The sequence below is a fragment of the Lissotriton helveticus genome, chromosome 7, assembly GCF_964261635.1.
Source record: "Lissotriton helveticus chromosome 7, aLisHel1.1, whole genome shotgun sequence".
Classification (NCBI taxonomy): domain Eukaryota; kingdom Metazoa; phylum Chordata; class Amphibia; order Caudata; family Salamandridae; genus Lissotriton; species Lissotriton helveticus.
Genome location: NC_136068.1, coordinates 15,064,507 through 15,208,685, shown reverse-complemented (window position 1 = coordinate 15,208,685; position 144,179 = coordinate 15,064,507). Strand labels below are relative to the sequence as shown.

General features: G+C 47.9%; 1 pseudogene; it reads left to right on the top strand.

Moving 5' to 3' along the window:
- Positions 1-33,884: 33,884 nt before the first annotated feature.
- Positions 33,885-114,546, top strand: LOC144767907 (uncharacterized; annotated as a pseudogene).
- Positions 114,547-144,179: the final 29,633 nt, after the last annotated feature.

Here is a 144,179-nt window from a genome sequence, read left to right as displayed (position 1 = left end):
ATAGATCACACCGTTTTCTACACCAGTTCTCAGCATGCAAGATGTTCTTCGAATGTGTGTGCATGCTCTGTGCTGCGCATTATTAAACGTGAGGAAAACCGAAGCGGGCACAGCTGCATGTATGTTATGGCTAGAACGTGAGCTGATCTACTAAATACCAGCTCCTGCGCTTAAGATAACCTTGAAGGCTTCGGCACTCACTGTGCAGACATAGCTGACTAAGCAAAGCTGATATTCTTGCAAGAACATGTTATTCTCGTGTGAAGCAGAAACATTCTAGTAAACCACGAATAATTGTAATAACATGGGCCGTGTGCAGAAGCAGCATAAGGGAAAAATGGCGTTTAAACTCGTAATAAGCTCATGCTAACTTAACACAGTGTGCGGACCACCAGTACCCATATATCAATACCAATTTGCGATTCTGAAATAGCGATTTCTTAAAAATCTCTATTTCGAATCGCAAATTGGTACCTTGATACATATGGCCCTAAGGGTATAGCCATGAAAGGATTACATTAACAGCTAAGACTACAAAACGAGGTGAGAGAGCTTTCTAAATAAACAAGATCATCCCACTTACAGAGTCATCAAGGTCCAAGGTAAGTCATCGGGCCATCAGGTAAGCCCTCCCCCACGACATGCTCCTCACCAAAGTTAGAGCCAAGGCGGGTGACCCTGCCTTCCTCTCTCTTCCTGATGCTGACGGGTGCAGGCTTTGCCCAGGCACAGCTGTGCATGTCCCAATTAGTGGGGGGAGAGTTTGCGTTAAATGCATGAAGGTCCTGCCTCCCCCTGAGAGCAGCTGCAAAAGATTTTGGGCACGTTGCACCCTGGGACTGGGAGTTGCACCAGGGTGATTTAGGACCAAACAGAAATTTGACAGCCAGCCCCCAACCAACACAGCATACCAAGCAGCAAGGGAAGAGGCAGCGCTTATGCATGATGGTGACGCCTCCCACTGAGAGCAGCTTTGAAAGATTATGAACATATTGCACCCTAGGACAGGGAGTCCCAGCAGGGTGATTTAGGGCCAAACAGGAGTCTGCCAGGCAGTCCTCGAAAAACACAGCTCACTGAGTCAATCCTCTGACTGTATGACTTCAACCCCTTCCTGGAGTCCCACAACGCACAGGTTATTTCACATCACCGTGCACCCTTCCCTAATTCTTCCAGGTTCTTTGTTGAGTTCATCAGCTGTCGTACCTTCACCTATAGGTCTTTAAGCCTTTTAGGCTTGAGATACATACATCTGACTCAATCGCTCTATCTACTGCATTCATGAGGGCTTGGCACAGGAAACTAATATCTGGGCCACCTTTCATAATCTTGGTCCTAAGAGTGGTATGTGAGGACTAAGCAGCTTGTAAAATATCTTTTGTGGATGTTGAGGGTTTGTAATCATCCACACTACCACTTGTCTGGCTTGTGGTTCTCCTGGAAAGTCCAGGGTCGGACATCATCGCCTTTAGTGAATATGTCTGTTTTGATCTGACGGAATGTGTGCCCCATTTATCCTTTTGCATAATGTCTTTCACGCTTTCCATAATGTTTTCCAGATCAGATTTTTCCAGCTGTCCCATCAAAGAACTTGGGGGCATATCAGCAACAGCCAGTGATAATTATCGTTATGCGCTCTTAGCGTGAGCATAATTATCGCCGGCTATAGTGGGTTCATATCTCAGAGATAGCGCATTATCAACAATGCTTATCTCCAATGCGATATAAATTCAAGCGATGGTGACGAAATGTGCGATTATCGCTGGAAATCCAGCGATAATCGCACAGCGATAGGCAATACCTTGTTGATAGGGCGGGTGTTCTCAGCCCTACAATCCACCTCTCATTGGATATAATGGGTTAGTCAGTTTCAAAGCAGGTGTAAACAAAGCAGCGATAAGTGCCGTTAGCGATATATTTATTGCCTCTATGTGGGTTTGCAGCCAGCTAGCTGAAAGGAGAAATGTCTGTTAGTGACATTTCTCACGTTATTTTGGTGAGGAATGGCCACTATGCATCTCATTAGCGTTGAGATGCTGGGTGTTCAGGAAACAGGTGCTGAGGCATGGATTCACGTGATAGCATGACCTTGCTGATTGAGCGATAGAATTATAACCACTTTTTACCCGAAAATGGACGCTAAAGCGGCAATAATTTTATCGCGGTGCCTTGATGATATGCCCCCAAGTGTAGCCATATCTCAGGTCGTCTCCTGGCCAATGAATATCCACGAAGCCTTGCCATTCTTCCCAAGTGTCATGTGTGTGCTTCGTGAGGTACTCTCTGCTACTTCTTCAGTCTCTCAAGCCACAGTGGATCCTGTCACTGTCCTTGTTGCCCCTGAAGGCTCTCCTGAATTCAGTGAAGGGGTATTTAGCCCTTTCGTGAACACTCAAACTTGAAATCTCCTTGCACAGTGCCAGTCCTCGGCCATAGACCCCAGTAGAAAGCCTGCAAGCCTCTGACCGATACCCACTGAGCCTTCGGCTGAGTCAATATCTGTGGGCCCAACACCCTCTAGTTCAGTGACCAATGTCCACTGACCTGCTCTTCTCACCACATGTACACTTCACCATGGTCCAGAAAGGTGTATGCCACACCACTTCCCAAGGGCATTGTTTCACATTTTATGCCCAGTGCCCATCCTGTATTTATCCTCTAAGCTTGTCTTTGCCAATAGTTCCTTCTGAAACCTGCCCTGCTATTATAGAAAGAATGTGGGATTATACTCTGCCAGTCCACAGCTCTCCTGTTTCCTTTTAGGCATTGCAGTCAATGCTTCAGACAGGGTGTGCTTCCTGGTTACCTGCACCTTCTCCATCCTGCTGACTCGCTCTGTTTGACACCGTCGCTGATTGTCTATCGGTGTCCATTCCACACTCACTCCTTGTCGCTTTGCTGTACTCCTTAGTTCGCCGTCGCCTGGTAGTCTCAGTGTCTTTTTCCTCAAAGACTGCAATTCTGTCCACTTCAGCTCAGGTACTCTCCTCGGTCTCTGTTGCCATTTCTGGCTCGCTCCCCTTCAGGGTTGGACTGGTCGTATCAGGCACCGGGCGCTTCCCCGGTGGGCTGCCAGGGTAGGACCGGTCTTGGGCCCCTGGGGGCCATTTTTGATAAAAAGGACGGCAATTCGGCCCCCTGTAAAAAAATTGTCCGAAACCGGCCCTAACAAACAGCTCGGGGGGCCGGCCCAGAAGTTTGCCAGGGCTGGACTTGGTTCCCAGCCCGGCCCTACTGCCCTCCTCACAGACCCGGGGTGAAAATTGCAAAAAACACAGTTGATGGACAGAATGTAGAACAATGTCATACATTCACCCCAGTACAAGGATCTGGGCCTAAATTCATCGTTTTTTTGCACTCCACACCACCCTGGGTTAGACACTGGCTATATGCAAATCAGCTCTGACCCTGTGCCTCATGGGAACAGTCCAGTCCGAACTACCAAGCCATGTCTTTCCCAGACCGGAATCAAGCATCCAAGGACCGGTTTCTGGCTATCAGCCTTCATCAGCCTGGATAGCTTGACTCCATATTGCATATAGCCAGTGTCTAACCCAGGGTGGTGTGGAGTGCAAAAAAACGATGGATTTAGGCCCAGATCCTTGTACTGGGGTGAATGTATGACATTGTTCTACATTCTGTCCATCTGTCCATTCTGTCCATCAAATGTGTTTTTTGCAATTTTCACCCCGAGTGGGCTGGGTATGCTCAGACGTGAGTCCCAGGCTCTCCACACCACTGGAGTCAAGCTATCCAGGCTGATGAAGGCTGATAGCCAGAAACCGGTCCTTGGATGCTTGATTCCGGTCTGGGAAAGACATGGCTTGGTAGTTCGGACTGGACTGTTCCCATGAGGCACAGGGTCAGAGCTGATTTGCATATAGCCAGTGTCTAACCCAGGGTGGTGTGGAGTGCAAAAAAACGATGGATTTAGGCCCAGATCCTTGTACTGGGGTGAATGTATGACATTGTTCTACATTCTGTCCATCAACTGTGTTTTTTGCAATTCTCAGAACAAATGCAGCACTGACATCGCCCCTGGTAGCTGTCCTGAAATACAGAACTTCAAGCTTGTCTCACACCTGAACAGACCTCTCATACACTGCAGTCAATGCACATGTGCCTCACACACATGCAGGTTAGATCTCAGTGGTTGTAATGACCGGATTCTCAGACCAATTCTATAGCTCACCATCCATAGCATATCCAGCCATCACGTAACCACACCCTTCCCAGGCCCTATAGGACATACCACCCAAAATTCCTACCTGAGAATGGGGAGATTACTATTTACAAGGTTATATAATCAAAGATACTACTAATATCTAGGGATTTCCACACCATATCCTATGATAGATCACGTTTATAGTCATATGACTGTCTCGTTTCCGTCTCCTGGCGGCCCACTTTTATAGCCTTATTGTAAAAAGTTCAATCGGGTCGGGGACAATCGATATTTGCCCGGCGGTATTGCCTCTGTGACCCTCTAGTTATTTAAATCAATGAAGAGGCAGGCGCTGGAGACTGGAAAGCAGGAAACAAGGTTTTTTTTATTCTCTCCGGAGGAGAACACAACGAAACGGACAGAAGGTATCGTTCTGAGGTGCTCTAACTGTATTTCTGAGGCCTGGCCTCTTATATCCACATTTATGACTTTATTGCAGATTACACATACATGTTTAAAGCTTTGATGTGCGGAAAAGACATTCTCGGAACTCCCCTTTGGGCCCGTTCCCACACATATTTACAGTTAAAGTCCCCACCCTAGTCACAACAGGTGATGAGCATCGCGCAGCTGGATAATCCGCCGATTCACGGAATGAGGGGAGTCTGATCGGATCTCATGGGGTGGGGGGGGGCTTTGATCAACCCGGGGATTCTTTGATGGGGGAAGCTTTCTATTGTACGGGGAGGGGCAAGGATGGTATTGGCAGAGCTGGGTGTCGGCTTGGGAACGGGGAGGACAAAACGGGCACACGGGGAAAAAGGGGGTTTGCATCTAAGGGCCGGAGATCATGAAAGGAAAGCAGGGAGGTGTCGCGCTGGGAACAGGATGAGGGCCGGGGGCAGAGCAGCGCCGAAGAGGGGTTTATGACTCAAGGCAGGTGCAAGCAGGGGGTGGTCAGCGTGCAGGCTTAGTGAAGGCAAAGGGCTATGTCAGGGGCCAGCGGCATGCAAAAGGGTTTGTTCTGATCGGGGCATCTTAAAATGGCGGGCGCGCACGACAAAAGTGTGGCATCAGGGGAAGAGGCAAGATGGCGCAGATAATGTTCACCAAAACGCACTAATTTTCCACAGTCCTCCCTTTAACATATTCAAGACATCTTGCTGGTTCATTTTCTACTCGGGTCTATTGTGGTGGGCATGAGAAAGAAACCGGTAGGAACCCTAGAAAAAGAGTTGTAAACAATACATTTTGAGGTTTCTAGTTTTTAGGAGGTGCACCTATTTGATAAACTTTGATAAATTTGTTCAGCAGGAAAGTCATAGGAATGAAATAAAAAAACGGCGAGCAGCAAGTACATATCATAACGTGAACTGGCAGGTTAATACATATTTCAGATTCGGTTTGGAGCAGGATCAATACAATGGCGGCTGGGAGAGAAATGAGGCAAAAAAACGGTGATTGAGGATGTCAAATGTTCGAAGTTTACGAGTTCTCATTGTTCTTTGTGGTCTTTCGTTGGCGCTGTTGAGCACCGGCGGTGGAGCTACAAGTCCAGCTCTGTTCTAAGTTCTGCGTTGCAGGGCACGACCCTTTCCTCGCGTTTCTGGTCGGAAAGGTCCTTTTCGCCCTGTGTCCTTGGAGGTGATTGTCAGAAAGTTCCGATGGAAGAAGAGCGTTCGAAACAGTCCATAGGGTAGGTCAGAGGAAAAAGGGGGATGGAGCAAGGCCAAATTAGGAACAAACTAGGGGAACGAGAGACTTCAAATAGGCGGGCGTGTGACGGAATTCAGAGAGCGGGGACTTGTCGACAGGCACTGGACGTCGAGCAGGGGCATCAGGTCGACCCTTTCTTTTCATGCTGCCGAAAACAGTGCCTCGTCCTGCAGCTCTTTTCAGTCGTGGTTTCGCCTTGGCTAATGTCGCAGGAGTCCCTTAGTCTGCAGTCAGGCCTCGTGCTCCCACATCCGGTCCTTCTCTCCTCCAACAGCAGTACCCTTAAACAAGTTTGAAAAGACAGTCTTTTAGAAAATTTGCGGATGAAGATAATCAAAAAGTCTATTTCTCTCCCAGCTCCAGGCAAAGAATGAAAATGTCCGTTATATTTAACGTCCACAACTGGCATATGAACGACCGGTGGCGGACCTGCTGGATTTACTATGACTTTCCTTCATAATCATTTATTACAGGCATGACGGTTCATCTGATGGTAACCCACCTTCGGGAGACAAATCTGGCAAAGATATGCCGTTCTCTAGAGTTTCACATTTACAAAAGGGTACAGTGAGTCGTCAACATGGTACTACACAGGTATTTTGCTGAGAGACGAACATGGCTAAACATTTCCTTTCTATCGGTGCATCCTGTTTTTCAACTACTGCGGGGTTCATTTTGATGATTTCTCTACCTTGGTCTAGTCTGTTAACCTTGTAAAACATCATTCTGGGTCCTACGTAACCTTTTACAGCCCGGTTACTTTAACTAGGAAGGACAGGGGGTTTTATGGGAAACAACCAGGGACATAGACAGGGGGGGTAACGGGGGTGATCGTTCTTCTGGTTTGGGTATTGCGACGATTCGGGGAGGGGAGGGTCGCGTATTCTGAGGTCCTTGTTTTATACTATAGGAGCCGTTGACATGTAGTTCCCTTATTTCGGGCCAGATTAGGGAACCTCTGTCGTCTTACCTGTCCTTTCCCTTACGGCCCAACCTGGGTTCATTGACTTCTTAGCGGAAAAGGAGAGGTAATGACGCGGCCTCAGGGTGATTGTATTTAAAGACAAATGTTTGTGCAAATACTGACGGTATTTGAAGCCAATTAGGTGGTGTGCTAGGGGTGGCAATCTGCCAATTTCGGGGCTAACCACTCGGAAGAGTGGTAGTGCAAAAAATAGAGAGAGAGAGTGAGAGAGAGAGAGAGAGAGAGAGAGAGAGAGAGAGAGAGAGAGAGAGAGAGAGAGAGAGAGAGAGAGAGAGAGAGAGAGAGAGAGAGAGAGAGAGAGTGCAACGGCAGGCTAAATAGTACACGTGCAACAGAGAGGGCGGCAGTGCATTCAAGAAAGGCTATTTAGTGCATTACACAGTAAAGGGTATTCACGAGTCCGCGTTAGAATCTTGTAATCATGCAGTTTGAGCATTAGACAGGGTAGAGGGGACGTGCTTTGAGAAAAGGAAAGAAGAAAAAGGAGGTACCATTTTGTCGCACTTTCTCGCATTCTCTGTCCTTTGACCAGTTGGGTCAACGCCTCAGTCACACACACACACATTCCCTCATAGTTTCGCATCATACGTAACGTGGGTTCATTCGTCCGGTCTGGTTTAAGGGTGATCACTTTTTATCAGGTTGTGCTAATTTTTCGGGCTTGTTCGATACGTGAGTAGTTTGCAGGCGTGCTTAGACACCACCCTGCGGCGCTAGTCCGTTTCGCGTATTTAGACATGGCAAGGTCTCAGATCTTCGCCACACCTTGGCTGTAATCTCTGATGTAACCTGCAGAGGGAGAAAAAAAGGGGGGGGGTGGGGGAGACAGCATTCGCGCGCATTCAAATACATGGATTCATAAGTCCTTTACTTACCTTTTACTCGTCTTTCCTCCTTGGGGCAGGGTCCCCGGGGATATGGTTTTCGGAGTCGGGGGGGTAGTGTGTTCATGTAGGGCGTGTGCGGGGAAACATAAAAAGGAAACCAGAGGGGCCTAGTGCGAGGTATCTAGTCAAAGGATATATCTCACTATCGGGATCCTTAAACCTCTTTCAACGCCGTGGCGTTCTAAAGTTCTTCGGTTCTTGGGTCCCTGCTACTTTGGAACGTTGTGCTTTACAATATTTACATTATTTCATTTCACCCTCCTTTTACATTCCCTCATTTACACCATTCGTTTTACCCATCCTTGGAAGTCACGGTCTTCCTCTACGCGAGAGTTCATGAGTCAGTCGCGTACTTTTAAGACGGAGTGTCGTGTTGTCGATCCGATCCGTCCTCCAGGGCTGGGCAACCATCTTCCTTTAACCTTAAAGAGAGAGAAGAGTAGGGTGCACAGAAAAAGAACTTTCCTACCCATCCCATATTGTTTTAAAATAAAGCATGCAATACCCGTCCATAGTTTCAAAGACTTTATTTTGCAAATTCATTTCAGCATATGGATTAGGAGGGTGTGGTCGTATTTGGTCGGTCGTGGCAATGGCTAAAGTGCGTGCAGTGGGGGGGGTGTCGTTTGCAATAATAAAAACATCGGAAAGTTTTACTCATTCATTTGTAAGAGACTAAAACGTCTATTAATTGGCTGGGGGTTCGGGGGCATATATTTTCATAATTTAGAAACATAATCATAACAGTTGTAATCAGATTTCCTATATGCATACCGTACGTGTGCATCGTAAATGAGGGTTACATCAGTTATAAAAATATAATACATTGTACATTTGTAATCAACATTTGTAATGGGGATTCTTTCATACTGTTCGTCGAGTGAGCTCTCCTTGTCTTTTCTAGCCAAGTGTACAAAGGATCACAAAAATCTCAGAACATCAAGTTTATATTAGTGCGAAGGAACACCACGAGGTGTTCGTAAGTTCCGATTGATACCAGCGCCATTTTGGGCGGGGCCGGCACAGTCCGGAAGCAGCATCAGGGGGAAATGTTTCCATTACTGGCAGTTTGGACCAGAGTCCTTTTCGGCAGTTCTAGAATTCACGCTAACAGAAGGTGTGGCAATGTCATGTTTGTTTCGTTGGCGATCGAAGCAGCCGTCCCTTACCGGAAACCTGCAAAGGCCGAAGGCTCCGCCGGGGACCTTTGTATGATCTTCAAGGCTGCGGAGATGCTGTCGGAGATGGGGGCTCGTGCTCCATGGGACAAATGTTCGAGTTGTATGGCTGGCCAAAGTTACTCTAGTGGCCGGGGCCCGCCTTCCAGCGGATCCAGACGCCATCTTGAGGCCCTACAGGGGCCACTCTCGTCGAGTTTGCAAGAATGGAAGAGACCCTTCGGAGTGAAAGGAAGAGGTCCCTGTTTTGTGAGAGCGGGACGTTCAGCTGGGGTGCGGCTGTGATGCCCCCACCTGGGGGGGCGAGGGAGACTCGTTCACATCGTCTCCTTCTCCCGGTGCACTCCATGCCGCTCCTTTTCATCGCCCCGCATGAAGGCCTCTCCACATCCGGTGTTCCCCAAGTGCCACCATTGTACGTTCGGTGCTGCGCAAATACTGGGGTGCCACCATTGTGTGTTCGGTGCTGCGCAAGTACTGGGGTGCCACCATGGTGTGTCCGGTGCTGTGGAAGTATGGGCACCATCGCCTGACTGGGGGTGTTCGGCACCGGGCTGGGGGCTGGGAAACCTCCTACCGGTGGAGGTGGGAGAGGCTCGTCCGCGTCGCCTCTCCCTCCCAGCCCAACTTGGACAAATTGTTGTGGAGGTACGTGCAGGACATCCCGCCGTCCAGGACTGCTGCGGCTGTGACGGAAGAGAAAAGGAAGAGGTGCCTCGCTCTCCTCTTGACATGTGGCGGGACTACCTTAGTCTTTCCAGGCCCGTTGCGGCCGGCCAAGGAGACACGTGGCGGGACTACCTGCAAATGCCCAGGCTGCGGGCTCCTGTCTCTCCTCCGGCTCCCCCATACGTTAAGATTTCCTGACCAAGAGTTGGCGGCGGGGCTCGCCTTATATGGGTTGCCGTTGGTTGGGCGTAGCCGTAACCCTGCCCTACTTTGGAAGGTTCCAGAATGGGGGGGGGGCGAATGTTCTGTTTGACTTTCATTTTCTACAGTTTATCGTTATTATTCCTTGTTTGTTGTGTTAAATTAAAAGTTCAAGTTTATTAATGGTCTACGGATTTTGTTTTATCATTTCTTTCTTTCCAGGTTGCTTTTATGCTAAGTTTCTGCTAACAGGGGTCGAGTAACACGGAAATACGTGTAGAGGGATGACGCAGATTTGTACATTACATACACACGAACTCAGACGGGGGACAGTACAAGTACGACATACAAAGACCCAAGACAAATATAAAAACAGTTATTGGTCATAATTATCTCTTTCCGTCTGTGAATTTTAAACGAGGCTGGGTTCCCGTCTTGACATTGCCCGACCTAGGAGAACTTGATCATGCCGCTGAGATTTTCCTGGCGAAATCTGTGCCATCGGGCATAATCAAACGTGGTGGTTCTGTCTGGTCTGTCTATGTAAGTCGGGTTCTTCTCTGTCTCGCGCCTTTTCTCGTACTGTCGGTCTGTCGTTCTTGTCGGCCCTTTGCCTTTACTTACGCTCAGTAGAGTCGGGCATTGGGCTTTCCAGTGTCCGACATACCTACAAAAAGCGCATTGGTCTGACCCTAAGTCTGGTCGTCCTTTGTATAGTGTCGGGGGATAAGTTGTGGGTAGCGGTGTCCTGGGGTTGTCCTGTCGGTATATTTCCCTACTTGGTTTATCCTCGTCTTTTCTCTGTCGTTTCGTAGCCTCTCTGCGCCACATACCGAGACTGTCGAGCATAATTGGCGTCGTCTTATTATTTCGAAGGGCTATTTCTAACGTTTCTATTTTATCAAGGTCAAAGGATCCTGCCAGTGGCCACTGTTTGTCTTGGCTATCTTCGGTATACCTGTGCCATAATTTATTATAAGCTATGGTGACTAACCCATAGTTTATGAACATGTCCTTATTAGGGGTGCCTTCTAGTGGAGCCATATGGTCCACCTCTAACACCCGGTCCGGGCTAAACAGGCTATTTATCAATGGGGAGAAGACAGACATGACGGCTCGTAACGAGGGACTAAAAAGTCAGCACTGCCTATCTTATCACTAGGTGCAAAGACTAGACAGAATATTTCTATTCTACGTTGTTTGCAGGTAGTGAATACCTCATGGATCCAAAAAAACCAAAAGACCAACAAAATAACAATGGGGAGAATGAGTAGGACCGCAAAGATCTGCGTTACCTACCCTTTTCACTATCTGCAAAAAGGATGGTCTCTTCCCTGCTTGCAGACAGAGAATCTCCAGGAAACAATAGTTTGTGAACAACAGTTCAGTTTCAAGCAATTATTGAGTGGGGGAGAAAAAGAACAAGCACGGCTGCTACCCTACTTATCCTCCACTGCTTGCAAAGGGAGAGAGAGCCTGTTGCTTCTCCGTTTGCAGACAGTGAATCTCTAAATAAAAATAAACAAGGCAATACTAGTATTTTTGAACACTCAAGCAATCAAAACAAATTCTTTCGCAACTTGTCGTGGCAACACGACCTTACCCGGACCATGTGGACAGTTTCTTGTCTTCCGAATCCAGCGCCCGATCGTCCTCTTTTTCTCGTATTTCTCACGGCACTCCTGATGGTTCCCAGTCAGGACCGTAGATCACTCGAGAGAGGTCTGTTCGGAACTAGTGAAGTTCGGATGATCGGCTGCCAGACGAGGGTCTATTGGGCAAGAGCTCTCCCGATCGTTGCAGTCGTTCACTCTGTCGTCGGGACCTCTCCCACTGGATCCACGAGTCGCTGATGGGCCCCACGTTGGGCGCCAATTGTAAAAAGTTCAATCGGGTCGGGGACAATCGATATTTGCCCGGCGGTATTGCCTCTGTGACCCTCTAGTTATTTAAATCAATGAAGAGGCAGGCGCTGGAGACTGGAAAGCAGGAAACAAGGTTTTTTTTATTCTCTCCGGAGGAGAACACAACGAAACGGACAGAAGGTATCGTTCTGAGGTGCTCTAACTGTATTTCTGAGGCCTGGCCTCTTATATCCACATTTATGACTTTATTGCAGATTACACATACATGTTTAAAGCTTTGATGTGCGGAAAAGACATTCTCGGAACTCCCCTTTGGGCCCGTTCCCACACATATTTACAGTTAAAGTCCCCACCCTAGTCACAACAGGTGATGAGCATCGCGCAGCTGGATAATCCGCCGATTCACGGAATGAGGGGAGTCTGATCGGATCTCATGGGGTGGGGGGGGGCTTTGATCAACCCGGGGATTCTTTGATGGGGGAAGCTTTCTATTGTACGGGGAGGGGCAAGGATGGTATTGGCAGAGCTGGGTGTCGGCTTGGGAACGGGGAGGACAAAACGGGCACACGGGGAAAAAGGGGGTTTGCATCTAAGGGCCGGAGATCATGAAAGGAAAGCAGGGAGGTGTCGCGCTGGGAACAGGATGAGGGCCGGGGGCAGAGCAGCGCCGAAGAGGGGTTTATGACTCAAGGCAGGTGCAAGCAGGGGGTGGTCAGCGTGCAGGCTTAGTGAAGGCAAAGGGCTATGTCAGGGGCCAGCGGCATGCAAAAGGGTTTGTTCTGATCGGGGCATCTTAAAATGGCGGGCGCGCACGACAAAAGTGTGGCATCAGGGGAAGAGGCAAGATGGCGCAGATAATGTTCACCAAAACGCACTAATTTTCCACAGTACGACGATCTAGTCTGAGCTTTACCAGCTCTCTCAGCGGCTTACCTTATAGTCTTATGACAATCTTGTCTGGACTGTACATACATCCCACTTTATAGCCTTACGACGATCTAGTCTGGGCTATACCCGCTCTCTCACCTGCTTACCTTATAGTCTTATGACGATCTTGTCTGGACTATACATATGTCCCACTTTTATAGCCTTACGACGATCTTGTCATACCCGCTCTCAGCGGCTGGATATGTCTTCCTATATTGTACAATGAAGTGGAAACCCAATCACACTACACAGAAATAATACTTGTCCACATTATAAAGTTGTTCCCTAATACGATCCACACTCTCCTCTGTCATCAGTTGTCTTCTCAGAGAGGGATTACGCGCCCCTCTGTACATCAGCACCTGGCTAAAAGGAAAGGTTAACCCTATCACAGAAACAACCTTCAAATGTATACATTCAATAGTTCTTTATTAATAAACAAGAGGAAGAAGAATATGGTCAGACATTTATAAACGCCTAAAGAATAAAGGAGGGAAAATGAGTAAACAGTTACACTACACTACACTAGCTTAGAACGCCTCACCTTAGGAGTGCGCATCTTCATTTGGGGCAGTCGGGCCGGTCCCTCTCTCTCTTTCTCTCTTGTCTAGGCTTCGGTTCTCTCGGGACTGTGCTCTGCTCTGCAATCACGGATACACGTCTGCACTGCCTCTGTTCCAAGATACTTGAACCCTTCTCTGGTCTTCGCCTACACCACCCCTGTACGCTGTCATTACAGGGTTCTTAATCACTCTCCTTTTCCATCTTCGAAACTCCAGCTATCTGACCTCTCCAGTAAACGGATCCTTCAGCTGAGCAACTCCTCCTAACTCTTCCACGGACAGAACCTTCTGACTCGAACTGTAGCTGACTCCTTCTCTTCTCTCTTCTTTCTTGCTCTTCGATAATATAGAACACTCTCTCCTCATGGAAATTTCCAGTAGCAGGCTGACTCCCACCGAATTCCTGTGCCAGTCCCCAGGCTCCCCGCGCACCCACAGTGAACAGCTGCATATTGCGTCTAGGGCCCAGGAGACAAACACATTCCTTCGATAAGAACCAGTCTTCACCGGCTCCTCACTAGCGAATAACAGGCTAAAATCTAAACATTACCTCTAACCTACAAGCGCCTCAGGCAGCCGAGGCAAGAATAAAGATGGCTGCCCTCTAGCTTTAGGCCTCTAGGCCCGTAAATAGGTAAAAAAGGCACAAAACCCTGTCAAAACACATAAATGAACCCTGAAAATAAGCGCAAATAAGACTAACATAAGGGATTCATAGCACTACACTGAGATGGTAGTGGGTCATAGTCACCACCAGTCAAAATAGAACACATTATCCTGTCACTACAGTGGTGCAAGCTTCTCCCATACATAACTGATATCACATAGATAACACACCACACTTACATCTCACCAGAACAAGTTTAGGACGTCTGCATTATCTCACAGCTGTGAGGGAAAAAGGAGATACCCTAGAGAAAATACTCTGGTGCAAGGGTGCCTGCTTTTGAGGAATATTGTTTTTGTGCAGAAAGGGGCTTCTTTCTGAACACAAAACAATGAATGGACTAACTTTTCTCCTTCTATATGTGCTGCATAATGCAGCACATATGGAAAGAAGAAACAAGGAGATGTAAGGTTATTTCTCCTCATTATGTCTCCCCTGTGAAGGTGTAAGGTTATTTCTCCTTGTTATGCCTCCCCTGGGGTGATGTAAGGTTATTTCTCCTCGTTTTGTCTCCCCTGGGGAGGTGTAAAGTTATTTCTCCTCATTATGCCTCCTCTGGGGAGGTGTAAGCATTTCACACACTCCCCGGTTTACAAGTCAGTGTAAATCTGGGAATGCATCAAAATCCTTGGGTTTTGCTTGAGAACACCCACCACAACTCCCATGAAACACATCTTTGATGCACAGTAAGGCGACGCAGCAACTTGTGCTGCTTTGCCTCACTCCATAGCTACAAGTAATCTACCCTCTGTGCCCCCGACCGTGTGTATGGCCTTGTAGATATGGGTCTGCACTCAGCACCACTGATGCGTAAAATAAAAGTTATGCACCGGCGGTGCAATGGGCCTGTAAATAAGCCCATCTGACTTCATACTTCTCCAAAGTACAGTCGTGGATGGAGATCACCACATTGAATCTCAACGCACAAAAAAACCTGGATTTGTCATTCCCTCACCCCAAGCTATGAGCGTCCCATGACATAGAACGATCACCTGAGCAGCACTGGTATCTCTGAATAACAGTCCCTGACTGTGTGTTTGTCCGCCACAGTCTAGTCACGCATCATGAGGGCTGTAAGTAGGCCCCTGGCGGCATTTGCAGGCCCACCAGCGGTAGGACTGGAGAGTAGGAGCACAGCTCTGCCAGCCCCAGCGAACTGAGCCCAACATTGTTGTGTGATTTGCAGTAGTGTGGGTGTCAGTCCTGTAGGGGGGCATGCCCCCAGCACGAGCCGCAGCAGCCATCCACAATCAGGTTCTTCACCAGAGGGCGCCAGTTCCACTCTGTGGCTGTCCTCCAGCCAGCTGTCCAGCCATGGTGTGTGTGCTGCTATGTGGCATAGCTCATGGTGATTGACCCGCAGTCCACCTTCCAGTATCGGTGCTGAATAGTGCGCAGCTATGCCCTGAAATAATGCCACCCCATATCGATTACCACAGCAAGGTGTAACCAAGACCGGGGTTTCCAGGGCGGGATTTGCAAAATAATAAAGCAGTCTGGACAGGATCATCATGTTCGTAAGTGATACTCGTGCCATCAAAAGTGAGCCTCAGTGTGCGTCAGAATACCACCCTCGCTCGTCGGGATCTGAGCACACCCCCAGGGTTACCCTCCCGCTGCGCGTGTCCTAAAAGAAAACTCAGATCCCGACATCAGGGAACGTTCAGGGCTCCCACGATATCTTATTAGGTGGATCCCCTAGGTGGAACTGTGGGGATCTCATGCATCCGGGTGGGACTGCGGTGACCTATTTTATCCCCCTGGGTGTAACTCTGGTGATCTCATGGAACCCCTCGGGTGTGACTGTAGTGATTTCATGGATTCCCTCGTATGGGGCTGTAGTGATCTCATGGATCCCCCTGTGTGGGACTGCAGTGATTTCATGGATCCCCATGGATGGGACTGTGGAGCCCCATGGTGGGACTGGGGTGATCTCATGGATCCTTCGTGTGGGGCTGCTGTGATCTTGTGGATCCCTCGGGTGGGACTGGGGAGATCTTGTGGATGCCTGTGGGTGGGACTGTGGTGATCTTGTGGATCCCCTGGGGTGGGACTGTGGTGAACTATTGGTTCCCCTCGTGTGGGGCTGCAGTGATCTCATGGATCCCCGGGTGGGACTGTGGTGATCTTGTGGTTCTCTGCAGGTGGGACTGCGGTGATCTTGTGGATCCCTGCAGGTGGGACTGCGGTGAGCTCGTGGATCCCTGCAGGTGGGACTTCGGTGATCTCGTGGATCCCCGCGGGTAAGACTGTGGTGATCTCATGGATCCCCGCGGGTAAGACTGTGGTGATCTCATGGATCCCCACGGGTGGGACTGTGGATCCTCATGGTGGGACTGTGGTGATCTTGTGGATCCCCTGGGGTGGGACTGTGGTGATCTATTGGTTCCCCTCGTGTGGGGCTGCAGTGATCTCATGGATCCCTGGGTGGGACTGTGGTGATCTTGTGGATCCCTGCAGGTGGTAATGCGGTGAGCTCGTGGATCCCTGCAGGTGGGACTGCGGTGCTCGAGTGGATCCCCGTGGGTAAGACTGTGGTGATCTCATGGATCCCCATGGGTGGGACTGTGGTGATCTCCCTAACTGGGAAGAAGCAGGACTTCTCCCAGCTGGTACATAAGCGCGTCGCTTCTCCCAGACTTTTGAGCATCGCGACCCGTCAGGGCACCCCCTTGTGCAGACATGTAGAAGAATAGAAGCATGTCACCCATGCATAGCGAGATGTCATGTTTCACGTCATGAAGCCATGTACATAGGCCCCTCCCCTGCTGCCAAACTGCGCCAGCAAACAGCTCTACGGCCAATGCAAACAGCAGGATCTGGGCGACAGTGTGTCCATGCCCTGTCTGAGGTAGCAGGCTTGCAAAGCTAAGACATATCAAAGACACGGCAGCCATTTCCTGCTAGAGAAGAGGAACTGATTTTGATGGTGAAATAAACCTACGCTGAAGTTTGCTGCAGAAGAGTGACAAACTCTGACCACAGACCCAGGATCTCTGACTTTGTGAATCTGGTTTGGGGACAAGATGTTTGCCCTGTTTTTACCAGTCCCGGGCTCCCTTATATAGCAGTGTTACCCATTTGGCTCACTCTGGGCCCATGGTCATAAAGATCAGGTTTTGTATGTTTTTCCACTGTAAGATATCAAAGGCCTTACGCAAACCCACTGATAGACCCACTGACTTTGGGGCTGTATCTCCTGCAACACTCTGGATGCTGGATGTTCAGAGAGGTGTTGCGAAGCAGAATAACGCCATTCTTATCCTCGTGGATCAAGATGTATATATGGGGTTGTAGACGGGTAGCCAGGACTTTACTAAGGATTTTGTAATCTAATGTGAGCATTGACAGGGGGCAATATGAAGAGGTGTCCACTGGGTCTTACATGGGCTTCAACAAAGCAATCAACAGTGCTTCTCAACAGGTTGGTGTTAGGGCACCCGCCTCCCGCACCGCATTATATAGAGTCGCCTGTTAGGGTACCTATAGTGAGCAGAACAAAAAGTAAAATTCCCCAGGCAGCCCATCCACCCCAGGGGACATCCCTAATGCTAATTACTTAATGACTCCCCTGATCTCAGGCTCCGAAGTCAATTGGCCAAGGTCCCACTGGGCTCACTAAGAGGTGAGGCAGGGTCACCCCAGCCAGGAACCCCTTAATCATATTGTCCATGCCAAGGCCCGGGCCCCACACAAAGTTGTGAAGTAGCGCACAACCTCCCGGTTAATGTTGGATTGAGTATTTAGCAACATATCGTATGCTGTCCGGAGTGTGTTTGTGACTGCTAACTAGAGGTATGTGGAGACGAGTCACGACAACATCCTCCCAAACTTGCCCTCCCCACATGTGATATAGCTACATGTTCTTTGTAGAAGAAAATGTCCAGATGACATATTGTTGTCCTAGTGAGATGCAACGAGTGAGACTCGCCCCCTTCCTCGTATATCCCAACCCACCACCTACGGAATGCCCCAGGAATCCTCCCTCAGCTCCAGGCTGTTCAACGTCTACATGGCCACGCTAGTCACCATCGTTAGAAGCTACAGAACAAACATCATCTCTTATGCCAATGACTTCGCACTCATTCTCTCCCTCTCCAATGAATACGACAAGGCCAGACACGACTTCCACGAAGGCATGAAAGCAGTCGCCGACTGGATGAGAGACAGCTGCCTCCAACTCAACACAGACAAGACAGAAGTACCCACCCTCGGAAACCCACCTACCCCCGCCAACCAAGCCCGCAATCATCGAATCATCCTGGACCCTGACATCAGCATGAACCATCAGATCAACTTAGTCACCTCCACCTGCTTCCGCACCCTCTGCCTCCTACGCAAGACCTTCAAATGGCTATCCCTCGAACATAGAAAGACCGACACACACTCTACACCGGAATCAACAAAAAACTCACCAGCAAATTGCAAAACATCCAGAACGCCACCGCCAGACTAATCCTCAACCTCCTATGACACTGCCATGTTTTGCAACACTTACATACACTGCACTGGCTCCCCATAGAGAAAAGAATCACTTTCAAGACCCTCACCCATGCACACAAAGTCCTCCACAGCACCGGACCAGCCTTTCTGAACCAGCGACTAAACCATCATGTACCCCACAGGGCCCTACAGTCAGCCCAGCTCTCTCTCTCACTGCCACACGCTACACTACCCCCAGAGCACCCTGAGACCCTAACGGGAGAGTAGCTGCGCTTCATAAACGTTGTTTGATTGATTTATGCTCACACTGAGGAGTTCTGGAAGACAGGTGGAGTCTAGCAGAGATGCAACCTCTAGGGCTTGCATCCTCGTCTCTAGGTCATTAAACTCAGACTCTAGATTTTTGCACACCCCAAGTTGTATGGCCATACACCGGCCCCTAATCACCACCTTAAATGCCTCCCCGAACACTGCTATCAGCACTGAGGCCTGATTATGAGGGAAATAATTACTAATCATTCCCATAGGGAACCATGAAATACTGCGTCAGACCGAAATTCCGGTCAGAGTTGCCATGTAGGTATCGGGTCTGCCACCTCCCCAGTGCAAGCACAACATGAGTGGATTATATATAAGTATGGCCCAGATATTCTGACTGCGTAGCCTGCTCTGTGACTGCTGGAGATGCTGAGATTTCATCCAGTTGCACATAGAAGGCATGCACTGGTGAGTAAAACAAATGCACCAGCTTCAGACCATGGTGGAGCCACCAAACGTTCATGGAAGGTGGCGGCTAGTTTCCAGATGGAGAAAAGGAAGAATTGGAAAAAGGAGGAAAAGATAACAAAATATTAAGCAAGTAGGGGACTACAGATTCTCCTATCTCCGTGGCCTTAGTCCACTAATCTAATACTGTCAATTTTAGTAACCATCACTACTCAAAGGGGGCGTGTTTACATATTTTATTTACTGTAATCACAAACGGTTATTTTCCGTAGATTTTTTTTTCTTTTTTTATCAAATTTATACACTATACACCATTATTTATACATATGTACACAAATATATACAACAATATGAACACAAAACAAAACATCAATTTGTACAAAAAACAAATCACAAATAATTTCTTCTTCACCCAACAAAAATACTGCTTGGTGTCCTCCTCTACAATCTAGAAGGTACACATAGAGGTAGTCAGACATAAGTGGTTCCAAGAGTAATTACACAGAACCTGAAAAAAATGTGTCAAATGGTCATAAATTCCAAAATATTTTAACATAAAGACTCCTCTGTAGGGAAAGTGTCGACACGGTCGCGTTTCGGCCTTCCAACAAATCTGGCTTCCTCAGGACAGGGTGATAAAGGACCTAAAAAATATATATATAACACCATATATAATACATGTAAAATCAACTGTCAAGTTCTCTGTGTCCCATAACACCTGAATCTAAATCCGTCACCATCCAAACCACACGTGCGCTTACCAGTACCAAAGCATATGTCAAGACCAATATCCAACAACTAGAAGAAGAAAAACACCCAAAGGATTAATCCCCAGAATATATAAAGGCAATAACGAGAAACAAGTAGTCATAGTCCCATCACCTCCACAATTACAGCATGCTTGGCAAGCCCAAGTGAAAAAGAAAGAAAAAATCACATTTATTAGATCCACAGGAGACCCAAGCACTCCGTGAAAATATCATCACCCGGCAGTCAAACCGGCCAAAGTGAGGAAAATAAACAAATCAAGATCAAACACTTACTCCTGCGGCCACATGCATCATTGTAGGATTTTGCACTTCCTAAATTGCGAAAATTAAGGAATCGCAATTTAGGAATTGCAAAATCCTATGCATCAAGAAATCCTAAAAGTTTTTAGGATTTCTTAATTTTCGGAAATTGCGATTCCTTAATTGCGAATCGCAACTAAGGAATGGCATTACATTGATTCCTATGGGCCTAGAGGCCCATAGTAATCAATGCCGTTTTGCATTTCTTTTTTTTTTAACTCGCAATTTGTTGATGCCATGCAAGGGTGCAGAGGGGGGTCCAAAGGACCCCCCCCTGCACCCCTGAAATGTATTTTCAAGTGCATGTTTCACACACACATGTCCTAAGGACATGTGTGTCTGTAACATGAAAGTTTAAAGAATGCATTTTTTTGCTTTTTTAAAGATTTTCGCAAATTAACACGAGGGTCAACCTCGTGTTAATTTGCACTTCCTATTTCAAAATTCGCATTTTTTAAAAAATTGATGCATTGCATTTAAGGAATCGCACAAATGCGATTCCTTAAATGCATTCGCATTTTTAGGAAATGCAAAAAAAGCGAATTTTGAAACATTGTTTCATGCATCCCAAAAACGTATTTAGGAAGCGCAAATGGCCGAATTTACCGATTCGCACCGTTTGCACTTCCTAAATAGGTTGATGCATGTGCCCGCTGGGGCCAATCCAATGACACCCTACGCGGGGACTCACAGTAGTCAGAAAAACTGTCATAGACAAGGACACTCAGTACGGACGGCAAGCTATTAATACGACAAGGCACATATACCACAAGTCACCCCAGACTGCAGACCCTTATCCCCAAGTGTCATACCTTAACGAGAAACTAGCTCAGTTTAGTTCCAAGTACGAAAAGGCCGGCGGGCGGAAAGGGAGGAGGGGAGCCCTTGCGGGAATCCTGCTCCGCAGTCACAATATCCCTCAATCACTGGTTCTAAACAGAGGAACACACAAACACTGCTCAGTTCGAAGAATATATATACACACACGAGATGCAAATAGAACTAGATACAGTGCGTGCATGGCACACATCCTAATTTAAACACCACGTATTACCAAAACGCTGCCTCACCTTCACTCAAAGTAGGTCCAGTTCCTTAACCAAAACGGATGGGCGCCATCATAGTAAATCAATTACCGGCAAATACTTGGCTGCCCACTAGCTCTCCGATAAGATAGGCGGAGGCATCCCACGTGACCACACCGCACAACGTAGGGTCACGGACAACAAAATAGGACTCTACACCACCAATACACTAGACCCGGAAATGCGGTATACAAGAACAAAAACATTTGTCAATGGAAGACAGACTATATATCACTACGGCCAACTCAAGCAACATTGCCAGAATAACTAAATGCGCCCCAAATTTTTTTTTTTTTAAATCAGATACCCGTGTAGAGGACACAAAAAGTGCAAAACAACCATAAATCAACATACCTACTACACAGTGCTCATAGTCTATCAAACCTATAGGTGATGACCAGAAGAGGATTCGGGGATACAAAGGGGGCACAGAGATAGACGTACAATCTCAAGACAAAGTACACAGTGTACATAGATAAACCCTACATTACAATACTCACAACATTATATTGAAAAAAGAAATATCTGTACAACAAGTATATGCACATCCAAGTATATTCAACTATATTCACATAATCGCATAACATACTGTGTGGGGGAGACAAGGAGGGTTCAGCAATTGCAATACATCAAGTCTTAGATGACACTAAGTTTATTACCTTATAAGCGCCCAGATTTCGTCCCGATCCTTCAAGCCAGACCTCGCAGTTTCATATTTTTCAATCATACGTGCCTCAAGTTTATTCAGTGCCATTTGTACATTTACCTTACTTTGAGCTTTTACGACCAGCAGGACTGACCACTTGATGTCATTTTCATTGTGGTCACATTCTAAACCAATGGAGCACCCTAGTTTTGCATCTAATTCTTGACTGGTGTTGGATGATTTGCATTTTAACATTCTGAGAAGTTTGTCCTATGTACGATTTATCGCACGGACATGTGAGGCAATACACCACGTTTTTGGTGGTACAGTTTGAAAATCCAGAAAGTCCAATTGGTCGCACACTGCTTGTCCTACCAGCGTGTTGCCCCAAAGCATTGTGGTCCATGAAGTAAGCATCAGCGGGTGCGCCTCTGCCACAGTCTTGAGCAAAAAATCACTGTCGTGTTGGCCATCCCTGGACCTACGCGCCTGAGTGGTACTATACCTGGCAGATATTGGCAGCCATCGGCAACCCCAGTACACGGCCTATCTCTGCTGATGAGGGGTGATACCCCGAAACACGTGTCCAGGGATGGCGAAGACAGCGAAGATAGCAGAAGATCGAAGATGATGCATCGCGAACACTTTACTACATTGACCAGAGTCCTTAGGGGCGACACCGCCGGTGTGTGAGTAGTGTGCGACCCCACCCCCATTTGTAACTTTAAAGCTCCCGTGAGCAGTGGGCTGACGAGCCTGGGATCCCGCACCTACGCGTCTGAGTGGTACTATACCTGGCAGATATTGGCAGCCATCGGCAACCCCAGTACACGGCCTATCCCTGCTGACGAGGGGTGATACCCCGAAACACGTGTCCAGGGATGGCGAAGACAGCGAAGATAGCAGAAGATCGAAAGATGATGCATCGCGAACACTTTACTACATTGACCAGAGTCCTTAGGGGCGACACCGCCGGTGTGTGAGTAGTGTGCGACCCCACCCCCATTTGTAAATTTAAAGCTCCCGTGAGCAGTGGGCTGACGAGCCTGGGATCCTGCACCTACGCGCCTGAGTGGTACTATACCTGGCAGATATTGGCAGCCATCGGCAACCCCAGTACACGGCCTATCCCTGCTGACGAGGGGTGATACCCCGAAACACGTGTCCAGGGTTGGCGAAGACAGCGAAGATAGCAGAAGATCGAAAGATGATGCATCGCAAACACTTTACTACATTGACCAGAGTCCTTAGGGGCGACACCGCCGGTGTGTGAGTAGTGTGCGACCCCACCCCCATTTGTAACTTTAAAGCTCCCGTGAGCAGTGGGCTGACGAGCCTGGAATCCCGCACCTACGCGCCTGAGTGGTACTATACCTGGCAGATATTGGCAGCCATCGGCAACCCCAGTACACGGCCTATCCCTGCTGACGAGGGGTGATACCCCGAAACACGTGTCCAGGGATGGCGAAGACAGCGAAGATAGCAGAAGATCGAAAGATGATGCATCGCGAACACTTTACTATATTGACCAGAGTCCTTAGAGGCGACACAGCCGGTGTGTGAGTAGTGTGCGACCCCACCCCCATTTGTAGTTTGAAAATCCAATTGGGTGTGTATGTGGCCATTTATTGTCACAGATTTCGAGTTGGTAGTCAGGGTACATACCACACATCCATTGCATTTAAAATGTCCTACTACTGGAGGCAGGCTCAACATACTTCTTAGATCCCCCTTCTCCGGGGGCATCCTAGTTGCTTTGACCAGATGTTGTCTGATATTTTTGCCTTTACGAAATGCGAACAAAGGTTGGGGGATATCAAACTGTTGGATCAATCTCCAGTTTTTTAGGATGATCTGCTTGATCTTATTGGCCTTAGGGTTGTATGTAAGGACACACGTCATCCTATCCGTGTCTAGTTTTTCTTTAGGGCTCAACAGGGTCTTGCGTGGGGTAAACCACGCTCTTTTAAGCGCTGCTCTCACCAGCTTTTTAGGGTACCCCCTATTACACAACTTGGTTTGCAATTTCTCTGCATTATCAACGTAGTCGGTTTTGTTGGTGCAGTTATGCCTATTCCTCAAGACCTCCTTGAGGGTCCTGTGGTGTCCACTATCAAAATGAAGTAATGTATTGCGATCTGTGGGCTTAGAATAAAGCCACACCTCTAATTTCACTTCTTTGTGAGCCACACAGAGATCAAGAAAGTTGATTGAAAAATTGCTATGGGTAATGGAGAATTTCAAATCGGCAGAACGTACAATAAGCCAATTGTGAAACAATAAAAGTTGTTCCTCAGTTCCCGACCATATCATAAAAATATCGTCGATGAATTGACTCCAACGAGCTATGTGAGATTTAGTGGGGGTGGTCCCCCGAACGATGTAATTTTTCTCAAACATGTCCATGACGAAATTCGCGATTTCTGGGGCAAAACAACAGCCCATGGCTACTCCTTTTATTTGCATAAATAACTCATTCTTAAATGCAAAAAAATTGTTCTTCAAACAAATTTTAGCCAGGGTTGTGATAAACTGTGTGGGTACTGCATGCGGTCTCGGTCTCCCATCCAACACTGTATCTAGAACAAAGAGGGCTTCCTACTGCGGAATATTCGTATATAAGCTTTCAATATCGAAAGTGACCAACAACTGGTGGTCACAATCAAATATTGAATCTTCAATTTATTTTTGCAATGAAATCCATAGAGCCCCTGATATAAGCTTCTGTGAGTGGAAGAAAAGGTTTTAGGAACACGTCAATATATTTAGCAAGGGGTTCCAATAAGGAACCACAGTCTGCAATGATCGGGCGTCCAGGAGGGTGACTGGTGCCCTTATGGACTTTGGGTAAAACATAAATGATTGGTATCTTTTGTGTCGTTGAATTTAAGTATTCGTATTCCTTCTTGCAGATACATCCCTCATTCAAGGCTTGAGTGGTTACGTGCAAGATTTGGGCCTTCTGTCTAGGTGTAGGGTCTTCACTAATGGGACGATAATGTTCTCTATTTTGGGTGTGTTTCAAAATCACATTGTCATACTCATCTGTGTCCCATAGAACAATGCCCCCCCCCCCTATCTGCAGGTTTTATTACAGTAAGGGGGTTATTGGACAAGTCTCGTAGCGCTACCATTTCTTTTTTTTTTTTTTTTTTTTTTTTTTTTTGGATTATAAACTTTTATTAACATCCAGGCATTCATACACAGCAGTGCGCCTACAACCATACAAGGCCGGCAGCGATACACCTGTAGTAGGGCAATTTGAGGCAGCGAATTTCCATATCCAGGGAGTGTAGGGAAGTTCAATCAATAGTTAATACACAGAAGATAAAAGACATTAATCTCAAACCAGTACCCTAGGGGGGCAAATGAGGATAATATACAATCAAGCATGCGTAATAGGATAGAACAGAATCGGGTGAGTACAGCTGTAGCCTGGAATGCAGGGGGATACAGGCATTACATATTAGTGAAAGAACAATGCAGTTCCATCAGAGGCTGGTATGCAGGTAGGTAGAATATTAGAGTAGTCAGGGAGGCCAAGTCCATGCAGTGGCGTTAGACAATACCTGTGGAGGGAGAACATTGACGCAAGACATGCAACCAACATTTCAAAGGCAATGCAGCAAACAAGAAATATATAGCTTTTGTCGGAGAGGGGGTTCTATATCGGGTACGTCCCAAACGCTGTAACAGGCCTCCAATAGCTCTTTCCCTGCCCAGGCCAAATGGCGTGAAACGAGAACAGGTAATTCAAATAGACTGTGCATGTGTTGTGTCAATATTTGTTTGTAAGTGTCTCCGAGCCAACAGTAGCGCTACATTAGTGAACTTCCTAACCGTCCGTGCTATCCGCGCTGTATGGCCCAGAAGGAATAACATCGGGTCTGGGGTCAAAGCAGTACCTATCATGTGTGACAGGCCCTCACAGACCCGTGCCCAGTAGTCCTGTATTTGCGGGCAGGTCCATGATAAATGGAAGAAGTCCGCTCCTTCCCGACCACATCTCTCACATCTGTCTGAATCGGCAAGCCCGAACCGGAATTTCCGAGCCGGTGTATAGTACATCCTATGGAGGAATTTGTAATGGATGATCTTAAATCGGCAGCTAGACATCACCTCTCCTGACAATTCGCAGCAGTACTGCCATTGGGCATCAGTGATATCCCTCCCGAAATCATCTGCCCAGTGCCCTCTAGCCGCACTAGGCACTACTGGTGATTCCTCTCGAATGCATTTGTACAATTTAGAGACCAGGTGTGCGCCATCAGGGCTGCTCAACACCACAGTGAGCGGGGCTAAGCTGGGGGGTTCATGAGGATAATCAGGTAATAAGGCTTTCAGGCCTTCTCTGAGTCGCAGGTAGTAAAAGAGTTCCAGTGGGGTATGTTCGCCATTTCCAAAGAAGTCATCTCGAGATCGGAACTGCCCATCCCGGAATAGGTCCCCCCACACCCCAACCCCCAACCTCTTGCACATTCGGCGGAATCCTACCTCCCGTAAGAGAGTCACCTGTGGGTGGTAGGATAGTGGCATATGAGGCGAATACAGCAACGGGGTTTGCAACCTCGCCCCTATCTTGCGCCACGCCTCTATTGTACAGGACACAGTGTTGGAATGCATTTCCAGCGTGGCTGCGGGGGCATGCACCACTCCCTCCAGTGGCAGCGGGTGCGCAATCCAGTCTTCCGCTGCCACCTGTGGCATGAAAGCAGTTGGGCGTAGCCAATGATAGAGGTAGTGAGCCTGTGCACTTAAGTAGTATGTTTCGAAGTCTGGGACATCGAAGCCACCCGCTCCATAGGGTTGTGTCAAGATTGCCCAGCGGATCCTAGCCTGCCTCCCCCCCCACACCAGTCGGATAAGCTCCGAGCGTAAGGTTTTAAAAAAAAATGCGCCAGGGTGATAGGGAATATTGAGGAACATATACAAGAATCGCGGTAGTACCACCATCTTGACTAGGGAGATTCTCGCCGCCATAGACAAGGGTAGCTTAATCCACCGTGTCACCGAGTCCGTCAATTTGGAGATGGCCACTCCGTAATTCATTCGCAGTGTCTCCTCTTTGTCTCTGGAGATCTGGATCCCCAGGTAGCGGAGTTCCGAAGTGCACCACTCGAGCGGGTAATCTAGTGGAAATTCGGTAACCGCCGGCGTCAGCGGGAAGAGCTGGGATTTGCTCCAGTTGATAGAGACACCTGAAAGGCACCCGAAGGTAACAAACTCCCGCAACAGCGAGTTAAGATTAGCCTGGGGGTCCTTAACGTAAAGTGTGACATCATCGGCATACAATGATATTGAGAGTTGGCGCTGAAAACAATTGAAGGCGCTGGGTTTGTGGAGCTGTCGGATGCGACAGGCCAGGGGTTCAATAGCCATCGCGAAAAGTAACGGGGAGAGAGGGCACCCCTGTCGAGTCCCTCTCGTGATCGCGAAAGCGGCAGTAAGTTGTCCATTCGCAAATACTCTCGCCATTGGAGAGGTATAGAGCAGCTGTACCCAGGCCACAAAAACAGGGGGGAATCCCATTTTCCGCAGGATTGCGAATAGGAATCCCCATTCCACAGAGTCGAATGCCTTTGAGGCATCCAAAAAAACCCCAGCAAGGGGAATCTCCGGATGGACAGTTTGAATGAGGGAGAATACCGTGCGGAGGTTATGTGACGTGGATCTCGTGGGGACAAAGCCGGACTGATCTGGCAAAATGAGCGTGGTCATAAGTAAGGAAAGCCTGGTCGCAAGGACCTTCGCAAGAATTTTGGCGTCGCAGTTCAATAAAGATAGAGGGCGATATGAGTCACATTGGGTGGCAATCTTCCCAGGTTTAAGCAAAGATGTAATAATGACCTCTCGCATCGATCTCGGGAGTATCCCTACTTCCATGGCATCATTAAATACTTCACGTAGCACCGGAGCCATAATCTCCACGTAGCATTTATAAAACTCCGCGGGGAGACCATCATGACCCGGCGCCTTCCCGTTGCTCAGGGACATGATGGCATCTCGTATCTCTTCCAATTCGAGTGGCGCCCCTAGAAACCGTCTGTGGACATCGCTAATCCAGCAAAGTGCTATATCCCCCAGATATCCGTCCAGGTCAAATTCCCCAGCTGCCCGCGAGGTGTACAACTGTTCGTAGTGTGCCTGGAGTGTGTTGAGTATGCCATCGTTGTCTCTGTGTACCTTCCCATCCGCCGCAGTTAGCTCCAAGATGGTGTTCGAACCTCGCGCCAGTCTCACTGCCATGGCCAATGCCTTACCCGGTCTCCCTCCCTCATTATAAGCACGGGCTCGCCAGTGTTTTCCCTTAAAGTGTACTTCCCTCTGTGCCTCCGCTTCGTACTCTGATAGTTTCGCTCTGAACGCACTGTGCGTCTCCCCATCTAACCCCTGCTCCATACGAGTTTCTAAAGTTCGAAGCTCTTCTTCCAATCTGCGCAGCGTTCTTTGTATATCTTTGAGCACCCCTGAGCTCTTAGCTATACACCACCCTCGCACCGTGACTTTAAAAGCTTCCCACACCGTTTCCACACTGTCCACCGTGTCTTTGTTCCGGGGGAAGAAATCTGCTATGTCAGTCCTAAGTTCTTCGCAGAAGACAGTGTCAATCAGGATGCTGGGATGGAGTCGCCAGGGTGGACGGGGTTTGTGAAAGCCAGGCAGGTCCAAAGACATGAAAACAGGGCAGTGATCAGAGTGTGTTCTAGGTAAATGTCGAGTGGCGAGAATGTTCGGGGCCAGACCCTGGGACACAAAGATGTAATCTAGCCTTGCCCACGTGCCCGTGTAGGAAGTAAAGTGTGTGCCCTCCAGCAAATCAGGGTGTAAGTGCCTCCAACTATCGATCAGCCCCCCCTCATCAACTATCCCCTCAAGGGCCTCCCTCGCTTTAGTATGGTATGTGGAACAGCCATCCGCTCTGTCCACTCTCGGGTGTAAGGCCACGTTGAAGTCCCCGCCCCACACCATGTATCTGGAGCCTATATCCAGTATACCCCCCCAGAGGCGGTGGAAAAAATGAGGGTCGTCAACATTGGGTGCATAGCAGTTGGCAATAGTGACCGTCTCCCCACCCAACCTCCCCCAGACAATGACAAATCGACCGTCTTTATCAATTTGTTGCCCCTGCAACGTGAATGGGAGATTTCGGTGAATAAGAATGGCAGTACCTCTAGCATATGAGGAGAAATTTGAGAAAGCCCTCACCCCCGCCCATTTCGCACCAAATGTGGGGGTCGTAGTTGGGGGAATATGAGTCTCCTGCAACATAATCACCTGTACATCGTGCCTGTCCCAATAGGCCAACAATTGTCGACATTTACGCGCATCCTTCAGCCCCCGCACATTCCAGGATAGGAAATTACAACGAGTATCTGGTCTCGCGCCCATACTGGTGTAGCAAGCTATGCTGCAATAATGTGTAGTGTGAGCCCCCCAATCGCAAATCTGCAAGAGGCATAATCCAATTCGTTGCCCTCTGAAAGTGGACTGTGGCATTTTGCTCGTGTATCAGAACTTCATACAAAACATGTATCAACCAAACATTCCCCCAAGCCCTCCCCCCCTCCTCCCACAGAGGCAACCCCAACCCGCCAGTGCTAGTTCCCTCCCCTTCCCTCCCCATTCCCCTCAGCAACCAGGGATAAGAACAATCCCTGTTACAACAACAGCAACAGCATGGGTAATACCCGCTAGGGGCCATTCTAGGTGGCAACACAACAACCCCGTCTCTCTAGCCGCTGCCCATGGCAGACTAATCCCAGCTGCCAGAAGAGAGGGGGGTTCCTGACGACACAGTACATATTCAGCAAGACCTAGGCCTCAGCCCTCGCCCAAGTCGTCATGTAGGGGAGACGGACATGTCCCAGTCACAGACCCCATCCCACTGAGTATTCTATGACAGTACTCACAAATAGGATACCCCACAACATCCAATGATGTAGATGCAGCGGGGTCAGTGTTCATCATCTTCAAGCTGGTCATCTCCGCGGGCAGAATCCTCCGCCTCCCCTTGGCGTTGGCGAGCCGAACGTTTTACCTGTTTAATAAAGTCTTCAACCTGCTGCGGATTAGTGAAGAACTTTTGGCGCGCCTGGTAGGTGACCCGCAGTCTAGCCGGGTAGAGTAACGCGTAATCAATTTGTAGGGCCCGAAGCTTCGCCTTAACGTCCAGAAACTTGCGTCGCTCCTCCTGGACCACGGGTGTGAAGTCAGGATAAAGCGTGAATTCGTTACCATCACACACCAGTTTTTTGGAAGAGCGAGCCGCTCGGAGAGCTGCATCTCTGTCCCTGTAGTTGAGTAGCCGAGCTATAATGGGTCTAGGTTTCATGCCCGGCTTGGGCACCGGCCCCAGGGATCGATGTGCCCTCTCCACTATGAACTGGGGAGAGAATGCTTCCGGTCCCACCGCTGACCTTAACAGGTGTTCCACGTATACCTCCATTCTACCCACATTGGTGGATTCCGGAATTCCAACGACGCGTATATTATTACGCCGGCTTCTCGCTTCTAAGTCCTCATTCTTAGCCGCTATGGTGCGCAATAAGTTATCCATTCTAGCTAGACGTGTCGTATGTTGCCCAGAGGTGTCCTCGACGTCTGACACTCGCTGTTCCACCTCCGTCAGCCTCCCCTCATGGACCTCCAATTTGTGGACTACTGCATCCATACGAGACGACATCCTGTCCACCTTGTCCGCGATGGTCGCGAAGCCCTGGCGCATTTCACGAAGAAGTTCTTGGGTATCTGTAGAGGTGGACGCCTGACTAGCAGAGGGATTGCTGGTCTCCATTCGTTTCTGAGAGTCCGGGCTGTTGCGATTCAGTTTTTTGGCTGCATCGAAAGTAAGCTTCGGTTGCCTCGTATCAGGTCGTCCCATCCTAGCTGTGCAGGAACGGCGATGGAAGCCGCGAGTCGGACGGCAGCAGAGGTCTCACCGTCTCGACAGTCCCGTGGGCCGGCAGATCAGGTCGTGAAGCCCCCACTCTCCAGCCGCCTCCCGATACGTATCAACACCTCCGCACGTGGTAAGGAGGGGGGAATCCCAGGCAGCAAATATGTATTGGCAATGGTCGTTGTCTTAGGACACAACACGCTCCCCAGTCGCAAAAGGCAGCAGTCTGCCGGAAGCACAACGGTGCAGCCGGCCCTCCAGGCGACCCTCAGGGGCCAGACACAACAGCAAAAGAAGTGCGCCGTCACTGGACAGGTGGAAGTCGTGCAGGAGTATGTGCCCGGCAGGAGGAAGAAGCAGATGTATGGAGGTGCAGGCCCAGAGTATCAGGGAGCGTGGGAGTGGCACCGCCACCGTGTGCCGCGATCAAGGATGTGCCCAAGCAAACACGTTGTAGAGGGTAATAGAGCAGCACTCCCAAAGTAGTCCGTGAGGCGTGCATAAGGTCTTTACAATGCCAGGGCAGGGGGGTATGGTGCAGTAGGACGTTCTAGCCACAGACCCCAGCCAGCAGTCCTCACATCCCACTGTCCCGTCGCAGGATAAAGAAGTGGCGTAGTGGCCGGAGCGGCGGTGATGGCAGTCGGCGGTGATGGGTCCGGGAGTCACCAGGCACAGGCAGTGCAGATGTCCAGTGGGGGTGGCCGCGCAGCAAGAATCAAGAAGCCGGGGCTCCAGAGGGCCCGGCGGTTCCAGGAAGGTCACCCAGACGCAGCCGGCAGCCCCGGGGGGGAGATGGCAGAGGCGAGACTCGCGCCCCGCAGAGACGCGCCGCACCGGGGCCCGCAGGGACAGGCAGAGGGTCTTCAGCCGCCACCCGGGAGCAATAGGGACACAGGACAGTACCTGCTCTGCCGGTAGCGCGCCTCCGCAAACGAGAAAGCCCGGTCCGCCGCACTTCTCCACAGCTCTCCGGCGTTTTCGCGCTCTTCAGGGCCTAGTTGGCGCCCACAGAGCCCCGGTCTTGCGTCGCCAGGCAGGCCGTCCCAGTGCGCTGGTGTCTCCGGCGGTAATCCCCGCTGCTCAGCAAAACGGCTCCACTGGCGGCGTGCAACGTCCGATCCGCCTCAAACTTGCACCGGAGCCGCCGCAGATGTCCCTGAACAGGCGAGGGCAGTTTCAGCCCAATTGGATGCCGATTTAAGGATCAATGGCAGGATATCGGTCGTCAGGATGTGGGAGCCTTACAAGGAGGCTTCCATTCACCAGTGCGCCACCTAGCGCCCCCCTAGCGCTACCATTTCTTGTCTAGAGAAATTAGATTTGAAGAATGTTTTCTTACGACTGAAGTCATCAATTTCTTTCAATATTTGTTCTTCAAAATAAAGAATTTCATCCGGCATAGTCGCACTATCCGGGCAAAAGGTGGATTTTGTATGTAATCCACTGTTATTCAATTCAGTCATATCCTCTGCACCAGAAAAAAATATTTTCAGTCTGATTTTCGGCAAAAAATTGTAAGACTTCCGGATCCTGTGCAACCAAAGGGACTAAGGATAGACCCTTAAGCAGCACGCGTTCTTCCATACTAGTCAAGGGATGTTTAGAAAGATTGTAAATTGGGATCAATTCGTGACCACCATTCTGTATATTATTGTGGTCACCATTTATCTGTTGTATGTTCTGTGTCTGGTTCTGAAAACTCCTTGGTCTGGCACTGGTGGCTGTGGCGTCCTCCATTCTCCTCTGTAACCCCTCCCCTGTGTCCTCTGCCTAAAAAAGGAAGGGATCTTGGGTATTGGAAGTAGGTCTGGTATGGGTGGTATTTCCAGATGTTTTCAGATGGGGCAGTCTATTAGTGGAGGGATGGTCTGTTTATTGATATACATGCCACACAATTGAAATCACATCCCAGTATCCCAGAAGCTTGCAAGGATCTACTTAAGTGTGGTGCCAAGGATTCCAGGAATGCGTTCTGATTGATATTGGGGGTATAGATGCTGCCCAGCTCCAAAGGTCTCTGCAAGGGTGCCAGCAATCAGTAGGCATTGCCCTTCATCGTCAGTGAGCTGGGACTCGCAGAGGAAGTGGACCCCCGCAGAGCTCCATATGAGTATCTCCCTGCAAAAGAGTTTCCTGGAGGAATGCGATGTCCACCACCCTCGGCACCAAGTAATAATGCATCAGGTGTCATGTACAGCCAAGTGCATCCCCATGACATTCCAGGTGAGGATCATGTGACTGAGGGTTTGCGTGGACATATGGTGTGTCTCCTTGGCATTTTAGTATGACCCAGCAGAAAGCCATGGGCCACAAACACATCGAAGCGAGGCCCAAAATTAAGCCAACTACATCTCTACAAGTCTTTGTAGATATGAGCCTGCGGCTGTGACACAATCCATGGGTGAATGCACAGGAATGCGCAGGAATGGCCATGGACCATTCGGTCTAAGCTTCCCTAAAGCAGAGTAATGCAAGGCAGAATATTGGCCGGAAATACTTTTGGTTACAAACCAAAACAAATCACCATTTGACTTGGTTTGTGAAGACCAACCTGGATTTTGCTTCAGGTCTGTGTTAGATGAGTGATGCAAACTCGATGCAAAATCTTTCTGGATCTGGGCTACAATGTCTCCAAGTCCCGTATGAGATAGCAGGTTGGCAAAGCTAAAAATTTAACCAAAGGTGAGGGAACCGTTTCCTGCTAGAGAAGAGGAACTTACTAGGATGGTGACATAACCCCACGCAGATGTTTTTCTTAGAAGAGTGACCAACTCTAACCACAGACCCAGGGTGTCCACAGCTGGTGAGAGGGGAGGAGACATCCCTGCAGCACAGGGCTGTAGAAGACTGTCTGGAGAGAGGCCAAGAGCAGGCACTCTCACTGCACACAGGAAAGGATCAGATTGTGGAAGGCTCAGGAGTCCTGTCTCTGCAGACAAGAGAGTACACAGCGTGAGAGAGACACTCTCACTGCACGCAGGATCATGAAAGGCTCAGGAGTCCTGTCTGTCGAGACAAGGGAGTACACACGGTGAGAGAGACACTCTTACTGAACACAGGAAAGGATCGGATTGTGAAAGTCTCAGGAGTGCTGTCTCCGCAGACAGGGGAGTGAAGATACACGGCGGGATCTCCACACTGAACTCTTCTTCCAGCTCAAGTGTGAGCTCAGCTCCTGGTGTTTGACGCACAATGGTGAATTCCCTGAAGAGCTGGAGGCCGGGTGGATGAGTTCATGGTGGCTGGGGCTGGATCCACACAGGTAAGGCAAGTGACAATGAGACACTATGACCGGTGCATGTAGTTTCTGCACACACACGAGATTCCCAGGGTTACACATTGTGGAATTTATAGATAGAGGCAACTGACCTCACAACATTACTAATTAATTGCCGGTAGCTTCAGCATCTAAGATTGTGGAAAGCCATGTCTCCCATGAATGACGTAAGCATGATGTAAGCAGGGAGATAAAAAAAGCAGGCATGATTCTGAATTGTTCTTTAAAATGTTCTTTCATTGTTTATATAATGCACTTAAATTACCTTGAGAAGTCTTCCAAAAACATAGGTTGGGAATTAAAGAGGTGACGGAGTAACACAGGGTGAGTGTTCCTACAGTTAGTGCACTACAGTTACAAGATGTGCACTGTTTGTGTGCACTATTGGTCCTTATTGTGAACTACTCGTGAACCATTGTTATAAGGTGATCTAATGCCTCCTATTCTCCAGGCTGAGAGTTGTTTACTGTCCATGACCTCTATCCGGGGTCACGTGCCCTGGTACCTGCGAGACATTCATCTCTTTGCATGACCTTCATGAGACCTTGATCCACAAGGAGATCAACTGGGAGAGAGGTGAAGAGTAGGGAGCCTGATGTGTGGACAGAGCCCTCTCCAGAAAAGAACCGCCTTGTGGAACAGTGGTGGGTGGTCTTTGCGACCACCATGCTGCACTGAGGATTCCACCCCACATCCTAATTTGGCAGGCAGGGCCCGCCACCGAACGGCTGGCTGTGGCGGGTCTTCCGCCATCGTAATGACCCCCTATATTTTTACAAACGATATTAAACACTTCTATATTTTTTTAAATCAATATTACTTACCTAAAATAGGTATTCTTGACCACCAGGATTTTTTTCCCACGATATTTGAGCAATTCAATATTTCTTCCTCAATATTTTTTCCCTGTACCAGAACTCACACTCTTTGCCATAGTCAACAGATTCTTGAAACTCTTGGCCAGCACTTAGGCCATAACTTCACCACATATTTTATAAGATTCACCAGAGAAACCCTCTGCCTCTGGTTCCTCTGTCTATCGGTCCTTGATGCATCTTCGGTGATCTCCGCCTGGATGCCCTCATCGGGGACAGGAATCGCTTTACAAATCTACTGATTGATTAATTGAATGATTGTTCTCCAAACGCCCCCCTATCTTTTGCCAAACCTTCAGAATTCTTACTTTTGAAGGTATTCCTGAATGTGAGTCGAGCCTTGCTATGATCTCTCTGACATGTAAGGGCCCTGGTGGGAATTGGAAGACCCCCTCTTGTTTTCTTGTGTGATTAGTATTTCTCACCTTTGTGTCTTGAAAGTGTTTATTGCCGTCTCCCACATCTTCAGTTGTGCTGCTGAGAACCGTCCTTTCTTCTCCTCCTCTTGTGTGATGCTCTTTTCATTGCAAGGTCCTAAATTACAGATTTCACTTCTTTTTCACATACAAAGCTCCAGCGAGCAGTGGGTGTCCTTCCTTCCTTCAGATGTTTCTGCAGCGATTCTCATAGGAAGAGATTGAACGTCTTTAGAATGAACTCTACAACCAATGAGAATCCATGGATCAATAACATTTGGTGATAAACAGCTCTCTACTGAAGACAGGTTAGCCGCAGTCATCCTCAAGCTAGCCTCAGAACCACGCTCATCAAAAGGGGTTGACCACACTGTGATGGGCATCGCTCCCACCCAATGGGCAACCAGCCTGCGTAACAGGCATGTCCCTCCACCAATGGGAAGTACAAGCTGTGGGTGGGCCGAGAGATGATTTACTGTTCAATGCTCTTTAGCTCTCCTTAAGTAACTAAGCTTTGATGGTCATGAAAGGTGACACAAGGAGAACGCAAAGTCAACAGTAAGATTTGCAAAGCCACGCAAGGGAGATTTGTGGCACGTCGCACAGCTTTGTAAAGAAATGCAACACAATGTAGTTACACATGCTGCGTTTCACTACATTTCTACTTGCAGGGCATTATATGGGTGGAGTGTAGCCCTGCGTCCACCCATGGATGATGGCACATTCCAAATTTACAACGACGAGTAAACCGGGGAATGTGTGAACACTGGAGTGTATCGAGGAGAAGCATCTTTATTTCTCCTCATTATTTTATTTTTCCCCAGGAGCTGCATTCTGCAGCGCACATAGAAAGAGAACATGTCTTGATGCCTTAATTTTGTGCAGGAAATTATAATTTCCTGCAAAAAAACAATCCTGTTTGTACTGCAGGTGCTATTGTGCACCATGGTGCCTGCGTTGGTGCTAGGCAGCACACCGTGCACCCTGCTCTCTCCCTTTCACGCAGCGCAAGAGCGTTGCTTGATGCGCTGCAGTGAGTGAAAGTTTAGTAAATGTGCCCTACATGTGGTGAGAACCTACAGACAGGTCACTCTGTTCCAGAGACCCCTCAGATCTCCAAACCCACAGATTTATTGATCCAGTCCAGTGAGGCGGCTTCGAGGCGGGAATTGATGAGATGCAGACCCCAGTTATTGCCAATATCTGCCATCAGGGCTGGTGGGGGAAGTGACGCGTCTTTCATAGTAGGTGTGGCCACCTCTGTGACCCTACAGCTGACTCCATGGCCCCCCTTGTGTCTGTCCAGAACTAAAGGTTGATTGTGTTAAACTGCTGAAGCCTTCGTAATGGACATTAGGGGTCTCGGGTCAGTGATGCTGCCCATGTTTGGGGAAACTGGTCACGGTTACTGAGTTAAGAACGAGTAGGGTGAAGAGACAAGACCCTTGTTTACACCACACTCTCTGTGAGAGCAGGACATAGGCTGAGTTTATGGGAGCTTGATTAAACTGTTTTTAGATTTTGTATTATACAGTAACCCTGGCATAGGATTATGGTATTAATGGTAACGTCCTGATCTCATCTCCCCACACTGCTCCCTGCTCTGCCTGCCGCTGGATATCGTAGCGCTATACTGCAAGTGTGCTCTCTGAACCATTATTGCCTGATTGCTCTGTTGAATTATATCGTAGCGCTATACTGCAAGTGTACTCTCTCATATACTGTTGCCTGTTTGCTCACTCTGTTTGTATCGTAGCGCTGTATTGCCAAGGTGCGGTTTCGGGATCGTTTCAGTTGTGCTGTGCTGCCTATGTGACTCATTTGCGCCTGATTGTGCCGGAGCCTCTGCCATTTTCTTCGCATTTATTTACTTGGTGCCCCAATCCTGTTTCGCTTTTGGCTTACAGCCATTTTGTTGTTGTTGTTGTGCCTCCCTGCCCAGCTCTCCACCCCGCTCCCGCCTCCCGGCTGCTCCTCCCTCGCCCCTCCCCCCTCCACTATCCTCATATGACAGATGCCTTCGCGCGCAGCGGTTGCGCCCAATGCGCGCCGAAGGCGCGCCAAAGGTAAGCCCGTCTACGCCCGTCCGCGCCTGGACCACGCCCAGCGCCAGACCCCCTGGTCCTCGCAAATCCCACTCCACCCGCATAACGTACGATGCCGCATCCCTCTCAGCACTCAACCCCGGCCGTCTCCCAGACTGCTACCAAGCCGCACCAGGACACACCCATGGACCCTTCTCCTGCCACTCCTGCAAGTTCGACTGCATCAGGACCCACACCAAACCTACAAACTCCAAACAGAGCTCCGACACTAACCACCTGAAGTGCATCCTACTCAACACCCGCTCGGTCCACAGACACGCCATTGAACTGGAACCTACTCGACACCACTTCGCCGGACGTCGCCTTCCTTACAGAAACCTGGATGAACGTCTCATCAGCTCCCGACATCGCCATAGCCATACCGGACGGCTACAAGATCATTCGAAAAGACCGCACCATCCAAACAGGAGGAGGCATCGCCATCGTACACAAGAACTCCATCCGCATCACGACCAGCTCAGACGATAACCTCGCAGCCGCCGAAAACCTTCACTTCCAGATCCACACCGACCCCAAAACCACACTCAGAGGCACCCTCATCTACAGACCACCAGGACCCCGCACTCGATTCAGCGAAGACATCACTGACTTCATCAGCCCACACGCTCTCCCCTCTGAGGACTACATCCTACTGGGAGACCTCAACTTCCACCTGGAAAAGAAAAACGACAGCAACACTACCACCCTCCTGGACAACTTGGCCAACCTCGGACTAAAACAACTTGTTGATACCCCCACCCACTACGCCGGGCACACGCTCGACCCAATCTTCACCTCCAGCAAGCACATCTCCTTCAACCACACCACAGCTCTCCACTGGACGGACCACAGCTGCATCCACTTCAACTACAAAAAGACCACGACCCCCAACCTCCCTCAACCGATCCCTCGAAGAAACTGGAACAAAATTACCACCGACCAGCTCTTTACCTCGCTTCACAAAAACTCTCCTGCCAAAACATCGGACCCAAACCAAGCTGCCACCAACCTCACACAATGGATCACCCACAGCGCCGACGAACTAGCACCCTTGAAAAACCATCTAATCAAGCAAAGTAGCAAAAGAGCCCCCTGGTTCAACGATGACCTTAAGACATCCAAGAAGTTCTGTCGTACCCTCGAGAAAGCCTGGAGAAAAAACCCAACCACTGACAACCTGACCACCTTCAAGAACGCCACCCGCAAACACCACCAACTAATCCGATCCACCAAGAAATCTGCATTCAATAATCGACTTGACAACAACGCCCACAACAGCAAGGAACTATTCAACATCGTCAAAGAATTTACCAACCCCACCGCCGGCACCAACGACATCACCCCATCCCAAGACCTCTGCGACTCCCTAGCCTCTTTCTTCCACAACAAAATCGCCGACATACATAACAGCTTTGAAAACAAGTCCGGTGACCAGTCCACCCCACCCACCCCGAACCAAATCCCCCCTCTAACAACCTTTACGTCTGGAACCCAATCACCACTGAAGACACCATCCACCTGATGAACTCCATCCACTCAGGATCACCAACCGACCCATGTCCCCACCACATCTTCAACAAAGCAGACTCCATCATCGCACCCCATCTCCGAGACGTCATCAACTGCTCCCTCAACTCCGCCACCTTCCCGGAAAGCTGGAAACATGCCGAACTCAGCGCCCTTCTGAAGAAACCCACAGCAGACCCCACTGAACTTAAGAACTACCGCCCCATCTCGCTCCTCCCATTCCCTGCCAAAGTCATTGAGAAAGCCGTCAACAGTCAGCTTGCCACCTTCCTCGAATCCAACAAATCCCTCGACCCTTCACAGTCCGGCTTCCGAGCCAAACACAGCACCGAGACCGCCCTCATCGCAGCAACTGACGACATTCGAACACTACTGGACAACGGAGAAACAGTCGCCCTCATCCTACTTGACCTCTCCGCAGCCTTTGACACGGTCTGTCTTAGCACCCTCATACAACGCCTCAACATCGTCGGAATACAAGGAAAAGCATTGGACTGGATCATCTCGTTCCTCGCCGGAAGAACCCAGAGAGTCCGCCTCCCCCCTTTCAGATCGGTGCCCACCGAAGTCATCTGCGGCGTACTACAAGGATCATCACTCAGTCCCACCCTCTTCAACGTATACATGAGTCCCCTCGCATCCATCGCGCCCCAACACAACCTCAACATCATCTCCTACGCAGACGACACCTAGCTGATCCTCTCCCTCACCAAAGACCCAAACTCCGCCAAAACAAACCTACATGACGGGATGAAAGAAGTGGCCGAGTGGATGAAGAACAGCCGTTTAAAACTGAACTCAGACAAAACGGAAGTCCTCATCTTAGGATCATCCCCCTCTGCATGGGATGACTCATGGTGGCCACCTGCCCTGGGAAACGCACCCAAACCAACGGACCACGCCCGCAACCTGGGCTTCATCCTGGGCTCCTCCCTCTCGATGACCAGACAAGTCAACGCCGTTTCCTCATCATGCTTCAACATCCTACGCATGCTCAAAAAAATATTCCGTTGGATCCCCACCGAAACAAGAAAAATGGTCACCCACGCACTGGTCACAAGCCGACTGGATTACGGAAACACCCTTTACGCAGGAACCACAGCCAAACTACAGAAAAAACTCCAACGCATCCAAAACGCCTCAGCCAGACTCATACTTGACATCTCCCGCCAAGCTCACATCTCCGGTCACCTGAAAGACCTCCACTGGCTCCCCGTCAACAAGAGGATAACGTTCCGACTCCTCACCCATGCACACAAAGCCCTTTACGACCTAGGACCCGAATACCTTAACACGCGCCTGTCCTTTTACACCGCCACCCGCCAACTCCGTTCGTCCAATCAGGCCCTAGCCGCTATTCCGCGCATCAACAAATCCACCATGGGGGGAAGATCCTTCTCCTACTTAGCGGCCAAAACCTGGAATTCTCTCCCCACCCACCTCCGCCTTACACAGAACCACCTCTCCTTCAGAAAGCAACTTAAAACTTGGATATTCGATAAGTAAAGTACTCCCCCCTCCTCCTTCAAGCGCCTTGAGACCCTCTGGGTGAGTAGTGCGCTATACAAATTCTGAACTTGAACTTGAACTTGAACTATTAATTGGAGAAATAGCTATGTTTATTTTATCAGGTAGTTTTTGTCAAATGAATTGTGATAATTGCGTATTTATTTAAAATAAGTTGTATAGGACTTCAAGTGTAGAAGTTGTAGCTCTGCAATGATATTGTGATGCTTTTGTGTAATCCATTCATCTAGTTACAGTCGACTTTGTCTCTACGCACCCACTGGTGTCTGTTGTTTTTGGGGTTCAGCCGCAGCGCCTCTAATGTTGTTTCTCTTCTGTGTTTTCTTTCACTCTGGGTGACGTCAGTCTGGGTGACGTCATTGTTCCAGTGCATGGCGGCGCAGCTGTCAATCACTCCAGATGTGGTGACCGCGGCGGTGGGAGACAACGTCACCCTGTCTCTGCGGTACGAGGGGCGCTTCCGGTACTGTAACTGGTTCAGGAGCGGAGGGGCAGATGCAGATGACTTCATCCTCGATCTCCTTCGCAGCGATCCTCCTGTCTATGGTTCTCAATCCATCGGCCGAGAGTCTCTGCTCCCGGATGGGTCTCTGCGGATCACAGATGTGCAGACCGATCACACCGGAAACTACACCGGACGAATGTACGTGGACTCGGGGAGGCAACAGGAGGCCACAGCACAGCTCAGAGTGCACGGTAAGGTCGGTCACACCTGTCCTATCACTGCCACCCAGGCCTGGTGCTAGGGCGGTCCGATGGGTGCCACCGCACCGGGCGCTGACTTAGGGTCGGGGCATCATTTTCCCAAGTATATTATCATTTTAAAAGCACCTCCTGCTGCGGCGTTTCTGACCTCCAGCAATTTTAAGGCGTCAATTAAAATGTCAAGGAAACTCCGGTGATTACTCATCTTCCTGGAGAGAGACCGGAGGTTTGCCTGGTGGAAGTGTTGTCTCATCCTAAGGTAGTGCAGAGGGTTAACATGCCTGCTGCTAAGAACAAGTACGATGCAAATAACAAAGTGCATATAATGTAAATAGGTCAGTGGGTTCCTGCTTTTTCAAGAAAGATCCTTTTATTACTTGTCCTTTATAAGTCCAAATTCCAACATAGAACATTGAGCTATTTACCGTCATCAAAGAGCTGCTTGCAAACTGCAAGGTATATGTTAGAGCTATATGTTTTTTTTGCCCAGTCTTTCATCATCCTAATCTTGCCCAAAGGCTTCATTTGATTAGAAAACAATTCTTATTATTAAAGGGAACCCCTAACCATGATGTTATGTTTTACATTCTGAATTAGCGCCTTACCAGAATAAGGACTCTTAAACTATATTGCCTACCAGTATCGATAGCATGTCACTCCTGCACTACTCCTCGTAGTCCTGTCTGATGTAGCATTTCCTATACACACATATGATTGTCTCTGTGCAATGTGTGTGTGATGTAAAGTGCTCTGACACCTTACACTGATAAGAGTGAAGCTATAAATCAAAATAAATCTGAGAGACAGTGGTTACGGAGACTTGAGGGGGCACCGTTAAAGGGTGCTAGTGAAGGAATCCGTGGCAGAGGTGCTCATTGGGGGGGCGCCAACAGACATTGTCGCACAGGACGCCACCAGTGCTAAGCCCGGCCCTGCTGCCACCTGTACACACTTGTCTTACTCCAGGAGCTCAGGGTCCTGTGTGTGACCCTCAGACACTTGCACTTCTGAGTCCGCAGTGATTGTGTGCAGGGCCGGCCCTTGGGTGGTGCGGTTGGTGTCACTGCACCAGGTGCTGACTTTTGAGGTGGGGGCGTGTTTTCAAGTACAATACGTTTCACAAGCACCTGCTGCGGCGCCCCTGGCCTCCAGCAACTTTATGGCAACCATAAAAGTGTCCAGACTTCTCTGGAGATCGATGGACCTGCTGCAGAGATCGGTGTTTTGTTTAGTGCAAGTTGTGACTCCTCATAAAGTAGCACAGAGGGTTAATGTGCCTGCTGCAAAGCACGTGCGCCCTACGGATCACAAAGAGCATATAATGGAAATAGATCAGTGCGTGCCTCAGAGATGTCTGGAAGTATGTGTCCTGTGTCGCAAATCCTTCTGGATCCGGCGGGAGCCTTGGAAATGCAGACTGGCAAGATGCTCCTTTGTTGCCTGTTTGAACAGGGGAGTCACTCCTTCACCCCAAGGGAGATCCTTCCGCCTTCTAGTCGAAATAGAATGTCAAAGTTGCAGGATATATGTTGCAGAGTTTCGTCCAGGGTAATCTAAAGTCCTAGGGACTGGATTCCTATATTTATACTAAGTTTAGGGGTTGGACTAATTCTAAGGTCCCACCTATGGGAGGACCTGGGAAGGGGGTGGTTACACCCAATCCCCTTCGTGTAGTTTTGCGCCAGAGCTAGGGCTGAGTGCCCAAGCAACCGGTTTGAACTAGGGTATGCACAGGGACACCTTGTGTGCCCCAGGCACTGTCTGAAAAGCACTCACTGAATGCACCCACTCTGCCCCAATACACTAAAGTCTGTCTAGGGAGGTGATTACACCTCCCTGGACAGGAAACCTATTCTCCAGGCCCCCCCTGCCGGTCCTTCATCCAGCAGCAGGAGGTCAGACTCATGTCTGTGGCAGCAGCATCCATTTTGTGATGCTGGGACTCTTTTAAACTAATACCGGTCAGGTAAATGTGTACATGTCTATTTCTAGAAGAGTGGAATTCAACCCCCACCGCCAGGACTCGTGGGGTGGGGGGGTAGGATTCCAAAGCATTTAACACCAATCACAGCATGTTTTGATGCAGCCATTCCAAAGTTAGCATTTACCGTGAGGTTATAATGCACTTAAGAGTATATGGTATAGCTATATGACAGAACAGCTATAAGGAAGTGATTCCGAAAGCTGCAGAGGGGCTCAGCTTATGCTTGGGCACCCTCTCACACAAAACCAAGCACTCTGCCTTCAGGATTGTTAAGGCCAGCCATAGGAGTGAATTATTGATTTATGTGTGTCTGTATTTAAAGGTAGATATAGGTAACCTACATCTTAGTAAGGGGTACAAGCACCACCTTACACAAGCTGCAGTAGCAGACCTGTGGTGCCATTTTGGACGGCTTTCCAGGGGTGGCATACTACATGCTTCAGCCGCTGGTAGGCCTCTGGGGTACCTATGCCCTTGGTACCTAAGGTACCATATACTAGGGACTCATAAGGGTAACCCAGTAACCAATCTGAAGTGTACCTAATGTACATGCAATCAATTTAGAGAGGAAGCTGCTAGGCTGGGGTCCTGGTTAGCAGGGCCCCAGCCAGACTAAAGTTGATAAATCAGTGAAGCACAGCAAAAAGTGGGGGTACCCATAGTAAGCAGACCCTCCTCTCCTACACAACCCCCCAAACGCAGGGCCATTAAACTAACCTTCAAAAGTTGAGTCTTCATGTTCTAAGTGGGAATATCTGGAGAGTCCATCTGCATTGGCATGGTTACTTCCAGGTCTATGTTCCAATGTATAGTCCATCCCCTGTAGGGAATTGGACCACCTCAAAAGTTTGGGGTTTTCTCCCTTCATTGGTTTTAGCCATAAGAGTGGCTTATGGTCAGTCTGAACAGTGAAGTGAGTGCCAAACAAGTATGGCCACAGCTTCTTAAGAGCCCAAACCACAGCAAAGGCCTCCCTCTCAATAGCTGACCAACGTTTCTCTCTAGGGGTCAGCCTTCTGTTAATAAAAGCTACTGGCTAGTCCTGACCTTCATCATTCAATTGTGACAGCGCAGCCCGTACCCCCAACTCAGGTGCATCTGTTTGGACAATGAATTCTCTGGAGTAGTTAGGACTTTGCAGAACTGGTGCAGTGCACATGGCCTGCTTAAGGTAATCAAATGGCTTCTGACAGCTGACTGACCACTGAACTTTCTTAGGCATTCTTTTAGAAGTTTAGTCATTCAGGGGTGTCACAATGGATTCATACCCCTTGACAAATCTTCTATAGTACCCAGTCAGGCCAAAGAAAGCTCTGACCTGAGTCTGGGTAGTAGGAGCAACCCCGTCTTTGATGGTCTGGATTTTGCTCTGCAATGGCTGAACTTGGCCTCCACCTACAAGGTGGTCCAAGTACACAACTTGGCTCTGCCCGATCTGGCACTTAGTGGCCTTGATAGTTAGACCTGCCTTTTGCAGGGCCTCCAAATATTTCTCAGGTGGACCAGGTGATCCTCAAAGGTGGAGCTAAAGACAGCAATATCATCTAGATGTGCTGCACTATATTCTTCCAGGCCTGTTTAAGACTTTGTTCACCAACCTTTGAAATGTGGCAGATGCATTCTTCAGACAAAAGGGCATTACCACAAATTGATAATGTCCACAAGGGGTTGAGAATGCTATTTTTGGCTTTGCATCATCAGCTAGTCTGATCTGCCGGTCGCCAGCTGTTAGATCAAATATGCTCAGAAATTTGGCTGAGGCCAACATATCTATGAGTTTATCTACTCTGGGAATTGGATGGGCATCAGTCCTAGTGACTGCATTGAGACCCCTGTAGTCTACACATAATCTCATCTCTCGCTTACCACCCTGGGTGTGAGGTTTTGGTACCAAGACTACTGGACTAGACCAAGAGCTTCAGTCCTGATACAGTCCCTTACATGATCAGGTTGCCAGTAAATCTTATTTTTAACAGGCAGACTGTTCCCAGTGTCCACTTCATGAGTGCCCCAGGTAGTCTGACTTGGAGTCAGAGAAAACATATGCCTAAACTGATTTAGAACTTGTCTGCAATCAGTTTGCTGCTGGTCAGTGAGGCTGCCTGCCAAGGCTACTCTATCTACTGATCCATCATCAGGGTTCTGAGAGAGCAGGTCTGGGAGAGGGTCCATCTCTTCCTCCTGTCTTTCATCAGAAGCCATGAGCAAGCCCATGTCTGCCCTGTCAACAAATGGTTTCAATCTGTTGACATGAAGCACCCTACGGGGGCTCCTGGGAGTTCCAAGATCTACCAAATAGGTAACCTCTCTGTTCTGTTCAACAATAGTGTGGGGTCCACTCCACTTGTCTTGGTGAGCTGCTGGGGCCACAGGCTCCAACACCCACACTTTCTGTCCTGCCTGGTAAACAGTCAGTACAGCCTTTTGGTCCTGCCAGGCTTTCTTTAATTCCTGGCTAGCCTCAAGGTTTTTAGTTACCTTTTTCATGAACTCAGCCATCCTGGACTGGAGACCAAGTACATAGTCCACAATATCCTGTTTAGGGGGTTTGAGCGGTAACTCCCATCCATCCTTCACCAGACATAATGGTCCTCTGACAGGGTGTCCAAACAGAAGTTCAAATGGGCTGTAGCCAACCCCCTTCTGAGGAACCTCCCTGGTTGCAGACAAAAGGCAAGGTATCAGGATGTCCCATCTCCACCAGAGCTTTTCTGGGAGACCCTTAAACATAACCTTTAAGGTGTTGTTGAATATTTCAACTAAACCATTGCACTGTGGGTGATAGGGTGTGGTGAATTTATTGTTCACTCCACACTCCTTCCACATGGCAATCAAGTAGCTGGACATAAAGTTTGCATCTCTGTCAAATACTACCTCCTTACGGAACCCCGCTCTTGAGAACACTCCCAAGAGGGCTCTTGCCACAACAGGTGTTGTAGTGGTCCTAAGGGGAATAGCTTCTGGGTACCTAGTGGCATGGTCCACCACCAATAGGATAAAACTATGCCCAGATGCTGTCTGACGATCCATTGGTCCAACAATGTCAATCCCCACTCTTTCAAAGGGAACCCCCACCACAGGTAGTGGTATCAGGGGGGCCTTTATAGTGCCACCTGCCTTACCACTGACTTGACAGGTTACACAGGAGCAACACAACTCCTTTGTGTCTTCAGACGTGTGGGCCCAGTGAAAGTGAGGGACAATTCTGTCCCAAGTCTTGTTCTGGCCCAGAGGTCCTGCTAAAGAAATATCATGGGCTTGACCCTTCCAGGTAGGTCGCCCCCCTCCGCACAGCACCGCCTGTGCCTCCCTGCCCAGCTGCAGCTGCTGAGGAAGTTGGAGGCCCTCCTCCACCCGCAGGCTACCACCTGTGCCTCATCCCTGGTGGCCAGTGGTAGGCCGTAGGTTTGCTCATCCTCCATTGTATTGCCTGTATTTTCTTTCATTGCTCCTGTTGCAGTGACTGCATTTTCATTGTTGTGTCTGTGACTGCTGTTATATGTCTCTCTCGCTGCCTGTACATTGTCTGTGCTCGTTCTCTCCCTCTGTTCCCCTCGCTGCCCCGTGTCTCTCTGCCCAGTTTCCCTTCTGTTGCTTAACTGCCCCTGCATTTCTGTGACCTTTCTGTCTTCTGTTCCACTCGTTTCCCCCCGTTTTCTGTGACCTTTTTGCCCTTCTTGTGAGCTTTTTACCTTCTGTGCCACTCGTTTCCCCCTATATTCTTGTGACCTTGTTGCCCTTTTTGTAACTTTTCTGCCCTCTGTGCCACTCGTTTTCCCCTGAATTGTTGTACCCTTTTGCCTTCTGTGTCCTTCTTCGCCCCTCAACGCCCCCGCCGCTCTGTCCCCTGCGGCTCCGCTCCCCTGATTGCTCATTCGCTGCCCTCGCCTCCCGCCTCCAAGCTGCTCTTCACTTCCACCTCCCCATACATGCCAACTGCTGCGCAGTCACGCCGCTGGTGCACGGGAAGCCCGTCTGCGTCCGTCCGCACCTGTACCGCGCCCAGCGCCAGAACCGCTGGCCCCTGCACCCGCCCCGACAACCGCCGTCACTACGACGCCAGCACTCTGCACGCTCTCAACCCTGGACGGACCCACAACTGCTTCAAGGCCGCCCCGAAACGCACACACTGTCCCTTCACCTGCCTGAATTGCAGCTACAAAAGCCACAGAGCCTACGAACCACCCGCCAAGAAAGACCTCAACCACCTCCCCAAGCCTCGCTTTCCTGACAGAGACCTGGTTGAACAATTCCTCCACCCCCGACATCGCCATAGCCATCCCAGACGGCTACAAGATCACCCGCAGAGACCACACCAATGGAGTCAGAGGAGGAATTGCCATCGTCCACAAGAACAGCATCAGGGTCTCGACTAGCACCGATGACACGCTCAGCACCGCCAAACACATGCCTTTCCAGATCCACACAGACCCCAGCTCCACCCTCAGAGGCACCCTTGTCTACCGCCCCCCTGGACTCCATGGCCAACTTCATCAGCACGCATGCCCTGACCTCCACCGATTACATCCTCCTCGGAGACCTGAACTTTCACCTTGAGAACAACAACGACAACAACTCCACAACCCTGATGTATAACCTCGCCAACCTCGCACTGAAACAACTCGTCACAACGCCCACCCACTCTGCCGGCCAAATGCTCGACCCCGTCTTCTCCTCAAACCCGCATGTCTCCGTCAGCCACACCACCGAACTCCTCTGGACCGACCACCGCTGCATCCATTTCACCTTCCAGAAACAGATGTATGACATTACAACGCATGCTTTTACATCGCATGCTTTTACAACGCTATTTTTACAGCTACCATTACAACGCATAGTGCTTTTAGGCGCTGGATAGTGAATTGTTTAATTTACTATTCCAACTCCAGTCCCCGTGGATAGTAGGGAAGGTGTTGGATAGTACATTAAACACATTCCCTATCCTAGAGCGCCCCCCAGCGCAATGCGTTGTAATGGTTTGTGTTGTAAAAGTTGCGTCGTAAAGGCACTGCGTGGTAAAAGTTGCGTTGTAAAGGATGTTTCCCTCCAGAAACCCACCTCACACCACCGCACCCAACAGATCCCCCGCCACTGCTGGAGCAAAACCACCGAAGACCAACTACATGCAAACCTCACTCTCAGCCCACCCACCGAACCCTCCAACACTGACGTCGCTGCCCACAACCTCAGATGCTGGATCGAGGACTGCGCCAACACACTCGCCCCGCTGAAGAAACCCCCCCACAAAGACACCAGTAAGAGGGCCAGCTGGTTCACCTCAAAACTTCTAAATTCCAAGCAAGCCTGCCGTAAACTAGAGAAGAAATGGCACAGTGAATAAACTCCAGACAGCCACGCAGCACACAAGGACGCCGTCTGCAACCACCACCTCATCAGGGCTGCTAAGAAGACCTCCTTCAAAGACCACCTCGACAACAACGCAGATGACAGCGAGGAGCTCTTCAACATTGTGAAGGAACTCTCCAACCCCAGGTCCAACACCAACGACATCCCGCCGCCGCAAGCCCTGTGCCGCTCCCTCGCCACCTTCTTCCACCGCAAGATAGCAGACATCCATGACAGCTTCAACACCCATACAGCCCCAACAGACAGCAACACAACAGACCCTCTGCACACCATCAACCACGTCCCCTTGCTAGCCTGGCCCAGTATGAGCGTCGATGACACCATCAAGACGATGAGCACTATCCACTCCGGCTCTCCGTCAGACCCATTCCCGCACCACGTCTTCAAGAAAGCAAGCAGCTCCATCGCACCCCACCTACGCAATGTCATCAATCTCTCCCATGAGACCGCGACCTTCCCAGAGAGTTGGAAACATGCTGCGATCAACACCCTACTCAAAAAACCCAAGGCAGACCCAAGAGACCTCAAGTTCTTCCAACCAATCTCTCTGCTCCCCTTCCCGGCCAATGTCATCACGAAAATCGTTTACAGACAGCTAACCCGACACCTCGAAGAGAACAGAATCCTGGACCCTTCCCAATCAGGGTTCCGCAGCAACCACAGCACCGAGACCGCCCTCCTTGCCACCACCGATGACATCACAATGGGGAGACTGCGGCACTCATCCTCCTAGACCTCTCTGCCGTCTTTGACACCGTCTGCCACCACACTCTACGTGCACGCCTCCACGCCGCAGGGATCCAAGACAAGGCTCTGGAATGGACCACCTCCTTCCTCTCCGGCAGAACCTAGAGCGTCTGCCTTCCCCCGTTCCGTTGCCTCCGACATCATCTGCGGCGTACCCAAGGATCCTCCCTCAGCCCGACACTGTTCAACATTTACATGGCCCCGCTCGCATACGTCGCCCGACAGCACGACCTCAACATTATCTCCTATGCCGACGACACTCAATTGATCCTCTCCCTCACCAAGGACCCCATCACTGCCAAAGCCAACCTCCATAAAAGAATGAAGGCCATCGCCGACTGGATGAAGATCAGCCGTCTGAAGCTGAACTCAGACAAGACCGTGGTCCTCATCCTCGGCTCCAACCCGTCAGCCTAGGACGACTCCTGGTGGCCAACAGCACTGGGGGTAGCCCCGGCCCCCACCAACTATGCATGCAACCTGTGAATCATCCTCGATTCAACGCTCTCAATGACCAAGCAAGTCAACGCTGTCTCCTCCTCCTGCTTCAAAACCCTCCGTATGCTCCGCAAGTTCTACAGATGGATCCCTACAGATACAAGAGAGACAGTCACCAGGGCCCTCGTCAGCAAAAGACTCGACTACAGAAACGCACTCTACGTGGGAGCCCCGACCAAGCTAATCAATTGACTACAACGCATCCAAAACGCCTCAGCATGACTAATCCTCGATGTATCACGACATGGCCACATCACCCCCCACCTGAGAAACCTGCACGGGCTCCCCGTCAACAAGAGGATATCCTTCAAGGTCGTCATCCTCGAACACAAGGCACTCCACAAGACCGGCCCAGCCTACCTCAACAGACGGCTCTCCTTCTACACCCCCAACGACCAGCTATGCTCCGCCGACCTCTCGCTCACCACCGTCCCGCGCATCCGAAGAACAACCACCGGCGGGAGATCCTTCTCCCACCTCGCCGCCAAGACATGGAACACCCTCCCACTGATCCTACGACCGACCCAAGACCTGCTCACCTTCTGGAGGATACTAAAGACCTAGCTGTTCGATCAGTAGCAGCCCCCACCTCCCTCTCCCAGCGCCTTGAGACCCTCGCGGGTATGTAGTGCGCTTAACAAATAACTGATTGATTGATTGATTGATAGAGTGTCAGTCGGAAGCTCCTGAACTTCAGAGGTATAACCAACCTCCTGGCTGCACCGGGCTTAGGGTCTCTACTCTCTGAGTACAGGAGTCCATCATCCCAATAAATCCTATGGGTGCCACTAACATTCCCAGCAGCCTCATCAGCAGCTTGCTGTCTGAGGGGTTCAAGAGAAGGGTAGCTCAGCTGCTCCTGACTCAGATCTGCCCTGGAAGGGCCCCCTGTCCCCAAGAACTCAATCTGATCAGGCTCAAGCTCCTCTGGGACAGTTCCTTCTTCAGGCTCACAATCATCTCCCTCAAGAGACTGATCAGTGGTAGACTTTTTGACCCCTGACCTAGTCACTGCAAGGACAAGTGCTGAGATTCCTAACATTTCTGCATGTGTCCTAAACTCCTCTTCAAGCCAGGCTGAAGTCTCTAGGTCATTTCCAAGCAAGCATTCAACAGGGAGGTCTGTACTTACCACAACTTTCTTGAGGCCAGTTACCCATCCCCAGGAGAAATTAACAACTGCCAAGGATGGGTGGTCCTGACATTGCTAGCATTGATCACTTGGTAAGTCTCACTAAGTATGACTTGTCCAGGGTCCACAAAGTTTGGAGTCACCATGTTGACACTTGCCCCTGTGTCCCTGTAGGCTTCTGCCTCTTTCTCATTTATCAAAGGCCGTTGTCTGTACTTTCCCAGGTTACTGGTACTCACAGAGGAGGATATATTCATGCCTCCATCACAGACTAACACAGCCTGAGTCGAAGCTCTGACTAGGCCAGAGCCCATCTCAGATCCCAGGGTCAACCCTACTACACCCTTTTGCTGAGAACGACCGTTTGAAGCTGAACTAGGGGGAACAGTTGCCTTAGGGGCACTGGTGGCTGGAGCTGCATCCTTCTTGGTGCAGTCACTTGTCCAATGGCTTTACTGCTTACAGATTTTGCACCATGGTTTCCTTTGGCCTTTGTCTTTCTTGGAAGATTTCCACCATTAGAAGCTTTTTGGGGACCTTGTGAAGACTTCTGGTCTTTACCCTTCTCCCCACCTTTTTGATCTTGCTTCTTTTAGTCACCACCTTGGTTATGTACCTTCTTCTTCACCCTGGTTCTGACCCATTTGTCTGCCTTCTTTCCCAATTGTTGGGGAGAGGTCAGATCAGAATCTACCAGGTGCTGATGTGACAGCTGATTTTGACAGTTATTAAGGATCTGCTCCCTCATGAATCATGATCTGATTATACAATCCTGCATAGTCACACACTTTACTGCCCAATAACCAGCCCTCCAGAGCCTTAGTAGCATAATCAACAAAGTCAACCCAGTAATCAGTCTGTGTCTTTTGGGTATCTCTGAACTGTATTCTATACTGCTCGGTGGTTAGGCCAAACCCATCTATTAGAGCACTCTTCAGGACTTTGTAATCATCAGCATCCTCTTCTCTGACATTGAGGAGCTTGTCTCTACCTTTGTCTGCAAAGGAGAGCCACAAGATTGCTGCCCACTGCTCCTGGGGTACCTTCTGTACTTTGCAGGCCCTCTCCAGTGCAGTTATCCATTTGTGGATGTCATCCCCATTCTGATAGGAAGGGATAATCTTGTTAAGGTGTCTATGGTCATAAGACCTTTCCCTACCACTGGGGAAGTTGCTACCACCATGGGGCTCTAACCCCATCTTTTTTCTAGCTTTTTAAAGCTTGTTAAAGCTCTAGGGACTCCCTTTCTAAGGCTACTTTCTGTCTCCTTATTCTCAGTTGAGCTTCTTCAAGCCTCAGCTGTCTCTCTCTCTTCTCTGAGGAGGTGTCAGACAGAAGCCCTGGTTGATGTACCAGAATGATCCGATTCCACTGAAGGTGATCTGGGTCTTCTAGACATATCCCCAACTCTTCCTGGTGGGACAAAGAGGGGGCCACCTTGGCCTTCCTCTTCTTCAGTAGGAACTGGATTGCCCAGGTCTAGGTCATTGTCACCTTCCTGGCCAGCATCAGAGTCTGAGTCCTGGTGGGGTAACTCACTGGGCTCTTCCTCTTCTGTTGTACCCACCCCACTGCCTACCCTTCCAGACTCTGTAGCCTGTCTAAAGTCATCAAGCAGCAATGCCTCTATGAGGCGTTGGGTATTTGGGATTCTGTCCTGGCTTCAATTTCCTCATGGCACTCAGAGCCCTTAACTCTTGGAAAGGGAATGTGTCATATTTAGATGTCTTTACTTGACCGACATCCGGCAGAGATCCACTAGGTCCTGCCTTTGAAGTCATGACTAGTGAGGTGTGGTGTATGCACTACCTACACTATTTGTTTACCTACTAGATCTCTTTTGAGCTGTAAAAAGGGTGTGCTTAAGCCCTTGACACACAACTCTAATTTCAGTAGAACTTACTGTATTTAAGCTTGTATTATATGTACCTCTGGTACCTTTAGTGGTTTTTAAATGATCAAACACTTGAGATTATCTGGTAAAACAATAGCAAACTAGCAAACTGGAATTCCACACGCTGCACACCAATGTGAGAAGTTGGCCTGGCATATGCTGTCCACTATTCTAGTGGGCACCTTGCACCAGTCCAAACGACCCTTATTGATGGTAGGTTTAAAGACAACCTATATAGAAAGCTATCCTAGTGGTAGGTGTGGAGAGCAGCCTTCAGGGTGAGTCTTGAAGGAATGTAATGTTAAGTTTAAAGGGGTAAAACCCATAAAACTACCCGGCCTGTGTCAATAGTACACCACGTTCAAGAAATGGTTGTGGTAGTTCTTCAAAGTTAAACATATAGAGACAAACGATTCACCACACACGATTCTGAGTATATTCAGCAGATAGAAGAGTGATACATTCATTAGATGCAATTATGACTCAAAGCATTAATATTACCGCATGTATCGGCTCGAGTATATACATAGTGTATGTAGTATTTACAGTGCTCACAGTGTGATAGAAGAAAGGGGTATTTAGGTAATGGGGGTGGATTGATGATTGAGGGACAGGGTAAAGGTATGGTGACATAGGTACAATCACTGTTATCTATACTACTATTATAAAGGAAGAACTTTGCACCTTTGAGGCGGGTAAACTCGGGAACCACAGCGCCAATCCACACACCCAATACATCATTGTAATCGTCAGGGTGTGCAGATCGACATAAGCTACATAAAGTATAAAAATATGCGTTATTTAAAAAATTAACAATTAAAAAAAAAGTAGTCCCTTCGAAGTAGCGCCGGCCGGGACCTGCGTGCTGACGTCAGGAGCGCGGGGAGGAGCGGCGTCCAGGAACACGAGTGACCTGCAGTTGGGTTTCCAGAAGCGGCAGGCCCGGTTTGCTGGTTAACCACTCATACGTGCCCCTGCCAGCATGTCCAAATTTCCTCCAGCTGCTGCCTAAAAGCCACCTCATGCTTTCATTAACCCAGTAGTCTGCCTGAGCCGCGAGCGCGTCCATCTCCTCGCCGCGAGCGCGTCCATCTCCTCGCGGTCCATCCCCGAGTGACGCCTCCCCTTCCCCACCCATTGCTCTCAGCCCTGATCCCAGCTGGGATGCTCTCAGCTAATGATCCCTGATATGACTTCTCTCTTATTATAAACAACAGTGAAACAAAGAGAGAGACAGGGAGAGAGGGAGGGAGGGGAGACGAGCAAGATCGACAGGGCTACTCTCAGCGTCCGACTCAATCTCTCTGGATTTGCTACTGTGGCCTACATTAGCAGGCAAGCTGGCGTCAGGTATCAGAGCAGCTGAGCTTTGATTGGAGAATTCTCTGCATTAGGATTATTAAAGGAGAATTTGTGCGCGAATTTGATGACACACGGTCCGGAGCCCGGGTCTAAATTTAGAAGTTAAATAAAGTAAAAGCTAAAAAAAAGGTCTCCCGTTCCACGCTCTCTGCCCACATCCGCCTTTTAAGGTGCACATTTCCCGCCCCCTCCAAAGGTGGCAGAAAGATAATCCCTCTGTGGCTCTGCTGGGATTTACAAGGAGGGTCAAGGACATGCCAGCTAGATACCGCTGTGAATTATTTAGGAGCATTCGCATTTAGATGCTAATGATAAATCTGCAGAATGCTTTTTACCCGTAAAAGGGATGCGTCACTGGAAGCATGCAATTGTTTTCTCTCACACAAACAGACAACATTAATCTCCAGGCACCCACAATAGTGTGCACACATTTATGAGAAGCATGCTACAGTGCAGGTAGTTGCAATCTGCAAAGCAGTGTGGAGATTCAAGGTGGCCTAGCTCTCTGGGAATCTTGGTCACTGAGCAGTCCCCTTCTTACACCCCTTTGCCTTTCATGAATTATAGGAAGGCCCACTGGAGTTATGTGACTGTGGGGCTCCAGGGCTTTTCGCATAATTGTTTATTTGCCACAATTTCATAATCCATCCATCATCTGCCTCATAATCTGCAGAGTTTAACAAAAAAAGTTTCTAGCTCAGTTGAAAAGTTAGAAAAAACACAGCGACATGTTGCCGCGCGGTGGAAAGACCTTCACAAAGATTGACTGGTCACCTTTCTATAACTTATTGCTATATTTGGGTGTTAAACTGGTAGTAATGAGGTACAACTAATACACAGACAGTGCTATCAAGTTTTAAAATGTCAAAATCTATACTACTATTATAAAGGAAGAACTTTGCACCTTTGAGGCGGATAAACTCGGGAACCACAGCGCCAATACACACACCCAATACATCATTGTAATCGTCAGGGTGTGCAGATGGACATAGTATAAAAATATGCATTATTTAAAGTAGTCCCTTCGAAGTAGCGCCGGCCGCGACCTGCGTGCTGACGTCAGGAGCGCGGGGAGGAGCGGCGCTCAGGAACGCGAGGAGGAGCGGCAGACATGGCGCGGGGGAGGAGCGGTGACGAACGGCGGAATGGCCGTGAGGACCTGCGGACAGGCGGGAGGAGCGGTAAGCGGCGAGGAGCGGCGGAGCGGTGAAATGAGGAGCCTGGGGGAGGAGCGGCGGCTGAGGTAAGGCTCCGGGCAGGCTGGGGTCGGGGCAGGCGTGGGTCGGGGCAGGCAGGGGACGGGACGGGTCGGGGCCCGGGCTGCTTGACAATGCCGGGGCGGGCGGGGGGCTGGGCTGCTGCACAATGTGCGGTGAAATGAGGAGCGCGGGGAGGAGCGGAGGCTGAGGTAAGGCTCCGGGCAGGCGGGGGTCGGGGCAGGCGGGGGACGGGGTGGGCGGGGGCCCGGGCTGCTTGACAATGTCAGGGCGGGCGAGGGGCCGGGCTGCTGCACAATGTCGGGGAAGCCTGATTGCTCCCGGACAAGGTCAGGACGGGCTGCTAGTATACAATAAAACCTTTCCAGCCTTATATAGGTCTATCGTTCCCATATATACATAGCTCATAGGTCAATATTTATTGTTCATTTGGTTTCTATGAGTTTGTAGGTAAACGGTAGGTAAGCAGTAGATGGTCTACGTTTCGACCCCTGTTGGAAAGAGGGTGGTTTGCTCTTCACTGTGGGGTCTTCATCTGGACAGGGTTGTGTAGAGACTAGGCCTGGGCGTAGTTTGCGTAGCAGCACTACACGTAGCTTCACGTAGTATACTTTGAACTTCACGTAGTACACGTAGGTAGCTGATGCCACTTTGTACTTCTCTGCACTATGAAAAAATTGCAAAATAATTGCAAATGGCATCCTGTACAGGGCCAGTTATGATAAAATAAGTATCTCTATCTTTATATGCTAAAGTGCATATAGTACTTTCACAATGGTGAAACTGAATATTTATCAAGCAGTGGAAGATGTGATGATTTTGGGATCCTCCCTAACCTAGGGGGAGTACCAAACAGATGCCTTGAAAACAAAAAAGCACATCTTATTGAACAATTTGGTGGTGGTCCCGTACTCTTAGGACCAACCCAAACACAGTTATTGGCAAAAAAACATTCCAAACCAAAGGCCCTGCAAAGCATTATGGGATGAGATTAGCAGTCTCCCCTGCCAGACTTTCGTCCAGGAGCAGGAGGTCAGACTCGTGTCTGTGGCAGTAGCATCCAAGTTGTGATGCTGGGGCTCTTTTAAACTATTACCGGGCAGGTACGTGTGTATGTGTCTTCTCCCTCTAGAAGTGTAAAATTCAACCCCCGCCACCAGGACTGGCGGGGGGTAGGATTCCAAAGTGTTTGACACCAAACACAACATGTTTTCATTCAGCCATTCCAAAGTTAGCATTTACTGCGAGGTTATAATGCACTTAAGAGAATATGGGATGGCTGTATCGCAGAACAGCTATAAGGAAGTGATTCCAAAAGCGGCACAGGGGCTCAGCTTATGCTTGGGCACCCTCTCACACAAAACCAAGCACTCTGCCTTCAGGATTGTCAAGGCGTGCTATAGGAGTGACTTATAGCTTAATATGTGTCTGTATTTAAAGGTAGATATAGGTAACCTATATCTTAGTAAGGGGTGCAAGCACCACTTTACCCAGGCTGCAGTAGCAGACCTGTGGTTCCATTTTGGAAGGTTTCCCAGGGGTGGCACAATACATGCTTCAGCCCCTGGTAGGCCTCTGGGGTACCTATGCCCTTGGTACCTAAGGTACCATACAGTAGAGACTCACAAGGGTAATCCAGTAACCAATCTGAAGTGTACCTAATGTACATGCAATCAATTTAGAGAGGAAGCAGCTAGGCTGGAGTCCTGGTTAGCAGGGCCCCAGCCAGACTAAAGTCGATAGATCAGTGAAGCACAGCAAAAAGTGGGGGTAACCTTAGTAAGCCGATCCTAGTCTCCTACAGAATGTATAGTGCCTTTCTTACACTACACTGCGTAAAGGGCCAGAAGAGAAGAGTTTTCTTCAGTGACCATGTGTGTTTGTAACTTTGCCACCACGCCGAAAGGCACTAGGGCCCCTTGAGTGAGCTGTCCATCATAGTGTGTAAAAGGCAGGAAGATGCTGCAAAGCGCTCGTATGTGTGCAGCAGGGCTTCTATATGAGTGCACAATAAGTATCCTATTGTGGGCATTCTCGCCCAGTGCCCCGTACAAGGTTGCAGCACATGTGGCGGCAGTCAACGTGCAAGTCACCCCCATCAGGCTCTGAGGTAGCAAGCACAATGGATGCGGGAACAGTCCATGGAGGAGTATTGAATAGGTGCAGTAAAGAGAGCAATCTGTGGCTGCTATAGTGCACGTATGTGTTTCAACAGAGGTTCTTTACAATTTCACCAAATCCACCAAAGGCCTCATCAATGTAATCCAGGAGTGGGCCTAGGATCCCGTCTCCAGAGGGGGTGGCTGGATCAGCTCCAGCTCGTGAGACCAGCTGCCACAATGCAGATGAGGGTTCAAAGTCACACGTGGTTATCGCCCACAGCCAGTTTGCCCAGTGCCGTGCCTCCAAGAAGGCCCAGTGGGGCCACTGCCAGCAGACTCAGGAGGCTGCTCCCACTCTCTGCTGCAAGTTTGTGGACACTGCGGCCAGGCCAAACAGCCACTCCAGGTGACATCTCCAAGTTGCGCCGCTCCATGAATCACGGTTCTCTCTGGCCCCACCACACCACAGGGTTAGGGTCTCAGCAAAGATCTCTTCAAAGCATACAATGTAATTTTCTCAGTAGGTTGCTTGGATAGGCGGAAGTAGAGGGCTGCGACTGGCTCCCCAACCTGATGTAGTTAGATTTGTCGGGTGTGGTGTTGGAGCCCCCTCAGAGTGTGTCTGCTATGTTTGGCCACTAGCCACGCCCTCACAACTGGAGTATAATTAAGAATGTTTCACATTATTACGACAATTTCCTCCAATTTGAATAAACAACAGTCTGTATTTTGTCAATATATTTACCATGTAACAGCTTTGAATTATTTGGCACTGCAGTTTGCGGTGATAAATTTTCCTGCTCCTGAAAATGGTGAATATTCACATGCCTCTTGTTTAAGGTTAGAGACTGATCAGAGTAGAAAATGAGGAGAAAGAGCCTCCTGGTCACAGGAACTACACAGGGATTGTGCTCAAGAAATTCATGGATGCAAAGACCTCCTTCAAGCATCACAGCTAATTTATGATGATAGAGATGGGGAGAAAGCACACCTGCCCAGCCTCGACTGAGCTCACCATTTTTGGGGCTGATTAATGCGTTACCGAATTTGAGCTTTAACTCGGGGATATGTTTACAGAGCTTGCATACCTGTAATCCCTCGACATGCGATTCCAGTAGCCCCCCTGTCCCTGCATGGTGTCAGGGCTTGTCCAAGCAATAGAAGCTGCCACTTGGAGTAATTTATTCTCTGTAATTGGGCACGGTCCCTAGCTCCTGGGCCCGGCCGGGCACGGATGGACGCAGACGGGCTTGCCTTTGGCACGCCAGTGGCACGTCTGCTGTGAGCCCACTTTACAGCTGACATTTGAGGCGTCCGAGTTCTGAACACTCGACCCGTGACCTCTGGCCCCACGCACAACTCTATGGGAGAGAGGGTTAACACTCCCTCTCTACCACGCTTCCTAATAATGCTCTGTGATTTCCAGGCAGTTCGGCTATGGCGCGGAGCTTACTGCGGGAATTGGTCTCCTCCCAGGTAAATGCCACAAAACAATAAGTAGGATCCCCCCCAAACACAATAAGGCACGAGAATTCAAATGAATGAAAGATTCAATTTAAAACTTGATTATGCAAGGGCACTTACAATGTCTAAGAATGGACTTAGATACTGTAGGGGTACAGGGCTCTTGCACCTGTTCCCTCACTACTGGTATAGTGCACCCAGCTAGATGGGTGACTGATCTATGCCAGGGCCATGGGTTGTAGGCATGGCACACAGGGATGTGTGCCATGTCGACTCTTCACTTTGTTCTGCACCAAAACACACAGTCTGCAAAGGCAGTGTGTGAGTGTAAAGGTAATGGGCCTCTAAGGGTGGCACAATTAGTGTTGCAGCCCTTACAGGACTTCCCTGCCCACAGTGCCCTGGGGACCTGTGGTAGCAATTACAAGGGACTGACCTGGGGGCAGAAAGTGCGAATTGGGTTTGGTCTTCAAAGCAGTTTTAGGGAAAGGCCCTGGGCAACTGATTGACAGGAGCCCAGGGCACACTTAGTAAAGTACATCAGCAGTTCAGCAAAAAGAAGGGGGAACCGTACAGAAAGAAGGCACTTTCTCACACAATCCCCCCAAATGAAAGGATGAGACTGTGAGAACTGGGGTCACCAATTCCACAGGGGTAGCTTGGCGCGAGCGGGCAGGCACCCGAAAGCTAGGTGTAAAGTAGCAGTGCAGCACACACTCACACTGAGACAGGGAACACACACAATAAATGACACCACACCTGCTAGTCTTTTAACATCAATAGGCTTTTATCTAGATTGAACTCCTTGTTGGTAGGTAATTCATTGCAATCAAGTTAGCATAACCTCATCAGGCAACATTTCATTGTACAGGCATCAGTAAAATAACTCCTTTGAAACTCAGGTAATACTTCTTTCAATAACCATATGCAATAATACTCTTTTAGAAATTAATCAACATTTTATTACAGAAGCAGACATAAAACCATTCCTTCAGGGCACAGGCTATACCTCAGTACAGAAGAACAGGTACGTAATTCACTCCTTCAGAACTCAGTTAACATTTCATTATGCAGGCTTCAATATCAACGTGGGACCTCAGCAGGATCAATAAAGCAGTGTTTCAGGACCACTAGGCATAAGAACCTCTGCTGGCATGGCACATCAATATTATGAACTCAGCTCCTGCTTGAAGGCAGTCTATACAGAACAGTCCCCTAGCCAGGGGTTAACTTTTTGCACAACACCAGGTGCTCAGTTCGGGCTGTCACCCAGTTCAGAAAGTCTCATTAGTGCAACTAGGACCAACGGGCCCAACTACAGTTTCCTAAAGGGGAGGGGCGGTCACGGACCCTCCGCCCTCCCCCCAGGGGTATAACCTTTGTCTTCGGCCCTCCAGGTGCCCTTGCGGCGAAGTCTGGGCCCACAGGGGGGGCTCACGCGCTCCGAGGAGCCCCCTGAGGTGGTGCCGCCCTGTCAGGTCTGTTACGGGCTCGCCCACTCCAGGGAGCCGCCTTCTGCCTCTCTCCGGTCTCGGGCCTTCTTAGGCTTCCGGGGCCCAGGACCAATCCGGCAATGCTCGGGTCAGGGCGCGCCCGCGGCCGCCAATTGGAGCGTGGCCTGCGGGGGCGCGGTTGCCGGGCACCAATGGGAGCGCGTCTGGCAGGGGGGCGCGGCTAATGACGTAGCCGGCTCCCCGGCCATGTGACGCCTCGCTCGCCGGCTTCCAAGGCCTAGCGCGGCCTTTCTCGATATCGCGGCAGCCCTCCCCAGGCTCCGGGGGGCGCTGCGGGAACTCCTTACTCCGGTGGCCAATTGGCGGTGGTGATCTCCGCCCACAGGCGCACTCCAGGCCAGCGCCTCTGTGGGGATTGTACGCCGGGTCCGCAGCAGTGATTTGGCAGAGAGCGCTCCCGGGCACGGAGTTCGGGGGGGCACGGGTGCCGCAAAAATGCCGAAGGCAGGCGGTTCTTCACAGGGCCCACAGGGGAGCCCCGGGCTGCAGCGGTGAGTCGGGGAATGCAGCACGATTCGGCCACAGTGCCTAGTCTAGCACAACGTGGGGGAACAGCAGCAGTTCTGGCAATAGCGCTTCGTGAACACAGCGCTTCGGGTCAACAACAGTCTCTAGAGCCACATCGCTCTGAGGGGCACAGCAGGAGAGCGCTTTGGGGGAATAGCAGGTCAGACAGTTCAGCAAGATAGATGAGGCAGGACAGCATAGGGGGAGGCACAGGTCGAGCAGGGGCCGCTTGGATGATGCAGCACTGGTACCTGGTTGATCCCCCATCAGTCCTCTCTGTAGGCAGGTGTTCTCTTGAGGTGCTGGGTGGTTTTTGCGCCCTTCCAAGGCAGTTTCTTGGGGGGGTAGGTAGTAAGGGGCGTTGAGTTGGTGGGCCAGAGTCAGGATGATTCCCTTAGCTCACTGTAGGTGGTTCCCCCATGCTGGGCCAGATCCGTGGGTTTGGTAGAGTCCCTCACTCAACTTAGCGGGCAGTGCCTAGGCCCAGTCACTTCCATTGGTGAAGGTTCCTCCCCTAGGCCCTACCGCCTAAACTCCTGCAGAGGTTCCCCCAGGTTCAGTGATTCCCCAACCGACAAACAGGCTTCCCTCCTTTCCCTAAATAACCCTAGGTCAGGTGACCACTCTCTAAACTGGCAAAGTGTAACCCCTCCCCTATTCTGGAAGGTTCCAGGAGCTTCCACAGTCTGGACCTTGGGCAGAAAAGGCGGGATGCCATTACTACTGTATCTCCTGGCTACTAGTATTGGTTTAAAAAAACCACTCTGCAGCAGCAGGGGCCTGTGGCAGACATGTTGGTAGGAGAGAGCACCTGCACCTTAGCACTGATTGGCAGTGGTAAGGCGCCCAGAGACCTAGGTCCAACGAAAAAGATGGTGGAAAAAACCAGGCAAGTGTGAAAAAAAATGGGGTAAGACCACCCTAGGGCTGACAGGTCTAACAGAGACTAACCTTTCCATAGAAAATCTTCATTTTCTAAGTGGATGAACATGGAAAGTACCTCTGCATTGGCATGGGCAGTCTGGTCTGTGTTCCACTACAAAGACCATTTCCTGTGGGGAGATGGACCACGTCTACCGTTTAGGATTTTCACCTTTCATCTGCAGTAGCCATTTGAGAGGTCTGCATTAGCTAGTTGAAAGATCTGTGATCAGTTTGAACTAGGAAGTGAGAACCAAACGAATATGGCCTCAACTTCTTCAGGGACCAAACCACAGCAAAGGCCTCCCTATCAATGGCACTCCAACGCTGCTCCCTTGGGCGAAGCCTTCTGCTTATATAAGCAACAGGTTGATCTTGGTCTACATCATTGGACTGGGATAGGACTGCTCCTACCCCTAGCTCAAAGGCATCAGTATGTACTATGAACTGCTTTGTATAGTGTGGAGGTTTGAGAGTTGGTGCTGAGCCTTTTGACAGCTAACTGTCCAGTTTACCTTTTTGGGCATCTTCTTGGAGGTAAGTTTGGGGACTAGAACCACTGGGCTGACCCAGGGGCTCTCAGAAAGTTCAATAATCCCTAACTCCAGCATCTTGCTGACTTCAGCTCTGATGCTTTCCTTGACTTGATCCGACTGACGATAGATTTGGTTTTTGACAGGTGAACTGTCACCAGTTTCCACATCATGGGTACACCAGTTTGTCTGACCAGAGATCAAGGAAAAGAACTTAGCATACTGCTGCAAGACTTGCTTGCAATCAGTCTGCTGTTGGGAAGTGAGGGTGTCTGAGAAGACAACTCCATCCACTAACCCATCTTTTATCTGCAGGTGGGAATTTTACCCAAGAATAAAACACCTCTGTTCTATATGCTTCGTGTGCCTCTACCACAAAGGTAACATCCCCACCATCTAGTGTGAGACCATTTTGTAGAAGCTTCTGAGTGACTGTATATCTTCATATCTGCAGTTCTCAGTGATGTTTTGTGCCATGTATGCAAAAATAAAGCACAGATAAGGCCATCACAGTGGGAATTAGTTCCTTTCAAGCTTGAATTACCAACAGTCAATACTTAGGATATACCTACTGAGCTGAGTAGGATATTCCCTACCACCAAGGACATCTCTGGTTAGAAGGAGTGTAGGGATCTCTGAGACGGCACAATTGAACTACTCAGATGATCCGTACAAAATAAGGACCCCACCAATATTGGCAGCACCATGTCATGTAGGTTTCACTAATCAGTAGGAACTGCGAATTTGTGGACGACATCAAATTTGGGACGGTGAAAGACTGATTCTGTGCCCCTGAAGGATATGCTGTCCCATAGATCAGCTGGCTCACAGCGTCACCATAAGCCTTCCTAACCTAGACAGAGAGTGACCAGTTCTGGCAACTACTGAACATGACAACTCTGTTCCATCAGGAACTGTGGTGACAAATCTAGAACCTTTTTCTCACATACTCATGCTCTCTTGTGCTCAGAGAAATATGCAACAAATACATAGAGATGCATTTTCAATGTTTATTGAATCAACATGATTCGTATATAGAATATCTGTCAATCAATCAATCCATCAATCCATCAATAAATCAGTATTTGCTTAGCATGACTACCCACCACTAGGGTCTCAAGGCGCTGGGAGATTCAGGTCTTGAGGGCTCTCCTGAACTGGGTCAGCGACGGGTATAGGCTGAGGTAGAGAGGCAGTGTTTCTAGGTCTTGGCGGTGAGGTAGGAGAAGGATCTTTATCCGGTCCTGGCTTTTTGGATCTGAGGGATGGTGGTCAGGGCCAGTTCGGTGGAGTGAAGGTGTCCAGCGGGTACGTAGAATGAGAGGCAGTGGTTCAGGTATGCTGCTCTGGTGTGGTGGAGGGCCTTGAAGGCAGGCGTGTGTGAAGAGCTTGAACCTGATTTTTTTGTTGGCTGGGAGCCAATGGTGTTCTCTCAAGTGTTCGAAGATGTGGCTGCGGTAGGGGATGTGGAAGACCAGTCTGGCTGCGGCGTTCTGAATGTTCTGTAGTTTTCTGAGGGTTTTCTGGGGGACGCCAGTGTAGAGTGTTTTGCTTTAGTCTAGTCTACTGCTGATGAGTTTGTAGGTGACCATTGTTTTGGCTTCGGTGGGCAACCATCTGAAGGTCTTTAGAAGCAGGCAAATAAAGTGGAACCTTGATGAGGAGACAGTGCTGATCTGGTGGTTCATCGTGAGTGAGGAGTCCAATATGATGCTTAGGTTTCGTGCGCGATCCATGGGTTTGGGGGCTATTCCTAAAGCAGCGGGCCAGCAGTAGTCTTCCCACGCAGAGGTGTTGGGCCCCAGGATGAGGACTTCATTCTTGTTCGAGTTGATCTTGAGGCAGCTGTCTCTCATCCATTTAGTGACAGCCTTCATCCAATCGTGGAAGTTTTTTCTGGTGATTGTGGGCTTGTTGGTGAGGGAGTGGATCATCTGGATGCTGTCGGCATAGGAGACAATGTTGAGTCCATGGTTCCTAGCTGTGGTTGCGAGCCGGCCATAAAAATGTTGAAGAGGGACCCTACAGCCAATGTCTGTGAGTTCTGATATTGCCACTCGCTGTGTTCCTCGGGTGAGTGAGAAGCAGATCCAGCCCAGAGCTTTGTCATGGATGCCGGCGTCGTAAATTCTCGTGCTTAGGGTGCGGTGGGAGACTGTGTCAAAGGCAGCTGAGAGATCGAGGAGGATGAGGACTGCTGTCTTTTCCCGGTCAAGGAGGGAGCGGATGTCATTGGTGGCAGCGAGTAATTGCAGCAACGAGTGCTGCAATGATCAAGAGACAGAAGCAGATGAAAGTTATAAGAAGTATCAGGACTGTGAACAATACAAAAAGTCCCACCATCATACTGAAACAACGTATATATGCAAGCATATGTAATATTATAACATTCTGGCATACTCCTACAATGCGAACCCTAACCTATGTGTCTAGGGTGTATGTGCCAAGATTCTATTTACTGGATAATCCAACCCCATTACCAGGTGGGCAAGATTGTAGGACCCCATCTTGGTCACAAGCTGCACGCCCCTCACAGAGATGCTAGCCAGCTGCTGTGCAAAAACATCAGCCTGTAGAGACCTCTAGATGTCAGAAGAAGTGTCTCCTCTGACTATAAACGTAAACAAAACTTTTTTTAATAAAAAAAGGCATCTGTGCCTTGGGCTGAGAGTGTGATCAGGCTGCCATTGTTTATTTGCTACAGATAGTTTTCTCGCCATATGGATGAACATAGCAAAACACATTTGCAAAACTTATGAGTAGGCCTCATATTTAGTGCCAAGTTAACTTGTGTAAGAAAGGTTGATGTTTCCAGGAAACTAACCCAAAGTGTTGCAAATGTGTGCCAAATGTCAATGTGACCAGTGAAGTCCTTTTAGGTGGCCCACTGTCATTGTTCCTTCTGGCAGCTTCTTTGCCTCTGTTCCCAGGTCTATAATGTGGCACAGGTGCAGATGCCAAGGGATTCTCTCATTTGCATGGGGGCACCCTCTGGTGATAGTGTGATATATGTGCGAGCGCTATCTGTATTACAGAAAGGGCTGTACAAGCGTATGCGCCCCTTTTTGTAATACCAAAGAGCTCCGGGGAGTGCAAAGCAGGTGAACATGCCTGTTGGGCTCCCGGGGCACTTTCTAAAATATGGCTACAGTTATTCACTATCATGTTTGAGGAGTCGAGAGTGCTGGTTCCACGACTGATGAGTGACAATGTCTTTCAGTTTAAACATGTCACTATCTTGACTCGTGGCAGTGACGATTTGTTCCAATGAACTGGCAGCTGGTGTGCTCGATTTCACAATGAAATGTATGTAGGCTTCAGTTGTTTTGAGAAAGAGTCAGTTGGTTTTTGATCTTTTCCCGGACGATGCACCATTGTGTAGTTGTACTGTTGTAATCTTAGACCTCAATGTTCAATGCACGGAGGCATCTTCGCTTTTGGGTTGCCAAAGATGGTCACAGGTGTGAAAGAATTTCCATATAAGAATATGTTGAAATGTTCGCAAGACCACACACTACTAAACTTTCTTTCTCAGGTTGTGAATAAGTAGGTTCAGTTTGGGACAAACCTATGCTTGAATATGCTACACTATGCCTTCGAGCATGTTGCTGACTGCTTTGCTGTGCAAAGATGGCACCTAACCCAACTGTGCTAGAGTCAATAGCTTCTGTTTAAAGCTTTGCATCAAAGTATGCAATTTCAGTGCCGTTCTCTATTCCTTCTTTGAATTTCTTTGCTCACATTCTCATTACCAATGAAATGAAACACTCTTTTTCGTCAAGTCTCTTAAGGGAGCACTTACAGTGGCAAGTGGCCATGCCAAGGTATGAATGTAAAATGAAAATGTCTTGTACGGAACTGGCAGTTGACAGTGCTTGCACTCTAGCTGGATCGCCCCATCAGAAAAGATATGGCCAAGGAATTTTAACTTGTTTTACGCCACTCATATTTATCGGCATTCAAAGATAAACCTGCATCAGCTAGTAAACGACATACTTGCGTTAGAGTTTTATCACGTTCCTTATGTGTAGCTCTGAAAACCAATATGTCATCACTATAATTGAAAGCATTCATAACAGGATGTATGATACATGGCTTGGTTCACTGACATAATTTAGAAAGGACATAATAGCGACGCCAAAATATCGAAGTACAAAATATCGTCTCCCTATCTACAACAGGTAAGTACAAAAATATCGAAGACAAAATATAGTTTGTTAAAATATAGAATGTAAAAATATCGAATTTGTAAAATATGTTAAAAGTAACATTAACTTAATTAAATGATCAATATAATTAAGTAAAACATACTTAAAATTATTTAAAAGATGTTAAAAACAATAAATAATATATGTAACCTCTTAAAAAAATTTACATCACTGTTGGATAGTGGGAGGGTAAAATGTACTATTCCCTCTCCAGCGAGTGGAACAGTATTGAGAGCATTGGATGGCGGGAGGGTAAAAATTACTATTCCCACTCCAGAGAGTGCGTGTCAGAACCTCAAATGATGTGCAAACAGTTATGGGTACTTGGTCACAAAGGAGCTCTAGCCAGAAGAAGAAAAGGTGGGCAAGAGGCAGCAGCTGGTCGGTCCTACAACATTTCCGGAATTCCAAGATGGCCGCCGATCTCGAAAACGAGTCGCGGTCTAGTTGTTGCCCCCTTTTCAGCGCACCGGTGTCCTGAGGTGATTAGAAGCGCGCGCTGAGTAAACGATGCGCACTTCACCAGAGATTTTCAGCCGAGTGCACCCGTATTTTGAAGCTCTGTTTTCAAGTGACAAAAAAAACCTTAGTTTTCGCGTCGGGTCCGCCCGGTACTTTGTCCGCAACTCCCGTCGGGAGTAGGACTTCCTTAGTAAATACTTACCGCATCAGAAATTGAAGACGTCCTGTTGCCGCGTTTCTTGAGCCCGCTGAACCAGAAGGAGTAAGGAGTATTCCTCGGAGGAGGAGCCCGAAAATTCAGCAGTTTCTGAAAAGAGAAGAGAACACAGAGCTAAGTGGCATAGTTTAAAAGTCGCTATTGGTTCTTAATACTTAGTTCATTAGTTCTTGGACATACTTACCTTGACTGAGAATGTTCGAGTATTGTGGGTACGAGTAGGAACAAAGAGAGAAAGATATTAGTTACTCAATAAGACTGTGAGGAGACACTGTACATAGATGTTGAAAGATAACAAGGAGAAATAAGAAAAAACTAAAGAAGGAGAGTTACAAGAGAGTGAATCAGTAAGAGAAGTGAGTAGTCCTTCCTTCAATAGTAATATACAGAGAGAGTAGGAGAAAAGTGCAGAGAGTAATATAAATGTTGTTTTGTAGGTTTAGTATCTACTGAGTCACGCAGAAAAGGCAGAGAAGAAGAATTAGAACAAGCAATAGAAGAGGAGCTAAGTTCTTGGACACAAGGGGTATGTAAGGTAGAATGGGAAATCAGAGTAGAGATAGAACAGAGTAGGACAGAAGTTAAACATATTGTGTTTTTTCTATTATAGGTTCTCATCGAAAAGGTAGTCTGCAGGTCGGACAGAAGTTAACAGAGAACAGAAAAACGAGAGAACCAGCTCCAGGACCAGTCTCTTCTTGTTTATTATTTTATCCATTTTCCCCCTTCCCCCTGGGAGGTGTTCTAGGGTCCGGGTTAATTTAAGTTGTCCGGATCCCTGGTGTATCTTTCGGAGGGAGTCAGAACCTAGAGTCTCTGTTCCTGTGCAAGTTCTAAGGTGAGCCCTGACAGTGCGACAGTAGGAAAAGCGTTGGATAGTGTAGGGGTAAAAATTACTATTGCGACTCTAGTGAGAGCAATAGTAGGGAAAGCGTTGGGTAGCATAGGGGTAAAAATTACTATTCCCACTCCAATGAGTGCAACTGTAGAGAAAGTGTTGGATAGCGGAGGGTAAAAATTACTATTCCCTCTCCAGTTAGTGCAATAGTAGGGAAAGCGTTGGATAGCACAGGGGTATAAATTAGTATTCCCACTCCAGTGAGTGCAACAGTAGGGAAAGCGTTGGATAGCGCAGAGGTAAAAATTACTATTCCCACTCCAGAGCGTGCAACAGTAGGGAAAGCGTTGGATAGCGTACAGGTAACAATTACTATTCCCTCTCCAGTGAGTGCAATAGTAGGGAAAGCATTGGATAGCGTAGGGGTAAAAATTACTATTCCCACTCCAGTGAGTGCAATAATAGGGAAAGTAATGATTTAATATTTCAATAAAAATAAGTTAATAATCAATACCAATAACACATTATTTAAAATTAATTACCAATTACAAAATATTTAATAATTGATTATTATGAATACCAAAAAATATTATGTATTACAAATGTATTACCTATTAATAATTAATTAACAACCAATTAATTTTCAATACCAAACATGTAATAAGTAATAAAACAATTACCAATTAATAATCAACAATAAATTAATTATCAATACCCAAAAATAATTTCAATAATTACTTAATTACAATTCAATTACTTCCCACCCGATTTACCCTATAGACCCACAACCCACTCAGAATAATACATTAATAAAATTAACATAATTGTCAATTAATAACAATTATTACTAATTAATAAAAATGTATTACCAATTAATAATTAATTATCAATACATTAATTATCAATACCAATAAATAAAAATAAATATTTAATTAATTACAATCATATTACTTCCCACCCTCTTCCCCTATAAACCCACAACCCGCTACAGAACTAAAATGCAAAATTAAATTATAAATAATTAATAATTCTTAAAAATTAATATTTAATTTACTATAATTAAATTACTTTCCACCCTAATTCCGTATAAACCCACAACCCACTATGAAAGTAAAATACTCAAAAATGATTTTACATACACTTCATAACCTTAAAAAATAATTAAACATACATTACAAAAATAATATACACTTATAACACATATACTAACATACAAAACACTTAGAAAATTGATATTATTAAAAATTCGATATATTTTAATGCCTATATTATGTACTTCAATATTTTGACTGTCGATGTTGCTTACCTGCATGTCGATATTATTAACCACTATATTATGTCCATTCAATATTATGTCCATTCTATATTTTGGATTCGATATTCTGTCCATTCAATATATTTTTTTTCGATATTGTATCTAGTTACCAAATGACATCGTGGAAGAGCTCTGCGGCAGCTGACACCAAAATGTAGTCTTTTATATCAGAACAGACCGATATGTGTAGAAAAGTTTGTAATGTATTTGCAATACTCCTCGCGTTGCAGCTGATGATATCCCTTATTTAAATTAGGCTAGTGAAGACCATCACACCATTTTATTGTGTTATTGTGTCAGCGATGTGCTGACCTGGATTACCTACCTTTAAGTTAAAGCAACAAGGAGGAGCCCGGTTTGCATTCCTGGCTCCTAAGTTATGGAATTCTATCCCTCTGGAAATTAGGTCTAGCACTGATCTTTTGAAATTCAGGAAATTGCTTAAAACCAGGCTCTACAGGCAGGCGTACAATTGACCTGTTTAATGTTCCGGCTCCTTCTAGATTTAGCGCCAAGAAACCAATCGGTGAACAAGCGCTTTACAAAATATCATTAACATAACATAACATAACATTGCCTTGTTCATTAAATACGTCAAGGCAGATCCCTACAGCTCCTTCACTGTCTCATTTGGGCATTACCGCTATAAGAGAAACCCATGGCGTCGGACCAGTGGAACACTCACGGATATCATGTATGAGTATTGACTCAAGTTCTTTTTCAACTGGCTTCTGCAAATGAAATGCAATTGTTTGTGTCCCTGAGCGATAGGACAGTAAGCCTCCTCTATATGTAACTGTACTTTAATAGTCTTGAGTTTTCCTAACCAACTATATAACAAAGGGAACCAACTGATATACTATTTCTTGATGAACATTCATGGAAGTCAATGTCAATGTCAATGGTATTTATAGAGCGCAAACAATCATCCCCAGTGGGATATCACGGCGCTGTCCTGACAATAGTGAGTAGTTAACAGATAACAGAGTGCGGATTATGTTTAGTCAGATTTTGGGAAAATAAATGTTTTTAATTGCTTCCTGAAGGACAGGTAAAAGTGTGTTAGTCTGAGTTCTTGCGGCAGCTTGTTCCAGTTGTTTGGAGCCAGGTGGGAGAACGCCCGTCCACCCATCCTGGCTGCTTTCACACGAGTGTTGCTTGCTTTAGCAGCCGTACAGGAACGCAGTTTCCTTGTGGGAGCATAGAATCTGATTTTATTTTTTAGGATGCGAGGGCCCGTGTTGTGCAATGCTTTATGCGTTATGCACATTAGCTTGAAGATAGCTCTCTGTCTCATTGGTAGCCAGTGAAGCTCACGCAGGCAGCTTTTGGCTGGGTCGTACTTTCTTTTATTGCAAATTGCCTTTGCTGCAGCGTTCTGTACGACTTGTAGTTTCACGAACAGATAGTCCGCCATTCCCACAAACAGGGAATTTCCGTAATCCAGCCTGCTCATTAATAAAGACTGGACCAGTATCTTCCTGCACTCAGTGGGGATCCATGGAAAAACTCGCCGGAGCATCTTGAGTAGTACAAAGCCTTTGCCACAGATTGTGGATACGTGGGTTTTCATGCTCAGGGTATTAACTAGAATCACACCTAAATTTTTGGCCGTTGATGCTGGTATAGGAGCGGTGCCCAGAGTGGTGGGCTACCAGCTGTTGTCCCATAGGTGTGTATGTCTACCAAACAGCAGAATCTCAGACTTGTCTGCGTTTAATTTGAGACAATGGTTGTGCATCCAATTGGCTAATTCGGTCTGGCAGTTCAATAGCCTATCCTTAGGGTCGTCTTCTTCATCTAATGAAATCATTAGTTGGGTGTCGTCTGCGTAAGAGCAGATCCCAACACCCCACTTTCTCCCTATATCGGCTAGTGATGAGACAAACACGTTAAATAGGGTTGGGCTCAATGAGGCCCCTTGTGGGACCCCATACTTGATGTTCCGGGGAGGGGAGACAAAATCACCCATCCGTACTGACTGTGTTCTGTCTTGCATGAAAGACTGCAGCCACCCTAATGCCTTTTCCCGGATACCCTTGGCTGCTAGGATTTCCAGGAGTCGGTGGTGTGGGACGGTATCAAATGCCGCCGAGAGGTCTAGTAAAATCAAGGCGACTGTCTTTCCCTGATCTACCTTGGCTCTGATATTGTCTGACACTGCCAGGAGTGTTGTCTCGGTGCAATTGTTGGTCCGGAACCCTGTTTGGGAGCTGTCCAATAGATCATTGGTCTCTAGGAATTTGGAAAGCTGCCTGTTGACCAATTTCTCCATCACCTTAGACAAATAAGGAAGTTGGGAAATAGGTCAATAGTTTGCCGGGTTGTGAGTATCAGATCCTGCTTTTTTTAGTAAGGGAGTGACTATGGCATTTTTCCAATACTTCGGGAATTCAGCAGAATTCAATGATTGATTAAAGACTTTGGTTACAGCTGGGCAGATTATTGGTGTTAGTTGAGAGAAAATATGATGCAGGCATGGGTCCAGTGGGGAGCCTGATTTTACTTCCAACATAGCTTTACCCACTTCCTCCTCTGTAAAAGGGCCGAATCTAGGACAGCTAGCCAGAACTGGGGATGTTACACGAGGTTGTGGTTGCTTTGATTCAATGTTGGAAAAAGAGGCATAGATCGTATCGATTTTTTCACAGAAATATTCATTAATTTTATTGCAGCCTTCTTGCGAGGGGGTAAGATCCACTGATAGATTAGCCGGGCTGCATAGCTCTTTGACTATTTTGAATAGTTCTTTTGAAGAATTTTTGCTTTCTATTATCCTCCGTGAGAAATAGTCTTTCTTTGCTTTCCTAATAGCTTTGTTGTAGAGCACAAGTTCCTTTTTGTATATGGCTCTTGTTTCTAGGGTTTTATTGAGCCTCCAATTGTGTTTGCAAGATGTACATTTCCTTTTTAAAGATTTTAATTCAGGTCCATACCACTTCTCTGAGACTGTGCCTCTCCGTTTATGTTTAGAGAGTGGAGCTGAACAGTGTTCCAGCGCGCCCTTGATATTATTCTGGAGCTCTTCTATTTCATTATTAATATTGGTGTTTCCTATGAATGCATGTGTAAAATGATTCTGGAATTTTTCCACAGAATATTTTTTCCAGCTCCTAGCTGATGCTGTTGCTGGGGGCGTGGATTTAGAGTGTTTAGTAAGTATTCTAATAGTGAACACAATCATGGAGTGGTCAGTCCATATCAATGGTTTAATCGCATTGATGTCAATGGCTCCTATATTGGAGAAGATGAGATCTAAAATATGTCCAGCCCTATGTGTTGGCTGATTAATTATTTGTGTCAGCTGTAGGATATCAATGTCCTCCACTAACTGTTTGGTTAATGGGTTGCTGCTGCTATCAAAGTGTACATTAAAATCTCCTATCACAAGAATATTCTTGTTTTTGAGACAGATCGGCAGTATTTGGGTAAAAAGTTGGGCACTAAAGTCTAAAGTACTAGCAGGGGGGTTATAAACTATCACTCCCCCAAATATAATATTGGTGTTTACAGATACTGAGAATGCCATTGCTTCATGGCTGTTGGACTTTGTGATGGGTTCTTGTCTACAGGTGAGGGATTCCCTAAATAGCAGGGCTACCCCTCCGCCTCTGATCCAGCGGCCTATAGGAAATATGTCATAAACAACGTTACCCAACTTCATATCCTATAAACAAAATTCTACACTAACCCATGGACCCATTTATAACCATGACATATTTGGGCCTACTGAATCAGGTGGTCAAATCAAACCTATTCACACCTTATTTACAATCTATATACATCTGCGGAAAGAATATTAACATTAGAACAAATCCTAACCATTTAATTGACCACCATTGGCGATGTGATCTAGCTAATAGCAACCTGCACTTCTGAATGACCAAGTCCAGCTTGTTTGTCAAAAGTAAGATTTTATTAACTAATTATGGTATTTCAAAATGTAGTTTTATAAATGCAATTTTATTAGCATTAAAGTAAACATGTTTGAAAAGATTCATGAAGAAAATATAGTTTAAGCAAGAAATTCAAAGTTTAAGTAAAATTGTATAAGTTTAGCATTTCTAAAGTCTAAGTCCCTAGCTAAGCTAAATAAATGAAATTAAAATAAAGTTCATTGAGGATTCTTACGTGCTCCACGCAAAGTCCAGCAGCACTTCACCCTCATCGGAAAGTCAGAAAGCAGCAGCCAGCCCATCCCTAGGGGCATGACTTTTTATACCTTTCTACGCTAACTAAACTACGCAAAGGAAAGTTTTCAGAAATCTTCGACGTCCCATTGGCTGAGAGTGACAAGTGACATGTCACCCACATTTCAAAAGTTCCATTAGGTCATGTTTCTTAAAGACCATTGTCTTTCTCCGAGTGCAACCAGGAGCTTCCTAGGTTTGCAACAAATGTACAAAAATGTTCTCGCTGCGTCCATGCGACTTCCGCGGATGCCAAGTTAAGGCTGACAAAATGTTCTTTTTCGACCTTGGCCACGTCCAACAGAAAGTTGAATACGCGTCAGATTTGCTCAGTGAATGCAGTTTTGACGAACATTTCTTAAATTGGACATCTCGTGATTCTTGCAGAAGTATAATTCAGCTTTTTAACAACTCGAGCAAACTAGGCCCAAAAGCAGGCAACTTATGCTTTCTAGTATAAAACAAACACAAGGAAAGTATTAATGTAAGAAATAATGTTGATTCTGTATCCACCCTTTATTCACTAATTGATTAACCCTCCCAATTAGTCTAATGTCACCTAGCAAATGCAACAATTAAAGCAGCGTTTTATATCTACCAGTCTTCATTACTCCATAAAACTTATGTGCACCTAGAATAGTAGAAATGACACCACGTAGACAAGGAAAAGCAAAATAAGCACATGCCTCTTTTAGGCTTGCTGCAGTTAATAATGACAAAAACGAAAACGACAAATTATTTTGTTATTTTGCACGAACAAAAAGATGCAACACTTATGCACGTTTATGAGCACACATGTTAGTCCCCCCATGTGTAAAGTTTAATCTAGATTATATTAGCATAACACATCACAAATCATTAATTTTATTATTCATGTTATGGAAATGTGACTTCACGAGTTTAAACAAAATTATGTTTTCTATCTCGCTCCATCAACTCCCTCATCTGGTGATTAACAAATCACCACACCACCACCCAAAATTTGGTAAATTTAAACTTCCGAGAAAATGATTCAAATTCATTTGTCAGTAATCCTAAAAACCTGTGTCTGCAAAATCCTCGGAATTAGCATAACGTTCTCTGTGTAACTCCTGTAACTCAATCTCCCTTTCTTCTTCTTTTCTAAGTTTATAGATCCTTTTCTTTTCTTTCAACTGCTTCTTCCTTTTATGCAACAAACAACCTATTTTTGTCAGAATGAAAATGAAAATTATTATAATCAAAGGTGCCAAAATCTTGCCAAGAATTGAACTACCAATATCATGAAACCAACTTTTAATTGCTTGGAATCTTTTTGAAAGTTTTTCGGTAAAATCATCTTCTTCTAAAGGAATTATCTCCGAATGCATTTGTGTAATATTCTTAATGTACATCTCAATGTTCTTACTTTCATCAGGTATATATGTGCAACAATGTTGCACGTGCAAAATGCCACAAACTCCTCCTTCTTTTGCTAGGAGTATGTCTAAAGCAAGGCGATCCTGAATCACCATGGATCTAATTGCTATTACCTCAACATTCACTAATTGAAATCCATCAGCTGTATCTGTTGACAATCTGTCAACAATTGTGGACAATTTTCTGATTCTCCCTGCATTTAGGGTTATACCAACAAAGGGTATCACTGCTTGAAAAATATCTCCCAAAACTTCTGTAAAAGTTTCTCTTTTGACTCTATTTACATAATTATGAATTTTAAACAATCCTTCTGAATCTCTGTCAACATGAAACACTTTAGGAAAAACAATTCCCACATAACAAGTTCCATACCAATGGTCTGGAAGGTTGTAGTAGGCCTTGTCACCACACACAAAATAAATCCCAGGAAAGATTGGATCTTTCCCACCTTTGAATCCCCAACCTCCCAAAATCTGATAAGTATCTTCACAGTTACTAGCACCAACAAAATAATTATCAAAAAGTGTATTATCTCTTCTAATGCAAAGTTTTCCACTAACTGGTTTATCTATGTGAATTGCTACATTTCCAAGCATTTTGCCATTCAACTTCTCATCCTCTTTCTGCCAGAATTTTGACTTAGTCTGTTTGACTAATTCATTCCTTTTATAAATTGCTCTTCTCTCTTCAACCATATTCAAAAACTTCTTTCCTTCAGCACTCAATTTGCAAGTTAGATTATTCTTGTAAGCATACTCATAAGTGAGTTCATTAGTAACAAGGAAAAATTCCCTCATCTGTTTAGCGTTCTTATGCTTATTCAAAGCACTCTCAATCTTTATATTTGCAAAAATCTCGTCAAAATCTGAATAGTAATATTCTAAGCGTCCAGTTTGATAAAATAAGCTAGTTAACACACTGCATGTTACACCATATGTAAGAGGAAGCATATTATATGTCACTCCCTCAGAAACAGAAGCTGGTAACTTGACACAGACATAGCAATCTTTTGCATCCATTACCTTAACATATTCACTCAAAAGCCTTGTGAATGTATTGCTTGAAAAATCACTAATTGATTTATCCTGATGAATACTGGATTGATGATCAATAACTTTTGCAGATGCACTATGTTTAGTTTGACTAACTGAAGCTTTGCTTGTCATATTAACTTTGTGTAATTCTCTATTCATCTCTAAAGGAATAATCACAGCTAAAACTAACCAGAGCAGAATTAAAATGAGCAGACACACCAGAGTCATCTTACAGCATCTTTTGAAAACAGAACACCTTGAAGTGCTTTCCTTAACATAAGGCATTTTTGATTAGCTTTGCCTCAAAATATAAAACAAAAAAAATAATTTTAAAAATTTCTAAAACTATTATACCCCCTTTTTAAAATGTTTTTTTTTTTTTTTTTTTTTTAAAACCCTATACAAGATTTCTTCGACCTTATGTCACAAATCAGTTCTCTCAACTAAACAGTTTCTCTTCGACCTTAAGTCAACTAACAAGATTTCTTCAGCCTTTTGCCAAAATTAAATCCTTTATACCTCAATCATTGTCACTAATTTCCTCGATATCGTCTTCTTCACTACTACCATAAATGTCAATTACAGGTGGAATTACTAAATAAGTCCACTCAGGAGACTTGTATTTCTGGTTTGGTCTTATTATCCTTTTGCCTTTTCTCGACACTACTTCGATTTTCCTTCCAACTCCAACTTCTTTTCCAGGACTCTTTTGACTACTGATTTCTTCAACTTGCTCTTTAGGTTTCTTGATCAACCTAACTCTTAATCTTCCACCAGGCCAGTAGTCTGTCTTTCTCACGTATTTCTTCTTAGGTTCAGAGGCACTTGTCTCTGACTTCCAAGCCCTTTTCTTTCTGCTTGCACTTTCACCATCCACGTCACTTTCTTCAGTTTCGTAGTCTGAAATTTCAATTGACTCAGGAACTTCTCTATTCGGCAGTTTTACTCCTTCAGGAAAACCACTTTGTTCTCCAACACTGGTACTTGGTAATTCGTCTTCCTCCTCCTCATCAATTACCTCCAACTTCCCAGATTTTGGACTTCTGTTCCTTACTTCAGAGTTTGATATCTGCTTTTCGATACTCTCCTGGTCTGAAACTTCTTTCTGTTCAGCTTCTCTGTCTTCAACAGTAATAACTGAATCCTCAGTTATTTTTCCTTTTAACAGATTCTCTTCACCTTCAGAATCTATTTAAATAATTTCCAAGTTTTTTCTTGTCAGTTCTCCATTCACAGGCACAGTTTCCAGATGTCGACCTCCCTGTCGATCTTCAGGATCTGGATTTATTTCACCTTCTGCCTCTGAATCAGAATCATCTGTAGTATCACTTTCAACATCAGAACTCTCAGGAGTTGGTACTGGAATCGTATGACTAGGATGAATCCATCGTTTCAATCCCTTGCATTTTACAGCATTAGTAGTGATCAGAATTATTTGTCTAGGCTTTTGCCATCTAGGAGCCAGACAATTTCTTCTCCGATGTACCTTTGTTCTGACCCAATCACCAGGTCTCAGATCATGTGTCAAAACTTTTTCATTTGATTGTGCTTCAGATCCCACCTGATTAGACACAGAAGTCACTATATCAGATAACCTTTTACAGTAATCCAAAATAGCACTGTCATTTATGCTCAACAATTTGCCTACAGGTACAAAAGCTTGCCTCATAACTCTTCCCATCAATATTTCATGAGGACTCAAACCTGTCTTTTTATCTGGCGTACTTCTTAATGACATTAATACAAGTGGAAGAGCATCTGTCCACTTTACTCCTGTCTCAAGACACATTTTTCCAATTCTGTTTTTAATTGTTCCATTAATCTGTTCAACCACCCCAGATGCCTCTGGTCTGTATGCACAGTGTATTTTCTGCTCAATGCTCAAAGCTTCACAAATTAACTTCATTAGTTTGTTATAAAAATGGCTTCCTCCATCACTCTCAATAGTGACTGGAAAACCGTACCTTGGGATTATTTCTCTGAGTAGCAATTTTGCTACTGTAATTGAATCACAATGTCTTGTAGGGAAAGCTTCAACCCACCTTGAAAATAAACAAACAATCACCAAGACATATTTTAAGCAATTGTGTAAGGGCATTTCAATAAAATCCATTTGTAATCTGGTAAAGGGACCACCCTCTCGACCAATAATTCCTGTCCCAACCACTGATTTTCTGTTTGGATTCATTTGTTGGCATGACAAACACCTTTGACAAAAAGATTCTGCAATTGTTCTAAATTTAGTATTGAACCATGTCTCTCTGAAAAGTCTAATCATAGAATCTCTTCCAAGATGTGCTGGACCATGATATAATCTGGCCATATCAGCAATCAAGCAATTTGGTAAAACTACCCTGCCATCTTTGTAAATCCACACTCCATCCTCATCACGTGGTCTACAATCTGATCTTAACCACAAATCTTTTTCTTCATCATCTGCTTCATTTTGTAAATCCTTAATCTCATTCCATGTTTCTACAACTGATGTTAGCATTAATGAATTTGAATCAGTTTCTTTACTCCTTTCCCGATTGTATGAGTAACCTTTTCTTGCACAGAATTTAGCCGTTTCATCCGCAAATGCATTTCCTTTCGAAATATAATCTGTTCCTTTAGTGTGTGCCGCACACTTGACAATGGCAATTTCTTTCGGCAACTGTATTGCTTCAATTAATCTCCTAATAAAAGTAGCATTTTTAATTGGTGATCCTGCTGATGTCATATAGCCTCTCTGAGACCAGAGTTGTCCATAATCATGTACAACCCCATACCCATACTGACTATCAGTAATGATGGTAACTCTTATATCTTTCGATATTTCACATGCACGAATTAAAGCAATCAATTCAGCCACTTGTGCTGAACGAACTCCTTCAAGACATGATGCTTCTTCAACATCTGCAACTGTGCAGACTGAATATGAGGCTTTCAAGACACCACCTTCAGACCTTAAACACGAACCATCTACAAAGTAGACGAAATCCGATTCAGACAAAGGTCTGTCTTTGATGTCTTTTCTTGGTTTAGTGCAAAATTCCATTACATCTAAACACTCATGTTCTGTTTCTATATCATCAACAATTTCAGAATCAGGCAATAATGTAGAAGGATTCAGATTTAGACATCTTGAAATTGAAACATTATCTGCTCCTAGTATGATTTTCTCATACTTCGTCAATCTGCTGCTTGTCAAATGCTGAGTTTTACCCCTTGTCAGTAATATTTCAACTGAATGAGGAACAAAAACTTTCACAGGAAATCCCATATTGATTCCTTCACTCTGCTCAAGACTGATACTTGTAGCTGCAACTGCTTTTAAGCAACCTGGTAATGCTTTTGCAATGGGATCAAGAACTGCAGAGAAGTATGCAATAGGTTTCTTTAGATTCCCATGTCTTTGAATCAACACAGACAATGCACAACCTTCTCTCTCACTGCAATACAGCTCAAAATCTTTCTCATAATTTGGCATACCTAAAGCAGGAGCTTGACATAAGCTCTTTTTCAGGTTTTCAAAAGATTCCATCTCAGCTTCGTTGAGAATAATTGGATCCTTTATATCGGACTTTGTCAGTCTCTGTAGTGGTTTCGCAATTACTGAAAATCCACTTATCCATTGTCGACAGTAACCAACCATTCCCAAGAACATTCTGACCTGTCTCTGTGTCCTAGGAGGTTGCATTGCTTGAATCATTTTTATCCTCTCAACTGTCACCTGTCTTTTTCCCTTTGCAATTCTGTGACCAAGATATTTCACTTCCTGCTTGCAAAATTGTAATTTTGCTGGAGACACTTTATGTCCCTCTTCTGCAAGATGATTCAACAGTATTATTGTGTCTGTTACACAGTTCTCTTTTGTCTTGGCAGCTATCAACAAATCGTCAATATACTGCACCAACGTAGACCTACCAGGTAAGTCTAAGTTTTCCAAAGATCTTTTTAATAACTCATTAAAGATTGAAGGACTCTCTGTATAGCCCTGTGGGATTCTGCACCAACCGAGGGTCCTACCTTGGAATCTGAAAGCGAAAATCTCATGACTGTCTGGATGTAAAGGAACAGTAAAGAACGCATTGCACAAATCAATGACAGTATACCACTCCGCATCATGTGGAATCTGGTACAAAATTACTGCTGGATTTGGAACCACTGGGCAACATGGAACAACGATCTGATTAACTTTTCGCAAATCTTGTACAATCCTATATGTTCCATTTGGCTTTTTAATCCCCATAATCGGTGAATTACAAGGACTACTCTCCATTTCTCTTAGAACACCTTGTTTGATAAATTTTTCAATCACAGGTATAACACCTTCGATTGTTTCTGCTTTCATTTTGTACTGTGGAATGTTAGGAAATTCTATTCCCTGTTTCAATGTAATTTTGACTGGATCATCATGTTTCATCAGACCCATCTCATTCCCAGTCAAATCCCATATTTCTGATTTCACTGTTTCCTTGAGCTCTTCGGGCAAATCTTTCTTATCAAATGCAGGAAAAAAAATTGTTTTCTCTGCTTCCATCATCATCATTGTCATTCTATACAAACCATCTTCCTCCATTGTTTGTAACTCAACCCCATCAGGAGAACAATATATTCTGCAATTCATTTTGCATAGAATGTCTCTGCCTAACAGATTTACTGGACTACTATTACAAACCACAAATCTGTGTTTGTCTCTGAAATTTCCAATTTCAACTGGAACTGGATCAGTTAAATCAGTTTTAATTTGTTGATTACTTACTCCAACAACTTGGATGGTATCCCCAGAGAGAGGTAGGTTTTCAATTTCCACTGATCTAACAGTAGAACGGGTAGCACCAGTGTCCACTAGAAAAGTGATGTCTACATCATTAACTTTCCCGTTTACAAATGGACCAGACTGGTCAACTTCAAGAGTGGCTCCAACAACACACTCTTCCTCCTCTCTCGGGCACCGTCAGCAATAATCATCAGAATCACTGTCTTGGCTTTCTGTTAACAAAAATTGTTGTGAAGCATTTTGCATTTGTACCCTTTGCTGTTTATGCTGTTTTTGTGGTTTTATCACCTGTTCGTTTCCCTGGAATCCCACACTTGGATTATATTTTTGAACTCCCCCACAATTCGGAAAAGGTGGCTGTGGCAATTGATCCTGTCGATTATTCACCTGTTGCTGTTGCTGCAACTGTCGTTGAATGTTTAACTCGTTTAACCCCTGTTGCATCTGTAGCTGTTGCTGCAGGTCAACACCATTCTGCATCTGTGAATTCAATAAGGGATTCTTTATGTTTTTAGGAGGATGAGGACACTCGTCTCTCCAATGTCCAATTTCGCCACAATTAAAACAAGGTAATCTCTGTTTCATCTCCTCAATCTTTGGGCTAAATTTTTTCATAAAATTATTACCTTTAAATTTTCCCTGTACTTGGTTCATATTTCCATTTTGAACAAAATTTGTGTTCTTATTACCCATGCTGGCAATCTGTTGCTCAGCCACTTTTACCTGAGCCCACATGGCCTTCTCCTTGAGCTTCTTCTGTTTCACTTCTAGCTCATCACTGCAATATTTGGCTTTTCTCAGAATGTCATCCACAGAAAGTGCTTGCCATCCTACAATGGTATTCCTAATCATATCTGCAATTTCAGGTTTTAAACCATAAACAAATCTATAGACAAAATGGCTCATGTCTTTTTCATCCAGCTTTTCATAACCACTGTATTGTTTAAAAATTAACAATAGCCTTTCATAAAAAGAATGAACTGATTCTTTAGTTTCCTGATTTGTCCTTTCTATTTTAACCCAATCAACTTCTTTGGGTGGAATTTTGTTTTTCATCCAAACAATCACTTTTTCATAAAAATCCATTACAAGAGGATTTGGAGCACCTGTTTCCTTGATTCGTTCAGGTTCTGCTTTTGGCCAACTTATCGATATTTTGCATTCTGTCCAAAGATCTGATGGAACGACAATATCGAAAAATCCATCTAAATCAATCCACAGAACTTTTGACACTTTGATAAATCTATCCACTTGTCTATACCATTCCACTGGTTTCTCCCTCAATTTCGGAAAGTCATTTGTGAACAACAGTATGTCCTGTCTTGACCATGGGACATGAACATATCCTCCACCTGCAATCTCCCTCATTGGAAATTGTTTTGACAATTTTTCCAATCTCTCAGCTTCCTTCTTTTTAGTCCACTTCACTCTCCACTTATTGAGTTCTCCCAGCTTTTTAATGTAAACGATCAAATCCTTTATGTGCAGTATTCTTCCCATTGAGTTCAAACTCTCAATGTCACTTTCTGAAAAGTCTAATCTGTAATGTTTTGCAAAATTCTTTTGTTTACTCACATCGATTTCGAGTTCAGCTGCTAGTTCTTCTAACTGATCATATTTATTCTTAGTATTTTATAATCCGCTGGAAGGGCTGTTGCGATGTCTGGGGTGCTATGGGTATTGAGCCAGGTCTCAGTTATAAAAACCAGGTCTGGTTTGGTTTCTGTCAATAGGTCCCACAGCTCTATTGCATGCTTGGGTAGGGATCTGGCATTGAGATAGATGCATTTAAGGGCCAGAGTTGGGGTATTTTTTATACAGACTTCTGTCCCTGTATCACTTCCCCATTGACAGTGCCGACAACAGAAAGGGCCCATGGTATCATATGGTCCCAGACGAGCACAATGTGTGGTATTTCTTACCCCTACGTTGTTCAGACTCCTAAGTTCCGCGCTGGAGTATGAGATAGTGTGGTTAGTATCTTTTGTGAGTAATTGGGCATGGAGTGTGGCCCCTGGTCCCGGCCTGTCTCGGACGGGCGCAGACGGGCTTGCCTTTGGCGCGCCTTCGGCGCCCCCCGGCGCCCCCGCTGCGCCCGTCCGCTGCGCCTCCTGTATGAGGGTGCCATTTTATCTACAAAAGGGCGGGAGGGCGGGAGGGGCTAAGCGCTAGTATGCTAGCTCTTCCTCCCTTTCCTCACCCAAAATGGCGGCCCCGATCAGCTTCAACTCGGCTGTAATCAGGTACAACGGAGTCCAAGTTCCTTTAAAACCTAGTATTCAGTTTTAAAATAGCAATCAATGTTTAAGTACAGGTCCCGGCATTCCGCCTCAGGACACTGTATAATTATTAAAAAACGATTTTCTCAAGTGCAAAGTAGTTTGTGCAAATAGCAGTTTTTTAAAACAAATAACAAGCGCTCAGTTTACCATCACACACACACTAGCAGTCAGTGGGGGAATGGGTATTTCTGAGGTATTTATCTACAAAAGGGCGGGAGGGCGGGAGGGGCTAAGCGCTAGTATGCTAGCTCTTTCTCCCTTTCCTCACCCAAAATGGCGGCCCGATCCGCCTCTACTCGGCTGTAATCAGGTAAAACAGAGTGCAAGTTCCTTTAAAACCTAGTATTCAGTTTTAAAATAGCAATCAATGTTTAAATACAGGTCCCGGCATTCCGCCTCAGGACACTGTATAATTATTAAAAAACGATTTTCTCAAGTGCAAAGTAGTCTGTGCAAATAGAGGTTTTTTAAAACAAATAACAAGCGCTCAGTTTACCATCACACACACACTAGCAGTCAGTCATGAATGGGAGCCTGCACTTGTGTATTCTTGTGTTTTATAATAGTTTCAAATTAACCTTAACTTTCCTGGGGGGTTGATGCAGCCATGCATATATTTTAGTTTTCAATTGCATAAGCTGGGGAAATGGAGATAATTCATTGTATTTGTCCTCAGGCATAATGTTTATCCACAAACCACTGTCGATGATGAAAGGTATCGAACATCCATTTATCTTTAGAGTAATCTTTGGACAATGTTTGAAAGACTTGGGTGCTTTTTCATGTTGACTTTGATTTGTACGTTTCTTCAAATGTGACTAGTACCACACATGCATTTTTCTCTGAGGTAAACATCAACATCACAGAGCCATCATCTTCACTTTGACTTGATACTGATATTGAAGAACTTTTCAACAATGATTTAGATGACAATCAACTTCGTTTGGTGTTAATTTTCCTCAGCTGGTGTGCCGCTTGGCTCTGTGGATGTGCTTCGAATGTAATTTGTGGAACGTTCGGGTGGCCATTTTGTCTTTACACCATGCTGCTCAAATATGAATTTACCTTGAAAAAACTAAAGAGAAGAGGTGTTTGGCAAACCAGGAACAGTTGGTTTAATTAAACATTTCGACCAGGAGCACAGTTACTGAAGCGGTCTGCGGATTGTCTCAAAGTACAATCAATCTGAGCTCGTCTTTATACCATTATTGGGTATCATAGAAATACTTCTGGCGATCCTTGTTTGTTAAAAGATTGCGGGCCTTGTCTGTGGAGTCATAAATAAGGCCTCTGATAACAAATGTAGGTGGAATTCGACCTTGCATGGACATAATGTGGGCCAGTCGGTAATATGTCCTGATGTTCGGCATAAGGGGCACTTCATCACTGCTTGTACTGTGTATGCTGTGTCCTGATTTGCTGCGTATTTCTTTCTTCATGTGGCATCTACCTTTATGGTGTTTTGGGAATGTGTGCACCCTTCTTGCTATATGTGCTTTATTGGGGCTAATTTCCCTGGACACTTTGGTGTTGCTGCGCTTATCTGGGTGAGGGACCTGAGTTTCCTGTTCGCATGTTTGTCTGCCAGCAAAATGCCACCCCTCCTGTGACCTGTTAATTAGCAACCTCAGGCCTATTTTGCAGAGCCTGCCCGACCACGTATTTGTGAGTCGGGTTTGATGGAGAGTTCGTAATAGGTGAATTTGCTATTAGTGATGAGATTTTGTTCGCTTATGAAAGTGTATCATTATACTATTATCATTGAGTTCTAGTCTGGTTTTGGTCTTGGAGGCCTCTTGTTTCATATGGGATGTGTCTCAGATGATATCCCCTTTACATTTGCCTTTCTAGCGGCCCTAAGTTTATTGGGGAAGTGAAATGACTCTTTACTATGTTCCAAAAAGACCTTGAGTTGGGAGCGTAGTTGAGTGTTGTCGTCAGGCAATTTGCAGTGAGACAGGCTCCCTCTCCATTGACTAGGAGGTGGTCTCAATACACCCAGATCAAGCTAGATATGATTGTGATTGTGATCAGAAACCCTGTTGGTATGGCGGTGCCAAGTACATGAGCCATAAGGGTGGGGATAACAGGAAGTGTAAATATAATCACAATGTGTGTGCTGGAGTAATCTCCTGGGGTCCACCATGGAGATATCTGATATCATATCCCCAAGTAGCCCCCTTTGCGAGACATTCTGAGAACAAGGATGGAAAGACATCTTCATAGAAGGATTCTGGACTAAGTTCCAGTCACCTCCCAGTAGTGCTTTCGTTTTTGGTTACAGAATAACCACCAGCCCACCATTGCTTGGAGGCCTTTCTCCTTTGTGTCCAGCTAAATAAAACCCACCTCCACACTATTTATCCGCCCGCCAGTCAAATATCACATCATATTTCTATAAATAAACTGCAGCATGAACATAATGAATTATCTTCATTAGAAAGTTACTTGACTATTTTTTGTCCCGAATAAGGTTTGATCTTAATTGGTTAAATTAATCAGTTAACACATTGTTTAGAGTTTGACGACCATTTAACATCACCTCTAATGCATTTAAATATATAACTTCCCACTAAGCTCATAAAGGGGTTTAAAACCATAGCTGTATTTCAGTGACCTTCCAAAACTCAAAAAAGAAAAGTGACTCTATCAGTTTGTTAAATGAAAATGTAGAAACAGCAGAACTGTGTACATAATCTTAAATAATTTGTCCTCCAAGGTTTTATGTTCTAACTCCTCAGTGAACAACTCTCCATTGCACTTGGGTAGAAATGTGTTGCATAAATACATACACCACATATTCCTTCACCATATGTTTACAAAGATAATTTAGAATTGGATTGAAAATTTGGAGTATCAATGCTAAGAGTGGGCAATTAAAAGGCAAATGTAATGTAGTAATGTGTTTTGACTGTTTGAAATAAGCGACTTCTTGACAAAGTTTAATTACCCTACTGTAATAATGTCTCAAAGTTTAAGATATAATATCAACCTTTTTAAATTCAAAAGTTTCCAACAATTGATGAATTTCTTTCAGAATAATAACGTCAAATTCACTACAATAAAGTGGAGAGTGACTGTCTCTCCACAACGTTGGCTACTCTCAGGTCATTTATGAGGGGTGGAAAGGATTTTGTGATTCAGGAAATGATAAGAAATAAGGTCACATGTGTCAGTTTGGTTCTCTTCAATACTTGATTGTTAGATATTTAAGTGCATTGTCTAATGCTTTGTGGTGGTCATCTGCCAGAGAGGAGGGCGTCCTGGGCTGACTAACAAGAGGAGGATTCGTTGGAGGATTTCTTGGAATCTGAAGAGAGCATTACATGGTAGAGTGAGATTTTAAAATCAGAGAATTGTGAATATGGAGAGCATTCTTTGGATCAGTCGAGTTTGTAAGTCTTTACTGACCAATTATTAAAAATCTTTACAATCATGGAGAGTAGAAGCATAAGGTCTCTTAAGACAGAGTCGTCAAAAAGAGTTTTGGAACAGATGCATTACAAATTTTAAGATAATTCAGCGATGACATGCCGTACTGAAGCACTGACATCACATAAACATCATAAAAGTAATATTTTGTTCATTTAATTACATTTATTTATGTAATGACTCTATATAAAAATAATAAAATGTTCCATACCTTCAATCTTATCCGCCTTGCCCAGCCAAGTAATTAAAATACCTCTGTGCAATCCCTTTGAGCAAGCTGTACTTGATACGGACACATATCATATAAAATCATTTTAAATAATAACTTATTCTATAAGGTGCCTCTGCGTCTCTACTCAAAATTCAACAGCGTTTTATTAGGGTCTTATGCAAGGAAATCTATGTTTCAGAACAAATGTCTGAAACTATCCATAGGAGGACTCGTTGGTAAATTCAAATACATATCAGTAAAAAGTTTCAATTGTCGACGTACCTGCCTTCTTACAATTTTCTTTTTAGGTCTCGCCTGTCGATGCGCATGCGCATCGAGCAAGCGAGACTATAGGGGCTCATCGACTCTTTATCTAACTTGCAAGGAATCGTGGCGATTCCTTGCAGTGCCCGTGACTTTTAAGCTCAATGCGCATGTGCATTGAGCTTAAAAGCGCGTGCACAGCCGCCCGCATTCCTCCGACACCTTTGAAGTGAAGCTTAGCTTCACTTCAAAGGCCCGGCTTCTTCACACCCACATGCCGCTCTGCCCCGCTCCGCCCCCTCCCCTGAGTCATCCTGCCTGCCCAGACTTCTCCTCCCCCCTACTTACATCCCGCTTTCACTTGCAAGCGAGACTATAGGGGCTCATCGACTCTTTATCTAACTTGCAAGGAATCGTGGCGATTCCTTGCAGTGCCCGTGACTTTTAAGCTCAATGCGCATGTGCATTGAGCTTAAAAGCGCGTGCACAGCCGCCCGCATTCCTCCGACACCTTTGAAGTGAAGCTTAGCTTCACTTCAAAGGCCCGGCTTCTTCACACCCACATGCCGCTCTGCCCCGCTCCGCCCCCTCCCCTGAGTCATCCTGCCTGCCCAGACTTCTCCTCCCCCCTACTTACATCCCGCTTTCACTTGTTTTTTGTTCCGACTCGACGTTCCCCCCGCCCCCTCCCGCCACGCAATGCCGAGAGCTTTTTTTTTAATGCCATCTTTTCTCCCCACGCTCTTTGGAGAGAATGCATTTGTGTTTTCTAATTGCTTCCCCTGACTGACGCCTTCCCGGATCATTGCAACCACAGTCACTTGCAGGTTTGCAAAACAGGCTGGGTAAACAAACAGATGACGTGGGCAGTTCAGTGCGATTGTCCAGCGAGTTGATATCGTCCGCAAGTTATTGTCCGCCCTCTGGTGCTTTGGACCACATCCTGACCCTATAGCCCTGAAAAATGATGGTACCACACAAGCCTATTGACCGCATACTGTCTGTGGTGTCTGCCCGCCCGCTCTCCACTCTATCAGGCAGCCAGCCGCACTCCTCCCACACCCCCGCTCCGCCCCCTCACTCTCTCTGCCCGCCCGCTCTCCACTCCATCAGGCAGCCAGCTTCAGGAGAGCAATCTGGAGAGCAATCTGCGGGGTGTCGCCATTTTAGCAGCACGGGCTTTCCCGATCACTGGACACTTACAAATTGGGCAGCAGCATTGAAGGCTTTGCTGCCTTACAAAACCGGCTCAGCGTGGCTGTCGCAACGCAAGTTTCCGTGTCTCCTGGAAGGCATCAAGTGCAATACTCTATTCCTCGTGGAACAGATCCAGCAGGACAGACGAGTACAAGAATAGTAGTTTGTATCAAAAGCATGACCTTCAATACCGCATGATAGCTGGGTGTTAATCAGCATGGCTAAGTCTAATTCCTTACGCACGGTGACATTTCTAATGTAGCTTCAGCGCCATCGGAAGTATAAAGCACTATATCCGTATCATACCATTATCGGCACTACAGGTCTTGTGTTGCGGATTGAGTTTCCTTTTAGAGGAAAGTTTGGTTCTGATTTGCATGTGTGCCAACTGGGGCCTCTGGTCAAGAATTGTAACTTCTGTCATTGCACAGAGCCCTAGAACTTAGGGTGGCTGATTATCTCACAAGAACATAAGAAACTTTACACGAAAAAAACACGCCCTTTTGGCAGGGCCACTGGAGCTTACTTGACTAACTATTTACAGCTGTTGGCTGGAGACTGTCATGTCTGGGTTCATTATGATATTCCGAGCGTTAAAACATACACTGCCAAACGCGCCTTCACATCCTCACCCCCTCATCCTCACACACCCTCACTCACCCTCACCCTCACTCACCCTCAACCCCTCACCCTCACTCACCCTCACCCTCACTCACCCTCACCCACACTCACCCTCACTCACCCTCACTCACCCTCAACCCCTCACCCTCACTCACCCTCACTCACCCTCAACCCCTCACCCTCACTCACACTCACCCTCACTCACCCTCAACGCCTCACCCTCACTCACCCTCAACCCCTCACCCTCACTCACCCTCACTCACTCTCACCCTCACTTACCCTCAACCCTTCACCCTCAAACCCTCACTCACCCTCACTCTCACTCTCACTCACCCTCACTCACCCTCAACCCCTCAGCATCACACTCACTCACCCTCACCCTCACTCACCCTCAACCCCTCACCTATCCTCACCCTCAACCACTCACCCTCACCCTCACTCACCCTCAACACCTCACTCGCCCTCACCCTCACTCACCCTCAACACCTCAACCTCAACCCCTCACCCTCACTCACCCTCACCCACCCTCACTCACCCTCACTCTCACTCACCCTCAACCCCTCACCCTCACTCACCCTCACTCACCCTCAACCCCTCACCCTCACCCACCCTCAACCCCTCACCCTAACTCACACTCACCCTCACTCACCCTCACCCTCACTCACCCTCACTCACCCTCACTCTCACTCACCCTCACTCACCCTCACTCTCACTCACCCTCAACCCCTCACTCACCCTCACTCACCCTCACCCACCCTCACCCTCACTCACCCTCACTCTCACTCACCCTCACTCACCCTCACCCTCACTCACCCTCAACCCCTCACCCTCACACAGTGCAATAGGTCTCGGAGCATTTGAGTTAGAGCTTTTAGATTTGTTTATGGCTTTTTTTCTTTGTAATTCTTTAGCATTGCCTACAGGAAACAAAAATGCTAAAGATTTAAAAAAAAAACCCATAAACAATTCTAAAAGCACTAACTCTAATGCTGCGAGACCTATTGCATTTCCAATGCTTGTTTTTTTAAAGGAGCAATTTAGGATTATAACTTTTGACTACTTTTGGGTAGATCGGCCAGCTTTAATATCTAGTTGTAATGAGCTTTACTAATTACAAACAGTAAGGGTTTACCTTAACTGACACCCATCTTACACCGGTGCAATAGCTATACTAATACAACAACAAAGTTATTAATAAAACCATTTATTATTCCTGTAACACAGGCAAAACATCAGCCTGGGTCAGTTTCTTCTCAGCTATAAGGATGAACTTAACAAAATGGGTTGTTAAAGCGGTGGTATGCCCTCAGAGGCACAATGTAATGCTTGGCGGTACTTTATCACTCCTATTTCCTTACAAATGAGTTTTAACAGTGTTTGTCTCTCTTGTCGCAATCTAGAGCAAATACATACAATATGCAATAGCGTTTCATTGACACAACCACATAATCTGCAATTTTGTGTTTGCCAATGTTGTACCCATCCTGGAGTCCAATCCTTTGTTGGATAGCGACCAAATCTTAACATAAGATATCTATCCCTTAAAACCGGTTTTAAATTGGAGGTTAAATAGGGTTGAGGCTTGGTTTTATTATACCATTAAATAACCAACCAAGCATGCCTTTTTTTGCAATCACCTCCTTATCCAATAAAAACGATAAAAAAATAGCTGATTGATTTAACATCTGCTTTAAATCAATGTTGTTTCTATCCAAGTGTTCCAAAGACGGGAACTTAAAGGTGTTTCGGCTCTCCGTTAAATAGGATCTCCAAGCACAAGCATAGTCTTTATTTATTATTTCTTGCCAACACGAGTTGGCAAAAGATTCAGAATCTGATAGATAACATGAAAATAGACATTTTAGATACAAGGATTGTCTCACCAGAGTTTGGCTTATTAGGACACACTCTGGTCTGTCATTGAGATTGTTCTAGGGAGACGGGCAATAAATTCATACCTATAGTCACTTGGCAACAATCCAGGACAAGTTCTCTTATGATGAAAATTTGCAGTTGAGGCAATTTGAACAAGCGGATGAAGAAGTATGTTTTTAAAAAAAAAAACATTAATTTCCCAGGTGAGCAGATAATGACACCGTCTTGCAGAAGCTGGTGCTGGCACAGTAGATGATTGGTGATGGGACCCACTGTGACCCCCTTGTGTGACAAACTATATGCCTGAACTTTAATGTCTCCTTATATATGATTACTTGTTGAAAAAGGTTTTCATAATGTCATTGACAGAACTGTCGCAGATGTTAATCAGAACTGTTAGGTTGGATAGAGGCTAGAACCTTTAGTTGGGCCAAAAATGACTGACGGAGGAATGGTTTTTGTGGAGCAGGGAAATTGCTTCCAAGGATAAGAAATTAGAGGGCCTGGTGATGCACTTCACAATTAAGTGGTCAAAGGATTCATAGATTGAATTTCTGATTGCTTTGTAGCGCCAGAAGCTGGTGGAAATAAGATCCGGACCTCCACCCCGATGATCGCCTCCATTCCTGAGAGAGGTAAGTCAGAGTGAAGTTTGGTGTGAATTTCTTGTGTAACAAGGGTTGTGTGTTGCAGATTATAGGTGATTGTCATGAGTGAAACATGAACTTCATGTCTCCTTTGGTGACTGACAAGCACTGAGATGGACCTGTTAGTATGGGGAGCAGCAACCCAAACCCCAAAATGTAGGCACTCTGAAACTCAGACCACCCCAAATGTTACCTTTAGCGGTTCCGCTTCAATCCTCAATCTATCAATAAAGAACCTCATCCTCATTATCAGACCTAACATTAGTTTAGCTGAGTATAAATAATTCTGGCAACATTCAGTAACTGAGTTCTAGATCTGAATTAGTTAAAGGGTTGTATTACCTAATCTCAAAATCAAGGGGTACAGAGTAATGCAAAATATGCTGTGAAGTCTCAAATGCATAATACATAGTCAGATCCAATTATTCTAAGTCCCAAATGAACAGCTACATTATAAGTGGAAAGGACAGAGTCCTTGGTGGAAAAGGAAAGTCATCTCATTATAATTGACATAATCACAAAGGAAACCAACAGCATCTCCGGCAGAAAAGGAAAGGTCTCCCAATAAATAGACATAGCCCCTACTAGACAGGAATGTCTTCTGGCTCACCTAAAAAAACTCAGTTTTATACACAATTTCAGAGCAATCAACCCCTTTGCTGTCTGATCTTGCCCCCCTAGCTAGCACCACTTATGGTAGATATAGGTTTCTCTATATCTGAAGTCACTGCACTTAAAACCTATAAGTCACCCCTAAAGCAGTCCTTTTAATCCTGCAGGTAGGGTGCTCGATTCTAAGTGTGAGGGTGCGGCTGCATGAGCTGGACACTGCTACAAATTTTGTAGTCCATTTTCCCGGGTTGTAAGTGCATCAGCCATTATGATATATAGATTGGCCAAGCGTCATTACGCGATTACCATCTCTAAACTGGCTGTAATGAACCCTGTCATATTTGGTATCAAACATGTTGGAATCATACCTCCCACACCGTGAACGGTGTGGGATTTATGAATTTAGGCACTATAAAGCTCCTCCGTGAGGCCTAAGTGATCCCGGTATCAGTCTTCCAGAACCAGACAGCAACCAGAGACATGTTTCTGCCCTTGTGCTGCTGAGCAAAGCTTGAGCAGGGGAAGGCAAAAGAATATATGTCCTGTTGCATGGAGGTGTGACCACCTCCCAGATGGGGTTTAGTGTGTTGGGGCAGGGTGGGGATACATACCAGCACCACAGAGACTGCTTGAAGAGCACACTTGATGCCCTCCTTGCATACTCCAGTTCAAACCAGTTCTGAGAGCCGTTTACTCCCACTCTGGTGTGAAACTTGACAATGGACATGGGAGTACCCTCCCCACAGTCCAGCCCCTCCTCTGGGAGGGACACCTAAATCGTCCTAACCCTTTCCTTAGGGTACTTAAGGGTTTACCTGTGGGTGAGTCCCTAGACTTGTTGTGGGACAAGATCCAGATCTGACACTACTTCTGCTATGACCATCTGGGCACTCTGGACATCCTCAAACTTTACTCTTGGCACCAAGACTGAAACTGGGAAGACTAATGCTGGTCCTGGTCTCTGCTGCAAAGTCTGTGCCTGTGCTTCAAACAGGTTCCTCCCAAGGCCCGTGGACATCCAAGACACCTGAAGGAATCTCCCTTGAAGTGAAGGAGTCACTTCCCTGCAGGCACTGCAACAAAGCTGACCAGTCTGCTGATCCTGGGACTCAGAAAGGGATTGGTGTCACTACAACGCATGCTTTTACCACGCATGCCTTTACAACGAGGTTTTTACCACGCAGTCCATTACAACGCATAATGCTTTTAGGCGCTGGATAGTGAATTATTTAATTTACTATTCCAACTCCAGTCCCCGTGGATAGCAGGGAAGGTGTTGGATAGTATATTAAATACATTCCCTATCCTAGAGCGCCCCCCAGCGCATTGCGTTGTAATGGTTTGCGTGGTAAAAGTTGCGATGTAATGGTAGTGCGTTGTAAAAAATTCGTTGTAACCGTGCTACACCCTCAGAAAGGCTCAGCAACACAGGTGGTGGTTCTTCAACTCCGTGAAGGCCTGCACTGTCTTCTCACTGAGTTTGAGGCCAGTATCCCTCGTTGGAACCGCAGGAAAAGAACCAATGTGCACCACGTTAACTTGTCATATTAAATGCTTATTGGCTCTCTTCCTCAGAGATCTTTGGGCTCCAAGTAGCCTCAAACTCAATCATCTCCTGTGACCAAGATATACCTCCTCACCATATCTCTTGCACAGTGGACCTGTGTCTTTATCAAACTTCTCGAGGTCTTCTTGCGACTCCAGTGCCTCCGTCCTGTGGGTCCTCTTGATGGTCTTCTCTGACTCCAGTGGGATCCCCGGATTGCTCCGAGCCTACTCTGACTCCCCTGCTTGTTGTGAGTCTCTTGGACCTTGCTGATCCCGCACTGCACCTTATTTTGCTTGCCATGTTGTTTGCAGTTGCCATGGCTTGTTGGTGTTCCAGACTGACACCAACCCCTCAACTCTCGACATGACGGGGGTCAGCTTGTGAACAGCTCCTGGTCTTCCACAGCATTGCCTGGTCCACACAGCTGCAGCTCCAAGGTCACTGTCAACTCTCCTGCAACACCTGATATCGGTGCGCATTTGTCATCCATGCCTCCTGGTCACTTCTGAGTGGCATGAACTCTGTCCCCTCTGCTTGCAGGTATTTCTCATCATGGATCCACCTTTGGGTTCCACTGGGCACTTTACCCTTCTTTTCCAGCGGCATCTTCCTGAAGTCCTCCACCGAGTTTGACGGCGGTTTCGACTCCACTTCGCACCTATGCACCCGTCTTCCCCAATGTAGCTGTCCTGGTTCTTAGGGTATCCATGGGTTGGGTGGCTCCTCAACATTTGGTCTTCCATTGGGATTCTTCATGGCCCGCTGTGAAAGGTCCTTCTTTAAAATTGCAACCGTGACTCACCCATTTACTTGAATGGAGCATGCAGGCATGTTCCCACACTGCACCAACATCTGTGGGGTTCCTGGTTACTTACCTTGTGTCCCCAGCACTTCTACATCTTCGGGGTATAGTCATGACTTGAGTCATGGTTGGCATCCCACTATTTTAGTACATGGATTGGTCTCCCCCTGGCCACCACTGTGTATTCGTGCAACACACCTGTTTTATTTGCAAAAAATTGTGTGCATTGTGTAATTCTCTGAGTTAGAGATGTTTGTATGTGTTAGTGAGTATCTTATAAGAAATATCAATTTTTATAAATCCATTGTGTGGTTCTTTTTAATTTAATCCATACAAGTAAGATTGCTTTCTGGTAAAACAAGCTGCTTTACACTCCTTCTGGACTAAGCCTGGAGGCTATTCTCCAAAACTACATTTAAAGAACTTTCTAAGGTTGTCTAAGACCACTAAAATCACCGTAAGGGTAGTAAGGATTAGTGCTTCAGTAAGTGAGCACCATATACTAAGCCAGCCTCCTATATTAGTCTGCAGCGATTGAGATTCAAGACTGCATTGTTTTTCCAGCTAATCTTGGTGTGGATTAATTGAAAAACAATCACTAAATATTAAGCACATATAATACAGCTTAGAATTAGTAAATGCTACTGAACTTAGAGTTGAGTAGTTAAAAGTCTGGCACAACCCTTTCTCCAACCTCAGGGGGTTTAGCTTCCAAGAGGGTAAGTAGGTGCAACACCTCACTACACCCAGAGCCATGTCTTTAGTTGGGAGACCAGTGTACCCAAGTCTACTAAGTACAGTGGTCTAAAGTTCCAGAAGCAAAGGACCCTGTGTAGCCTTAGGAAGATAAAAACACGTTGCAATCCTACCATGAAGCTGCTCTTTGAATTGCTTCACCAGGATGACAAATATCCAGGAGAGGCAGATTAACAGGCTCATGGGTGGAGATACTCTTGAAGAGGGATCACCATTGGCTCCCCTAGTGACCTCAATTCAGAGTATGAGCACGTGGAATCAAATGAGCCCAACCTGCTACCCTTTGACCCCTCATGGAATAGGTGAATAGTGCGGAAAGCAAATAGGACATTCCCTTTGCTCCCCCTGGGAGGGTTCAGAACTGACCAAGGCGGTCTCGGTCCTTCTCTATAGAATCCAATGCTTCAGGCACTTCCATAGGGACCTCGATATCTAGTAGGAGGACAACTCTTTGGAAAGGGAATACCAAACGCTCAAACTTGAGAAAGCTAGGCTCAGACAAGAGCCGTTGTCCCTTAAAAAAGAGTCCCTGGAAGAACAGAAGACTAGGAAGAAATTGGGACTTCATTCCAATGGTGGCAGCAACAGTGTCCCTAGATTCAGAGAAAGTTCTTTTGACAATAGGAACCTGAGCTGGATAGTTCCTCCTTACCAGGAGGGGGATGATATCCATAAATGGATCACTGCTTTGGAGATGGACTGCAAGGTTCAGAGGCTCCCTCAAGAGCAGTGGGCAGCAATCATGTGGCTCTCCTTTGCTAACAAAGGTAGAGATATGCTCCTTGCTGTTAAAGAAGAAGATGCTGACAATTACTCAGTACTGAAGAGTGCTCTCATAGATGGGGTTGGATTAACCACTGAACCGTATAGGACTACGTTCAGAGAAAGCCAGAAGCACACACCCAGGACTGGGTAGACTTTGTAGACAGTGCTAATAAGGCTCAGGAAGGCTGGCTTCATGGAAGCAAGGTAAAGGACTATGAAGGATTGTACAATTTGATAATGAGGGAGCATATCCTTAATAACTGTCAGAACCAACTACTGCAACAGTACCTGGTGAACTCTGACCTCTTTCCAAGAACCGGGAAACAAGGCAGACAAATGGGTATGCACCAAAGTCAAGCAGAAAAGCCATGGTAATTGAGGTGACCAGAAGGAACAAGATTCTTCTAAACCCAGGAATAAAGGTAGAGACAAGTGTAAAGACAAAACCAAATCTTCAGAAGGGCCCCAAAAACCTGCATCTGGAGTCCCAAAAACAAAAAAAAAACATTGTGTTATTTATGTAAAGTAAAGAACCATTGGACAAGGGATGTTGATTGTCCAAAGGCCAAGAAAACTTCAACTACCACTGCTCCTAAGGTACCTGCTCCCTCTCCCCTATAGCCATGTTTCAATGGGGGACCAGGACTACTGGTCCCAGTGCACCCTGCGGCTCTTCTGCCTGCCTCCAACGATGCTCACCTGGGTCAGGAGGCCCTTTAAATACCGAACAGCTCTCCCGCAGCGAGGGACGAGCTACACTCTCACCGGCCACCCACAGAGGACTAAGTACTGTGGATTAAGGTACTGTTTGCTTATCCCTACCGTCCAAATTGCAGAACTGTCGTTGTTGTATCATTTGACGGGGGTTTGTTAACTTAAAGTGCCATGCATTAGTGGCCCTAAGCCAAGTAATGGACATGGACTATGTACCAGTGGAAGAGCCCTGAGCCCACTAATAAACAGGAACTATGCACCAGCGGAAGAGCGCTAAGCCCAGTAATGGACAATCGACTATGCACCAGCGTAACAGCGCTTCGCCCAGTAATTGGACAATGGACTGTGCACCAGTGGAAGAGAGCTAAGCCCAGTAATGAACAATGGACTATTCACCAGTGGAAGAGCCCTGAGCCCACTAATAAACAACTAACTATGCCCCAACGGAAGAGCACTAAGCCCAATAATGGACAATCGACTATGCACCAGCGAAAGGGCGCTTTGCCCAGTAATTGGACAATGGACTGTGCACCAGTGGAAGAGAGCTAAGCCCAGTAATGGACAATCGACTATGCACCAGCGTAACAGCACTTCACCCAGTAATGGACAATGGACTATGTACCAGTGAGAGAGCGATGAGCCCAGTAATGAACAATGGACTGGGCACCAGTAGTAGAGCGCTAAGCCCAGTAATAGACAAAGAACTATTCACCAGTGGAAGAGCCCTGAGCCCACTAATAAACAATTAACTATGCACCAACGGAAGAGCACTAAGCCCAATAATGGACAATCGACTATGCACCAGCGAAAGGGCGCTTTGCCCAGTAATTGGACAATGGACTGTGCACCAGTGGAAGAGAGCTAAGCCCAGTAATGGACAATCGACTATGCACCAGCGTAACAGCACTTCGCCCAGTAATGGACAATGGACTATGTACCAGTGAGAGAGCGATGAGCCCAGTAATGAACAATGGACTGGGCACCAGTGGAAGAGCGCTAAGCCCAGTAATAGACAATGGACTATTCACCAGTGGAAGAGCGCTGAGCCCAGTAATAGACAATGGACTATGCACCAGTGGAAGAGTTCTAAACCCAGTAATGAACAATGGACTATGCACGAGTGGAAGAGCGATGAGCACAGAAATGGACAATGGACTGTGCACCAGTGGAAGAGCGCTAAGCCCAGTAATGAACAATGGACTATGCACGAGGGGAAGAGCGATGAGCACAGTAATGGGCAATGGACTGTGCACCAGCGGAAGAGCGCTGAGTACAGTAATGGACAGTGAACTTTGCACATTGGAAGAGTGCTAAGCCCAGTAATGGACAATGGATTACGCACCAGTGGCAGAGCGATAAGCCCACTAATAGACAATATACTATGCACCAGTGGAAGAAAGGTTAGCCCAGTAATGGACAATAGACCATGCCCCAGCAGAAGAGTTCTAAGTCCAGTAATGGACAATGGACTATGCACTAGTGGAATAATGCAATGGACTATGCACCAGTGGAAGAGCGCTAAGCCCAGTAATGGACAATGGACTATGCACTAGTGGAAGAATGCTCAGCACAGTAATGGACAATGGACTATGCACCAGTGGAAGAGCGCTAAGCCCAGTCATGAACAATGTACTATGCACCAGTGGGATAGGCTAAGCCCAGTAACTGACAATGGACTATGCACCAGCAGAAGAGAGCTAAGCCCAGTAATGGACAATGAACTATGCACCAGCGGAAGAGTGCTGAGCCCAGTATTGGACAATGGACGATGCACCAGTGGAAGAGCGCTAAGCCCATTAACGGACAATGGACTATGCACCAGCGGAAGAGTGCTGAGCCCAGTAATGGACAATGGACTATGCACCAGTGGAAGAGCTCTAAGCCCAGTAATGGACAATGGACTATGCACCAGTGGGAGAGCCCAGTAATGAACAATGGACTATGCACTAGCGGAAGAGCGCTAAGCCCAGTAATGAACAATGAACTATGCACCAGTGAAAGAGCACTAAGCCTAGTAATGGACAATGTACTATGCACCAGTGGAAGAGCGCTAAGCCCACTAATGGACAATGTACTATGCACCAGTGGAAGAGCGCTAAGCCCACTAATGAACAATGGACTATGCACCAGCGGAAGAGCCCAGTAATGGAACTTCAGTGGAGGGACCTTGGGCATTTGTAACATTAGAAACACTAGAAAGTTTATTCACAATTCATGCATATTTAGGAAATGTACAATGACATAATTTAGTGTTCAGGTGCAAAGCTGCATAGGGAAAGATACACATATACAACAGGTTGGGCGGGGGCAATTAATAGGAGTGAGCAGAAAACTACATCCATATTAAATAAAATGGACATTTCATCAAAATGTGGCAACAAAAGTACATTAATAAACACACTGCTATACATTATTTTAAAACAAATTCAATTGTGTTCATGTGAGGTTTTTATTACCAGATTGGATCCATTATTAAATTCATTATTCAGAAACATTTTCAATAATAATGCAAATCCTAAAACCGTTTCAACAATCACATTTTGACAAATCATATACTGCTGTTGAGGAGTGACGATAACCAGTTCAGGACCTTTAATCAAAAATACTGGTGTGTTTAAAGACTCTCTTAGGCCTTTTTCTCTCTACTCCTTTTGTTCTTTTTTTCTACGTTCTTCCTGCACCTGCCAAGAGCCGGACGAGCCTGACACTCACAGGTTGTCTCTCTTCTTCAGGGGCTCCTCCTGCTTCAGATGCCTCCTGTTCTAGCTGGTGGGTCACCCTGGCGGTGGCTTCAGGGATGCTCCTCGGTGCTGTTGTCGCTGTCCTTGGTGTGGTTCTCTTCTATGAGAGACGCGCAAGGAAAGCAAATGGTAAGAGTCTATTCAAAGTCCCATTTCAAAGTATAAAGCAGTGAAAAATCAGGTGCAATATAATGTGGTCTTTTATTTCAGGTGCAACCCCAGGCTGTATCCCCAGAGCCATCTATGAATCTGCAGTAAACTATGAGAACGTGAAGAAAGGAAACCAAGCACAGCCTGCAGTGAGTGCATTATAATAAGTCTATTAATACATATGTACAGTCGGTAACCAAGATCCTACTCATAAACTCCCCAAAAAGTAACACATATTCTTACCAATCAATCAATCAATCATTACATTTGTAGAGCGCACAACTCACCCATGAGGGTCTCAAGGCGCTTGGGGGGGAGGAGTGCTGCTACTGCTCGAACAGCCAGGTCTTGAGGAGTCTCCTGAAGGCCAGCGAGTCCTGGGTGTGTCGAAGGCAGATAGGGAAGGTCTTCCAGGTTTTGGCGGCGAGGTGGGAGAACGACCTGCCGCTGGCAGTTGCTCGACAGATGCGGGGGATGGTTGTGAGGGCGAGGTCAGCGGAGTGAAGCAGGCGGGTCGGGGTGTAGAAGGTGAACCGTTCATTGAGGTACACTGGTCCGGTGTTGTGAAGGGCTTTGTGAGCGTGGGTGAGGAGCTTGAAGGTGATCCTCTTGTTGACGGGAAGCCAGTGTAGGTCTTTTAGGGGGGATGTGATGTGGTTGTGGCGGGGGATGTCAAGGATGAGGCGTGCAGAGGTGTTCTGTATGCGTTGCAGTCATTTCTGGAGTTTGGCTGATGTTCCTGCGTAGAGAGCATTGCCGTAGTCGAGTTTGCTGGTGATAAGGGCCTGCGTGACTGTCCTTCTGGCACCGGTGGGGATCGATCTGTAGACCTTGCGGAGCATGCAGAGGGTGTTGAAGCAGGAGGAGGAGACGGCGTTCACTTGCTGGGTCATTGACAATGCGGAGTCTAGGATGACTCCCAGGTTGTGTGCATGGTTGGTGGGCATCGGTGCAGCTCCCAGTGCGGCCCGCCACTATGAGTTGTCCCAGGCAGAGGGGGTGGATCCAATGATGAGGACCTCCGTTTTGTCCGAGTTCAATTTCAGGTGGCTGATTGTCATCCATTCGGCGATGCCCTTCATTCCTTCGTGGAGGTTGGATTTGGAGGTGGTAGGATCCTTGGTGAGGGAGAGGATCAGCTGGGGGTTCGCGGGTTTAGGAGACAATGTCGAGTTGTGTGATTTGGCGATGTTGGCAGACGGAGCCATGTAGATGTTGAAGAGTGTCGGGCTGAGGGACGATCCTTGGGGTATGCCGCAGATGATCTTGTTGCGTTTACAGTGGAAAGGGGGGAGGCGGGCACTCTGGGTTCTGCCGGAGAGGAAGCAGATGGTCCAGTCCAGAGCTTTGTCATGGGTTCCTGCGTTGTGGAGGCGTGTGTGTAGGGTGTGGTGGCAGACGGTGTCGAAGGCGGCCGAAAGGTCCAGGAGCATGAGGGCCGCAGTTTCTCTGTTGTCCATCATGGCCCTGATGTCTTCGGTTGCGGCGATGAGGGCTATTTCGGTGCTGTGGTTGCTGCGCAATCCAGATTGGGACGGGTCCCGGATGTTGTTATTTTCGAGGAAGGAGGTCAGTTGCCTGTTGATGATCTTCTCAATGCCTTTCACCGGGAACGGGTGGAGGGAGATAGGACGGAAGTTCTTGCGGTCCCTGGAGTCAGCTTTGGATTTCTTGATTACGGTGTTGATCTCGGCGTGCTCCCAGCTCTCCGGGAAGGTGGCTGTCTCGAAGGAGCTGTTGATGATCTTGCAGAGATGGGGTGCAATTGTGGAGCTTGCTTTGTTGAAGATGTGGTGCGGATAGTGGTCGGATGCTGAATGGTGTTCATGATTTTGATGGTGTCTTCGTCGTTGACGTGGGTCCAGGAGAGCAGGGGGTCGATGGCGGGGTGGCTGTGGGGCAGTGCGTCTGAGGTGTCTGTGTCTGTCGGAGGGGCCTGGTTGCTGAAGCTGTCATGGATGTCTGCGATCTTGCAGTGGAAGTAGGTGGCTAGAGAGTCGCAGAGGTCTTGTGAAGGCGGGATGTCGTTGGAGCTAGGGTTGGAGAGTTCCTTCACTATCTTGAAGAGCTCTTTGCTGTTGTGTGCCTTGTTGTCATGCGCTCTTTGAAGGAGGTCCTTTTGGCGGTACGGAGGAGTTGGTGGTGTCTGCGGATGGCGCTCTTGTATGCTGAGTTGCTGTCTGGAGTCTGTTCGTGGTGCCAGTTCTTGTCAAGCCTACGGCAGGCCTGTTTGGATGCTTGGAGGTCGGCGGTGAACCAGATGGCTTTTCTGTCGGTGCTTCTGTTCGAGGGCTTCTTGATTGGGGCAAGAGTGTTGGCGCAGTCATTGATACATTGCCTGAGTTTGAGGGCGATGGAGTTGGTGTCAGTAGTGTCCGTAGGTGGGTTTCGGGGGAGGGTGGTGGCTAGCTGGTCTTCGGTGACTTTGCTCCAGCTGCAGTGAAGGGCTCGTTGTGTGTGGTGGTGAATGGTGGGCTTCTCGAAGGTGAAGTGGACGCAGCGGTGGTCAGTCCAGTGAAGTTTGTGTTGTGGCTGAAGGTGAAGTGGTTGCTGGCTGAGACGATGGGGTAAAGCGTGTGTCCGGCGGAGTGGGTGGGAGTAGTGATGAGCTGTTTGAGTCCGAGGTTGGCGAGGTTGGCGAGCAGGGTGGTGGAGTTGCTAGTGTTGGTGTTCTCAAGCTGGAAGTTTAGGTCTCCAAGGAAGATGTAGTCCATGGACGCAAGGGAGTGCGTGCTGACGAAGTCGGCGATGGAGCGATGGAGCGATGGAGCGCTGAACCGCGGCCGGGGGGGCGGCTGGTCTGTAGATGAGGGTTCCTCTGAGGGTGGTGTTGGGGTCAGTGTGGATCTGGAAGGGCAGGTGTTCGGTGGTGAGAAGCGTGTCGTTGGAGCTGGGAGAGATTCTAAGGGTGTTTCTCTGAAAGATGGCGATTCCTCCTCCCGGTCCGTTGGTGCAATCCCTGCGGGTGATCTTGTAGCCGTCAGGGATGGCTATGGTGATGTCGGGAGCCAAGAAGGGGTTCATACCATAAAGATGTATGTACATATAACAGACATGTAGCCAAGCACAGGCTGCAGCAGTGGTTGAAGTGGGAGAAAAAAAGTTGGGGAACTATGGACGGAGAATCAGAGGGCGGGAATAAACTGTGGATTGGGTCAGTGGGCGCAGTCAGAGGTATACCAGAAACAGCAGAATATCCCAATTTTTAATATTTGTTTCCCCTTTCACAAACCGGTTACAGCTTATTACATATATTTAATGTAACCAATGGATACACGTGTTTATTTAAGGTTTAATATGAGTTATTGACATTAAAATACATTCACGAAGATAAATATGTTTCCAATCACAGAATCTCCCAAATATCCTTAAAAGTGGAATCGCAAGCCATTTGTCTCTCAGCCATGGCTTCTCTGTCGTCAGCACTTCTCCTCCCTTTTTCCACAAGAGCACTTCAAGCATAAATAGCAAAGTATTCTAGTTCGCAATTTTTCTGCCATATTTGCCACATAATTCATCATCTGCTGCATAATCTCGCGATTTTAACTAATAAATTGATTATAGCTGAAACTGATCAAAAGTTACAAAAAAAATGTGACTTGTGCTGCTGTGAAGTGGAGGGCCCTCGCAAAGGTTGACTGGTCACATTTTGCCCTGTGCAGTTGTAAGTTCCACTGATTCTAATAAGGAAAAATCTTTGCAGAGACTGTTAGCATGTGTAAGAATGTAAAAATAATAAAGTATCAGAACATTTACAGCACCACTAATACCAGTGTAGGGTGTCAGAGCACTTTACATCACACAAATTACTCAGAGACAATCAATCATACGTGTGTAAATCACTATATAGGAAATAAGACAAAGGACTACAAGGTGTAGGACACACACAACAAACATTCTAGTAGGCAGCATAGTATAATAGTGATTGGTCTGGAGAAACACAAACTCAGAATTTAAAATGTAATACCATGGTTGGGGGATCTTTTTAATAATCAGAATTGATTTCTACCCAAATGAATCCTTTTTTGCAACATTAGGATAATGAAAGACTGGGAGAAAAACATAACCCTCTAATTTATACCTTGCAGTTTGCCTGCAGCTCTTACATGAGAGTTTACAGCTCAATGTTCTATGTTAGGATTTTACCTTATTAACTGCAAGTAACAATAGGGTCTCTCTGACCAAAGCAGTAACCCACTGACCTATTTACATTGTGTGCACTTTGTGATCTGCATGGTACAGCTTCTTAGCAGCAGGCACATTAACCCTCTGCGCTTCCTTTCCGTGAGACAAAACTTCCACTAGGCAAAACACCATGGGGCATATTATCAAGACAGGCAATAAGATTATCACCGCTTTAGTGGCGATAATAGGCTTGATAATATGCTCTATGGAATTCCAATTGAAGCCCATGTTAGATGTGAAGGACAGCTAACAGGGGCTTCAATTGGAATTCCATAGAGCATATTACAAAGCCCATTATCGCTGCTTTAGCGGCAGATTTCTTCAACGTTAACCCACACTTGCCACCACTAGGGGCCACCTGCTGGTGCTAAGACACCAGGGCTTCTAAAGTCTTGAAGGCCTTCTAACGTCTAGCATGGGAATGTGCTCACTCAGGGGGAGTGGTCTGGCCATAAAGGCTGAACCTGGTTCCCCAGTTCCAAAGTCAGCAGCTCTGACCATAGTGTCACATCCTCTCCCCCACTGAACACCATACTGCCCCACTGAGAGAAACTTGCACTGCACTGACCCGCTATAAACACCTAGCTGTGACTCAATCAAATTACGCACTAGACAAGAGCAATATGCTGCCTAAAAAAAAATTAACAACATCCTAGAAAAAGCAAACACTGATAGGGAATGCAGTAAAGCATATTAAATGTAAGCAGGAACAACACGGTTACCTTTTTCCTTTTACACTAATTATTCAGAACCTAGTGAGTGCTCTTGCCTCAAAGGTTAAGGCCATGACTACAGGGCCCAGAAGGGACCCGCTTCAATGCACATAGCTTACAAAAGGAAAGCAGTATGGTTTAAAAAGACCACGTTTGTGAATACAGAGCCGCGGTATTCATTTTGTTTTCCAATTCATCCAACAAGCAGGTATTTCAGTACCTCCAGGAATATTACAATTTCCCAAAACACACTGTGACTGGGAGTGAATGTTTTGCCATTGTGCAACATTCCGCCCATCACCTTGTGTGTTTTGCTGTTCACCCTATGTGGGAAGGGTATGACCAGACGTGGGTCCCGTGCTCACTAAGCCACTATCCTGGCTGAAGACAGCTGATAGCCAGAAACCGGTCCTAGGATGCTTGATTCCGGTCCAGGGAAGACATGGCTGGACTGTTCCCATGAGGCACAGGGTCAGACTGATTTGCATATGGCCATGTCTGAACTGGGGTGGCGTGGTGAGCAAAATAACGATGGATTGAACCCAGATCTGTGACTGGGGGTGAATGTTTTGCCAATGTGCAACATTCCGTCCATCATCTTGTGTGTTTTGATATTACACTTTCCCACCCAGGAAAAACATTGTCGTTCAAAGAAAGAGGAGACAGCAAAAGTAGCGCTTCACTGGCAAACACTGTAAATCAATCTCGGTCTTGCTTTAGTTTGTTAGTTATTTTTCATATTTTGAATGTTTTATTTCTCTCCACCCCGAGGCTGCACTTAGAAATTAAAAAATGTCAGAAAATGACGACATTTCCAGCAAGTGTTTCTCTTTTTTGGATCCATTTCACAGGGGAGCAAATAAATGAAAGGAGGAAAGAAAAGGTAATGCCTGTTTCTTGAGGTCTCGGTTTTTACTACATGCGGAGGAGCGGGACAGAAAGAGAGGGAAGAGGGGGACAAAGAGGGGGGATGGGGCCGCTGCCAGCAGTGCAGTTGTGCTCCCCCCAGTCTGACTCAGACTCACGGAGTCAGTCATGGCCCTCAAATCGCCCGCCGCACTCAGAGGGGCTGGTTTTGCTGGGGCTGCCCCAGCAAAACCGGCCCCCTCTGAAAAAAAACAGCCTCCAAACCATCCAGCCCACCGGGTGATTGCCCGGTGCCCAGAGTCACCAGTCCGGCCCTGGTGGTGCCTAACTACATCAAAGACCGTTTGAAACTTTACGTGCCTAGACGATGCCTCCATTCATCTGAGTCAAGCCTGTTAGCCTGCCCGCGCTTTAATAGAGCCACCTTGGAGTGCGGGCCTTCTCTGTTGTGATTCCCCAGCTCTGGAACAAGCTACCGGACAGTATGCATGTGGTAGCCACCTTACTCCCGTTCAGGAGAAAACTCAAGACCATCTTGTTCACTGAAGCATTTGGATAAGCTCTCCCAAATCTTGCTGAGCCCAGCAGGAATCAGGGATTCCCGGGTTCTTGGTCTATGCTGCAAGCGCTTAGAGACCTTTCGGTGATTTGGCGCTCTACAAATATAAATTAACATAACATAACAAGGATTTTCTGAATTCTCTGTGGTGTAGAACATTAAAATTTGCTTGGGCTGGTATCACAATTAGGGGAGGTGCACAAAAGTCGAGCTACTCACAAGCCTGATCAAGTGGACTAGAGAAATATGAATCATTTGGATTTTATCTTCAAAATGGTCCGCTAAGGAGTTACTAGGTGTTTGTGAAATTGTGAAGCATTTATTTCTTGGGAGCATGCTTCAAAATGTATAAACGTATTAAGGACATTAAAAAGGGCTTTGGAAGAGTGTTTGGCCTTTGCAATTTGGTTTGATATAAGAAATGTACATGCTATCTTGAAGCTGAGATGGTATATGTTTAAGGATACTTTATAAGCCATCGTCTTTCTAACCTCTCACAGGAGGCTTTCTCTTGTAATTCTTCGAGTACCAAGGTGCCGGGGGTGTATGCATCCGATTGTGGTATGGTTTAAGAGGGACTTCCGACTCCAGAGCTCTGTTGTAGTCAGAAAGTGCTTGATCTATATCGAAGTCATTTGGCGGGACACTAAACTTCAGCACCTTAGCCACAGAATATGGGGTGGTTTTCCACCACTGTCTGGACATATTTTTATAACGTGTATTTGTTTTTCCTGTCACAATATACTTAGGAATCTGAAAACAGAGGAGTGACTGCTCTGTCCAGAGTAAAGTGTGGTGTTTTGATATCATGTCTTGAATCAACAACACTGCGTGTTCAAGATTCCAGAGATGACAGTTTAGACCCAGTGTCTCCGGGCAGTATGGTAGTCTGCGCAAGCTCCGTTTATGTCATGTGACGTAGGAACGTCAAAACGTACAGCGGCCATATTTTGGGAACAAGATTAAGGCCTTTGTGTACGCGTGACGTCAGAACGTATCACGCAAACGTCAAAACGTGCGGCGGCCATATAAACTGAATTATTTCACTCACCACTCGTGTGCATCTTCTTAAATACCATATAAAGATTTGGGTGGTTTGCAAATTAATGGTGAGAAGTTAGTAAAAATGAAGTCCAGAGTATGAGCTGCCACATGAGTTGCTCTGTTAACTTGTTGGAACAGACCAAGTGTGGCTAGTTTGGAAAATAGTTGACAAGTCTCAGAGGAATCTTACCCATGGTAATTGAAGTCTCCCAACAAGAGGAACTTTTGTGCTGCAAGCACATCGGACACAGTATATTCCAGTAGGCTTTGACTGAACACTTTTTTTGGTCCAGGCAGACGGTAGACTAAAGCACCTTTCCAGCTTACTTTGGGAGAGAGTCGAGCTTGAATATGCATACTTCTGTCCAATCTCCCAAGGCAGCATCAATGATAACTCCTGATGTTTACATGAAACGAAGCAGCAGAAGTGTGGAGTGAAAGGCTACGTATAAACAAGGTATTAGTAGTAGTGGGTTAGCACTGTTATGCTTTCTTAACCTTGGCAAGCGTTTGAGGAGTTTTTGAATTTTCTTCAATTTGATGTTATGTCTGTGGTTGCATATAGTATTTGTTAAACATCTACTTTATGGATTGTGTTTGCTAATTTGAAAGTATAATGAGCTTCTCCCTGTTAAAGGTATTTGTAGAGTGCTTTCTCTATAGACAGGTGTTCCAATGGCTCTAACATTTTGTTGAGTTAGTGGAGTTCATCGAGTTGGATGGCCGGTGGCCCAGTGCTTGGCTGCAAGAGTAGTTTAACAGGAAAGTACAATTTTGTGATACAATGTTGTGCATTTGACTGTGTGACATGTCTCTATGAATTGTATTTGGATGGTTCTAAGATGCATGTTGACCTGGTCTGGGGGCGTCGCTGTTGAGTTGAATCATCTTGAAAGGATAAGGCTTTGTTGGGGGTCTGTCAATTGAGTTCAGATTCAGAAAGGGAACTATAATCATTGTAGGAAATATGTTCCATAATGAATATTGTTCAGTGGGAGATGCTGTTCGATGTCCAAAGTTAGCTGAAGTGTGTATGTCTAGTTCATACTGCAATGGTGGTTTTGTGGTGTCTGGTATTTGTGTTGTAGAACATGATTTGCTGCACTACATGGCAGACCTAACACACCTTGGCAGCTGTAGAGGAAGGACGAGGAGTACATAGTGATTAGACCAATAAAGGAGAGGGTTCACACACGCATGAACGAGGAAGTGTGCGTCACATGAGAGAGGACATGCATGTGATGAAGGAATATGGAGTTGTCTGGGGATTAAAATTGGAAGATATTCTAGTAGTGTGATACGATCCCCAAAGAATAGGACGCAAGACATCTTCTACACGTTTCCAGTATATTCCCTCACCTTCTAGTGTTAATTCAATTTTAGCATTCAGATTTACTAGAACGCTGTTTCCTTTATGAATTGGGAAGTCTGGGCTTTGGTTATTGTGTCTTTAATCTGTTAACACATTGATTTCACCTGCTGCTAAAAATCCAACTTGGTTATTCAACAGTATCCTTGGGTATGTAGGAATCCCCTCACACATGCAGGGTGAGTCTGGACTCAGTGACGGAACCAAAACGAGATATTTGTGGGTCTTTAACTAAGACCAGAATTAGTTTCTACTCTGTGCTCAACTCTCGTGCCCGCCAGGTGACCAGGGGTGAGGTATGGCTGCTCTCCCTCTATATCTAGTCACCTGGTGACCAGGGGTGTTGTATGGCTGCTCTCCCTCTATATCTAGTCACCTGGTGACCAGGGGTGGGGTATGGCTGCTCTCCCTCTATATCTAGTCACCAGGTGACCAGAGGTGGGGTGAGGCTGCTCTCTCTTCATCTAGTCATCTGGTGACCAGCGGTGGGGTATGGCTGCTCTCTCTTCATCTAGTCACCTGGTGACCAGAGGTGGGGTATGGCTGCTCTCTCTTCATCTAGTCACCTGGTGACCATGGGTGGGGTATGGCTGCTCTCTCTTCATCTAGTCACCGGTTGACCAGAGGTGTGGTATGGCTGCTCTCTCTCATCTAGTCATCTGGTGACCAAAGGTGGGGTATGGCTGTTCTCTCTTCATCTAGTCACCTGGTGACCAGAGGTGTGTTATGGCTGTTCTCTCTTCATCTAGTCACCTGGTGACCACAGGTGGGGTATGGCTGCTTTCTCTTCATCTAGTCACCTGGTGACCAGAGGTGGGTTATGGCTGCTCTCGCTTCATCTAGTCACCTGGTGACCAGGGGTGGGGTATGGCTGCATTCTCTTCATCTAGTCACCCGGTGACCAGGGGTGGGGTCTGGCTGCTCTCTCTTTATCTAGTCGTCTGGTGACCAGGGGTGGGGTATGGCTGCTCTCTCTTTATCTAGTCGTCTGGTGACCAGGGGTGGGGTATGGCTGCTCTCTTTTCATCTAGTCACCTGGTGACCCATTCTCATTGTTTTTTCCCCAGGCGCAGTCCCCTGATGCAGACCACACTTACATGGTAAGACAAATCTAAAGCATCTCTTAGCCCAGAATGGTGTTTCTGATTGCTTAGATAAATGTTATTTTTTGACACCTCCTAAACTAGGTCACCTCTGTAAGTGTATCGCAATCCAGTGGGAGGTTAATAAGGCCTGGGTTTTCGAATAATCTGTCATGGATATCTAAGCTGACAAAACAGAATCTTATGAACTGATAAGCTGGGATAGTCTCCTTATAGATTGTATAATAGTTTTATCACATGTCATTTCATGGTTGCAAAGGTGTGCTTGTGGCTACAATCTATTTTAATTAACTCTCCAAAGGCCTTTTGGTGCTGTGGGAATAAAAAGAGGGACTGTTAATAGGAAGAGCTAAATATTACCAGGCCTGAATTAGGATCTTTGGAAACTAATAAATGAATGGCACCAAGTGTGTGCTCAGAGGTGAGCTGTTCCACAAAATGACAACCTTAACTGAGAAGCATCCGTTCTTACAGTTGGATCTCGGCTGTGGAGAAGTAGAGTGTTGACTGTACACTTAGAGGTGTTGTGTTCTATGAGACAACCTTCACTGGGAGGCATCCGCCTTACAGTCACATCCCTTTTGTAAGGGGGTAGAGTGTGGACTGCCCTAGCTGTACATTTAGAGGTGAGGTGTTCCGCAAGGTTGCACCTTCACTGAGAAGTATCCCACCTCAAAGTTGGATCACTTCTATAGGGTAGTTGGATCACTTGGTCCTGATTGCGGTAAGGGACGACGGTGGCAGCATCTCCCGACCCCGCTTGGCGCCTACCTTATTGTTGAGCGGAAACGCTGCTGCAGAGCGCTCTAGCATACTGATTGAAATTGAGTAATAATTTTAACAGTCCCAGCACTGACCCCGCACCCTTTGTTTTAAAATTGATGTTAGAATTTTAAAATCCCTGCACTTACTTGGATCGATCGTTTTAAAATTGATGTACTAATTTTAAATCACTCTTTTACTGAACCACCAGCGCCTAACAGGGCTCAGAGGGGCTCCCACGGCATTTTCGGCTGTCTTTGCTCATTACTCAAGCCTGCCCGCCCCGGTCCGACTCGGTAGCCTATACCGTTGAGCGGAGGGCGGGGCAGGCAAGAGCAAGACACACCCAGGAAGGCGAGCGGTTAGCGCTGCAGCTCTCCTCTTTACAAGGCTATATAGCCCTCGTCTGCCCTAGTGCGCAGCGGTTGCGCGCAGTGGGGCGCCTTAGCCAGCGCCAAAGACAAGCCAAAGACCAGCCCGTCTGCGCCCGTCCGCGTCAGGACGGGGCCAGGGGCCAGAGGATATGGCGGGAAACACAGGTGTACGATTAACCTACCCCTCACAGGTATTATCAAATATCATAAACCATCTACCGACGAAGTGTCAAACCAGGGTGGAACACAGCTTAGAGGGCCCTTTTACATGCCGCCATTGCAAAGCTCAATTTGAGGCGGGGGTTGTGGCTAGAAATACCCTCCACACCATCCCTAAGCGTTGGTCCCCCGGCAATGACATACTGGTCCATATTCCCAATTCCATGGGAAAAGAGGTCGATAACATCCCTCTGAAAACCAAATATCTGCTATGTAATATCAGATCCCTACCGAAACATACCGTAGAAGTATGGGACTTGATTACTTCAGAAGAACCAGACCTATGCTTCCTGACGGAAACATGGCTCAAACCTCACTCTGTCCCTGCCATAACACTGGGAATTCCCATAGGCTATAAAATTGTTAGGCTGGACCGTCCTATTAAAGTTGGCGGTGGACTAGCGATTGTCCACAAACAGGAAATCAATGTTACTGTGCTGGATGAAATATGCACCCCCGATTTAGAACTCCTGATTTTTAAAATTCACACCTCAACTAAAACTAGTAGAAAAGGAGCATTGTTATATCGCCCCCCCCCACCCCCCCCGGGCCATGCTCAAATATATCTATTATACTGATGGAAGCACTGGCACCCCATATACATGATAAATCTGACTTCCTACTACTAGGTGATTTTAATGTTCACAGTGAGTTAGAGAACAATACTGAAGCGCAGACATTATTGGCAGACCTTAGCACACTGGGTCTAAGGCTGATTAATACCGAACCCACTCATCAGGCAGGACATACGCTAGACCTAGTTTTAACCAATTCCCTGCAGGTTGAGTGTAGATCCCCTTACCAAGTTGAATGGACTGACCATTTTATAATTGAATTTATACATCCCCACTCCCATTTCGTATGATATTGGACATACTGCCCTAGCAAATAAAAGAAGACCTTGGCACAAACTGACCCAGCAAGACTTCAACAAAAAATTTGTAGCACCGATACCGAACGCCAGTTTTGATAATGCCCTACATAAATACGAAGAAACACTACTCAAAACCATAGATGGGATCATTCCGCTAAAAACTTTTAAACCTAGACCTGCACACAAACAAGAAATCTGGTTTTCAGAGCATCTTAGATCGCTCAAGCAGGCCGCCAGAAAACTGGAGAAGAAATGGAGGGCCTCTCGCCAAGACAGGGACAAACAACTGTATAGAAGCTCTCTAACAACATATCACAAAGCCATCCGTGTGGCGAGAAAAAACCACATTGCATCCCAACTACTGGCAGCTGGTAATAACCCCAAAATACTATACCAGATCTTAGAGACCTTTATTAAACCCACAGCTTGTGAAAGCTATGAAGTGGCCTCACAGCAACTATGTGACAACACTTCCCAGTTCTTTAACCTAAAAATTGATGCAATTTATGGCAAAATCACACACTCGAACCAATACAATACTAATGATAATGATCTCATTATAAACTCGGAAATAGAATCTCCGATTATGCACTCCCTCTCTGTCTTTCCCCCCGTCTCGATTGAGGAAGTATTAGGACTCATCTCTCAGATAAAGAGTGGTTGTCCGTTGGATACTATCCCTGCACGTGTTATGCCCACATTAGCTATGGTTCTGGGACCTACTATCCAGAGACTAATCAATCTCTCACTGAGCACTGGACAGGTTCCGAAAGGATGGAAAAAGGCTCTGGTGAAACCACTCAGGAAAAACACTGCAACTCCATGGGAGGAGCTAGCTAACCTTAGACCTATATCCCTGCTCCCTTTTTTAGGCAAAATTATTGAAAAACATGTAAACAGAAATCTGTCTAAATACATTGAATCCGCTGGAGTGTTGGACCAATCACAATCAGGCTTCAGGCCCAGACACAGTACAGCGACCGCTCTGATGTCAGTCGCAGACGATCTACACATGTACCAGGATGGGGAGTCACTCCGTTATCCTGGTGCTGTTAGATCGGTCTGCGGCATTTGACACCGTCTCTCATTCCATCCTGATTACCAGGCTAGCTAACATCGGCCTGAAGCAGGAAGCCTTGGCATGGTTGAAGAGCTTTTCTGACTGACCACACCCAGCAAGTAGCTATGGGCGCGTACCGGTCAGAGGAAGTTGAAATCTCCAAGGGGGTGCCACAGGGCTCATGTTTGAGCCCCACGCTTTTCAACATATATGTGGCACCCCTGGCTAACATTATGAGAAGGTATGGATTCATCCCAATATCTTACGCGGATGATACGCAACTCCTCTTTCCCTTCAAGATTTACACCTGAGGTCAGAGACTCCTTCTCCCAGGGCATGAAAGCAGTGGCACGCTGGATGTCTTCCAATTACTTACAATGCAACGTTGGGAAGACAGAAGTCATGTTGTTTGGTGAGGCAGAATTACTCTGGACCCAGACTGGTGGCCACAAGATCTCGGTCCAGTACCCAAGCCTAAACAAATTGTCAAGAACCTGGGAGTCCGATTAGATCAGGAGCTCACTCTCAAACAACATGGCAACCAGGTGGTGGGAGCCTGCTTTCATGTGATTGGCATGCTGCGTAAAATCTTCCCCTTATTACCAGATGCTACTAGGAGGACGCTGGTCCAGGCCCTTATCCTGAGTTGACTGGACTATTGCAATGGCTTGCTCCTGTCTGCCAATGAGGGAGTTATGAAGAGACTTCAGGTGGTCCAGAACACGGCTGCTCGCCTGGTTCTGAACGCTCCTCCCCGCACGCCTTCTAAACCTCTGCTGACAAAACTACACTGGTTATCTGTCAAACAGAGGGCCAAGTTCAAGGTATGCTGTATCATACATAAAAGCCTGAATGGAATGGGTCCTGCATACCTGACTACCACATTTGTCCCTTACATACCCTCCCGGACACTTAGATCGAGTCAACAAGGCCTTCTGTGTGTTCCTAGAGCAAAAAAGGCCAGACATGGAACGAAAACATTATCAATAGCCGGACCTTCTCTCTGGAATAGTCTCCCAATATCTCTCAGGTTATGTGTAGATCACTTTCCTTTTAGAAAGATGCTGAAGACCTTTCTGTTCCAACAGTAGACTATACAGCTGCTAAAAGTCCTTCCTCTTAAACTTACTGTAGAAGCCAAAGGCGCGGAGATACTCCTTCGGGAGTCGAAGCCAGCACGGTATAAACCTGCAAATAAATAAATAAAATAAATTGTGATAGAAGCAATAAATTGTGATAGGGGGTAGAGTGTGGACTGCACCAGTTGTGCACTTAGAGGTGAGGTGCTCCACTAGATGGCTGTCTTCACTAAGAAATATCCTACCTCACATTTGGATCTCTGTTGTTGAGAAGTGCAGCGTGAACTTCACAATGTGTAAGTTCAGAGGCGAGATGTTCCACAAGATGGCTACCTTCACTAAGAGCAATTCTGCCTTACAGCTGGAGCTCTGCTGTAGGGGAGCAGAGTGCCAACTGCACCAGCTGTACACTTAGAGGTGTTGTGTTCTATAAGACAGCCTTCACTGGGAGGCATCCGGCCTTACAGTCAGATCCCTTTTGTAAGAGGGTAGAGTGTGGACTGCCCCAGCTGTACATTTGGAGGTGAGGTGTTCCACAAGGTTGCACCTTCACTGAGAAGTATCCCACCTCAAATTCAGATCGCTTCTATAGGGAAGTTGGATCACTTGTTCCTGATTGTGATAGAAGCTCATGATTAAGGGCCCGAGGAGAATCCAGTCCACAGTTCATCCACTTATTGAATTCACACCTATTCAGTGACATGTGATATACAAGATTTCTTTCATTGTCTGCAAGAATACAATACCATAATATATAAGAGAAATGATATAACAAATACAAAGGAAGAAAAAAACAAAATAAATTCCACAGAACAAAAGTCAGGGAAAGACTGCTCATCTCACTACAATCCAGCAACATATCTTCTGAACGTATCCTAATACTGTTTCTTTTGCTTGCAGGCATTAAAGCATGGAGATCAGGCAACATATGGCCACCTTCAACGGTAAGCAATGGGAAACGTCACATTCTTCTCCTCACTGCAATATCTGCACTATCTTCAGCCGCATAGAAAAGCCATAAAAAAGCCCAGCATCTCATGAATGGAAAGAATGACTGAGGCGATAGAGGACTCTGGGGGGGGGGGGGTAGATATATTATTTTTAGCACAGCACAACAGAGCAGCTAAAGTGTGAATTTAAAATGGCCTGCTACTGCTGTCCTCCTCTGCACCGACGCTCTTAAAGTCTGCCTAGTGAAGCGCACAACCTTTGCACTATGGTGCATAAATGTGTGCAAGCTCTTTTGCGTAAGATGTATACTGGAAGCCTACCCTTCTAGTAAAACATTCTGGCCTAGATTTACTGACAGTTGAGGCAGTGCAGCAAGGCAAGTTGCAAAGCTGTGTTATGTGATCAGGAGAGAGCTGAACTGCACCAGAAAAGACCTTATAACTGCTGAGACCTGGTATTCAACATTCTCTGTCCTATCATGTGTGGGCTTAGGGATACTGGATTTGGGGATAGGTTTACAGACTGAGCAGCAATGGCTATCCCATCCTCTGACAATGTCCTGTACGTATGTCCTAAGGACTTCACTTAGGGGCAACCTCTGACTGTAATGTTTGTCTTTACATCTGTGGCTGTAACTGAGGGGGAAGCATGAGGCTGACCAGAAGCAGTCTCCAACAATAAGGACACTTCAACCTGCTTCCTAATGTATCCACTGAGGGGCAGAGTAAGGATGTACAAAGACTATAAGTTAATGGTTCAACCTCAGTGGATCAGCACAGAGTAAGGCTCAGCACCAGCCTCACACCGAGGACAGATCTCCCTGATGGGTACCCCGGTGGCAGTGTGTGTATGAGAATAATAAAATGTGGGCACTTGTGGCTTTGACGAGTAGACTGTATTCTGGCGAGCAAGTTCACAACACTGTTTACAGAGGTCTGTGATTTATAGTACTGTTTGGGCGGGGTGCAAATCAACTTTTAGTTATAACTAAAACTTTTGAATTTCTTATGTTTGTGTAGTTTAAGTTTATTTTGTATAGGAATAGAACATTAAGTTATATTAATATATGTTTTAAATAATAAATTAAGGAGCGGGTCCTCTTGCCTTCTCCCCCTGCAAGAATACTCCAATCCAGCTTGTCCGCAGTCCCCTACTTCCTTGTAGATCTGCTGCCCTCCACTTGCCCTCTGCTTGAACCTCCTCTGCTTGTTTCTTGCCTTCTATTTTGCATTTTCTCCTCTGTTTTGCTTTTTTCTGCTTGTTTTTCTGCCCTATGCTTTTCTACCTTTCGGAGCGATAGTTTGCTCTTTATAAATTCCATAATAACATTAACATTAACCTTCTGTTTTGCCTTTTGCTGCTCTCTTTTGGCTTTTTCTGCTAGCTTTCCTGTCCTCTGTTTTTCCATACTCTTATGGCTTTTTCTGCTCTGTTTGCCTTTTTCTGCTAATTTCTTCCCTCTTACCGCCGTTTCCCTCCTTCTGCCATTTCCCTCCTCCTGTGGCCCAGCGCTCCGCCCTCCCCCAAGACCTAATTAATGGAGGCCGCAGTGTGGCTACGCAGCTAGTAAAAGTGATGCCTGTCTGCACCTGTCCTGAGCGCCTGGATTACACCCAGCACCAGGAGCCCTAGCCATCCTGCCACCCTCCACTACAGTGCTGAGGAGCTCTTGGACATAGACATCACACACCAAAACAACAACTGCTACACCGCCTCCCCGCGAGCAACCAAAGGTCTCTTCACCTGCCACCATTGCTGCTTCTCCTCCAATACAGGATCTCCAGTCCACACAAGAGCCTGCACCACATATCCCCTAAAGGCTGCATACAGCACAAACTTCTCCAATGCATCTTGCTCAATGCCCGATCACTCTGCAACCAGGCCACGGCAATCTCCTCAAACCCTGACATCACCACCACAACACCTGATGGCTTCACCAAGACTGCACTAACAAACACAGCGGGGGCATTGCAATCATCTTCAAGGAAACCATCCAATGCATTGCCACCAAAGTGAGACCACACACCTCTCATGGAACACCTCAACTTCGAACTACAGACCGATGCCCAGACCATGATAAAATGCACCCCGGAACCTTGACCAGCTGTGCCATCTCCAACCTCATCGCCCCCCTAGCCATCGACTCCTTCCACTGTGTCCTACTTTGTGACCATAATTTCTACATCGATGATCCCAACAACGCTAACTCCACCACCCTCCAGGAGAAGCTGAACAACACCAGCCTCACCCAACTGGTCACTGAACCAATGCACAAAGCTGGGCACACACTCAATCTCATCCCCACCTCCAGAAACAGAGGCAAATACAGCCACATCACAGAACTCACCTGGTCCGACCTTGCCATCATTCACTTCAACATCTACGGTGCTCAGAACACCATCAACAAGCATAACAGCGCCAATCACATCTGGAGCAAGGTAACAGAGACACAGTGGATTTAGGCCCACAGCGACACCCAACTTGATGCCTCATCAGACCCAGAACAGGCCACCCAGATTGTCTCTGCATGAATTACCAAATGCATCAAAAGAGTCACCCAGACAAAACTAGAAATACCACCAAAAACTTAAAACAAGCCACCTGGTACACCCCAGAGCTCAGAACCACCAAGCACAACTGCTTTGAACTCAAGAAATGATGGCACTTCACCAGAAACCCCTCCAAATGAGTCGCTCACAAAGCTGCCTTCAGCAATTACTAGCTAAGCATCAAGGAAGCCAGGAGAAAAGCCATCACAACCCGCATCGATATAGCAACTAACCACACAAAATAACTATTCAAAATGGTCAAGAAATTCTGTAACCCAGCAGCCATATACAACACAATTAACCCCTCTCAAGAACTCTGCAACACCCTCCTGGACTATCAAACAAAGATCGCCACCAACCACAACAACTTTGACCCCAACCCACTGTGCTCAACCTCAAAGCCTCGGCCAACCAGCCCACACAAGCCAAACAATCACCACATGGTCTCTACTGACCACTCAGACTACCATGGCCATCATGTCATTCATCCACTCTGGGGCACCCACTGACCCATTTCGCAACTGGCTTTGCTTCCTCAGAACCAATTAAATCAGCAGGGAACTCACCAGCATCATCAACACTCAATCACCACAGCAGCCTTCCCAGACAGATGGAAACACACAGAGGGCAGACCCCTCCCAAAGAAACCCTACTATGACCGCTGCAAACTCAAATATTATTGACCAATCTCCTTGCTCCCTCACCCTGAGAAGGTACTCAAGAAGGCCATCAACTAACAGCACACCGGATACCTGTAACAAAACCACCTGCTTGACGCCTCCCAATCGGGATTAGAACCAACCACAGTTCAGAGACTGTGCTGATCGCTACCACAGCCGACATCAGAACCCTCCTCAACAATGGGGAGACTGCAGCTCTGATCCTCCTCGACCTCTCAGCTGCGTTCAAAACCATATCCCACCACACCCTCATCAACAGACTCTACAACATTGGCATACAGCAAAACACCCTCAAGCAGATTGCCTTGTTCCTTACAGGATGCACACAGATCGCCTGGTTGCCTCCCTTCACCTCCGAACCCAAGAACATCGTATGCGGCATACCTCAAGGATCATCCCTCATCTCCACCTTGTTCAGCCCCTCCATTACCCCTCTCTCAGATTTTGCCAGATCGCATGGTCTCAACATAATTGCTTATGTAGACACTACTCAACTTATCCTCCCTCTCACCGAAGACCCCTCCTCCACCAGAACAAACGACTGCAACGCCATGAACAATGTAGCCAACTGGATGAAAGCCAGTTGCCTCAAACCCAACTCTGACAAGACAGAAGTGCTGATCTTTGGGAAAACCACATCCATATGAAACCACAGCTGATGGTCAGCAGAACCAGACATATACCCAGACCAAAAGACTATGCACACAATCTAGGCAGCATCCTTGACACTGAACTGACCAGGAAACAGCAAGTCAATGCTGTGGCCTCCTCCTGCTTTCACACCCTCTCCACGCTCAGAAAAATCTTCAGATGGATTCCAGTCAACATCAGAAAGAGCCTTACTCAAGGCCTCATCACTAGCTGCCTCGACTACGGCAACACAATTTATGCCGGACTCTCCACCCCGCTCCTCAGGTCCTTTCAGGCCATACAGAATGCTGCAGCCAGACTCATCCTGAACCTTCCCAATTGGACTCAAATCACCCCCATCTCAGCAACCTCCACTGGCTTCCTATCCACAAGACACGCACACCTACAAAGCCCTACATGGTGAAGGACCGTCCTACATCAACCACCGACTTTACTTCCTTCTAAACGCAAGACACTTCCGCTTCCCCTCATTAGCCCTTGCACCCACCGAACGCATCCTCCACAGCTGCAACAGGGGCTGTTCCTTCTCCTACATTGCCGCCAAGACCTGGAACGACCTGCCCCTCCACCTCCAAACTGCACGCTCCCTGGCAGACTTCAGAAAGAAACTCAAGACTCAAGAAAATGCGATTACCTAACTTGCAAATATAAAGCCTTTTCTGATGCATCAAAGGCTTTCCATTTGCAACTTAGGTAATCAATTTTTTTTGCAATAACCCGAATTGCTAATGCATTTAGGGAATCACAATTTGTGATTCCCTTAATGCGATGCATCAAGCTTTTCCTAAATGCAAACTGTGCATTTAGGAATTGCTAATTAGCATCAACTTGAAGTTTATCGGTAATTTGCACATTATTTGAAAAATGCACGAAAGTGCATTTTTCAAACTGACATGTGGCGCACAAACATGCCCTTAGAGCATGTGTGTGCACCACATGTGCACACTTTCATTAGCAATTTGCGAATGCATTCCCATGCATTCCCATTCATTCATTCCCATTCATTCATTCGCAATTTGCGATTCGCTATAAGGTAATTGAAGGAAAGTAGGATCTGTTTTTTTATGGTTACCCCCACTTTTTGCTTGTTGCGATGCTGTTTCTGACTAGTCTGACTGGGATCCTGCTAATCAGGACCAAAGTCTTACTCCTTTCTCTTTAAACTGTTGTGTTATGTACTTAGGTGCACCCCAGACTGGATACTGGGGTACCCTTGTCAGTCCCTAGTATATGGTAACCAGGTACCCAGGGCATAAGTACCCCAGAGGTCTCCTATGGGCTGCAACATGTATTATGCCACTCGTGAGAAACAATTCAAAATGGAACTATAGGCCTGCAATTGCAGCCTGTCTAAGTTGGTGCATGCACCACTTACTAAAGACATAGGTTTACTATTTCTAAGGGTCACTGCACTCAAAACCTATAAGTCACCCCATAGCAGGCCTTTACAATCCTGAGGGCAGGGTGCTTGGTTCTAAGTGAGAGGGTGCTACTGCCTGACACCCCTTCAGCCTACGGAGTCCATTCTCTCGGATTATAAATGAGGCAGCCATATACTATATAGAAGGGCACCGCGTAATCACGCAATGACCATCTCAAAAACGGCTGCAACTAATTCTATCATGTTTGGTATGGGGTGGGAGGTATGATTCCAAGCACTCGAAGAGCCCTCCGTTAGGCTCTCAGTGTTCCCGGTACCAGCCTCCTAGTTCTTGACAGCACAAAATGGTTGTTGCCGACCAGAGACACATCTCTGCCCTCTTGCTGCTGAGCCAGGCTTGAGTCGGGGAAGGCAGAACAATAGACATCCTGTCACAAGGAGGTATGACCACCTCCCAGGCAGGATTTAGTGTATTAGGGCTGGGTGAGAGACCTTGCCAGTGCCTGAAAGACTGCATGAGGGGCACATTTATTGAGCCTGTGCATAGTCCAATTCAACCCAGTCATGGAAGCCGTTGCCTCCTGCTCTGGAGCAAAACTGGACAAAGGGTATGGGCGTAACCTCACATCTGTCCCGACCCACCACTGGGCGGGTCCCCTGAATCTTTCCAACCCTTTCCCTTTCAAGGCCTGTGAAGCAAAAAGGACAACCAAAGTAATCCCCCTTGGAGTGAAGGATTCACTCCCCTGCATTTGCAGGCACGGCAACTAAGTCAACCGGTCTGCAGATCCCAAGCTCCTCTTGACACCAGGAGCTCTGAAACACAAGTGGTGGTTTTTCTCAGCTCCCGAAGCCTGATCTACCCTCTTACCAAGTTTGAGGCCAGTAGTTCTTGTGGGGGTTGCAATACCCAAACCCCTGGGTATAACGTCCCCTCTGCAGTAGCAAAGGCTTGTTGACATCTTTTCCAAAAGAACTTTAGGCTCCAAGTAGCCCCTGCATTGAGTTTGACGGAGGTTTCCGACACCACTTCACACCTATGCACCCGGTTTGCCATCGGAGAGGTAACTCGGGTACCATGGTATCCACCGGTAGGGTGGCACTCCAACCTTCCGTCTTCCACGGGGTTTCTTCAGGGTCCACTGGGAAGGGTCCCTAATCTTTAAAAATCCAACTGCGACTTGCATTCAGACGTGTATGTAGCACACATAGTGGTCACGCACTGCACTCGGACTCCGTGGGGTCCCTATCTGTTTACCTTGGGTGGTTCCTTGGGGTCCCAGCAATTCTACTTTTTTAATTTTATTTTATTTTATTTAATGCAATTTTATATAGCGCTTTACATAAGAAACAGCTGCGATACATAAAGACTTAGGATTACATGAGTTACATAAAAGATACAAACAGAAAATTTACAAATGTGCAAGTTGTAAAGTCACACAAGGAAGAGATAGAAACACAAAAAAAATGCAAATGTGCAAGTTGTAGAGTCACACCAGGAAGAGATACAAACAGAAAAAATATGCAAATGTACACGTTGTAAAGTCACTCAAGGAAGAGATACAAATGGATAAACTCTAAGAGTCACATAGGAATGGTGGAGTACAAAGGTCTACTACACATACCAGTGGTTAGAGTCATCTCTATATACATATATATACAAATAGTAGATTTTCTCAGGTCAAGACCCAAAAAACCAGGAGAGCAGAGTTCCATCAAGTGGGGTCGGAGGGGGGATGCAGTCACAGCACCAAGTGAGGGCAGTAGAATGTCTGCTGTTTTGCAAGATGGTGGACCAAGGACAAGAGCGACAACAGGAGGCGGTCCCAAAATGGCGGGGCGCACACATGTTTCCAGTCCAAAAGTTACGAGTGAGTGCTCCCCCCAGGCGGCTCCTTCACCCGCATTTGAATGCATTTTTTCCTGTGGGGTGTATTTCTTTGTTAGGGTGGGGCAGCAAGGGGAGGGTGGTTTCTCCTCTGGGGGGCCGGGTGGCACCTTTCCCCGTTCCGATTCCTTTCCTCCGGTGTATTCATTACTTTGCAGGGGTGGGGGCAGCTAGGGGAGGGTGGTGGCTGGGCAGACGTTGCCCGGGCCGCTGCGGCCTGGCATAGTGGAGGGGTTCTGCGGCATGCAGTGGTCTTCTCGACATTGTTCTGACTCAAGTCATGGTTCTTATACCACTTTCTTAGTATATAGTTTGGTCCCCCCTGGGCCCCACTGTGTATTAGTGCTATTTACTGTGATTTATTTGCTTAAGTATTGTTTCCTTTGTGTCTATCTCCGTGTGGGAGATACTGTAACATACTAGATAGTGTTACATAATAAATACATATTTTTATAAATACTACGTGTGGTTCTCTTCTCATTTAATCTATACTATAAGGTTGAATTCTGGTAAAACAAGCTGCTTTACACTCTGAACTAAGCCTGAAGGTTGCTTTCCACAGCTACCACTCAGAGAGTTTCTAAGGTTTTCTGAGATCTCTTAAATCACCATAAGGGTTGTCTGCACTGGTGCAAGGTGCCCAACGACAGCATATACCCGGCCCACTACTCACAGTAATGTTTAGGAATCACAATCTATTTTGTGATTCCTACATGCATAAGGAATTGCGATTCCTAAATAGCAATTCCTTAAAAATCGCTTTTTTGGAATCGCAATTCGTTATGTTGAAGCATGTGGCCGTTAACCAATAATAGAGGGAAATATAGACACCTTCAGGAGTTTTATTGAGCATGAAATCCCAATAAAACCCCCAAAAATTCAAATGTGTACATAGCTGATGTAGCACAAAAAAAGGTAAAATAATGAGGCCACCCAGGATATTGCATCCTCTCAAACTCCTGGGAAGGGGGTATTTCGCCTGCAGAACAAGCAGTCTAACTACACAAGTACTCAGACCAACACTTTGGACAGGTAGAGTCTGAAAACATGGAACAGTGCCTCTATTGTGTATACTTCCCCTCACTTCCACTCAAACTACAATGACACAAGATTAAGAATTTAATGCCATGTATGTAACCCTTGCAGGCACTTGGTGTTTACAGGGAAGCTGGGTCTTCCTATCACAATATGGTTCATTAATTGCTAAAGAACATGTGCACCCTATAATGTTGTTCTAAGCTCCTGACTAACCCCAAAAGTAGGCTGAGAAGTGTCTTCATGCTCTCTTTTGTTTCTTCCTCACAGGCCCCAGAACTGAATTCCACATGTGTGCACCTGATCCTCTCTGATCAACGGAATACTTTGTACTATGCATCACCCCCTGATACATTGCATTCCTTCTATGGCTGATACAATGCATGAATCTCTCTGATACGTTGAATAGATCCTACGGCTGATACTATGCGCGACCCTCTCTGATACACTGAATACCCCTGCTGTGTATTTCTAAAAGGTACTATGCTGCCTTTGCTTGAACAGGCTTGTTTTGTGTTATACATTTATTTTAGAAATAGGCTGCACATGTTTTATTATTCAGTTCTTCTGCTGGGATTTGAAAGAACATTTCCTACCAGGTTGAAATAAACTGTGCTTTATTTGCTCTGTGCTCGGATAAATCTTATCATATAAATCTAAATTTAATATTTTAAAAACAGAGTGGACACATTCAGACAAAGCAAAGGCCCTGACACATGAAATAGCTCTACTGCCTGAGATGTAAAACAACTCCCTATGTATGCCAGTGATGGGGCCCCCACAAGTCCCAGAGATCTCTAATATATCACTGCGCTTCTATAGTGAGAGTAGGTTTAGGCACAACTGTCTTCCAATATTCCAGGCCTTTTCATTGTGAACAGTTTGTTAATTATGCTAATCACATTTTTGACTTTTGATTGCAGAGCAGCTATTGCAAAATAGAGCAGAATAGTTTCAATAAATATTGTAAGCTTGCCTCTTGTCTCTTTTCTTTGCATTGTGGATACGTATGAGTGAGCTAACGAAAGGTGATTGCCTGCTCCTGGGATACCTGGAAGGGTCTAGAGTGTGTGTTCTGGGGCGCTAAACTACCTGTTACTCTGTAAAGGTTGGGAGGGCAGGTGCGGCACTATGAGCTAGTCTTGATTTGGGCTCAGAGGTACTGATGTGGTATGGTGACTCACTTCCAACATACTGATGTTCAGTGACCCCAGGCATAGTTCTGTTTCTAAGCAGAATCCCTGCACCGACCCTCTTTGATACATTGAATAGATTCCACTTGTATTTCACCGGTTTTATCTCCGCATGACCAATAGTTTGAAGCTTTTTTTCTATCACGTTGGATCTTCAATAATGAACTTGTTTCACCGACAGTCAAATCTCTCCCCACTTCTGCCAATCCTTCCTACTAAATAAGTGAACTGCCCCCTCTGTCACACCCCTGAGATAGCTCCCCCCAGGCTGTCGCCCACAGGATGGACTTGCAGGCATCAGGAGCTAGCTTATAAGCCCCCCTACCTCCTGCAAACCACTTTGGATTTTGGAGGCCACACTGCTGGGGGTAGTTATTGTGAATAGACTAAGAGCGCCCAGAGCAATAAAATCAAAAGGTCTCTTCCTCCAGCATCTGTATCCAGACAAGTGGGAAACTCCTGCGCACACTTAGCAAAGAGATAAGCTCTATGGGCCTCATTTATGAAAAGTGACGCATCGCTGCGTGAAAACAGCGATGCGTCACTTTTCACTGCGCCCTCCTTGCGACACCAATGATGCATCATATTTACAGTATATTTACAGTATGACACATCATGGCGCAAGGAGTTACAGATACGTCAGTATTTCTGACGTATCTGTATGGCGCAAAAGTGCTACATTGCTGGAGTGTGTCACAAAAGTGACGCAACTCCAGCAATGTGTCCTTTCACATGGGGCAAGCCCCATGTGAAAGGGCCTGTGTCATTCTTACGCCTGCTGTGAGGCAGGCATAAGATTTCACTGCGTCACTTCCATGACCCTTTCTTGTGTCAATACGCCCCCCTTGCATACATTATACCTGGCGCAGGTATAATGTGGCGCAGAAGTTTACAAAGTGATGCATCTGCTTAGATGCGTCACTTTGTAAATATGGCGCAACAAGGTGCATTTTTTACGCCACTGGTGCGTCACAAAAAGTGGCGCACCGGCGGCGTAAAAGTGACGCACAGCCTCATAAATGAGGCCCTAAATCTGTTACCCTGGCAAAAAGGTACCAATTGACACCTCCTTTTACAGTGTCCATGGAGCCGTAGGAACATCCACATATAGGGGCACAGGATTGTGATCACTAAAGAGTGGCTGTGAATAATATTAAAAGTAAAAGTAAGCAAAAATAAAGGAGCTGAAACAAAAATTAAATCAATGATCGACATACAACTCCTCCCCTTGATCGTCGGAACAATTGGGAATTTGGGGCAATTTACTAACTTGTCCAGAGTAAATACCAGATTATGTGAGTCCAGGAAAGCGCCAAGCTTGAGACCCTCCTTAGAGAGGACAAAGTCGCAGAGAAGACAAATAAAGTCCCCTGCGAGCAAGATAAGTTCCCTCCCATTTACCCTCTCCCACAGTGTCTTAAGGGCCAAATCAAGCCGGTGGATACAAGTGCCCATAACAAGTCGCCCCCCCAAGCACCATAGAAATTAATTAAAACTAATAGAGGGGAATTCAGGAATGACAACAACCTCTGCATCATGTGTCCCTCCCAGCAGAGGGCACAGATATATCCACTCAGCTCAACTGCAACAGATGTGAGCAGTCTCCAGAGCCCTCCCTGCTCCCAGGGCTCTGCAGGTGTAAAGTAGGAAGAGTGACCTTCTAGGAATGAATATTCTAGACCTCCCTAATTGCTTGGAGGCAGATAATTTGACAGCTATTTACCAACTGTAGTCATCGAGGGTTAGTAAACTTAGCAGAAAAGTCCAACAATATTTCATGTCTGGAGATTCCAACCTACTGAAGATTGTATTTCCGAATGAGGTCGCACACTGCTCGTCCCATCAGCGTGTGACCCCGGAGCATGATGGTCGAAGTAGTAGGTATCAGCGGGTGCGCTTCTACCCGAGTCTTGAGTCTTGAGGGTGTTCACTGGTGTGCTTGCCATCCCTGGACACGTGTTTCGCGTTCATTAACGCTCGTCAGCAGGGATTAGGAGTGTGCACGGGGTTGCTGCGTGGGCTGCCGAAAATATTCGTGGGTCCAGATACCTCTTAAGGCGCGCAGGTGCGTTATCTCGAGGTCGTCACCTCCACCGGCTCAAGGGAGCCTGTATAAATAGTATTTCCGAATGAGGTCGCACACTGCTCGTCCCATCAGCGTGTGACCCCGGAGCATGATGGTCGAAGTAGTAGGTATCAGCGGGTGCGCTTCTACCCGAGTCTTGAGGGTGTTCACTGGTGTGCTTGCCATCCCTGGACACGTGTTTCGCGTTCATTAACGCTCGTCAGCAGGGATTAGGCGTGTGCACGGGGTTGCTGCGTGGGCTGCCGAAAATATTCGTGAGTCCAGATACCTCTTAAGGCGCGCAGGTGCGTTATCTCGAGGTCGTCACCTCCACCGGCTCAAGGGAGCCTGTATAAATAGTATTTCCGAATGAGGTCGCACACTGCTCGTCCCATCAGCGTGTGACCCCGGAGCATGATGGTCGAAGTAGTAGGTATCAGCGGGTGCGCTTCTACCCGAGTCTTGAGTCTTGAGGGTGTTCACTGGTGTGCTTGCCATCCCTGGACACGTGTTTCGCGTTCATTAACGCTCGTCAGCAGGGATTAGGCGTGTGCACGGGGTTGCTGCGTGGGCTGCCGAAAATATTCGTGGGTCCAGATACCTCTTAAGGCGCGCAGGTGCGTTATCTCGAGGTCGTCACCTCCACAGGCTCAAGGGAGCCTGTATAAATAGTATTTCCGAATGAGGTCGCACACTGCTCGTCCCATCAGCGTGTGACCCCGGAGCATGATGGTCGAAGTAGTAGGTATCAGCGGGTGCGCTTCTACCCGAGTCTTGAGTCTTGAGGGTGTTCACTGGTGTGCTTGCCATCCCTGGACACGTGTTTCGCGTTCATTAACGCTCGTCAGCAGGGATTAGGCGTGTGCACGGGGTTGCTGCGTGAGCTGCCGAAAATATTCGTGGGTCCAGATACCTCTTAACGCGCGCAGGTGCGTTATCTCGAGGTCGTCACCTCCACCGGCTCAAGGGAGCCTGTATAAATAGTATTTCCGAATGAGGTCGCACACTGCTCGTCCCATCAGCGTGTGACCCCGGAGCATGATGGTCGAAGTAGTAGGTATCAGCGGGTGCGCTTCTACCCGAGTCTTGAGTCTTGAGGGTGTTCACTGGTGTGCTTGCCATCCCTGGACAGGTGTTTCGCGTTCATTAACGCTCATCAGCAGGGATTAGGCGTGTGCACGGGGTTGCTGCGTGGGCTGCCGAAAATATTTGTGGGTTCAGATACCTCTTAAGGCGCGCAGGTGCGTTATCTCGAGGTCGTCACCTCCACCGGCTCAAGGGAGCCTGTATAAATAGTATTTCCGAATGAGGTCGCACACTGCTCGTCCCATCAGCGTGTGACCCCGGAGCATGATGGTCGAAGTAGTAGGTATCAGCGGGTGCGCTTCTACCCGAGTCTTGAGTCTTGAGGGTGTTCACTGGTGTGCTTGCCATCCCTGGACACGTGTTTCGCGTTCATTAACGCTCGTCAGCAGGGATTAGGCGTGTGCACGGGGTTGCTGCGTGGGCTGCCGAAAATATTCGTGGGTCCAGATACCTCTTAAGGCGCGCAGGTGCCTTATCTCGAGGTCGTCGCCTCCACCGGCTCAAGGGAGCCTGTATAAATAGTATTTCCGAATGAGGTCGCACACTGCTCGTCCCATCAGCGTGTGACCCCGGAGCATGATGGTCGAAGTAGTAGGTATCAGCGGGTGCCCTTCTACCCGAGTCTTGAGTCTTGAGGGTGTTCACTGGTGTGCTTGCCATCCCTGGACACGTGTTTCGCGTTCATTAACGCTCGTCAGCAGGGATTAGGCGTGTGCACGGGGTTGCTGCGTGGGCTGCCGAAAATATTCGTGGGTCCAGATACCTCTTAAGGCGCGCAGGTGCGTTATCTCGAGGTCGTCACCTCCACCGGCTCAAGGGAGCCTGTATAAATAGTATTTCCGAATGAGGTCGCACACTGCTCGTCCCATCAGCGTGTGACCCCGGAGCATGATGGTCGAAGTAGTAGGTATCAGCGGGTGCGCTTCTACCCGAGTCTTGAGTCTTGAGGGTGTTCACTGGTGTGCTTGCCATCCCTGGACACGTGTTTCGCGTTCATTAACGCTCGTCAGCAGGGATTAGGCGTGTGCACGGGGTTGCTGCGTGGGCTGCCGAAAATATTCGTGAGTCCAGATACCTCTTAAGGCGCGCAGGTGCGTTATCTCGAGGTCGTCACCTCCACCGGCTCAAGGGAGCCTGTATAAATAGTATTTCCGAATGAGGTCGCACACTGCTCGTCCCATCAGCGTGTGACCCCGGAACATGATGGTCGAAGTAGTAGGTATCAGCGGGTGCGCTTCTACCCGAGTCTTGAGTCTTGAGGGTGTTCACTGGTGTGCTTGCCATCCCTGGACACGTGTTTCGCGTTCATTAACGCTCGTCAGCAGGGATTAGGCGTGTGCACGGGGTTGCTGCGTGGGCTGCCGAAAATATTTGTGGGTCCAGATACCTCTTAAGGCGCGCAGGTGCGTTATCTCGAGGTCGTCACCTCCACAGGCTCAAGGGAGCCTGTATAAATAGTATTTCCGAATGAGGTCGCACACTGCTCGTCCCATCAGCGTGTGACCCCGGAGCATGATGGTCGAAGTAGTAGGTATCAGCGGGTGCGCTTCTACCCGAGTCTTGAGTCTTGAGGGTGTTCACTGGTGTGCTTGCCATCCCTGGACACGTGTTTCGCGTTCATTAACGCTCGTCAGCAGGGATTAGGCGTGTGCACGGGGTTGCTGCGTGAGCTGCCGAAAATATTCGTGGGTCCAGATACCTCTTAAGGCGCGCAGGTGCGTTATCTCGAGGTCGTCACCTCCACCGGCTCAAGGGAGCCTGTATAAATAGTATTTCCGAATGAGGTCGCACACTGCTCGTCCCATCAGCGTGTGACCCCGGAGCATGATGGTCGAAGTAGTAGGTATCAGCGGGTGCGCTTCTACCCGAGTCTTGAGTCTTGAGGGTGTTCACTGGTGTGCTTGCCATCCCTGGACAGGTGTTTCGCGTTCATTAACGCTCATCAGCAGGGATTAGGCGTGTGCACGGGGTTGCTGCGTGGGCTGCCGAAAATATTTGTGGGTCCAGATACCTCTTAAGGCGCGCAGGTGCGTTATCTCGAGGTCGTCACCTCCACCGGCTCAAGGGAGCCTGTATAAATAGTATTTCCGAATGAGGTCGCACACTGCTCGTCCCATCAGCGTGTGACCCCGGAGCATGATGGTCGAAGTAGTAGGTATCAGCGGGTGCGCTTCTACCCGAGTCTTGAGTCTTGAGGGTGTTCACTGGTGTGCTTGCCATCCCTGGACACGTGTTTCGCGTTCATTAACGCTCGTCAGCAGGGATTAGGCGTGTGCACGGGGTTGCTGCGTGGGCTGCCGAAAATATTCGTGGGTCCAGATACCTCTTAAGGAGCGCAGGTGCGTTATCTCGAGGTCGTCACCTCCACCGGCTCAAGGGAGCCTGTATAAATAGTATTTCCGAATGAGGTCGCACACTGCTCGTCCCATCAGCGTGTGACCCCGGAGCATGATGGTCGAAGTAGTAGGTATCAGCGGGTGCCCTTCTACCCGAGTCTTGAGTCTTGAGGGTGTTCACTGGTGTGCTTGCCATCCCTGGACACGTGTTTCGCGTTCATTAACGCTCGTCAGCAGGGATTAGGCGTGTGCACGGGGTTGCTGCGTGGGCTGCCGAAAATATTCGTGGGTCCAGATACCTCTTAAGGCGCGCAGGTGCGTTATCTCGAGGTCGTCACCTCCACCGGCTCAAGGGAGCCTGTATAAATAGTATTTCCGAATGAGGTCGCACACTGCTCGTCCCATCAGCGTGTGACCCCGGAGCATGATGGTCGAAGTAGTAGGTATCAGCGGGCGCGCTTCTACCCGAGTCTTGAGTCTTGAGGGTGTTCACTGGTGTGCTTGCCATCCCTGGACACATGTTTCGCGTTCATTAACGCTCGTCAGCAGGTATTAGGCGTGTGCACGGGGTTGCTGCGTGGGCTGCCGAAAATATTCGTGGGTCCAGATACCTCTTAAGGCGCGCAGGTGCGTTATCTCGAGGTCGTCACCTCCATCGGCTCAAGGGAGCCTGTATAAATAGTATTTCCGAATGAGGTCGCACACTGCTCGTCCCATCAGCGTGTGACCCCGGAGCATGATGGTCGAAGTAGTAGGTATCAGCGGGTGCGCTTCTACCCGAGTCTTGAGTCTTGAGGGTGTTCACTGGTGTGCTTGCCATCCCTGGACACGTGTTTCGCGTTCATTAACGCTCGCCAGCAGGGATTAGGCGTGTGCACGGGGTTGCTGCGTGGGCTGCCGAAAATATTCGTGGGTCCAGATACCTCTTAAGGCGCGCAGGTGCGTTATCTCGAGGTCGTCACCTCCACCGGCTCAAGGGAGCCTGTATAAATAGTATTTCCGAATGAGGTCGCACACTGCTCGTCCCATCAGCGTGTGACCCCGGAGCATGATGGTCGAAGTAGTAGGTATCAGCGGGTGCGCTTCTACCCGAGTCTTGAGTCTTGAGGGTGTTCACTGGTGTGCTTGCCATCCCTGGACACGTGTTTCGCGTTCATTAACGCTCGTCAGCAGGGATTAGGCGTGTGCACGGGGTTGCTGCGTGGGCTGCCGAAAATATTCGTGGGTCCAGATACCTCTTAAGGCGCGCAGGTGCGTTATCTCGAGGTCGTCACCTCCACCGGCTCAAGGGAGCCTGTATAAATAGTATTTCCGAATGAGGTCGCACACTGCTCGTCCCATCAGCGTGTGACCCCGGAGCATGATGGTCGAAGTAGTAGGTATCAGCGGGTGCGCTTCTACCCGAGTCTTGAGTCTTGAGGGTGTTCACTGGTGTGCTTGCCATCCCTGGACACGTGTTTCGCGTTCATTAACGCTCGTCAGCAGGGATTAGGCGTGTGCACGGGGTTGCTGCGTGGGCTGCCGAAAATATACGTGGGTCCAGATACCTCTTAAGGCGCGCAGGTGCGTTATCTCGAGGTCGTCACCTCCACCGGCTCAAGGGAGCCTGTATAAATAGTATTTCCGAATGAGGTCGCACACTGCTCGTCCCATCAGCGTGTGACCCCGGAGCATGATGGTCGAAGTAGTAGGTATCAGCGGGTGCGCTTCTACCCGAGTCTTGAGTCTTGAGGGTGTTCACTGGTGTTCTTGCCATCCCTGGACACGTGTTTCGCGTTCATTAACGCTCGTCAGCAGGGATTAGGCGTGTGCACGGGGTTGCTGCGTGGGCTGCCGAAAATATTCGTGGGTCCAGATACCTCTTAAGGAGCGCAGGTGCGTTATCTCGAGGTCGTCACCTCCACCGGCTCAAGGGAGCCTGTATAAATAGTATTTCCGAATGAGGTCGCACACTGCTCGTCCCATCAGCGTGTGACCCCGGAGCATGATGGTCGAAGTAGTAGGTATCAGCGGGTGCCCTTCTACCCGAGTCTTGAGTCTTGAGGGTGTTCACTGGTGTGCTTGCCATCCCTGGACACGTGTTTCGCGTTCATTAACGCTCGTCAGCAGGGATTAGGCGTGTGCACGGGGTTGCTGCGTGGGCTGCCGAAAATATTCGTGGGTCCAGATACCTCTTAAGGCGCGCAGGTGCGTTATCTCGAGGTTGTCACCTCCACCGGCTCAAGGGAGCCTGTATAAATAGTATTTCCGAATGAGGTCGCACACTGCTCGTCCCATCAGCGTGTGACCCCGGAGCATGATGGTCGAAGTAGTAGGTATCAGCGGGCGCGCTTCTACCCGAGTCTTGAGTCTTGAGGGTGTTCACTGGTGTGCTTGCCATCCCTGGACACATGTTTCGCGTTCATTAACGCTCGTCAGCAGGTATTAGGCGTGTGCACGGGGTTGCTGCGTGGGCTGCCGAAAATATTCGTGGGTCCAGATACCTTTTAAGGCGCGCAGGTGCGTTATCTCGAGGTCGTCACCTCCACCGGCTCAAGGGAGCCTGTATAAATAGTATTTCCGAATGAGGTCGCACACTGCTCGTCCCATCAGCGTGTGACCCCGGAGCATGATGGTCGAAGTAGTAGGTATCAGCGGGTGCGCTTCTACCCGAGTCTTGAGTCTTGAGGGTGTTCACTCGTGTGCTTGCCATCCCTGGACACGTGTTTCGCGTTCATTAACGCTCGTCAGCAGGGATTAGGCGTGTGCACGGGGTTGCTGCGTGGGCTGCCGAAAATATTCGTGGGTCCAGATACCTCTTAAGGCGCGCAGGTGCGTTATCTCGAGGTCGTCACCTCCACCGGCTCAAGGGAGCCTGTATAAATAGTATTTCCGAATGAGGTCGCACACTGCTCGTCCCATCAGCGTGTGACCCCGGAGCATGATGGTCGAAGTAGTAGGTATCAGCGGGTGCGCTTCTACCCGAGTCTTGAGTCTTGAGGGTGTTCACTGGTGTGCTTGCCATCCCTGGACACGTGTTTCGCGTTCATTAACGCTCGTCAGCAGGGATTAGGCGTGTGCACGGGGTTGCTGCGTGGGCTGCCGAAAATATTCGTGGGTCCAGATACCTCTTAAGGCGCGCAGGTGCGTTATCTCGAGGTCGTCACCTCCACCGGCTCAAGGGAGCCTGTATAAATAGTATTTCCGAATGAGGTCGCACACTGCTCGTCCCATCAGCGTGTGACCCCGGAGCATGATGGTCGAAGTAGTAGGTATCAGCGGGTGCGCTTCTACCCGAGTCTTGAGTCTTGAGGGTGTTCACTGGTGTGCTTGCCATCCCTGGACACGTGTTTCGCGTTCATTAACGCTCGTCAGCAGGGATTAGGCGTGTGCACGGGGTTGCTGCGTGGGCTGCCGAAAATATTCGTGGGTCCAGATACCTCTTAAGGCGCGCAGGTGCGGTATCTCGAGGTCGTCACCTCCACCGGCTCAAGGGAGCCTGTATAAATAGTATTTCCGAATAAGGTCGCACACTGCTCGTCCCATCAGCGTGTGACCCCGGAGCATGATGGTCGAAGTAGTAGGTATCAGCGGGTGCGCTTCTACCCGAGTCTTGAGTCTTGAGGGTGTTCACTGGTGTGCTTGCCATCCCTGGACACGTGTTTCGCGTTCATTAACGCTCGTCAGCAGGGATTAGGCGTGTGCACGGGGTTGCTGCGTGGGCTGCCGAAAATATTCGTGGGTCCAGATACCTCTTAAGGCGCGCAGGTGCGTTATCTCGAGGTCGTCACCTCCACCGGCTCAAGGGAGCCTGTATAAATAGTATTTCCGAATGAGGTCGCACACTGCTCGTCCCATCAGCGTGTGACCCCGGAGCATGATGGTCGAAGTAGTAGGTATCAGCGGGTGCGCTTCTACCCGAGTCTTGAGTCTTGAGGGTGTTCACTGGTGTGCTTGCCATCCCTGGACACGTGTTTCGCGTTCATTAACGCTCGTCAGCAGGGATTAGGCGTGTGCACGGGGTTGCTGCGTGGGCTGCCGAAAATATTCGTGGGTCCAGATACCTCTTAAGGCGCGCAGGTGCGTTATCTCGAGGTCGTCACCTCCACCGGCTCAAGGGAGCCTGTATAAATAGTATTTCCGAATGAGGTCGCACACTGCTCGTCCCATCAGCGTGTGACCCCGGAGCATGATGGTCGAAGTAGTAGGTATCAGCGGGTGCGCTTCTACCCGAGTCTTGAGGGTGTTCACTGGTGTGCTTGCCATCCCTGGACACGTGTTTCGCGTTCATTAACGCTCGTCAGCAGGGATTAGGCGTGTGCACGGGGTTGCTGCGTGGGCTGCCGAAAATATTCGTGGGTCCAGATACCTCTTAAGGCGCGCAGGTGCGTTATCTTGAGGTCGTCACCTCCACCGGCTCAAGGGAGCCTGTATAAATAGTATTTCCGAATGAGGACGCACACTGCTCGTCCCATCAGCGTGTGACCCCGGAGCATGATGGTCGAAGTAGTAGGTATCAGCGGGTGCGCTTCTACCCGAGTCTTGAGTCTTGAGGGTGTTCACTGGTGTGCTTGACATCCCTGGACACGTGTTTCGCGTTCATTAACGCTCGTCAGCAGGGATTAGGCGTGTGCACGGGGTTGCTGCGTGGGCTGCCGAAAATATTCGTGGGTCCAGATACCTCTTAAGGCGCGCAGGTGCGTTATCTCGAGGTCGTCACCTCCACCGGCTCAAGGGAGCCTGTATAAATAGTATTTCCGAATGAGGTCGCACACTGCTCGTCCCATCAGCGTGTGACCCCGGAGCATGATGGTCGAAGTAGTAGGTATCAGCGGGTGCGCTTCTACCCGAGTCTTGAGTCTTGAGGGTGTTCACTGGTGTGCTTGCCATCCCTGGACACGTGTTTCGCGTTCATTAACGCTCGTCAGCAGGGATTAGGCGTGTGCACGGGGATGCTGCGTGGGCTGATGAAAATATTCGTGGGTCCAGATACCTCTTAAGGCGCGCAGGTGCGTTATCTTGAGGTCGTCACCTCCACCGGCTCAAGGGAGCCTGTATAAATAGTATTTCCGAATGAGGTCGCACACTGCTCGTCCCATCAGCGTGTGACCCCGGAGCATGATGGTCGAAGTAGTAGGTATCAGCGGGTGCGCTTCTACCCGAGTCTTGAGTCTTGAGGGTGTTCACTGGTGTGCTTGCCATCCCTGGACACGTGTTTCGCGTTCATTAACGCTCGTCAGCAGGGATTAGGCGTGTGCACGGGGTTGCTGCGTGGGCTGCCGAAAATATTCGTGGGTCCAGATATCTCTTAAGGCGCGCAGGTGCGTTATCTCGAGGTCGTCACCTCCACCGGCTCAAGGGAGCCTGTATAAATAGTATTTCCGAATGAGGTCGCACACTGCTCGTCCCATCAGCGTGTGACCCCGGAGCATGATGGTCGAAGTAGTAGGTATCAACGGGTGCGCTTCTACCCGAGTCTTGAGTCTTGAGGGTGTTCACTGGTGTGCTTGCCATCCCTGGAAACGTGTTTCGCGTTCATTAACGCTCGTCAGCAGGGATTAGGCGTGTGCACGGGGTTGCTGCGTGGGCTGCCGAAAATATTCGTGGGTCCAGATACCTCTTAAGACGCGCAGGTGCGTTATCTCGAGGTCGTCACCTCCACCGGCTCAAGGGAGCCTGTATAAATAGTATTTCCGAATGAGGTCGCACACTGCTCGTCCCATCAGCGTGTGACGCCGGAGCATGATGGTCGAAGTAGTAGGTATCAGCGGGTGCGCTTCTACCCGAGTCTTGAGTCTTGAGGGTGTTCACTGGTGTGCTTGCCATCCCTGGACACGTGTTTCGCGTTCATTAACGCTCGTCAGCAGGGATTAGGCGTGTGCACGGGGTTGCTGCGTGGGCTGCCGAAAATATTCGTGGGTCCAGATACCTCTTAAGGCGCGCAGGTGCGTTATCTCGAGGTCGTCACCTCCACCGGCTCAAGGGAGCCTGTATAAATAGTATTTCCGAATGAGGTCGCACACTGCTCGTCCCATCAGCGTGTGACCCCGGAGCATGATGGTCGAAGCAGTAGGTATCAGCGGGTGCGCTTCTACCCGAGTCTTGAGTCTTGAGGGTGTTCACTGGTGTGCTTGCCATCCCTGGACACGTGTTTCGCGTTCATTAACGCTCGTCAGCAGGGATTAGGCGTGTGCACGGGGTTGCTGCGTGGGCTGCCGAATATATTCGTGGGTCCAGATACCTCTTAAGGCGCGCAGGTGCGTTATCTCGAGGTCGTCACCTCCACCGGCTCAAGGGAGCCTGTATAAATAGTATTTCCGAATGAGGTCGCACACTGCTCGTCCCATCAGCGTGTGACCCCGGAGCATGATGGTCGAAGTAGTAGGTATCAGCGGGTGCGCTTCTACCCGAGTCTTGAGACTTGAGGGTGTTCACTGGTGTGCTTGCCATCCCTGGACACGTGTTTCGCGTTCATTAACGCTCGTCAGCAGGGATTAGGCGTGTGCACGGGGTTGCTGCGTGGGCTGCCGAAAATATTCGTGGGTCCAGATACCTCTTAAGGCGCGCAGGTGCGTTATCTCGAGGTCGTCACCTCCACCGGCTCAAGGGAGCCTGTATAAATAGTATTTCCGAATGAGGTCGCACACTGCTCGTCCCATCAGCGTGTGACCCCGGAGCATGATGGTCGAAGTAGTAGGTATCAGCGGGTGCCCTTCTACCCGAGTCTTGAGTCTTGAGGGTGTTCACTGGTGTGCTTGCCATCCCTGGACACGTGTTTCGCGTTCATTAACGCTCGTCAGCAGGGATTAGGCGTGTGCACGGGGTTGCTGCGTGGGCTGCCGAAAATATTCGTGGGTCCAGATACCTCTTAAGGCGCGCAGGTGCGTTATCTCGAGGTCGTCACCTCCACCGGCTCAAGGGAGCCTGTATAAATAGTATTTCCGAATGAGGTCGCACACTGCTCGTCCCATCAGCGTGTGACCCCGGAGCATGATGGTCGAAGTAGTAGGTATCAGCGGGCGCGCTTCTACCCGAGTCTTGAGTCTTGAGGGTGTTCACTGGTGTGCTTGCCATCCCTGGACACATGTTTCGCGTTCATTAACGCTCGTCAGCAGGTATTAGGCGTGTGCACGGGGTTGCTGCGTGGGCTGCCGAAAATATTCGTGGGTCCAGATACCTCTTAAGGCGCGCAGGTGCGTTATCTCGAGGTCGTCACCTCCACCGGCTCAAGGGAGCCTGTATAAATAGTATTTCCGAATGAGGTCGCACACTGCTCGTCCCATCAGCGTGTGACCCCGGAGCATGATGGTCGAAGTAGTAGGTATCAGCGGGTGCGCTTCTACCCGAGTCTTGAGTCTTGAGGGTGTTCACTGGTGTGCTTGCCATCCCTGGACACGTGTTTCGCGTTCATTAACGCTCGTCAGCAGGGATTAGGCGTGTGCACGGGGTTGCTGCGTGGGCTGCCGAAAATATTCGTGGGTCCAGATACCTCTTAAGGCGCGCAGGTGCGTTATCTCGAGGTCGTCACCTCCACCGGCTCAAGGGAGCCTGTATAAATAGTATTTCCGAATGAGGTCGCACACTGCTCGTCCCATCAGCGTGTGACCCCGTAGCATGATGGTCGAAGTAGTAGGTATCAGCGGGTGCGCTTCTACCCGAGTCTTGAGACTTGAGGGTGTTCACTGGTGTGCTTGCCATCCCTGGACACGTGTTTCGCATTCATTAACGCTCGTCAGCAGGGATTAGGCGTGTGCACGGGGTTGCTGCGTGGGCTGCCGAAAATATTCGTGGGTCCAGATACCTCTTAAGGCGCGCAGGTGCGTTATCTCGAGGTCGTCACCTCCACCGGCTCAAGGGAGCCTGTATAAATAGTATTTCCGAATGAGGTCGCACACTGCTCGTCCCATCAGCGTGTGACCCCGGAGCATGATGGTCGAAGTAGTAGGTATCAGCGGGTGCCCTTCTACCCGAGTCTTGAGTCTTGAGGGTGTTCACTGGTGTGCTTGCCATCCCTGGACACGTGTTTCGCGTTCATTAACGCTCGTCAGCAGGGATTAGGCGTGTGCACGGGGTTGCTGCGTGGGCTGCCGAAAATATTCGTGGGTCCAGATACCTCTTAAGGCGCGCAGGTGCGTTATCTCGAGGTCGTCACCTCCACCGGCTCAAGGGAGCCTGTATAAATAGTATTTCCGAATGAGGTCGCACACTGCTCGTCCCATCAGCGTGTGACCCCGGAGCATGATGGTCGAAGTAGTAGGTATCAGCGGGCGCGCTTCTACCCGAGTCTTGAGTCTTGAGGGTGTTCACTGGTGTGCTTGCCATCCCTGGACACATGTTTCGCGTTCATTAACGCTCGTCAGCAGGTATTAGGCGTGTGCACGGGGTTGCTGCGTGGGCTGCCGAAAATATTCGTGGGTCCAGATACCTCTTAAGGCGCGCAGGTGCGTTATCTCGAGGTCGTCACCTCCACCGGCTCAAGGGAGCCTGTATAAATAGTATTTCCGAATGAGGTCGCACACTGCTCGTCCCATCAGCGTGTGACCCCGGAGCATGATGGTCGAAGTAGTAGGTATCAGCGGGTGCGCTTCTACCCGAGTCTTGAGTCTTGAGGGTGTTCACTGGTGTGCTTGCCATCCCTGGACACGTGTTTCGCGTTCATTAACGCTCGTCAGCAGGGATTAGGCGTGTGCACGGGGTTGCTGCGTGGGCTGCCGAAAATATTCGTGGGTCCAGATACCTCTTAAGGCGCGCAGGTGCGTTATCTCGAGGTCGTCACCTCCACCGGCTCAAGGGAGCCTGTATAAATAGTATTTCCGAATGAGGTCGCACACTGCTCGTCCCATCAGCGTGTGACCCCGGAGCATGATGGTCGAAGTAGTAGGTATCAGCGGGTGCGCTTCTACCCGAGTCTTGAGTCTTGAGGGTGTTCACTGGTGTGCTTGCCATCCCTGGACACGTGTTTCACGTTCATTAACGCTCGTCAGCAGGGATTAGGCGTGTGCACGGGGTTGCTGCGTGGGCTGCCGAAAATATTCGTGGGTCCAGATACCTCTTAAGGCGCGCAGGTGCGTTATCTCGAGGTCGTCACCTCCACCGGCTCAAGGGAGCCTCTATAAATAGTATTTCCGAATGAGGTCGCACACTGCTCGTCCCATCAGCGTGTGACCCCGGAGCATGATGGTCGAAGTAGTAGGTATCAGCGGGTGCGCTTCTACCCGAGTCTTGAGTCTTGAGGGTGTTCACTGGTGTGCTTGCCATCCCTGGACACGTGTTTCGCGTTCATTAACGCTCGTCAGCAGGGATTAGGCGTGTGCACGGGGTTGCTGCGTGGGCTGCCGAAAATATTCGTGGGTCCAGATACCTCTTAAGGCGCGCAGGTGCGTTATCTCGAGGTCGTCACCTCCACCGGCTCAAGGGAGCCTGTATAAATAGTATTTCCGAATGAGGTCGCACACTGCTGGTCCCATCAGCGTGTGACCCCGGAGCATGATGGTCGAAGTAGTAGGTATCAGCGGGTGCGCTTCTACCCGAGTCTTGAGTCTTGAGGGTGTTCACTGGTGTGCTTGCCATCCCTGGACACGTGTTTCGCGTTCATTAACGCTCGTCAGCAGGGATTAGGCGTGTGCACGGGGTTGCTGCGTGGGCTGCCGAAAATATTCGTGGGTCCAGATACCTCTTAAGGCGCGCAGGTGCGTTATCTCGAGGTCGTCACCTCCACCGGCTCAAGGGAGCCTGTATAAATAGTATTTCCGAATGAGGTCGCACACTGCTCGTCCCATCAGCGTGTGACCCCGGAGCATGATGGTCGAAGTAGTAGGTATCAGCGGGTGCGCTTCTACCCGAGTCTTGAGTCTTGAGGGTGTTCACTGGTGTGCTTGCCATCCCTGGACACGTGTTTCGCGTTCATTAACGCTCGTCAGCAGGGATTAGGCGTGTGCACAGGGTTGCTGCGTGGGCTGCCGAAAATATTCGTGGGTCCAGATACCTCTTAAGGCGCGCAGGTGCGTTATCTCGAGGTCGTCACCTCCACCGGCTCAAGGGAGCCTGTATAAATAGTATTTCCGAATGAGGTCGCACACTGCTCGTCCCATCAGCGTGTGACCCCGGAGCATGATGGTCGAAGTAGTAGGTATCAGCGGGTGCGCTTCTACCCGAGTCTTGAGTCTTGAGGGTGTTCACTGGTGTGCTTGCCATCCCTGGACACGTGTTTCGCGTTCATTAACGCTCGTCAGCAGGGATTAGGCGTGTGCACGGGGTTGCTGCGTGGGCTGCCGAAAATATTCGTGGGTCCAGATACCTCTTAAGGCGCGCAGGTGCGTTATCTTGAGGTCGTCACCTCCACCGGCTCAAGGGAGCCTGTATAAATAGTATTTCCGAATGAGGACGCACACTGCTCGTCCCATCAGCGTGTGACCCCGGAGCATGATGGTCGAAGTAGTAGGTATCAGCGGGTGCGCTTCTACCCGAGTCTTGAGTCTTGAGGGTGTTCACTGGTGTGCTTGACATCCCTGGACACGTGTTTCGCGTTCATTAACGCTCGTCAGCAGGGATTAGGCGTGTGCACGGGGTTGCTGCGTGGGCTGCCGAAAATATTCGTGGGTCCAGATACCTCTTAAGGCGCGCAGGTGCGTTATCTCGAGGTCGTCACCTCCACCGGCTCAAGGGAGCCTGTATAAATAGTATTTCCGAATGAGGTCGCACACTGCTCGTCCCATCAGCGTGTGACCCCGGAGCATGATGGTCGAAGTAGTAGGTATCAGCGGGTGCGCTTCTACCCGAGTCTTGAGTCTTGAGGGTGTTCACTGGTGTGCTTGCCATCCCTGGACACGTGTTTCGCGTTCATTAACGCTCGTCAGCAGGCATTAGGCGTGTGCACGGGGATGCTGCGTGGGCTGATGAAAATATTCGTGGGTCCAGATACCTCTTAAGGCGCGCAGGTGCGTTATCTTGAGGTCGTCACCTCCACCGGCTCAAGGGAGCCTGTATAAATAGTATTTCCGAATGAGGTCGCACACTGCTCGTCCCATCAGCGTGTGACCCCGGAGCATGATGGTCGAAGTAGTAGGTATCAGCGGGTGCGCTTCTACCCGAGTCTTGAGTCTTGAGGGTGTTCACTGGTGTGCTTGACATCCCTGGACACGTGTTTCGCGTTCATTAACGCTCGTCAGCAGGGATTAGGCGTGTGCACGGGGTTGCTGCGTGGGCTGCCGAAAATATTCATGGGTCCAGATACCTCTTAAGGCGCGCAGGTGCGTTATCTCGAGGTCGTCACCTCCACTGGCTCAAGAGAGCCTGTATAAATAGTATTTCCGAATGAGGTCGCACACTGCTCCTCCCATCAGCGTGTGACCCCGGAGCATGATGGTCGAAGTAGTAGGTATCAGCGGGTGCGCTTCTACCCGAGTCTTGAGTCTTGAGGGTGTTCACTGGTGTGCTTGCCATCCCTGGACACGTGTTTCGCGTTCATTAACGCTTGTCAGCAGGCATTAGGCGTGTGCACGGGGTTGCTGCGTGGGCTGCCGAAAATATTCGTGGGTCCAGATATCTCTTAAGGCGCGCAGGTGCGTTATCTCGAGGTCGTCACCTCCACCGGCTCAAGGGAGCCTGTATAAATAGTATTTCCGAATGAGGTCGCACACTGCTCGTCCCATCAGCGTGTGACCCCGGAGCATGATGGTCGAAGTAGTAGGTATCAACGGGTGCGCTTCTACCCGAGTCTTGAGTCTTGAGGGTGTTCACTGGTGTGCTTGCCATCCCTGGAAACGTGTTTCGCGTTCATTAACGCTCGTCAGCAGGGATTAGGCGTGTGCACGGGGTTGCTGCGTGGGCTGCCGAAAATATTCGTGGGTCCAGATACCTCTTAAGGCGCGCAGGTGCGTTATCTCGAGGTCGTCACCTCCACCGGCTCAAGGGAGCCTGTATAAATAGTATTTCCGAATGAGGTCGCACACTGCTCGTCCCATCAGCGTGTGACGCCGGAGCATGATGGTCGAAGTAGTAGGTATCAGCGGGTGCGCTTCTACCCGAGTCTTGAGTCTTGAGGGTGTTCACTGGTGTGCTTGCCATCCCTGGACACGTGTTTCGCGTTCATTAACGCTCGTCAGCAGGGATTAGGCGTGTCCACGGGGTTGCTGCGTGGGCTGCCGAAAATATTCGTGGGTCCAGATACCTCTTAAGGCGCGCAGGTGCGTTATCTCGAGGTCGTCACCTCCACCGGCTCAAGGGAGCCTGTATAAATAGTATTTCCGAATGAGGTCGCACACTGCTCGTCCCATCAGCGTGTGACCCCGGAGCATGATGGTCGAAGCAGTAGGTATCAGCGGGTGCGCTTCTACCCGAGTCTTGAGTCTTGAGGGTGTTCACTGGTGTGCTTGCCATCCCTGGACAGGTGTTTCGCGTTCATTAACGCTCGTCAGCAGGGATTAGGCGTGTGCACGGGGTTGCTGCGTGGGCTGCCGAATATATTCGTGGGTCCAGATACCTCTTAAGGCGCGCAGGTGCGTTATCTCGAGGTCGTCACCTCCACCGGCTCAAGGGAGCCTGTATAAATAGTATTTCCGAATGAGGTCGCACACTGCTCGTCCCATCAGCGTGTGACCCCGGAGCATGATGGTCGAAGTAGTAGGTATCAGCGGGTGCGCTTCTACCCGAGTCTTGAGACTTGAGGGTGTTCACTGGTGTGCTTGCCATCCCTGGACACGTGTTTCGCGTTCATTAACGCTCGTCAGCAGGGATTAGGCGTGTGCACGGGGTTGCTGCGTGGGCTGCCGAAAATATTCGTGGGTCCAGATACCTCTTAAGGCGCGCAGGTGCGTTATCTCGAGGTCGTCACCTCCACCGGCTCAAGGGAGCCTGTATAAATAGTATTTCCGAATGAGGACGCACACTGCTCGTCCCATCAGCGTGTGACCCCGGAGCATGATGGTCGAAGTAGTAGGTATCAGCGGGTCCGCTTCTACCCGAGTCTTGAGTCTTGAGGGTGTTCACTGGTGTGCTTGCCATCCCTGGACACGTGTTTCGCGTTCATTAACGCTCATCAGCAGGGATTAGGCGTGTGCACGGGGATGCTGCGTGGGCTGCCGAAAATATTCGTGGGTCCAGATACCTCTTAAGGCGCGCAGGTGCGTTATCTCGAGGTCGTCACCTCCACCGGCTCAAGGGAGCCTGTATAAATAGTATTTCCGAATGAGGTCGCACACTGCTCGTCCCATCAGCGTGTGACCCCGGAGCATGATGGTCGAAGTAGTAGGTATCAGCGGGTGCGCTTCTACCCGAGTCTTGAGTCTTGAGGGTGTTCACTGGTGTGCTTGCCATCCCTGGACACGTGTTTCGCGTTCATTAACGCTCGTCAGCAGGGATTAGGCGTGTGCACGGGGTTGCTGCGTGGGCTGCCGAAAATATTCGTGGGTCCAGATACCTCTTAAGGCGCGCAGGTGCGTTATCTCGAGGTCGTCACCTCCACTGGCTCAAGAGAGCCTGTATAAATAGTATTTCCGAATGAGGTCGCACACTGCTCCTCCCATCAGCGTGTGACCCCGGAGCATGATGGTCGAAGTAGTAGGTATCAGCGGGTGCGCTTCTACCCGAGTCTTGAGTGTGTTCACTGGTGTGCTTGCCATCCCTGGACACGTGTTTCGCGTTCATTAACGCTCGTCAGCAGGGATTAGGCGTGTGCACGGGGTTGCTGCGTGGGCTGCCGAAAATATTCGTGGGTCCAGATACCTCTTAAGGCGCGCAGGTGCGTTATCTCGAGGTCGTCACCTCCACCGGCTCAAGGGAGCCTGTATAAATAGTATTTCCGAATGAGGTCGCACACTGCTCGTCCCATCAGCGTGTGACCCCGGAGCATGATGGTCGAAGTAGTAGGTATCAACGGGTGCGCTTCTACCCGAGTCTTGAGTCTTGAGGGTGTTCACTGGTGTGCTTGCCATCCCTGGACACGGGTTTCGCGTTCATTAACGCTCGTCAGCAGGGATTAGGCGTGTGCACGGGGTTGCTGCGTGGGCTGCCGAAAATATTCGTGGGTCCAGATACCTCTTAAGGCGCGCAGGTGCGTTATCTCGAGGTCGTCACCTCCACCGGCTCAAGGGAGCCTGTATAAATAGTATTTCCGAATGAGGTCGCACACTGCTCGTCCCATCAGCGTGTGACCCCGGAGCATGATGGTCGAAGTAGTAGGTATCAGCGGGTGCGCTTCTACCCGAGTCTTGAGTCTTGAGGGTGTTCACTGGTGTGCTTGCCATCCCTGGACACATGTTTCGCGTTCATTAACGCTTGTCAGCAGGGATTAGGCGTGTGCACGGGGTTGCTGCGTGGGCTGCCGAAAATATTCGTGGGTCCAGATACCTCTTAAGGCGCGCAGGTGCGTTATCTCGAGGTCGTCACCTCCACCGGCTCAAGGGAGCCTGTATAAATAGTATTTCCGAATGAGGTCGCACACTGCTCGTCCCATCAGCGTGTGACCCCGGAGCATGATGGTCGAAGTAGTAGGTATCAGCGGGTGCGCTTCTACCCGAGTCTTGAGTCTTGAGGGTGTTCACTGGTGTGCTTGCCATCCCTGGACAAGTGTTTCGCGTTCATTAACGCTCGTCAGCAGGGATTAGGCGTGTGCACGGGGTTGCTGCGTGGGCTGCCGAAAATATTCGTGGGTCCAGATACCTCTTAAGGCGCGCAGGTGCGTTATCTCGAGGTCGTCACCTCCACCGGCTCAAGGGAGCCTGTATAAATAGTATTTCTGAATGAGGTCGCACACTGCTCGTCCCATCAGCGTGTGACCCCGGAGCATGA